This window comes from Silurus meridionalis, chromosome 6 (genome assembly GCF_014805685.1).
Source record: "Silurus meridionalis isolate SWU-2019-XX chromosome 6, ASM1480568v1, whole genome shotgun sequence".
In the NCBI taxonomy this organism is placed as follows: domain Eukaryota; kingdom Metazoa; phylum Chordata; class Actinopteri; order Siluriformes; family Siluridae; genus Silurus; species Silurus meridionalis.
Window position 1 is genome coordinate 11,325,595 of NC_060889.1, and position 144,179 is coordinate 11,469,773.

Below are 144,179 nucleotides of genomic sequence, written 5' to 3' on the forward strand. Positions count from 1 at the left end.
TAAATATAATGTACATACTTATGAACATGCACTTACATACATCAAATCTTACTCAAGATTCAGAGCCACTGTAAGGAAATATTAAATAGTGATTGAAGCAAAATATTAAGGCTTTCAACAGTAAGTACAGTAAGTAATTTGGTTCCCATGTTCTGTGGATAATTAGCTAATAAAGAATGTTTGACTTTCTAGTGACTTTCATGTGTATGTTTTGGCAGGACACACTTGACCCCAAGGGTGGTGTTGGTTGTCTTGGGAATGCTTGGGTTTGGGAGAATAACTGTTGTGATGTATTTATTGTTGTTGTAGGGTCAGGTTGCCAGATTGAGCCTGTGCTCCGCTGATAGCGTCTGTGTTATTGTAAGGCCACAAGGCCATCTGATAAGCACTTAGTGTGGTGATAAAGCCTGTTTAGGAAGGTTGCTGATTCAGAACCCTTAAAAAACCCATGAGAGTTCAGGGGCCAAATACTCACATATACAACCTCTGCCCCATAAAACAGGAATTACATGCACCATTACAGAAAGAGAGAGAGAGATTGTATGAGTGACAGGCTGGTTATCTGCACAGGGATCAGCAAAGGGAAGCTGCTCATCTGACCCAGTCAGGGAAGTTAGTATAAGGCTAAAGCATGAAATGCGTGTGTGTGTGTGTGTGTGTGTGTGTGTGTGTGTGTGTGTGTGTGTGTGTGTGTGTAAATTGTATAATGTACTGTAAATCTTTATAATGACAGTAAGTGAACAAACAGCTGATCATTAATTAATTAATTTTTTTTGTCAGTTACAAAAAAAAAAAAAAAAGATCATTACTTTCTTGAACCACAGTGTAAAAGTGAGCTTTTAGTTGAATTTAAATAAAATATATAATTGTTTGACTTTTTTTTTCTAGCAGACCTGGCTCATTTATCACTAATTTCTGTCTTCTATTACACACCAAACAGGAACGACACTATATCTTTTAATGATTTTCAGAGTTTTGTAACATCTAAATATTTGTACAGATTGTACAAATTCATGATGTCTTGTGCACCAATTAAAAAATAGGCTGCATGACGAATAGCCGTGCTGTAAAATATTGCAAATTGGTAATAAGTCAGAATGTCAGGTAAGACGTAACACCCTAATAAACCCCCTTGTAACACTTAGCCCTAGGCAATATGGAGTTCATCTAAAATCAATAAGATTTCAATGCGTGTGTGTGTGTGTGTGTGTGTGTGCGTGTGTGTGTGAGAATGGAGGAAGTATACATACACACATACATGCTATGCATTTCCTCTATAAAATCTACAGCTGTGAGAAACAACACACTTCTCTCTCCTTACCTTCTCTGTGTGTTTGTGTTTGCATGTAAGTCTCTTTCATTTTTTGCTGAAAACAGGTTAAAATCAGTCATAATATGTGATTAAGTGAAATCTGTTCCAAAGACCAAATATGTGTAATTATCTCCTTTACTCACCACTAGGGGCGCCCCACAAAATTTTTAATGTTGAATAGTATAGGACCTAGTAGCAAAAGCAGCTTGGAGGTGCTGGGACCTTGGCCTTCTATCAGTGACTTAAAGCCTTAAGCCACCACTGAGCCACCAAAAAGAAAATACACTCTGGCTAGTACAAAATCTATTACATATATTTATTATATATTAACATGTGCTTGTGGTTTAGCTGGTGAATTAATATCAATAGCTACACCTGTTTTGTCTACGAGGTAGCATAAAAAAACTTAAAAGCAGTGGCAATCGCAGAAATGTTTTGGATTGTTCTCTGATGATCATCATGCACAAGTTGCAGAATGGTTTAGACACTTTGGGGGGTTGAGCTCATTGAAGGTCTTCCTGATCTTTCATCGTCTTCCAGTGATTTTCCAGTGGTTTGCTCTTCGTTCTAACTTGCTGTCCATGATGAAATTACAGACATTATAACAAAGATGGTAAGGATATGACCAGTTATGATTGTGTGCACAATTATGGCCTTTTATCTCCACCTTTCACAACCTTTTAACACACAACTGGTGAAACAGCACACCTGACACTGGTGAAGGTGTGTGAGAGATCGATTTGCACATGTACTCACACACACACACACACACACACACACACACACACACACACACACACACAGATGATGATTAACTTCTATTTAAACTTGTATAACTTCAAATCAAAATAACTCAATATAGTCTGAATCAGTATGAAGTTTGTAGTGCCCCTGTGTGTGTGTGTGTGTGTGTGTGTGTGTGTGTGTGTGTGTGTGTGTGTGTGTTTGTTCTTTGGTCCATAATATTTTACTCTGATGTTTTTCTCTAAAAGATCAAACTCGGGTTAATGTTCATAGGCTATCCTACCCTTAAACAATGGGCAAGTTCAAACAGTATGTATCACTCTCACTGATTTTATTCTCCCCTTCTGTATGTGCATCTCTCTTTCTCTCTCTCTCTCTCTCTCTCTCTCTCTCTTTCTCTCTCTCTATCTCTCTCTTCTCACAGTCATTCACATCCTTGTCACAGGATGTTGGCTATTCCTCTTCTGTCTTTGCACAAATGCTCATAAAAATGATAAACTGTTGCAATAATCAGTGTCAACCATCCAACTAGTGTGTGTGTGTGTGTGTGTGTGTGTGTGTGTGTGTGTGTGTGTGTGTGTGTGTGTTTTTTTTTACTCTAGGCCAGGAAGGTAAAAGGGTGAAAGTCACCCGAGATCCTACTCTTTGATTAGTCTTTGGGAAATATTTCTGAAACCATTAAGCCCATTTAAATCCAACAGTTAACTGGCATATTCAAGCTAATGAATTACACATATATGTGTAAAATATCATACTGGGAATTTTTCTTTTTTTTTTTTTAGCAAATTAAATATGATATCACTCTACACAGATAACACTGTCTTAATATTATTATATTATTTTAATATTATTGCAACGTATTTATAACAAAAAAGTTATACTATTATATTATATTATATTATTATACACATAATAATACCTTTCTATTTTATGCAAGTTTTACATTGTTATAAGGAGTAATTTGTGCTGATGTGTAATTGAGTTACATGTGTCTGGTGATTGAGTATAAATATAAAAAACCCTTAAACTTAAATTACTTTTTTTTTTTTTTTTTTATAGATCTAGTGATTAATTGAAGCCTATATACTGTAGGTTAGAAACACGTTATTATACAAAAGTATTTAAAAACAGTATTAAACTTTAGCAAATGTATACAAATATAGTACAAAATTATTACTGAAAGTGGAAGCTTTTTGGACTCTGCAGAACTCTTCCTTGCACTGACCATTCATCAAAACTTAGTAACAGGGCTAGATGGGCTTTTGATTTAAAAAGCCCAAGAATCCAATCGCCACTCTAACAGAGCTTCACAGCTGTGATGCAGAGATATGAGAACCTGCTAAAATGACAACAATCTTAGAAATAAATTTCCATTAATCAAGCCTTTGAGGTAAAGGGACTAGACAGAAGCCAATCATGAGATTTGACAGATATTTAAAGAACTTTAAAAGCATGAGGAAAATAATTACCTGGTTTCATGACACAGACTCCAAGTCCTACTTCTTGTAAAAAAAAAAAAAAAGGTTAATAACTGTAAAATACTGCTCATCAACCAGCAAAAACTATTCCTTCCATGAAGCATGGTGGTGGCAGCATAATCTTTTGCCATTAAGTGGCCCAACTAACATCCAGACATGAAATCTACAGGACCTGTAGAGAGAACTGAAGATGGTAATTCATGTACAGCATATCCAAGCTGATTGAGAAACTGCCCAAATCCTGGTGTGCAAAGCTTGTCAAGACTTACTAAAGAATGTGTAATAGCTTCACTATGAACTGAATACAATTTTTAAGCATTGTTAGAGAATTCTTTTTTTTTTTTTTTTATGAAAGAAAATTCAAAAAGTGTTTTTGTTTTGTTAATATGTTATAGTTTGTATGTATTAATGACTATAGGGTACATTTGATAATTTTTTCTTTCAATTTCTGGCACAATATACTGAATATTTAAATATTTCTAAACCCACTGTACATAACATTTTCTCATGCCTGTCTCTTCCTAAGACATTAATTATTCTGTCTATTTTTAAACCTGTCCACAAATCCAACTCTATCCACAGAGGCCACTCCATGCTTGTGATCTCAATATTAGACTACTGCAACTAATTCCTGGCAGGTCTCACTCAGTGCACCATCCAGCCCTTGCACCTAATCCATAATGCAGTAGCAAAAGTAGTTTGCTACTTCCCCACATTCTATCACATCACTGAATTATTACATGCCTTTGGCTGGCTTTCTGTAGCTGCCTGCATCAAATTTAAAACCCTGTAACTTGCCTAAAAAATTAAAACTAAAATGAGATGTTCCACACGTACATATGGGTGTAAATATTCAGGTGTCCGCATGCTACGAAATTACTTTGACCACTTATACTTCTTTAAAGTGCAGTGTTCATAAATTTACCATCAGATGCTGGTCTTATGAAACTGAACAAATTTATAAACGCAACACTTTTGTTTTTGCCTCCATTTTTAAAGTGCTGAACTCAAAGATCTAAGACATTTTCAATGTACACAGAAGGCCTATTTATCTCAAATATTGTTCACAAATCTGTCTAAATATTTGAGAGAAATAAGCCTTTTGTGTACATTAAAAAAGTTTCAGATCTTCGAGTTCAGCTCATGAAAAATTGGGGCAAACCAAAAGTGTTGTGCTTAAAATTATGTTCATTATAATATAGATCAGGGGTCACCAACGTGGTGCCCGCGTGCACCAGGTAGCCCGCAAGGACCACATGAGTAGCCCGCAGGCGTTTTCTAAAAATAGCTGTTTCCTACTTTGTTAAATCATTGTTGATAATTATTATGAGAAATCATTAACATGATCAGTGTCTTCACATAGATGAATATCGTTAATTATTATTAATAACATATAATAAAATTGAGAAAATGTGTTATTTCAGATTAAACTAAAAACTGTGTGTATCAAACTGGTAGCCTTTCACATTAATCGGTACCCAAGAAGTAGCTCTCAGTTTCAAAAAGGTTAGTGACCCCTGATATAGATCATAATGTTAAAGTGTTTGTAAGCAGACCCTCTGAACTTTCTAGAGGCAGCTGTTCCTTGTACTGTATATTTTTCAATCAGTTATCACAATTCTTGTGATAAAACTTTTCATAGTGTTTATTCGATGTTGATATTTGTAGCACTTTAAGGCAATATTTTTTTTTATATTTTATGTATTACAATTATTATTATGTATTTATTTTATTTATTATATTGTATGATCATAAAATTGGGTATACATAATATACATGTGGTGTATTTAATACACCGCAGTTCAATCCTCAGTTTCCTCATGCTTTCAAAAGTTTAATCAAAGCTCTTAGGTTTCCTCCCGCCGTCCTAAAATATGGGAGGTATGTATGGTATGTAGCCTGGCTGTAATAAGTTGCTCATGAATGAGTGTGATTTGTATGAGTAAGATGCCCTGTAATAGATCCAGTCCAAGGTGTATTCTTGCCTCATGCCCAGTGTTCTCAAGATCGCCTGTGGCCCCACTATGACCGTAACCATGATACAGCAGTTACTAGAGAGCAAAAACTAAAGAGGTAAGGAAAAAGAAATTGCTATACTGATAATCATGCGCAATTAAAAAACTTTTATAAAAGTTCTTCTATGTGTAAACATAGTTGACCTGCAAAAGAAACAAGCCAGTCAAGTCAAGTCAAGTTTATTTGTATAGCGCTTTTCACAACAGACATTGTCTCAAAGCAGCTTTACACAAATCAACAGTGATGGTGAATGGTGTGCATTTGTCCCTGATGAGCAAGCCGTGGCGACTGTGGCAAGGAAAAACTCCCTTAGATGTTATGAGGAAGAAACCTTGAGAGGAACCAGACTCAAAGGGAACCCATCCTCATCTGGGTGACATCAAGAGTTTGATCATAAATCTTTCAACAATACAGAACACTGGAGAGTGAGAACTAACATGATTACTGGAGTATAAGATTATAAGTAATGTTCTTTCTGCAGTCTTAAACAGTCTATATGGTTAGTAGCTCCGAGTTTTATAAGCTCAGCATTTGTGATCACCACAGATCCAGCATCAGCTTCTCCATGCCAGAGCCTTTAAACACTCCAGGAGGTCCAATGTCAAAACTCCACACATGTAGCGGGATCCAAATGGCACTGGTACGTCTCTAGATGGTTCAGGATGTTTGTGAGTTCGGCATCTACTTCTTTAAAGGTCCGTAATCATCACGAGGTGGGAGGTGACTGGAGCTGGAGCAACCTCAGGATGCCTCGGGATGGGGAGAGAAAGAGAAGCAGTGGAGAGGAATTAGCGTAGCTGCTGTTCATGATATTAACAGCACAAGTTGATAATGTGCATGTGATCAGATGTTCTGGAGCACAAGGTTATGATGTGATGTGTGTTATGTGTAGGCTTTGCTAAAAGATACGTTTTAATCTACACTTAAATTGGGTGAGTGTGTCTGAGCCCCGAACACCGTCAGGAAGACTATTCCAGAGTTTAGGAGCTAAATGTGAAAATGCTCTACCACCTTTAGTGGACTTTGCTATTCTAGGAACTACTAGAAGCCCAGAGTTTTGAGATCTCAGGGGCGTGGCGGATTGTAGCGTGTTAAAAGACTGGATAGATACACGGAGCCAAACCATTTAGTGCTTTATAAGTGAGAAGTAATAGTTTGTAGTCTATTCGAAACTTAACAGGAAGCCAATGTAGGGACGATAAGATCGGGGTTATGTGATCATATTTTTTTGACCTTGTAAGAACTCTGGCTGCTGCATTCTGGACTAACTGAAGCTTGTTTATTAATGAAGCAGGACATCCACCTAGTAACGCATTACAGTAGTCTATTCTGGAGGTCATAAAGCATGGACGAGCTTCTCTGCATCGGATATAGACAACATATTTCTTAGCTTAGAAATATTTCTAAGGTGAAAGAAGGCTGTTTTGTAACCTGATTGATGTGATTTTTGAAAGACAAGTCGCTGTCTAAAATAACACCCAGGTCTTTTACCGTTGAACTAGTGGTTACAGAACATCCGTCTAAATGCAGGTTGAGATGCTGGAGCGTCTGTATACCAGTTTTGGGCGATGAGCAAAATCTCAGTCTTATCAGAATTTAAAAGTAGAAAGTTATGGGTCATCCAATCTCTTAGTTCCTTAACACACTCAGTCATCCGGGTTAATTGAGCTGTATCGCCTGGTTTAGATGAAATATATAGCTGAGTATCATCAGCATAACAATGGAAGCTAATTCCATGCCTTCTAATAATATTTCCTAACGGAAGCATGTATATTGTGAAGAGCAGGGGTCCTAGAACTGAACCTTGCGGCACGCCATAATTTACTTGCATTAGCCTGGATAGCTCTCCATTCAAATCTACGAAATGGTAACGATCGGACAGGTAGGATTTAAACCAGCTTAATGCCTGTCCCTGAATGCCGATGTAATTTTGTAAGCGATCTAGGAGGAGATCATGGTCTATAGTGTCGAATGCAGCACTAAGATCTAGTAAAACCAACAGCGAGATGAAGCCTTGGTCTGAAGCTAAAAACAGGTCATTAGTTATTTTAACTAGAGCAGTTTCTGTGCTATGATGGGGCCTAAAACCTGACTGAAATTCTTCAAAGATATTGTTCTCTTGCAGGTAGGAACATAACTGTGCAGCGACAATCTTTTCTAAAATCTTAGACATAAATGGGAGATTTGAAATTGGTCTGTAATTTGATAACGTGTTTGGATCCAGATTAGGTTTTTAATGAGGGGCTTAATAACTGCTAACTTGAGGGATTTAGGGACGTGACCTAAAGATAGTGAGGAGTTAATAATATTTAGAAGAGGCTCACCAGTTGTATATAACACTTCCTTCAGTAATTTAGTAGGAATTGGATCTAACTGACATGTTGTCGATTTAGCTTTGGCAATAACATTATACAGCTCTTCCTGTCCTATACATGTAAAACAGTGGAGTTGTGGAGTTGAAGGTAACACTGTCTCAGGAGATGCTGTAAGAGGTTGAACTGCCACAATTGTTTTTCTAATGTTATCTATTTTTTCAGTGAAGAAAATCATAAAGTCCTCACTACTAAACTGTGATGGAACACAATTTTCAGAGCCCTGATTTGTAGTTAGTTTAGCTACTGTACTGAAAAGGAACCTGGGATTGTTTTTGTTGTTTTCTATAAGTTTGCTCAGGTGTTCAGCTCTAGCAGCTTTTAGCGCCCGTCTGTAGCTGAGCATACTGTCTTTATACGCGATTCTAAATACCTCCAATTTAGTTTTCCTCCATTTTCTCTCCAGATTACGTGCTGTTCTCTTGAGGGCATGTGTATGACTATTATACCAAGATGCAGGTGCTTGGTCTCTAACCTTTTTTAACCGGATAGGGGCAACGGTGTCTAATGTGCTAGTGAGGATAAGGTCTATGTTCTTAGTTATCTCATCAAGATTAATAGTAGTTATGGGTTTAGTGAGAAATTGAGATAAATCAGGCAGGTTATTTACGAATCTGTCCTTAGTGGTTGGAACAATAGTCCTACCAGGTCGATAACGTGGTGCAACACGGCTAATCTGCTCTACCGGTAGTGTGTACAGTATGAGGTAATGGTCTGTGATGTCATCACTCTGAGGTAAAATATCTATATCAGTGACGTCTGCTCCGTGTGATATTATTAAGTCTAGTGTGTGGTTAAAGCGATGAGTTGGTCTGGTGACGTTTTGTTTAACCCCAAAAGAGTTTAATAAGTCAACAAATGATAATCCTAGAGCATCGTTTACATCATCTACATGAATATTAAAGTCTCCTACAAGCAGCACTTTATCAAAATTGATCAAGAGATCTGATAGAAAACAAGCAAACTCTTGAAGAAAATCAGCGTAGGGTCCTGGGGGTCTGTACACGGTGACCAGAGCGAGTTTACTATGTATGTCCGAAAGTACAACTTTAAGAACGAGCACTTCAAATGACAAGCTTATTCTAGATCTACAAGAAGTGAAAAAAAGAATCTTCAACACTCATGTAAAATCTTGCCAATGCTGCTTTTTTATACTAAAATAATACAGATCATTTAATGTGTACTTAGTTTCTAACTACAGTTACATCTAACAATTCTCTATTGTTTTAAATGCCACATAAACAGCAATGCCAAAAAAGCAAGATGGAATCTGAACTGTTTAATATTTGGATGACTTGACCGATATATAATTTAGGTCAACGCAAGGGTAGAGATTCTATCTTAATGGATAAACAATCTGTTTTTGGCAATTAATCACAAACACCTTTGCTGACTGTCCCTTTCAGGTCTGTTAGGTCATTTTAACACTTTTAGCATTTCTAACATTTGCAGGGTGTGTAAGCAGGTCTGTATGGCACCAGCGTGGCCTAGGGGAGTCTGGGGTGGAGTGAGGTGTGTGTGTATGAGGGAGCAGTCGCTCATTCTTATCTGAGCTACTGCTTCAGTGTGCATTTCCTGTCCCCCACAAACTGCTTCCTGTCCTTGGCGCAGGAGCACACACTGTCCGCCTTCAGACATACACACACACCCACCCACCCGAATACACTCGCACACACTCCCACATGCACACACAGACTGTCGCCAGGCGAGTCTTTCTGGGGAATTACACAATAGCATTGGCTCCTGAGTGCTGCTTTTTACATGAGTCAAGCGGAAGCTGTATATGTGTTAGCACCACACACACACACACACAACAGATTCGTTCTCTGGTAGTAAAATAGATGATGACAGTAATACCGAACCAGCACTCCCTCTGCACCGTTACTCAGGGGGACAATAAAGATGTGTGGAGGTCCAAATTTGCTGTATGGGTGTGGGTGCGTGAGTGTGTGTGATGGTGGGATAGTTGATGACATTTTGCTGTGTGCCTTAGTGTGAAGCTGGAATTTGCCCAGACTTAAAATAACCTTTTACATGTAACTAATCATCATATTAGTATTATTATAATTATATTTATTATTATAATTAGTAAAGTACACAGACAGACAAGAATTTACACACACAAACACACACACACATACACACACACACACACACTTGCATGTTTGAAAATAAGGTTGTTGGAAAAATAGGATGTGGTTTAGGTGAGGTTCCCAGTTCTTCTCGGAACAGCATACGCATAGGGTCTAGTAACTTCTCATTATACACCTTCTGCTAAACTACTCGGGCTGATGAACTGGTTTTCTGAACCGTGAAATGAATGTTATTACAGACAAACTGCCAAAAAATAGAGTAACAATTTAACATATAATTCCTTTATACATATGTATAAATATTCCTTTATGTGCATCCCTTCCATAAATCTCTCTTCTTCCCACACTGAAGCATATTGACAAATATATATGACAAATTATATTATACAGATAATTTTACAGAGAAATTATAAATTAAAATGTTATTTTAATTTTATTTACAGTTCCTGCAGTCATGTATTTAAGGGCATTTATATAGCTTACATATTAAGTAGACTATTGCAGTGATTAAATGAAAACACTGCCCTTTATAAATTAAATAGTATATATTGTCTTCCCTATTATACAACAAATATGATATATTGTTATATAATATTAATACTAATATAGACATGTATTAACAAAATACTGTATATTTGTGCTTCAAATGATTAGATGATTCCTCTGCATGTACCATAAAGTAATGGCTTTCATATTTTTGAAACAAATAATTTCAGATTGGGAGAAACAATTTTTTCCATATTAATAAAAATTTAAAAAAATCAGTTTTTATTTCAATGTATTGAGACGTTTCTCATATTTGTTTGAGAGTATCAAATTAGATGTAGTAGATCTCCTGCTGTATTTTTGGATGCAAAAGTATATTCACAGTTTGTTCTATTATAAACAGTCAGTTACTTGGAAAAATGTACCTGTAAATATAAAAAAAATTTAAGTTTGTGGGAATTTTAAAATCACACATCCCCTTTTAAAACAAATTGTGAAAAATCCGAGCAGAAGCTCACGTTTAACACACCTGCACTTTAATCCCACCAACACCACTTCCTCGTGGAACAGACGTGGACCTGGTTCACCTGGCCAGGTTTTTTGCTCAAAACACACACACACACACACACACACACACACACACACACACACACACAGCATATAAAATTATATTTAAAATATAAAACATCTCTAACTACATTTATTTTATCTCCTAATTGCTACTAAGTACTAATTAAAGTTGCTTAGACACGTATGCTGATTTACTGTGTGGATTTTAGGGAAGTCAACATGTTAAAGACAACCAGTTACTGTGTACAGTAAGAGGAGCTGCACGAAATGTGTGTTTAATTGATCTTATCTTTAGAGCTCTGTTTTCTGAGTCACTATCTTAGCTTTCTCTCTCTCTCTCTCTCTCTCTCTCTCTCTCTCTCTCACACACACACACACACTACTGTTTGTAAATGTAGTCACACAAAGAGAAAGTGTGTGTCTCCCTCGCTCTGTGTGTGTGTGTGTGTGTGTGTGTGTGTCAGAGAGAGAGAGAGAGAAAGTGAGTGAGAGAAAAAGAGTGAGATTTTGCCTCTAATATTGCATATGTTAAATCTGCTTAATTTATATAAAAATGAAGAATGATGTCATGACTTAAGAAAGAGAGAGTTAGTGATGGGGAGAGAGAGAGAGAAAGTGAGAGAGAGAGAGAGAGAGAGAGAGAGAGAGAGAGAGAGAGAGAGAGAGAGAGAATGAAAAGTGTATGAATATTTGTCTCAAGTTCTAGTTGTTGGTTTGGAGCTTTAGGACATTTTATATCAGTTTCCTCCAAAGACATGAAGAAATAACACTAATTGAGTTAAGTTAATTAAGTGTATAACATACCAGCAATTCGCAATTCTTTCATGCAAACGGGTCAATATTACAACAAAATTCAGTGAAAACTGAAATGGAAACACTGTGAATAGCTCTGACATTAAAAAAGTTTTGGGTGAAAATGTTATTACAGCTCATCTCAGAATTTTTGTACACTTCATTACTCTTACAGATATTGAATTAGGCCCCAAAACAAGATAATAACATAAACCATATATTTTATTTATTTATTTGCTTTTAAATGAAAGACGTTTTTTAATCCCTTGATTCTTTTTGGAGTGGTTAATCCAACTCTGGTGTCTTCGAGGTGAAAGCTGGTATAAATGAGTCTCGCTTCTCTGATGAACTCTGATGTCCCACCTTCCCTCCCACCGCCATCGCTATTGGTCGCAGCTGTGCTTTTAAAGCAGGCGGCATCCTTCCGAGTTATTCCGACTTTTCTCAGTGTCCCGGAGCGGAGCACAGCGGCTCACTCACATCTACTGGGATTCCAGCGGAGGGGAACAAATAAAAGCACCTGCAGCAGCTCCAACTTTTCAGTTCAGTGTCGCGCGTGCGAAGTTTATCCTGCGTTAGTAAGTTCAGAAGAGGGAAAAAAAAGAATTTATTCTCGGCCCTGCGGTTGTCGGAGGGTGCGGGGCATCGCGAGATGAGCAGTCCTGATGCGGGCTACGCCAGCGACGATCCGAGCCAGGCCCGCGGGACCAGCTCAGCCATGATGGCCGGCGCGGCTCAGTGCGCGTGGACGGAGCCGCTCAGCCCGCGAGCGCACGCCAAGGCCAAGGGCGAAGCGTGCGCGGCGGCGCGCGGGAAGGGCGAAGCGCGCATCCGCCGGCCGATGAACGCGTTCATGGTGTGGGCCAAAGACGAGCGCAAGAGACTGGCACAGCAAAACCCCGACCTGCACAACGCCGAGCTCAGCAAAATGCTCGGTGAGTGGCTCTTCAGCTTAATGCTCAATTCGTATTTAAACTCTCCAAACATCCAACACTTTCATTTACTTCATTAGAATCTGTTCTCCTGATTTTTACTGGTCTTGGCATAATTCAAGCTTACTTTCGAGACTTATCACCTCCTCAATAGACATTGTATTTTGGGATCTACATGCAGGTTATATAACCTTCATTTTATTTAGAATAAAAAGCATTTCAGCAGAGATTCATAGAAAAAATGTGGTTTATTGAGATGGTAAAGACTTCTCATTTTCAATAAAACAGATCGCATTCGCAATAAATTAATTTATATTTTATTAAGCAAAGACTTCATGCTGTTTAACGAAATATTTATAATAATAATAATAATAATAATAATAATAATAATAAACGTTCAAATTGTAGGTATACAGCTACATTATAATACTAATGATACTACACTGTGGTTCCTAAGTATTATTTAGTATCTATTATTATTATTATTATTATTATTATTATTAAGTGTCCTTTTTCCTAATTGAAATTTTTTTTTTATCAGAACTAAATAGTTTGAATATGCTTTGCATTTTGCAGACCTTTACTCTCAAACCCTATTGGTTTCAATTTATTATATCTGTGATATCATTCTTAAATATTTACACTCTAGTCTAAGATTTTTGTTTTAAATGTCAATTAAAAATGTATGAAATTGTAATGCAAATTTGTTTATTCCTAAAAAAAAAAAAAAGCTATGAGTAATAAAAACCTGTTATGAAAATTGTAACCAAAATGATTATGGGTTAAAAACCTTCATGAATTGATTTCTTAAAGTATTTGAGCAGTGTTATAATGGATATTTTAAATAGTACAGCAAGCAGATGATCCTTAGCTAAGAATCAAAAGGTCATTGGTTTGATTGTGACTAATAAGAGTCTGCTACAGCCATTATGCCCTTGAGTGATTTAACCTGCTTGTGTGACGTCTCGCAGTGGACACCTCAAGACCTGACAAAAAAGTCACCCAAATATTAGAGCAAAAAGGTTGTTGCACATTGTAATTGTTGCAGATTTATTTCAAGCTCTATCACAAGATTCACAAAAATTATTATATCACAAAATGCTGTATTGCCACATGAAATCATGCATTCCTTCATTAAGTTTTTTAAAGAATGCATTCTTAATAATATTAGACACTCTATTTTGTACAATGGTTAAAAAGATATAAATTAAAATCTTCCCTTTACAATATTCCCTCTAAATGCTTGAGAGACATATGTGTATGACTATAATATGTACAATATGTCTTGAATATGTATAATTGAGTTAATATTGTCACACCAGCAGTAAAGTTTTTGTTTCTTTTTTTATCTTGGAATCATGTGGGCAGTATGAAACATAGCAGAAACGTTGCTAGGAAGGATTTGCTTGCTTTTACTTTTTTGGCGAGATATATTAGGAACGTAGTCATACCCAGTTACAATTTGATACACATTATACATGATCTGCATTGAGCATTTAACCTTTTGTACATTTGTGTTTTGTGATTTTTTTTATTGGAGCTGAATTAAGTGTCTGTCTGTATTTTTGTTAGGTAAGTCATGGAAAGCCCTGTCCATGTTGGATAAGCGACCGTTTGTGGAGGAGGCGGAAAGACTGCGTGTTCAGCACATGCAGGATCATCCAAACTACAAGTACCGGCCTCGTCGCCGCAAACAGGTGAAGAGAATCAAGCGGCTGGACTCTGGCTTCTTGATGCCTGGGGCAAGTGAGTCCCAGGGCACTCTCAGTATGGAGAACATTGAGATGATTTACTCTCACCCCCCTGGGGGTTTGCCTCAGGCTGGTTTGTCTCAGTACTGTGATGCCCAGGGCTTGTTTGAACACTACAGCCTTCCCACTCCTGACTCCTCCCCGATGGATTCAATGGGGACGGAGAGTGTGTTCTTCGGTGGGCATTCTCAGGATGATGGCTCTCACATGGCCTACAGCTACCTTCACCAACAAGAGTACGCACCTCTAGAGCATCAGCACCCCCACGTTAGTACCCAGGCTCAAGGCAGAGTACGACATGACACCCACTCGCATGCCACAACACACTCGCAGGTCCACACACACTCCACCTCCAACTTACATTTAGTACACGCTCACAGCAGCACACAAGTCAACCTGATGAGCAGCTCACACTCTCAGGAACTGGGTAATGCAAATGGCAGTTCACATCACACTATCAGTCACAATATCAATCCTCACCATACACATTCAATCTCTCAGGCCCTTTTTAACAGGAGCCTATCACCTGGCTCCGGTCAGGCTCCACCCCCTGCCTACCTGGGCTGCCCATCTACTGTTGGTGTTTTCTACAACTCTGCTTCTCAGCCAAAGCGCTTGCTGGAGCATCCATCACCTCCCAAGAAGGACACACACATTCTCACAATGCTTCTGACCAGCACTCCCATACACACACAGAGACGTGTCGACATGCTCCTGAGATGTTGAATGAAATGGCTTGTAGTGAATTTGAGCAGTATCTGTCATATGGGCTTCCTCATGCACCCATGCAAGGCTCGGACCTCATTTCCACTGTATTATCTGATGCTAGCACTGCTGTGTACTACTCTAACTACAACAACACCTAAAGCTCCTGTATTACAGCAAACACTCCCGAGATATTAATAATGACTTTCTGTTATAAAAATGACACAGAATAATAGATCAAATATATACAGTAATAAAGACACATCTTGCAAAGACATACACGTGTGTGTATGTGTGTGTGTGTGTGTGTATATATATATATATATATATATATATATATATATATATATATATATATATAATATAGCATAATGAAGGGAGTTAAGAACTTATATCTTTAGAATTATATGAATTGTGCAAATTCACTGAAATATGCTTAAACCTTTAACTTTTTTGTTTTATGAAACTGAGCAATGCTGAACAACACTGTACATATGCCCTTTTATAAGAAAAAAAAAGTAAATAAATGCATTAATGTTTTAAAATGTAATTTCATACTTTTTTTGCACTTTTAGGGAAATAAATATCTCAGTGATCAACATTTTTGTCTTTGTTTTTGTTGGGTTGGGTTTTTCTTCGGTTTTTATTAAATCAGTCTGAGCATTTCTACACTCCTAATATTTGTATTGCATAATCCTGACACTCCCCTTTATGTGTGTGTGTGTGTGTGTCTGAGTAAGTGTGTTCGTGCTGCAGGAACTGTGATTAACACACTTCTTCCTGTTTATTGCAGCTCTGTTGACTTTGATGACTTAAATATGATCACAATCTCTTCACCTTTACCAAACAAAGTCCATCATTAACATCAATAAGGACCTGAGCTCCAACACCCCACCCCACTCCACCTCATCTCTCCACATGCACATAGAAACACACACTCACTCCTTCCTACACATAAACAAAGGCTTGTAGAGCCTGAGAATAAAAGTTAGGCCAATGGAGGAACCACGTAATGCGCTTTGTCCCAATATAGAAACAATTAGTCTGTGCCGATCAGCTTGTTGTTCGGAGTGTCTACTATGAGTGTGTTCATTTTCTGTTTGAAAAAGGAAAAGGCTTTTCGGAAAGGGTCACTGACACTGACCCTGCATCCCTTTTTTAGCCTACTGACGGAAACATGCAGAAGCGACAGGTTTTTGCACGAAGACCTCCTGATTCACACACACACACACACACACACACACACACACACGCAAATGTGTGGACCATTTGTTGTGTGTACATATGGTTTTGTGAGTCCAGGGCCAGACAATAGACCCTGTCTCCACCCTAAAACACCTGTATTGGTGTGTTTATGCATGTAAAAAAGAGTAAGCAGGATGTTTTAGAGGACATGGTTAGCTGACTAGAATCTAATTAGTTCCCAAATTAACAGGCAACTAATGCAAATTGAACACAGACACAGAAAGACAACAGAGACTTGCACATACCTGAGTGACAACAATTTTGGAAAGGACAAAATGTATCATATGTAGGTGTGTGCACATGCACGCATATTGTAGAGTTTAAAGATTTGGAATTGAATTGGAGTTGTGAGTGTGTATGGTCCTGTAAGCACAAAGGGCACAATGTTCATCAGTTGAGGCAGCTGCAATAGACGGGGCGTCTCTCATCTGAAACAGAATGTGTGTGTGTGTTAGTGCATGTGTACTTCAACGTATGTGTTTGTCACATGTGTGTGTGAGGCTGAGTGACTCGGTTTTATAATCCTTGGAATATGAGTCTCCTCCCTGGCCTTATCACTTTCATAGGCATGGCTTTCCCAAACCAAACCCGGTTCAGTTGTGCACTTCTAAATATAAACTCACACTTGATCAGCGCTCCCAGCTCTGACACAATAAGCTATTTTCACTGAATTGACCCTTAGGAATATATATATATATATATATATATATATATATATATATATATATATATATATATATATATATATATATATATAAAATTACACTTTTATGCACACGGTTTTAAAAATGATTGAGCGATACAAGAGTTTGTTGTAATAGAAACCCGTGCATGACTTGACGGAAAAATAAAAATAAACTTGCTTAAAAAAAAAAAAACAGTTTCCATTGTTGTATACAGTGAGTGATGTAATTCAACATGTGTTTTTAAATGAGCTTTTCTGAAGGCTTTGCCTTCCTGGCTTTCACATGAAACCTTTTGAAATGCACAAATGTACTGCTGTTGTTTTGTTACATGAGCCTCAAAGCAAGAGGCCGAAGGGAGAAAGGGCAACCATACTGGCTCAAATGCCCATCTGCAATACATTTAACTTTTATTATTAACAGAAATACGTCTTGTGTATTACTAATTATTAAAGTTTAGCAGTTATCACTTTATTTCTCTCAAACAATTTAATTATGTGTGTTCTTTTCTCTGCCCGAGGCAGATCTTTTAGGTTTACTAGTGCCAGCAAGCCTTAAGTGTTTACTAGAAATCTAAACTATTTAGTAATATTTATTATGCATTTACTAGCAATATTTAAACTATGTAAGGTGTTAGGTTCTTATCTTATTTCTGACGTGTGGTATATTATGCTGGTATAAGCAATAAACAACCAATCAAGAATCATCCCAGCAGTTTGCATTATTTGCTCTCGTGTAAAAAATTTTTCCTTGTTTTGGGCTACTATAATTTTAATAATACAAACTAGTACTGTAATTCCTTTAATCTGTTATTCATATAAAACATTTTTATAGTAATTTTAAAATCTTACAAACAAATCATATGACGGAAGTGTTCGTTGAAGTTCTGAGCAAAAAAGATGAATGTGCTTCATTGTGTTTAATATTGGAACATTTGTGGAAGTATTTCAAGAGCAACTGTCTGCACTTCCTCGACTCTGATATTGTCTCGGCTACTTAACACGTGAAAGATGAGCTGGGAACATCCTCAGCTGTGCAGGAAACAAAGTTCCCTAAAGCTGACTGAACCTCCACTACTCTGGGAAAGAGAGAAGGATTTCCTCCTAAATAAAAATACATCAAAATAAAAATAAATAAAGAAGAAAGGTCAAAACACAACACAGGTCAGACGCTTTTGTGAGGGTCAGTTGTCTGTGTACCTGCGTATCAGTCTGTCTGTCTGCTGGTCTTTCCCACGCATGTCCCAGATTGGGGTCACAGGAATGTTCCTGTTTGTTGCTGAAGTTCCACATTCACACCTGAGCAGAACAGGAACAGACAAAAAAAAGCATAATGCATGTTTTTGTCTGACTTTTTGTAACTGAAGTGTTCAGTTAGACATCATTTTATCGGAGGATGATTTAATATTGCCTGTATGTTGTTTCTCTACACATAAAACAACATTTCACTAATTAGACTATAATAAATTATTACTTTGTTTATAGTGCATATGAACAGAACTTATGTACCAGCCTTCATTTGTTGCATTTGTTGTATTTGTAAATAACTACTTACAGAACTTAAATACATTATGTTCAGAGGTGGAAAGTAATGAAGTACAAATACTTTGTTACTGTACTTCAGTAGATTTTTCTGGTATCAGTACTTTACTTCATTATACATTTTTTGGACAACTTTTTACTTTCACTCAATTCACATTTTTTACACAAATATCTGTACTTTTTATTTCTTAGATTTTCAAACCAGGCTCATTACTTCAGTTTTAATCTATTTGGTGACATGATCAATTTTTATTCTTTTCACTGTGTGTGTTTTTCAGTCCATCAACCTATTTCAACCAGTGGTATATCATTTCCTGGCTATCAAGCACCACAGATGTAGGCTAGCATACAACGCTATGAAGCATATGAACAATGACCAGGGCGGAAGGCAACAAGAAGTATGGGGCTGACGTGAGACAGAGGGAGTCAGCGATGTAAACATGACTGAGAACAGAGACATTCTCTGCTTGTGTTCTATATGGTGGATGTTCAGACTGGATACATTATTAGATAACAAAATTTGAAATAAATTTTGTGTTAATATATTAATATTATGTGAGGTCCAGTTACCAGCGTGACACTAAAACAGCTAGTAATAATGGCTACTTTTTACTTGAGTACATGTCAGAGCCCAAACTTGTTGACTTTAATTTGAGTAAAAAAGTATATAGTCAGTACTTTTACAATTTCCAGTCTTTTAAAACATGAGTATCTGTACTTCTACTTGAGTGAAGGATGTGTGTTCTTTTGCCAACTCTTATTATGTATAGAATTGGTATTTTTTAATTTAAAGTCTAGTATAAAGTTTGAATACATTTCCAAAAGTAAAGCGTATTCATGAGAATAACACTCTATATAACACACTCTATTCCAAATATTAAACATACACCATTTACATGTGCACAATAATATTTCTGCTGTAAACCATATACATTTTTATTCCTGAAATTTCATTTACAATCGTAGAGAGTTAGACAAGCAAACAGACAGACATATTGATTGATTGATCAATTGATTGATATAAACTTAACTAATGCTGGGTTATGATTCCCAATTCTGTAAGAAATCAAACAAGAAACAAACAAACATGCAAGAGCCATGGTCTTAGATAAGAAAAAGTAAGCTGGCCATTATTTGTGACACAGGCTTCATAATTATTCATAACTGGATTTATAAATTACAAGAAATAATACAGTATATAATATAGTAGTCAATAAATGAACTGTATGGGGCTCTGATAAGATAAAGAAAAAATGACTATCTGTTTAATTAGGGTACATATTTGATAATAAACACAAATAAATAGTTTGTGTAAGTGTAGGTTATATTAAGAAAGTTCAACAAAAAAATTAGCAGCTTCAAATAGCCTATTTAACAGGCTCTTAGTTTTATTCCTTTTCTGATGTCAAACAAACGTGTCAAGAATATTAAAATTACAGTAGTCAGTTGCTGTGAGTGGATTGAAAGTGTTGGGTATTTTCCCTCTAGAGGGCGCGCGCGCTGCATCAGTTTGTTACCTGAGGGAGAAAATGGTGGAAAACTTCACCTAGTGTATGCCAATTCAAGCACCATGACTATTCATTCATTTATGCTAATAAGTAAATAGCTTTAGATAAAATCTATAATTTGGACCTAAACTCTTACATATATACACATTTTTGTTGTTTTTTTGGCGTCGTCTATAAAATCAGAATATTGAAAAATTCCAGTTCGGTTCTGACCATAAATATGATGTTAGAAAAATTCCAAATAGAAGTTAGTCGGATGTGCATGTTTTATTCATTATTATTATTATTGTTATTAAATGATGATTCACATAATGGTTTTATGCACTGTTAATACTTGTAGGCCAAGCAAATCCAGCTTGGTCTGGTCAGCTACAAGGCCGAACTGGAGAAGATTAACATACTGTGGAAATATCTTTAATACTATCAAATACATTTTTATTTAGTATTTCCTAGTATTAAATTATAATTAACTGAATTTGAACCTACTTCAAGTCATTTGTACTTATTCCAAAGTTATCATTTAAGTTAGGCTTATTCTATAAGATAATTATCTGGCTATAGAATAAGAAAACTACCATGCTTAAATAAGTAGCATGCCCAAAAATGGTTCAGAGGTTTTTACTGTATTAGTTTATTGTAACACGATAATAAGAAATACAAGATACAGTTCTTATATACAAGCTTCTTTTCACTATATATTTCTATTACAGTGTAGAGCTAAAGAAGCTTTATTAATTTTGTAATAAAGATTCATGGTCAAAAGCTTCTTCCTAGGAAAATAACAAAGCTCTAAGAGAATATGTATATTTTAAACATTTATCGGTAAATGAAATCAAGTATGGAAGCTGGGAATTACATTTCACGAGTTGAGCCTGTATTTTGGCAGATGGTTTCTTGATTATTTTCAGAAAGAGTCAGATTATTAAGCATGTGAGGCTGAAATATCTTTTGTAATATTTCTGAGAAATATTCTGTGTGTGTGTGTGTGTGTGTGTGTAGGTTTAATTTATGGATAGCAAGCTAAAGGTGAGCCTATTGTTCAGTTGTAATCTACTCTGATAGCGGTTTCCTTATGACATAAAAATGGGTGTATCAGAACTTTTATATAGCATTTAATATTATAATATCATATAGCATATTAATACAGCAGTGTTAAGGCATAAGGCTATGAGGGCTATGTGTGATCAAGCATGTTAATAGAATGATATGCTTTTTATCTCAATAGTCTATAGTGTATTGTTTTAAATTTTGTTTTATTTCATGTTATTGTGTGTGTGTGTGTGTGTGTGTGTGTGTGTGTGTGTGTGTGTGTGTGTGTTAATGGTAGTTAACTGCAGAAAGACCTATGTGTAACCTGGTTAGATCATCAGGCTGGCAAAGCGAGAGGCTGTAGGGCAGCACAGGGAATTCCAGTGGAAGATCGGTCAGGACCTAGAGCAGCAGGGAGCCGGAGCAGCACAATCGTCTGTTTCCTCCCAAAAGCACTCTGGCAAAAAAAGTTGGAATTATCTCAGTATGTTAAACTGATTTCCAACAGTTTCCAACAGCAATTTTTGTCAGAGGTCAACCACTTGCAGGGTCATCAGAAGTGCAGGTACATGAGACAGACAGAACGAGTTTGGCATTGGCAGGTAGGGCGGGATAATGCCATTTGCTGAACACACACACACACACACATACACACACACACACACACACACACACACACACACACACACGCACCAGTCGTACAAGTTTCACATATCAAACATATCCCTTTATTTCATCTTAAATGTGTCACAAATAGTTTCCCACTGAAAGAGGGCTTGGGGATCTGGAGCCGGCGCCGAGACTGTAGCAAAGTGTTAAATATAGATACATACGCATTCCATCCACACATCTAAGTACTGCAGCGGTTAGATCAAAAAGGAAAGAGACATCATTTGGCTTTTTGTGTGTGTGTGTGTGTGTGTGTGTGTGTGTGTGTGTGTGTGTGTGTGTGTGTGTAGAGTGCAAAAGGATTTCATGCTGATTAAGCAATAAATAGGCACAATTCTGATATGTCTGTCACGAGACACCATTCTGCCACAGACTCTCTTATCAGTAGCAGGAAAAGGCTTTCTTTTGGTGGATGTTTGACATTCTTTCTTTTAGTTTTGTTTTGGGAATAGGACACCCTCCACAGGAGACCACACCGGCATTCCACACTTTTTCAATTGCCTCACATCTAACATTCTTTTGTGGGTGTACACACACCATGGAAAATCGTCAGTAACAAATGACCTTTTCTTGAACCTATTCCAAACTCTTACTGTATGCTCAATATGTATTATGCTCAATATGTTTTATATCTGTACGTAATGTTTAACAAGTGTGCATGTTCAAACTTATTTTTATATAGTGTTTAAAAAGAAAGTAGTTTGTGATGCCAGAATGAAACCTCACTGCTCATATTAACCAACTACTGAACTGTGGCACATTAATGTCATTTATGTTGGAAGCATGTATTTTAAAAATCATGAAATGATCTTAATGATCTTAATATTTTGTATATTAATATTTAATACTCTATTTTCATTTTCTGTTTCTGACTATGTTTTTTTTTATTAATTGTAAACTATATATGTATATTTATTTTAATTATTTGAATCATTATGATGATCAAAATGATTTGCCATCACACTCACACACTCACACATATACAGACAGGGTGCTGTTCTTATCCTTTTAAATGAGATTAAGCACAGAACCAGTGGCCATCTGGAGTTAAAACATAGAAACACATTTGAGTTTGGGTTAATGTGACAGAAGCACATATTGGAGGGTAATATATATATTTTTTATTTTTTCGAATTTAATAGTGATGTAATTTTGCCAACTGCACACAACATTTTAAACATATTTTCAGCTAAGAGAAAAGATATTTATGACCAGACAGTAGACATGGGTAATATGTATATGATTAAAGTGAATATAATTTCCACTTTCTTGGGGACTCTTTCCTCATTTTAGCATAGTAAAACTCTTGTATTTAACACCCCCAAACACACATACACACATCGTTCTGCAGTGTGTCGTTCTCCCATGTAACTGGGATTAGCAGTGAGCAAAGATTAAGCAAATTAATGGTGAAGCCATTGCCCAAAATAACTATCAGTCTCCACCAGCTAACTGTGCTCCACCGAGCAGCATGAGAGAGCAGTTAAACACCTTTCAGCTCAATATGGAAACCTTTGTAAGTGTGGAAATCCTTATTCTGTGTTTTATTCATTTAAAATAATACTATATATATGTCTATTGGCTTTTCTTGTTAACAGAGATCAAATAGTACATTTTCTGTTCATGTTTGTATCTAGTGCTCTAATGGTTTTAGTATGCAAATAAATAAAATATAGATAAATAATAGCTGATGAAAGAATAGCTGATGATGAAATGATTTGTATTCTCTGAATAGACATATTTTAAACATTTCTATTCAGAGATGAAATATAAATAAAAGAGATAAAAGAGAGATAAAGAATATTAATAAAAAATGTATAATTGAAATTATTATACTGAAAGACAGCTATACAATATAAATATAGTACATTGTAACATTTGTATATAACTTAATGTTTGTTTTTATGTAATATCTGGGTTGGTTACTTAAATGTTTATTCTGTCAGTACTTAAGAAACTAAACAGAAAGGGATTCATCTAATATTTTGATGCTGTGTTTTTTAGATTTTTCTAATTTAAAGGCAAAGTACATAAGAGTTTATGTCAAGCTAGAACATGTTTGTTTTCCTGTGATGCATCAAATGCATACTGACTGATATTTGTTTGGTTGTTCTGAAGACTATTTTTGGCAACTGGTTGTAGGTAGTATACTCACTACACACACAAACACTGTAGTCAGCTGAATTTGTACAATGAGAAGAGCTTAAGCCTGTGGCCATGACAGAGGGAATGACATGACCACAGAAGGTTTTTTAAGGTTAAAAGAAAAAACTATTATATGAACTATAGGACAAATATAATTTATACGTATAAAACGGCAGCAACAAGTTACTTAAATAGTAAATCAGATTAAATTGTTTGATTGTGCACATTCTTATATTTGCCTCCTGGATGCCGATTACATTTAATGAGATAAAAAGATATTCAGTACACTGACGCAGTCTGAATTGAGTCATAGAAATTAGTGATGGCGCTGCAATACCTTTTCATTTTTGATACTGATACTAATACCTTAAGGATCAATCAAGTCTCATTACATTTAGACATTTCCAGGTCCAAAAAACCTTTTCAAACATTTTAAAGAACTATATCTTTTTCATTTGTTTTACCGTTTCTTTTGTTTGTTTTTTTATTTCTTACTGAGCCAACCTTATTTTTTTTTAATGCTGGTAACAACCCATTTTAGACCCTGGGCATAAAACTGATTCAAGCTGTAATAAATCAGTTGAATGAATGACTTCATTATTGTCAGACAGACCTGGCTATTTTAAACAAGTTAATAATTATAAAAGGAATTAAAAATTTAACTATTAAAACAAGAAAACAAATAATCATATAACAACAAGAGAGAATTAGTAGATTTTGTTTTTCCTCGTGATCAGAATCTGCCACAGTCTTAATGATGATTTTGACAATTCACTGTAAATTTGTCTCAATTTTTTTATTTTGTTTACAGCCACTGCATCACCATATACAGGACTGCTTATATTATATATATATATACTGTATATATATACATACAGTCCTCTGGCAATTCTGTACTATTTTTTCATGCTTATGTCATTCATTCCATAATGGAAAGTATTTTTCCATTTTGACAGCAATACTCTCGTATTTATCTTTGTACTCAAATCAAATACAGTTTATTTTGTATTTTTCTCTCTCCCTTTTACTCTCGCACTTTATAGACCTTTACAGTAAGATTATGAATGAAGCTTCGGCATTGCAGAAGGCTGCACTACAGGAACATCCCCCTGGCACAGGCCACACCGTGGTACCATCACGGCAGCCGTACATGAGTGTACCATTTGCCTCTAGACACGTGTGTTTCTATAAAAGCGGAGATACCCAATTTAGTGGTTTGCAGGTGATCATTAACAACCGCACATTCAAGACCTTTGAGGCTCTGTTAGACAGCTTGTCCAAGCGTGTTCCACTACCATTTGGAGTCCGCACTATTACAACACCAAGTGGCCACACATCAGTCAGTTCTCTCGATCAGCTTCACCACGGCCATTCATACATTTGCTCAGATAAACGCACTGTCAAGCCCATCGACTTGGAGCAAGCACGCCGAAAACCACCACCATGGTACCATGCCAGGCCTGTCAGCAACAGGAGGCAGAGAGAAAAGCAGAATTCTGGCCCACGTAATGCAAAGTGGAACGAGAATGCTGCCCTGCTGCACACCCCAAAGAGGCTGGTGGTTTTCCGCAATGGAGATCCTGAAGTTAAACACACACTCCTGTTGCAGAAGAAGACCACACAATCTTTCGAGGCACTACTTGATCGTATAGCTGAGGTCATGTGTTTCCCTGTACGCAGGTTGCACACACCAGATGGAAGGAGGGTGAGAACTCACTCAATGTTTCATCTATTTTCTCTCTTTTGTAATTTTGAGGCTCAATTATTTTTTTTTTTTTTTTTTTTTACATTTCACCTTATTTTGTCACCTGCAGTTCAGTTTAGCAAGTGTTCTGCAAAAACTGAGGAAACAGGGTGTTTTCTAATCTGTAAATGAATGCCAACTGTGCTGTGAAGGTTTGTATTGTTTCTGTGATTCACTACAAAATCAAAAGAAAAAGCTAAATAGTTTATGTCTAGTATATGAAGGTAATTTTTGTAATGAAATTGCTGTAAGGTAATAAAATAATTAACAAATTCGATAGAGAAAGAAATCTGTTAATTGCACAAAACAGCAATAACTGCTGATTAAAATTTTGTATCTAGTTTTTTGTAATGTATTTATTGATCATAAACAAAACAGCTGAAAATACATACAAATGGATATTATATTGTATATATAAATGATCAAAGTGAATCAAATTCTTAAGAAACATCTTAAACCTGGGTATCAGAAAAAATTACAGTATTTAATCATTATTTTATTTGAAAGAAACTAGCAAGTTGACAAACAACCATAAGGCTTCAGATACTTTGATCTATGTACGCATTCATGAATACAGTAAAAAACATATTAGATTGTTTTAAAATGGTAAAACAAGCTATGCTGACTAAAAAGGACAGGCTTGTGTCTGATGTTAAATGTTTCTTCTCTTTGCCAAATACAGTTAGTCAGAGGTATCTGCTATAACACTATTTTTTGGTACTTGAACACTAGCTTGTTAGCTTGTGCTAGAGACAATCCTGATTAAAACCACTGGCAAATAATGCAACTTACAAAAAGAAAAATCATATAGTGATTTACAGTATGAAAACCCTATTACCTTCACTACCATAACACCACCCCAACAGTACCCCTGTACTTGCAGTTGCCTGTTGCCTAAGACATATTTACCATAACTGGCATAATGTCATAATGTGTGTTTTTTTATTGTTTGAAGATTAGACATCTAATTACCTATGTAAAATGCATTTTTTCGTTCCTAATAGTTTGACTCAATGTGATAAAAATTATTAATAATTAGCTGTTATTTCTCTATAAAGAAACCTTTTCTGGAAGATTTTTCTATTTAACCATAGTGGTCCATGATGATGTTTTTCCACATGTTATTGACTTGTCTACAATATCTATGAGCCTAAATAACATGGGTAAAGATGACCTATCACCTTGCAGCATTAAGCTTCTTTGCCATTTTATCCTATTATGCTGCCCTGCAGCCTGAGACAAAGCCTGAGACAAGAGAGAATACTCTGTAGTCAAGATGTGTGACCACTAAATAATATTCCAAAATGTATTGCTCATTGAATCGAATTTAATCACTTTATTGAAATTGTGGCTAAAATGGGCCAGTGTTCATTAGTAGTATGACAGAAACAATGCTGGTTATAGAACAAATCCATTTGAATAACACATAAAATGAAAACACAATGAATGAGTTTTAATTAACTTTAAATATCTTTTTAATTACTGGCCGCACAATAAAAATTAATTAGTAGAATATTGACATTTGCTTTGTTTTTAATTTGAGTTTGTAGCATGTAACTGGCATATCACTTAGGTGCACAGTTCCAAAGTTTATTGTTAAAATATATTGTGTTGTATTACAGGTGGATGGACTGCCTGCCCTCATCATGTGCTCAGGTATATTGGTAGCTGCTGGCCGTGAGCCTTTCAGAAAAAGAAACTATGATGTTCAAAAGCCTTTTACTCCAACTTGGCTGCCAGCAAAAAGTGTGGGAAGGCTGCATCCTGTGACCAGTAAGTCGCTCACTCTTTAAAAAGAATATATTTGTAAAATGTTTGTACAGCAAGAACCATTCACTGCTTTGGTATGCACTTTTTTTAACTTTGTGTTTCAATCTATAAAAATACAAAAAAATCTAAATCACCCATGTTTTAAAACTGCCAGCTTTTATAATATTAACTAAGAAAAATCATATCAGCTAATTTTCTCACTTTAATGTGATATAGCAACAACAAAAATCAAAGTGAATAATAGATGGAAAAAAAAATCATTGCGGGAGGGTATTGATCAAGACAGAGGTAAAAAAGAATGGACAAAAGAATTGACTATTATCAACAAGTGGGAAAAAAGGGTATAACAGGGAAATTACTACAAACAGTACATTCAGCAATAAACTCAGTGAAAATGCAAAGAGACCTACAGCAACATCAAAGGAGATACAGGAATATATTGCAATTGGTGTGACAAAAAGTAGGATGTCTAGAAAGTAAAAAAAAAAGCCTATTTACATTTTGCCAAACAAACCAATGGCTAAATGTGTTTTGGTCAGAAGTGAAATAAAGAAACAATTTGAATTGTTACAGACCTGCCTACCCTATGCTTATTTGCAATCAATTCAATTATACACATGGTGAAGCAGGGTGGTGACAGCATCAATCGATTGGGCTGCTTGAATACATACTTAGGGTCTACTAAATAAAAGGATAATGGATAGCAATAAATATAATCATTTGAAAAATAATACAAAATTACTTGTGTCAAAACCACTAGGACTTTGTTACAAAGCTAATAATAAAGAACAATTACAGATTTCTAGCTTTATACGATCTGAAGTTAACAGAGTTTAGATCATATCAAGTTGGTTTAGGCTTCAGAAGATAATGAATATTGTGGAATGACCCAGTCAGAGCCAGGACAAAAATCTTTTTCAAAACAGGAGCATTCCAAATCACCAAATCAATATGTATTTAGTTGGTTGGCCAAAAAGGCTGACCATTGTATGAAGCAAAAGGTTATTGTTTGTCTTTGGTTCACAAAAAAAAATCGACGTGTTTTTTACTTCATTTATGTTGGTTGCTATATTAGGTTAAAGACAGCAAAAAAGATCTGACACATTTTATGTTGGTTTAGTTTTTTACATCACAAAAATTTGCCAGTAAAGGGTGTGTGTAAAATTACTTACCGTAATTTCCAGACTATTAAGCGCACCCATATATAAGCCTCACCCACTGAATTTGACAAAGATTTTATTTTAAACATAAATAAGCCGCACCTGTGTATAATCCGTCTATAATGTCTATATGTCTACACTGAAACTAATGAACTTTACACAGGCTTTAACGAAAGACAGTGTTTGTTACACGGGTAAAATATGTTGTGGCTCCTTTAAGAGCAGAGCGGCATTTTGGGAATAGCCTGCCGCCGCATATTTCTGCTATTACTGCATGTGTGCAAGACTGAGGAATATGTCCTTATTATTTTCTGATGCTCATTTCTAAGTTTCTTTGACTAACCCGTAACGCTGTTGTTAAGAAAAATAAAAAAGCACGAGTTTTGGAAACCTGTCTGTGCTTATATGATTTCTGTTGCAACTGGAGTTAGCGAGCTATCCCATGACCCAGACTCAACACGTTACAACGGCTTGTATCTTAACAATAACCTACCAAGAAAGTCATTGTTCACTGTCTTCATCCTTTTTTTTTTACAACTATTTCTCTCTGGAGTTTATCTTTTGGCATCGTTGTTCATTGATGAAAAAAAGTTTTTTCTCTCAATGCCATGCAGCTTAGAACACAGGTGAAGTGCGTTTTTTCGTTTCCATTCATAAATGTCATTGGTCTAATGTTATAGGGTTCAGTTTTTTGGCTTGAAGTTTGTGAAACAGGGAAAACCCAGGAAAAATTCATAAATAAGCCGCTTCGTTGTTTAAGCCGCGGGGTTCAAAACATAGGAAAAAAATAATGGCTTATAGTCCGAAAAATACGGTAATCCCCTGTGTTGAAAAAGACACAGTCTGTGTGAGCAGTGTGATATAAATCCAATATTATTTGCATTTAAATCAACCAAGCATTACAGCAAACAAAAGACACTACATATTCTAAAATATATAATATATAAATGTCATTTTACCAACTGCTGAAACCAAATTCCTTGTGTGTGTGTCAACACACTTTTGCCAATAAACCATATTATGATGCTAAATAGTTGACCGTCTGTGTTTCCGATTACGTGATAAGTGCTGAGGTGTTGATCTATATCTTGTAACATGCAGCATAACTCGCTCACATCTTTTTTTGTTCTAATCCCAGTCTCTTACCTTTTTCTCCCTGTTAATGCTTTCATGCCTGGATAACCAAACTGATATCCTGGTATCTTCCTGATGCATCTTCTTCTACAATGTCTGTGATTTATGTCTATTTTCAACTGCTTCTCCTTTTCCTTTCATAATCCAATGCATCATTATTTACTTCTAAAGAAAAAAATAAATCTATGACAAGTACCACCAAATCTCTGCCTTTCTCACCATCTTCAGAGCGCTTCATTGTGAATCAGTTACACAACAGTTTTGCAGAAAGTGCATATTACCCGACTGGTTCTGTGGAAATAGAGACTGGTCATCTGCAGGAGTCTGTTGCAGGGACAGATACGGTCACCTGCATGGACGGTGACAATAATGAATACATCTGCATGCCCAGTGATGATGACATTGAGAAAACATTTAGAGTCAACCAAGATGGCAGCATGACCATAGAGATGAAAGTGCGCTTGACTATTAAAGAGGAGGAAACTGTTCATTGGACGACGACCCTCAGTCGGCAAAGTGTCACAAGTCAAATGAAATCTGACTTGGATTTACATTCTGATCTGAGTGCAGCTTCAACTGACCAGATTGGCCCTGATGTTTCAGCAATCCAAAGATGTCCTGAAGAATATAACAATGTCTCTTCTAATAAATGTGTTCAAACATTGTATGAAGAGATGATGAAAGGTAGAGCAGAGGAAAGCATCAAAATAAAAGATCCCTTGCAGCCACTTTCTGAACAAAAACTATTCTTTGGTGAAACCGAGAGCCAAGATATTGTGCACAGATTGGACACCCCTAGGGTAGAGCAAGGCAATGAGCAGGAGCACTGGTTGGTAAGGCAGTTCAATGAACGCCCAGTGCCTAAACCTCGTAGCACATGCCTCTCACAAATGCAAGCTAATATGTATAAGTCTGCAGAGATTTTGCAAATACAGGATAGTGGGCAAGAGAGAGTGCTTCACATCTATGAGCAACAAACTTGCCAGAATAATTTTTTTGCCAATACAGAAATCTATGCTCATGAGATAAATACGTGTGATGCTGTATTATCTGCATCCAGTACAATGATTCCCTCTTCTAGTAAAGAATTAGAATCTGAGTCTAAACCTGCCACTGCTCATGACTCTCTCCAAAGCCTGGATAATTTCTTATCTTCAATGGAGCACCAACCATTATGTAAAAGAAAGAACAACCCTAAGATCAAAAACAAACCATCAAATATTCATACTCCTCTGACTAAAGATGGTAAAACCTTTGCTCCTAATGTGGTCTCAGCAGCAAATATGAGCAAAAAAAGAAAGAAAATAAGAGTTAGTGTGAAAAAGAGTCACAGTTCCCACATATTCAGTCTGGCAAATAAAAGAAAAGAAAGCAAAATTGACATAATGAAAGAGATTAAGAAAATTAAAAATGCTGTCTTTAACCAGGCTGAAGCTATAAAAGGCATGACTGTACAGTGCAGAGCCAAATCTGTCAAGAAATTAACAAAAGATAAAAGAACCAATCTACCTATTGGTCATAAAAGTGTTTCTTCCACATTACACAAGGCTTTTCAAATGCAAAGTCCTACTGTGGAAGAACAGTGCAGCAATGACGAATACCCTGCCGAAGAAAACATATACCAGGGGGAACTAAGTGGAAATACATCTCCAAATCAAAAATTCCTTAATGTATCAACCAATAAATGTACCCTAAAACGGCAATCATCAATGCAAGAAGAACAAGCCACACAAGATCTTAAAGAAACCTCATCTCTCCCTGCTCCACATTACTCTTCCTCAGTCTTAAACAAGTATGTGGAACACTGGTTACAGACCAGTGAAGCAGAAACAGCTCCTGACCAAAATCAGGCACCATCATCCAAGTCTGTACAGGAGTTAGAGATAACTTGTGCAACTCCTAGTGCTAGACTGGCCTCGAAGAAGAAATATGCCAAGTTTCCCAGAAATATGCCAAATTTGTCAAAAAAAGGGCTAGTCAATTCATCACAGAGAAGTAACATTTTGCCCAGAGGTTCTGACCAAGATAGTTCATTGCTATCCCAAATGAACACATTTTCAGACACAAAGTTGTCTGAAAGTAACACTTCAATGAGCATGCTTCTACCAATGAATCTTTCTTTAAAAAATAATCATGGACAAATAGCATCTATAGAAGATACTTCATCACCAAATAAAAGTTCAGTTCACAAAACTCTTTCACAAGAAAATGTCCAATTGTCAAGAAATATTTCTTTAAATAATACACAATTGACCAGTAGAGCTGTTTTAGATAATAGTGTATCCACATTATCTTCTAAACAAGAAATAATCCAACTTACACAATATGTGAAAAAAGATGAAAACAAAGAAGAGCCTTTGTATAGTGCATATGGATTTGCAAACAACCATGTAAAACTAACATCTCTTAGTAGAGATCCTTCCTCAGAAAAGACTTTAACTAGCCAACACTCCATAGAACAAATACCCAAAAATAACACTTTGTCTAAGGCATCATTATTCAGTACACAAGGTGTAGAGAAAACAGCCCTTTCAAAAAATGCAGCATTTCAATGTAAGCCGAAACATTTAGCGATGACCAAGGGATCAAAATGTACTATCCCACAGGGATTGGTAGGCTCATGTGAAAATGATGCACATACATTTTTAAGTCCGCTATCAAGTAAAGAAAAACAAGTTTTCCCAGCAGAAAAATCATACACAGTCAAAATGGCAGTAAGGCCTGACATGAGGCATGTTCTAGATGAGCTCTGCCATTCTATCCATTCACTTCGTGAAGCAACAAAGCACAAGCAGCGATCCTGTTTGGAGAAATCGAAAAGCATGCCAGACTTTTCCTCACACTTGGCCACTACTTTTGGTTCCTCATCAAGAGTGCTCCTAGCATTTCTTTCAGTCATGACTTTGAGGGATGGTCTGGAGAACCTGAATGTACTCCGCCTAACGACACCAGCCTGAGTTACTCAGAGGCTTTGCTTATGCTTCAGTCTCTTAAGGAGATGGCAGCTATTGAGGATGCAGAGCAGCTGGTAGCAAAATTAAATTCCCTGCAGAAATCGGCATCTAATCAGTTGCTGCAAAGCTGGAAAGGGTTCCAAAATATGAGCAGTACATCCATCCTTTCCAACGTCACCCCAGAGTGTACCAGGGAGGGGTCTTACAATATGCTAAACTCTGAAGAGGAGGCAATTCAAAGGCTCATGGAAGAACTAGGGGTTCCAGACAGAGTTAGAGAAGAGCTGGCTGCTCTTCACATTCAAGAAAAGGAGAGCATCAGCGGTAACCAAGTTGATGGATCAGGAGAGCTGTATGAGTCACTCCAAGAGGTGAATAGATATACAGAATCAGACTTAAGTGTAAAAACACTTAAATTCTCTGACTGTGTGCTTGAAGATATAAATGCATATGTTAAATTTGTCATTAAAAAAGCAGTTTATGAACATAGTAATTCTGGGGTCATTATGCAGCATTCATCGTGTGGCACTGAAAAAGAAGTGGTAACTCATGAACAGGAAAGAAATTCCTGTCCTACTGGAGAAAAACAACAGGCTGACTGCATACTAGACTCTAACATCTGTGAAAACATCTTGGAAGAAAAGCAACAAAGACCTGAGAAGAATGATATAAGACATAAAGAGAAACAGGAAACATATGCAAGGCAAGAAATAAATATGGAGGAGATCAAAGACAGGCCAGTGTGTGAACAGCGTGGAGTGAAACAAGGAAGAATTATTTCTAAGGATGAGAGTGTAGCAGAAGATTACATTATGGACACTGACGCTAAATATTCTCAGCCGCTAGATAGCAATAAAGAAATGAAGGAAGTGAAGGACCTGAGGAATACAAGTAAAATGCATTATAGTCAAATGTATCCTAAATTAGATAAGAGTAATGATGGCTTGGACTGCTCTGAAGAGGAGAAATCTAGTTTAGAAGAAGAAACCTCTGCTGAGGAGCATATTAAATTCTTTGAAAATCAGGTCAGTGATAAAGGCCCAGCAAGTGGTTTACAACAGAAATATTCCATGGTTGAGTCAGAAGCAAAACAGCAAAGTGATGAACTGTTGAGTCAAGCACACATGCAGTTACATAATAAAATGGACAGTGCAAAGAAGAACCCTGGACAACCTGAAATGCAAACTACTTTGCTTGCTGTTTGTCTAGAACGAGAGACAAGACATCAACCAGAGGAGATTTATTCTGAGGAGCAAGAGGCAGTTGTGGAGGCACCAGAATGTTATCGGCAAGAAAATATTGATAATCAAAAAGAATGTAGCATCAAAAAAGCTGTAGTACAGAGAGTAAAGGTTAAAAGAAGAATAGTTTAGTAGCAGAGCTCATCAGTAACCTGGAAACATGTACACAAAGGCCTAGCAGTCAACGTGAGAAGTCAGTGAACAGATTTGTGGGTCACACTGAGGTATCAGACACAGATAACTTAAATAATGTTTCTTTAAAAGGTAAGTTCATAGACACAGCCTCAAAAGCCCACTTATCGTCACTATCATTTAGCTATGATTCCCGAAGCAGCTCTTTAGCACAAGAGCCAGAAAGAAGCATTCAGGCTAACAGAGTGAAGTTCATCAGAGATATGTTTCTTGCTAAGAGCCAAAGTAGAACCCAGAATGGGCAGAGACAACTACATAGTCCAAATTCTGACCTGTCTGATTCCCAGCCAGAATCCACAGACAGTGGGGGAAACTGGTCACAAGAGACATCCAGTGGGGAGGACGATTCAAGTCGGTTAGCCATAGCTAAAGGCTTTGTCAGGAGAACCATTGAGAGGCTCTATGGAAGAGGTAATTCAAGTAGTGTATGTGCAGATAAAATGAGCTCCCCATCTAACCTCAAGGCCACACAAAGAAAAGGTCCTGGAAGAACCAATGTATCCAGTCTGGCCTCCTACCACGAAACATGCAATGAAGTAACTACTGATGTATCATACTTCAGTGCCACAAACACTTCTGATCTCATGAAATCATCAACTGCTTGTGTCACACTAAATGAACAGGTGCGATCTGGAGATGCTAATCTTATTGACAAAGGGCACTGGATACTTGCAGAGAACCAAATTTGTGAATCCGTTTCAGAACTTCAGAAAGCTTGTAGAGAAGAGAAAAACAGCAATATAATATATATGGAGCAAGAGCAACAATCTGGGCAGGATGATGCTTCTGGGACTCTCCCTAAAACAAAGCTCAAAAATAGTCCAAGGTCATCTGGATCAAAGTTTACTTATTTTAACCTTCCAAATGCAAGTGACTCTGAACTGGAACCCGAAGAGAAAATGGAAGTTAAAGCAGCACCTGAAACACAGAGACATAAAGCCATATCTGAAAGAAAGACTTTTCTACCTGCCTTCAGCCCACCAGTCTTACAGAAAGCAGATAATAAGGTGCACCCATTGACAGAAGCTACAACACCAGCTGTGGTTGCCCAGCCAATGAAAAGACAACATGCACAAACAGGTATCACAAAGCAGTCTGCAGAACCTGATGCCCTGGAGATGGTGTTTGTATTTTGTGGGCAACATTGCCCCATACTGTAAACTGTATATTTATCAATTCACATTGCTGAAGTCATAGTTATTGAATATATAACATAGTCCAGTAATCATGATGACCTGATCTGCCTTACATTCCATATTAGCATAATGACTTTTGAAATGCAACAGTTTCTTGAGGTGCTGAATATGATCTTGTGTAGCACCTAGATTTATAAAGCACATCTGTTGGTTACTGATTAGCACCTGAGGTGACAGAACATGAATAATTTAGTGCCTCATCTCTCATCATGACACCGAACTGTCAAGTGTTCTGAGCTTGTGTTAAAACCTTTTTTAATAAAAAATAAAAATACAATTGTAATTAGTTGAGTACGTAGGAAAATGTGTTTTATGTGTCTCCCTTATATAAATTTGCCCAATGACTTGTTGATGATGCAAAGGTGATGCAACCTGTGTATGTTCATTTACATTATGACTGCATTACCACCGTTTGTTTGGTGACTTTAACTGCCATCATGTGAATTATCCCAGTTTGACCACATACTTCAAGGCGTCACACATATTAGCTCTGGCTACCAACATGAGACCGAGATGTGGATGACAGAAAACAATTTACTGTATTAAATCTAACAATTTGATAATAGCTTAATATTTTATTAATTTGTGTACATTCATTTAAATACTGCAATGACTAGAGATTGTTAAGACACTGAATGAGGCTTGGTTAATGTGTTTTTAAATACTGTATTTTCTAATCAATAAAGTCAATATGTACATACACTCATCAGCTGTCACTCCTGTATAAAATTGTGTAGGTCCCCTTACAGTTCTGACCCACTAAGGCAGGGGTCCCAAAACCACTACACCACATTTAGAACGACCCTCTAAACAATGGTAGAGACATATTTTAAAGATTTAATTTAAATAGATGTTTTACTCATATCATATTTGTATTTAATAATAAAGGTTGGCTTTCAAACTAACATTTTGATTAGTTACTAATAGAGATCGAGGCAAAAATCCATACCGATAGTTTTTCCGGGTTCCGGACTGCTGTTATTATGAGAGCGGCCTCTAGAGGTGAATCACTGACGAGATGTGCTGTTTGTTTTTACATGCAAGACAGCTGCACAGAGCGCTATATTATATTTATTAATAAATATATATTCATATTTATTTCCTTTAGCACCATTTTCGTGATTTAAAACTGTTATTTTTTTGCTTTGTTTTTTTATTTGTAATAAAGTTCAGTACTATTGAACCTGGAGTGTTATGCTTGTTTTTTATTCAGTATCCATTTCAAAAACTATTGGTTAATTAATCTGTTATTGGCAAGTATGATCAAACCTTGCTCTCAGTATCGGCAAAATCTGGGTAAAATCGTTCGACATCTAATAATTAATAGAGCCTAATTATTCATTAGATACACTTACCAACCATATAAATATGCATAAGTAAGTAAATGTTTTGATTTCAATAGCAATTAATATGAAAAAATATCATTATGGCAGTATTAATGCTCTTTTTTTTATTATTATTGTTTAATTGATTTTTTATTGAAACATAAACAAAACAACAACAGAGCACATCAGTCAACACACACACAGCATGCATTCAAGCATATTTAGAACAATATAACCACAATGTATTGTTAATATGAGAAAGTGACCATGGGAAGGCATTAATGCTCTTTTAATAGGCTATATATCTCTTGAAAAGTATTGCTAAATTGTCTGTTATGGCGCATAACAAAATAATTAACTAACCTAGCATTAGGAGGCATAATAAGTACTATCAAAATCAAAATAAAATCTCCAGAATAATACTGATAGTCACTCCGGCCCAAGTAATTTTCTGTTGCAGTCTGACTCAGCCCTATTAACGAAGGAAAAGATTATGTGGCTCTCTCAGAAAAAATGTTTGGGGATCCCTGCACTAAGGCACCTCTGAAGGTGTTCTGTGGTACCAGGCACTAAGCCATTAGTGGATTTCTTTCTAGTATCTTTAATGGATCAGACATGTTTGTTTAACACATCTAACCAGTGTGCACACCAGAGAGATGCCTGCCATTATCAAAATATGTTACCTTGAACACTTAAACTATAGCATTACACTGCCTCCAAAAGGTTGCCTTTTTTCTGTGGTGCACTCTGGTGCAATCTCTTCCCCAGATAATGACTCATATTCACCGAGTTGTCTATATGATGTAAGAGAAAACGTGACCATTTGGACTGACTGAACATCTGCTGCTACACAATGTAAGTGCTGGACTGTAAGCACAGCACTGGGCAAGCTTTGCTGAACTTTTTTTAGCATTAGCTTGTATTGTAAACAGAGGTGGGAAGTAACGAAGTACAAATACTTTGTTACTGTACTTAAGTAGATTTTTTTGGTATCAGTACTTTACTCCACTATTTATTTTTCACTTTTTTTTTTTACTTTTTACTTTTACTCATTACATTTTTACACAAATATCTGTACATTTTACTTCTTACATTTTCAAAACAGACTCGTTACTTTAGTTTTAATCCATTGATTTGGTGAAATATTTTATTTTTATTTTTTTCACTGCGCGCCGATTTCAGCCGAACAACCGATTTCCTGTCATTGCACGTTCAATCCACTGGTGTATAAAGTACGGACCCTCATTCACCACAGAAGGCAATAAGAAGTTTGGGGTTAATGTGGATGAGACAGAGGGAGTCAGTGATGTAAACATGACTGAGAACAGACACATTCCTGATCATCATCATCTTTTCTCTGCTTGTGTTCTATATGTGGATCTTCAGCCTGGACACATTCATTAGGTAACAACATTTTTAATTCGTTTTGTATATATATATATATATATATATATATATATATATATATATATATATATATATATATATATATATATATATATATATATATATATATACAGTGGAACCCGGTTATGTCGATGTCCTAGGGGGTTGCCAAAAAGCATCGAGATAACCGATGATCGAGATAAACGAAATTCAATATGGTGGCAATATATTAACGTGCTTGAAATTTCTTTAGGTAAATGATGTGCGTTAATAAATGAGAATGTGCATACACGTGTTTTTGGAGGTTTTTTTACACAACAGTGTTGCCGTGATTTGTTTGATGAAGGCATGCTATGCAGTTTGTTAACTGTCCTACCAAGCGCCGCACCGCGCTCCTACCACGCTCCTACTTTCGCCTCCCGTTCATCGCATAACATTTAACAACAAAAGGCATATGTGCACTAACTAACAGCAGAGATTCACCAGTATACAATACAACACCTGTAGCATCTGTAAGGCTTGATTTTTTCGCCACTTTCGCGAGTTCTTCTGCGGCTGCACAGTGCCGATCGAGATAACCGACGTTAAATGGCAAAATGTTTTTATATATATAAATATATATTTATTTTAAACGCCACGAAATTTTTTCCTTTCTTTACTTGGATATAAAATAAATAAATTAACTAACTTTTGTTTTATTTCTGAGTCTCAAATCAAACACCAAAATCCGCCATGATTCTCACAATTTACCCTCTGGGTGGCGTTTTGTGGGTTTTTCCCTCGTAATGGCGACACAAACTTAAATTACTGTCTGTATTGATCGTACAGATAAAAACAATACATCATTCAAATCTGAAAAATGTCTTTAAGTTTATATATATATATATATATATATATATATATATATATATATATATATATATATATATATATATATATATATATATATATATATATATATATATATATATATATATATATATATATATATATATATATAAAAGCTTCCTGACTTGACTTGAAGAGGTGCATTTTCTCCGGTATCACCTCATTAATTGTCTGTGTGGAAACATAGCAAAGGCTCTTAATGATGTTCACACGTATCTGCACTGATATAGCCTTTATATTTAATCACTGTACATATGCTTACATACATATCACATGCTGTACATATGATACATGTTTAACAGCTGCCAGTTTTGGGACCTTGAGCAAGCCCTTAACTCACTACTGCTCATTTAGTAAATGAGATCATTAAGAGTCGCTCAGGATAAACACTTCCAACAGGAAGTGGCTATATCTCGCTATCTTTGTCTCTATTTTCTCTATCTAATTGTCTCTGTGTCTCTTTTAGTAAATGTCTCTGTCTCACTGTATATGTCTCTCTCTTGCTGTCTCTCTATTTGTTTCTCACTCTTTCTAAAGCTGTGTCTGTGTCTCTTTGTCTTTGTCCCTGTCTTTCCTGCTTATTTACATGTCTAACAAAGTTTTGAGTTGTGAAGTAATGCCATTAGTGATCTATGATGAAAGACGTCCTGGTTCGATTCTTACCTCTAGTTTCATATTAAACATTATAAGAAGTTTTTAAAAACAGAACAATGAAAGATCATTAAAATTGGTTGCTGGCAAATCATGGTATATCAGTGGTGCAGGTGTTGGAGATGTGGTTCTTTTACCTGAGTCACTTCTCATAGACTTCGAGTTACTGAGAGAATGTACAGGAAGGAGAAGTTTTGACCCTCTACCATCATGATCTAAGAGAAAACACTGGTCTCCTAACTATAGAAAAGCCAAGAGTCCAATAAGCAAAGGCTTGTTTGCCTCTCCTGTGTTGGTGTAATGGTCAGTAAACTGGTCGCTGCTATCTGACTCACCCGGTTCGATTCCTACCCCTTAGCTTTACTTTAAATCCTTTAAAAAGTTTTTAAAAAGAACAAAAAAGGTCCTAAAAATCAGGTTCTTGCAGGAGATCCTGTGGCTCAATTGGAAGAGCTTTACCTCTGGTTTAAGAGGTTGCCGGTTCAAACCCCGGCCAGGGCTCGAAGTTAAGAGTGTGGAAGGTTCCGTTGGCTGTAGTAAGGAAGGTGTCAGAAATAGCTGCGTGGAAGGTTGGATGTGGTTTTGGAGGGCGTATCCTGAAGCAGGGGGGCAATATCCGGGCATCTGCCCCCCCGGTGTCTGAGAAGCTGAAACCAGAGGGTTATGAAGCAAAAATGTTAAAAAGTATTGACTTAGTTTTGCATATATAGGGAAAATTTCTGCCAAAAACCTATCAACCTCACTTTTCTGAGGCTGTGAAGCAGCCAGTATTCACAGCCTTTGTTTAGGGTCAACTACCTCATTGCCCACCAGACATTACTTTCCACACAGCTTACCCAGTGTGGGGACAAGCCAGATTTGAACCAGCAACCTCTGAGCTCAGAGGCAAGGCTTTTATCACAAAGCCATCAAGTCCCATAACACACCTTCTTTTTTTGGGGGGTTTATCGTTTGTTTCAGGCTTCAAATCAAGAAATTCAGACGAGACAGAAACACAGAAAGCAGGATTCGAACCTGGAACCCCACCAACAGCGAAAAACCAGTTCAACCCACTGAACCATCAGAAAGGACCAGCTGCGACAATTGTTTAGAGCAGGTCTATCTTTTCTTTCAAACCATCAACACAAGAATATAATGCTAAAGACAAACATAGGAAGCAAACCCATGACTAGCAGAGACAAAGCAGGATTTGAACCCTGATTCACACCATTAGCAAGGCACCAGCATTAACCCACTGAACCATCAGGAAGGACGAGCTGGGAAGCTTGTTTAGAGCAGGTCTATCTTTCTTTTTAACCCATCAAAACAAGAATATGAAGATGTAGGAATCAGGAATTTAACCTACCTCATGACTAGCAGACAGAAAACCAGGTTTGAACCCTGACCACCAACATTAGCAAAGTACCAGCCTTAACCCACTAAGCCATCAGAAAAAAACAGGATGGGAAGCTTGATTAGAGCAGGTCTATCATTCTTTTTAAACCATCAACACAAGAATTTAACAGTAAAGAAAGATGTAGGAAGCGAATACAAATGTAAGTAGCACAAGGTGAACCCACATTGTAAATAACATTGAACCATTGGTGAGGACAGGCTAGGAAGCTTATTTAGAGCAGGTCTATCTTTCTTTTCAAACCATTAAAAACAAAAATATATCGCTAAAGAAAGATGTAGGAAGTGAATCCTGATCGTGACTGGCAGACAGAAAGCAGGATTCGAACCCTGAACCCCACCAAAAGCAAGAAACCAGATTTAACCCACTGAACCATCAGGGAAGACAGGTCCGGAAGTTTGTTTAGAGCAGTCCTATCTATCTTTAAACCATCAACACAAGAATATAAAGCTAAAGAAAGATTTAGGAAGCAGGAACATAACCTACATCGCAACTAGCAGGCAGAAAGCAGGGTTCAAACCCTGATCCTCACCATCAGCGAGGTACCGGCCTTAACCCACTGAACCATGGAAGAGATCAGACTGGGAAGCATGTTTAGATGAGGCAAAAGCCTTAAACCACTGAGCGACCACTGCTGAAAAGCATGTGTGCTTTTTGGAGGGTTCATACTTTGTTTCATGCCAGCGCAGTAAGAAAGAAGGCATGTAGGACTGGCTTTGAAACCTTATCACCAGCGTGGACTATATTAAGGACCATGTTCAGGCACAAGCCTTAACCCACTGAGCTACCACAGAAGTGCTTTTTTTGGTGGAGTTATCTTTCATTAAAGACCAGGAAATCAAGAAATTAATCCAAGGGGACAAGGTCCATAAGTTTTATTTACCAACACAGCAACCAGCTCAACCAGGAATCAAACTCTCAAACTCATCCTTGTGGGGATACTGACATTAACCCACTAGGCTATCACAGCTATCTATCTATCTATCTATCTATCTATCTATCTATCTATCTATCTATCTATCTATCTATCTGTCTGTCTGTCTGTCTGTCTGTCTGTCTGTCTGTCTGTCTGTCTATCTATCTATCTATCTATCTATCTATCTATCTATCTATCTATCTATCTATCTATCTATCTATCTATCTATGATGTGAGGTCCAGTTAACAGCTAAAACAGGTAGCAGTAATAACTACTTTTTACATAAGTACATGTCAGAGCCAAAACTTCTTTACTTTCACTTAAGTAAAAGAGTTTAATCAGTACTTCAACTTTTACCAGAGTATTTTAAAACATGAGTATCTGTACTTCTACTTAAGTAAAGGATGTGTGTACTTTTGCCACCTCTGATTGTAAATATATTTATACTGCTATACTGGTTACTCATAAACTCCCCTTTTCAGCAGTTTGTGCCCCTTTTTGTAGGTTCTAATAACCACATACGAGAAACAAATCAACAAGAGGCTCTGAACCAGGTGTTTAGACATCAAAATTGGGCTTTTGTCAAAATCAGAGCCGCTTGCCCATTTTTCCAGGTTTCAACACATCAGCTTTGAAAACTAACTACTACTGCACAAAATTCATGCTATTCACTGCACTTGTCACTGGTTTTAATGCTATGACTGATCGATGTTCATCCTGAAATACTATATATCCTGCATTAATATACTGTATAGTAAGTTGGGTGATAGAAAATATAAAAAATCTTTCTAAATTTCTAAATGTCTAAATTTAACGTTTAATGGTCAATGGCAGCAACCTTTTTTTTTCTCTCAGGGGTAATATTAATATTTTTAATTACAGTTTTTCTCAACTGCTTTCAGTCATTTGTCACAACAGAAATGCATTTTTCAAAACTATTCGTCCCACCGTCAGAACCTGTTGTCAGTTCATATCATATCATCATATCAGCAATGTCTTGTTGTTTTCATCAATTTGCAATTGCTTTTGGACAACATGCAAATGGTTCTGTACATCTGTCAGCTGCTTTTGACAATTTTTGTTGCTTTTGTCCTGCTGTGCAAAATAACTTGTCCTGGTTCTCAGCTGAAATGTCACAACCACCAAAAAAATTAGTCTTTTTCTCAGGTTGGAAGTCTGTACTATCAAAATGAGTGAACATGTTCTCAGAATTGTATGTCTGTACAGAGAACCACCTCACAACTTCATATACTTGGATGAGGCTAGCTTCAACCTGGCCAAAGGCAGAAGGCGTGGTAGAAATCTATTCGGCCAGAGAGCTACTGTTGATGTCCCAGGCCAACGTGGAGGAAACATCACTGTGTGCTGCTATTTCAGACCAAGGTGTGCTAGCTCATATTCCTATTATGGGACCGTACAACACACAGCATCTCCTTACGAGATGATCTACCAAAGTATGTAGTAATTTGTGACAATGTCAGTTTCCATCACTCTGACAACATCAGGCAGTGGTTTGTCCACCACTGCAGGATGCTGATTGAATTCCTTCCACCCTACTCCCCGTTCCTGAACCCAATTGAAGAGTTTTTCTTGGCTTGGAGGTGGAAGGTTTATGATCATCAGCCACATACGTGGATGAAACTGCTGGCTGCCATGGATGCAACATGTGAGGACATCTCAGCAGATGCATGCAGAGGCTGGATTAGGCACTCAAGAAGATTCTTTCCACCATACATAGCAAGGGAAAATATATGTTGTGATGTGGATGAGAATCTGTGGCCCAACAGAGAGGACCGACATGACGCATAGGAAAACTGCCATATAATTTCACCTTTACCTTCTGTACATGTATAGTTTTTCCACTTTGTCTTTTTCAGGTTTTCATTTGTTGGTAAATAGCCTATGTGTAGTTTCCTTTGTTTTCTGTATGTAAGTACCACTATTGACAGTACAGTAAAAATGTGAATACAGTGTGATCTTTTGTTTCGATTCTTCCATATACTGTTACGTGGGTCGATGTTGATTGGTTAGATGAGGTTAGATGGAATCAATCAGAAAAATTATCTATTCATACCATGTAAATTACTGTAACACCTGGTTGATGCACAATGGTTTGCAAAAGTAACTTCTTTTTTTACCGGAGGGACATTGTAAATTATGACACACACCAGTACGGTAATTTAGTAGTTTCTAGTCATCAAAACCTGACTTGAGTATAATTTAAATAACTAAAACTGAGTATGATGTTCTACTGACAACATGACTAATAATTTTGCCTGTCATGTTCACATTGTGTATAAAAATGACATGGGATTCTGCTGCCTCTGACACAATGATTGATGAAAAAACACGCTTTTGCACGATAGACAAAGCATTTTGAGCAGGTGACGCGTATTTTCCGTTTATCCACTATGTTGTGCAGTTTGTACGTGTTGTTTTGAGAAATGCACTTGGAGATCTGCAAACTTCAATTCTGATCTGAGAAAAACTGTAAATGTTCAATATGTATTCTTTTCTGTCCTAAAACGAATCAAAATTTCTTACCACTAGATGGCAGCATAAACGCTTAACTTCTTTTATAGGGACGTACACTGATACATTTTGCTATACTGAAAATGAATTGAAGCCCGAGATCTCTGCTGATGGTGAATAAAATTGGCTCAGTTTTTTTATGTATTAACATACTTTTGACATTTTAATTCACGCTCCTAAAATTAGTTCCACCTGCCCATCATTCATCAGGGAGTTCATTAAAAAATGCCGTTCAGCATCATGCCAGCTCTCCTCTGCCTGTCAAATTCCTGTCTAACATTTCTGCTTTTGTTTCTCACTTAATCCGGTGTTTGTGTGCTGTACCATTAGCTTCAAATATATGTTCATTTTATTCTAATTTTATTTTTAAATTTTTTCTGGAGAATATTTTATATTTGTTATATTTATTTACTTCCATGGATTATAGAATATTCATTCATTCATTCATTCATTCATTCATTCATTCATCTTCAGTATATGCTTTATCTCGGCCAGGGTTGTGGTGGGTCTGAAACCTATCCCAGGAACCCAGAGAACTCACCATGGTCGATATCCCAGTCCATCAGTGATTTACCATGCACACACATTCAGACACGTTACATATTTACATATACCTTAGCCAATCTGTATGTTTTTGAATAGTGGAAGGAAACCAGAGAACATGAAGGAAATCCATACTGACACGATGTTTATGCAAAACTTTGCGGAGACAACAGTCAAAGCTCAGGCTTGATCCAGGGATCTTCCAGCTACTGTGTGAGGTGGCAACTCTAACATCTGCACTAACAACATTACATACATACTTACTTATTTGACTTATTTTTGAGCTTGCACATTCCCTCTAATTAACACTTTTATGTGCATATTATCTGTCATGAAATAAAAAGAACAATAAGTATAGCCCTTTAAAAAGTGTAAATTTTATTATATAAATATATATACTGTCAGTTTTTACAGTGACTGGAAAGACACTGGAGCTCCTGTTTAGTTTTTTGACCAACTATGTGAGAGAAAAATCCCTCCTTTTTTTCATCTAACCACAAACGGAAATGCTAGGTACAATGGTGTGTCTTTGACTGAAACTGGGATCTGTGTTGAGATAACAGAGCATCATGTAACAAACGAGTTTATAGATGTTTCTAGGTATATGACTGTGGATAGCTTTATTATTTAATTAATTAAAACACTGTACAAAACTCAAACCAAACCCTTAAAAACACGTACAATTAATTTAATTATCAAATATACATACATGTTTTGCATACTATTTTTTTTTATAAAGATAATGAAATAGGGCAAAGAACTATAACAAACATTATTAATGGAAGTAAAGAGAAGGTAGATATAACTGTTGCTTACTGTATGCTACAATTTTATTGAGTGATGTGACCTTTTTTCTTTTTTCTTTTACCTGTGTATAGTTCATAATTCCTCATTTACTGGAAGATTGATTTGGCAGGATTGATATCCTCTGCAATGTTTTCTAGTAAAAACAAACTTCTAACTCATTTCTGTAACTAATTCATGTTTGGCATTTTTATGATGAGCATAATTTCCGTAGTTACTGTTTACTTTGACTGGTAAATAAGTCTGAATCTGCCTATGTACACTGTCATATCTCCATGGCTTTTTATGGCTGTTTATGCAAATGAAGCAGTGCAGTAGTTTTAGTGTTTGAATGCCAAAAGTTACAATCACATATAAGCAAAGTTACGAGAACCTGCCCAGTGATGCTAAAACATGTGATACATCATCACCTTGGAGCAAGAGCGAATTCTGAACATTGACTGAACCTTTAGTAGGTGAGTAGGATGATGCAATTCAAACATTTTTTTAGTTGGTGGATTTTTAAGGGACTTTCCACTCACCAAACACATGGGGTTCAATTTCAGCATTATTAAAACACAGCCTGTATTTAGAATAATTGAGGTTTAGATTTAAAATTAAATATAATAATATAATAATGGTAGATTGATGATTTGATGAACTGTAGCAAAACATTTAGATTGTAAACCCATAGGTTATGCTTCATATCCCTCTAAGACTTCACTGTAAAAACCAGAGCCTCAAAGAGACAAACTGAAAGACGTGTACATTTACTTTATGAAACCTTTTTTCTGTGAGTGTAGAATGTTATTTGGTTACACCTTAATTTTGTTAAGCTGAAACTGACTTATGCTGTTAAAATCTATATGTTTAAAAGCTTTAAACGTTTTTAAAAATAATATTAAAAATTACATTTGAATGCAAGGCTTTATGCTTCACTAGTGAAGAGAAATAATCAGTTTTAAAATTTTATTTATTAATATAAGTCCTTCTTTTTTTTTAGGGGGCCTTTAAAAGTTCTACAAAAATAATTCTAACTTGCTTCATCTCTGAAACTCAGTCAGTCTTCATTGCAAGTATGGGATGTGTGAGTTCTGTGAAAAAGGGGGGTGATATGAACCATGGGAAGAAATCTCGACCCCCAGAAGTCAACAGATATACCAAAGACCCATCTAAGGTAAATTTAAATATAAAGGATGTTCATTATTCTATTCATTTATTCATTACAGTAGTGCTTGTTGATGTATTTGAAAATTCCTATACTGTACATATTAGTGGTGTAACGTTAAACAAAATTCACGGTTCAGTTCGTATCTCGATTTTTAATTCACGGTTCAGTTCAATTTCGATACAGTTAGGGGGAAGAAATGCAAAATATAAGATTGCTTGTCGTTTTTTATTAACACAGTTTTTTATTATTATTAACATTTGTTATCATTAACATGTGAACAGTTTACTTTAAAAAAAATAAATAATAAAATGCCTGCTCTGTTAAATAATATATAAAAGAATATTTTATAATCTTATATAAAAATAAAATAGAATCAATCAAATTAATGGAATACACTTTTTATTAAATTTATTAAACTAAGTATTCAATGAAATTGGCACAAATGTATTTAATTTATTAAAATTAAATAAATACAAAGTTTAATGAAGTAGTTTACATTTGTTAGACCCCAATTGGGTAATGCAGATGTGTGTGTGTGTGTGTGTGTGTGTGTGTGTGTGTGTGTGTGTGTGTGTGTGTGTGCTATACAATTAATATTTAATTTTCTAAAGATATGATCTACTTTACTGTTTTACTTATTTCAGCCTATTTTAACAAATGTCTTCATTCCTTCCATCCTTCATTCATTCACTCCCTTGATATGCGGAACTGATGCGAAATTGATGCGAAATTCTTGATGGTGGACATAAAACGCTAAAGAATCCACTAGCTCCGGTACAGAGGGAGTAGCCACAGTGACACTGCCCTATACCCCTGGCATTGATGTGTATGTTTATAATAATAATAATAAAGCACTCAAAGTGTGAGGTGGAGACAAAACAAACGTGCAGTCCGCCATTTAATACTACCTTCCGCATGTAAAAAGGATAGCATTCTGTACCAAAAGCCATGTACCTACAAATACGTGTACGGTTATACCCCTAATATATATACACTGCTCAAGCGTAATATTATGACATTATTACATTATGAGAGGTGAAGTGAATAACACATTTTATCTCTTCATCATGGCTACTGTTAGTAGGTGGGTTATATAAGTCAGTAAAGTTGATGTATTAGAAGCAGGAAAAATGGGCAAGCATAAGGATTTGTGTGAGTTGTGTGAGTCAATGACTGGGTCAGAGCATCTCCAAAACTGCAGCACTTGTGGGGTGTTTCCCAATCTGCAATTGTCAGATTCTATCAAATGTAGTCCAAGGAAGTAACAGCGGTGTATAATATCATACACCGCTGAGGCCTAATATGCAGTTAGTGCTCTTCCGCTCCAACCAATGTAACCCATATCTGCATGGATCTGGCTATGTGCACAGGGCATTATCATGCTAGAACATGCATTGGGTCTCCTAGTTCAAGTGAAGGATAAATTAAATGCTACTGCATCCAAACAAATCTTAACAATTGTGTGCCTCTAGCTTTGTACTAACAGTTTGTACAAGAACCACATCTATACACATATATTGATTATATAGTGTGTATATATGTATTCATTTAATTTATTTTCTTTTCTTTTTTTCTTTAAGCATTTTTTTACTTCTGAAAACCTTATAAAATTAATGATTGTGTGCACTGAACCTGAAACAGACTTTCCATTCAAATTATATTCAAATTTATATAATTTGTTGAAAAGTAAACAGTTTCCACTGTGCATCAATGTCACTCTAGTTTTTCTGTCTCTAGAATTCATCACTGTTGCCTGGGCAGGTTCTGCAGAATGCGGATGGTATGCCGTAATATGCAAAACACACACACACACACACACACACACACACACACACACACACACACACACACACACACACACACACATACACACACACACACACACACACACAGCATTGTGGCCGGCCACACATACCCTTCATTCCACAGACCTTCTGTCTGGAAAAAGGTGCCGCAGCATCTCACGACCAGACTGTTTAATACTTTCTTACCCCAAGCAATCAAACTCCTCAACACAAAGTGACTGAACTGTTACACACGCACATGCACATATTCTCTTATTAATGAGAATGCTAATGTTTACATGATGTAGTCCTGTGTGTAGGCCTGATATTGTGCGTAAATTTGTTATTTATGCTGTCTCACATTGCACCCTGGTCCTGAATGAACATATAAAGAATGAGCTTTATTTCACTGTGTACTGAATGTATATGGGTGAAATGTAAAGCCACTTGATGCTTGGATTGATTCCATTTGAAAGTATTGGTAGGCAAGAAAGACAATTGCAATTTCTCAGTTTCTTAATATTTACATCTCGATGTGTTAAACAAAATGGAAAATGAACGAACTTTGTCAGGGGGAACAGGAAAAGGACTGACCCGAAGAGGAGAATAAAGGGGGAATCTCCTCCCCACTCCAAAATTAATAAGGATACTGTATATCAAAAAGAGTAAATGGGTCTTTTAATTTAAACTATTTTAAAGGGGACTGAGTGTCACCATCTAGTTTAACCAGGAACATCTGTACACCCTTGGATCCAAACATATACTTTTGTGGCAGAGACACAACACATAAAATCATGCAGTTACATGCCAAGAGCTTTAGTTCATCTTCACATCAAACATCAGAATGAGGGAAAATGTGGTTTCTGTGACTGTGGCATGGTTGGTGATGCTAGAATGTTTGGTTTGATTATTTTAGAAACCTCTGATCTCCTTTTTTCACACATAAAGGTTTCTAGAGTATACAAAGAACGGACAAAAAAAAACAATCTTCAGGCTAAAACACCACAAAGGAGAATGAGGAGTCTATACAACTGTGTAAATAATCACTCTTTACACCCATGGTGTACAGAAAAGTATCTAAGCATGCATGAAACAAACCATATCCGGTTCCAGACACTGTGTTTTTTTTAAATGTACAATTTGGGTGAGCCTGTGTCCTTAATTGTTCATCCACCTCAAAGTCAAAGTTTTGTGAATGCTGAGATGTTTTTTATTCATCACAGGAGTAAAGAATGATTGAGCTAATATTACAAACAAGGCATTTACACAGACAGAAATGTTACTCACTCAATGTTTTTCTTTTACACACCATTGTGTGTAAACTCTAGAGACTGTTGTGTGTGTGATCCCAGGAGACTGAAGTTACTGAAATACTCAAATAAGCCCTTCTGGTGCCACCAACCATGTCATAGTTAAAGTCATACGTTTACCCCATTCTGATGTTTGACATGAACATTAACTGAATCGCTTTATCTATAACTGCATGATTTGTCTGCATTATGCTGCTACAACATGATTTTCCTGATGACTGGATATCTGAATAAATAAACAGTAGTCTTTGCAGTTGTAAATCAGAAATCTTTAAACAAAATCTTATATAAAATTTGCTTTCTGGTCTTAAATATATATTTAAAAAAAAAGAGCTCTCAGACTTTCATCACGACACATTCTTTATAAACATTTTATGTCTATTAAAGAAAGTAGAAGGCTGTAGTGCAGGGCCAGGTTGGAAACTTTAATTTTGTTTATGTTTGTTTTAAAAAATAAACTATAGAAACTAGGAACTAGTGTATAATGGAAAGTTATGTAAGTGGGAGAGTTGAATGATTTAATTTTAGTTGTCTCTTATGCTCATACAACCGGAAGAGTTATATCTAGAGGAAGCCTCCCACCAGAAGTGAAACAGTTGCACAGAACAAAACAGTAAATAAAAAAAAAAATTAAAGACACTTTTCGGACAACTATTTACAAGAAATAAGGCAAAATTCATTTTCTCTCTCATCTACAGAGCAGTGATGTGTGTTCCCTTTTATTTGAAAGACACAGTATGACAAATAGTGTTTTATTTATTTGTTTCTTTCTTTATATTTGATAAAAACCGTGTTCGTGTTTTCCCAGCTACATCCACAGACAAGATAGCCATCTGCTTATTCACATATGAAGCCGAGAATAAGAATGAGCTCTCGTTCAACAAAGGAGAGAAACTCGTAATATTGGATGAGTGAGTACAGAAAAAATCAGTATGAATCAGTATGAGATTTCCACATCCACACACTGAATGCTCGTTTAATCTTTTTTTTTGTGCGTGTGTATCTATCATTATCATTTTGCATCACTGTTATGTGTGTTATGTCTGTGTGTTAGCAATAGCGAGTGGTGGAAAGCAAAGTCCCGTTCCTCTGGCAAAGTAGGATTAGTACCTTCTAATTACATAAAGCTAGAAGAAACCCTGGATAACAAAGAGTAAGTTATTTTTTAAGATTGTATTATTTTTTTGTCCAGCATATATATATATATATATATATATATATATATATATATATATATATATATATATATATATATATATATATATACAAAGAATTGCATGTACCAATAGTACTAATAGCATTATTAAATGGTTGGGATAATGTAATGGTATATTGGGTGCTAAGATTGTATTATATTGTTTTAACAAAATGAGAATGATAGAGAATATCATGTATATATGTGCTCCCATTGCAACAGTGATGATCAGAGATAAAGTAAAACCGAATTTGCGAAGAAAAACTGTGATTAATGGCCATGAAAACATATTTTTCTATACCTTAAATGGCTCAAAGAATCTTCAAATGATATATTCTTGATGATGTCTTTAGAGTGAAGATAAATGTGATGGTTTTGAACAGTTGTAATTCATTTCAGCCTTGTGAGGTTTTTTATCAGCTGGGTTTGGGTCTCTTTTGTCCTCCATTGCAAGAGCATTTTGGTCAGATTTGACATGTTTTGAAACAGGTTCTCTTACCCAATAAAACAATTTGAGTTTAATATATATGCATTAGGACTCTTCCCTTATATTGTATTGGTGAATATACAGTAAGTCAGGATTTTAACATATGAGAACTGAGACTGTACTCAGCATTCAGTCTTATATAACTGATCTATAAAGTAGGATTTGGTTAGTTCTATGTGTCCCCCCATCTATAACATGTATTATTTTTTTTTTAAAGTAGTTCAGTCTCTCACTGCATCCACAGCTTTAATAGTCCTCAGATCTTTTAGCGAATAAAGCAAACATACATTCTTTCCACTGACTCTTTGTTTCTTTCCAACTCACACTGTCAACTTCAATAATTTTTTTTACAGCTGGTTTTTTAAGAACATCAGCAGAATTACAGCTGAGAGAAACCTGATGGCTCCTGCCAATAAACCTGGTGCTTTCCTCATCCGCGAAAGCGAGACAACTCCAGGTTTGCAGCAAACCTACATTCACTCACTCACTCACTCACTCACTCACTCACTAAATCACTCTCACTAAATCACTCATTCACTCACTCACTCACTCACTCACTCATTCATTTACTCACTAACTCACTCACGCACTCACTTACTCACTCATTTACCCACTCACTTGCTCACTCATTTACTCATTTACTCACTCACTCACTCACTCACTCATTTACTCACTCACTCACTCACTCACTCACTCATTTACCCACTCACTCGCTCACTCATTTACTCACATACTCATTCCTCACTCACTCAATTACTCACTCACTCACTCATTTACCCACTTATTCACTTACTCACTCACTCATTTAATCACTCACTCACTCATTAACTTATTTACTCATTCACTCACTCATTTACTCACTCACTCACTTACTCACTCATTTACTCATTCACTCACTCATTTACTCACTCATTCACTCACTCACTCACTTGCTCACTCACTCATTTACTCACTCACTTACTCATTTACTCACTCACTCACTTACTCACTCATTTACTCACTCACTTACTCACTCACTCACTCATTCACTCACTCACTCACACTAATTTACTCACTCATTTACTCACTCACTCACTCACTCACTCACTCATTTACTCACTCACTCACTCACTCACTCACTCATTTTCTCTTTTACTTACTCACTCACTCACTTATTTACTCACTCATTTACTCACTTACTCACTTACTCACTCATTTACTCACCACTCACTCATTTTCTCTTTTACTCACTTACTCACTCACTCACTCACTTATTTACTCACTCATTTACTCACCACCACTCACTCATTTAATCCCTCACTCACTTACTCATTTACTCACTCACTCATTTTCTCACTTACTCACTCACTCACTCACTCACTCATTTACTCACTCACTCACTCATTTAATCACTCACTCACTCACTCATTTACTCATTTACTTATTTACTCACTCACTCATTTACTCACTCACTCACTCATTTAATCACTCACTCACTCACTCATTTACTCACTCACTCACTTACTCATTTACTCATTTACTCATTTACTCACTAACTCATTTACTCACTCATTTACTCACTCACTCATTTACTCATTTACTCACTCACTTATTTACTCACTCACTCATTTACTCACTCACTCATTTACCCACTCACTCGCTCACTCATTTACTCACTTACTCACTCACTCACTCACTCACTCACTCACTCATTTACTCACTCATTTACTCACTCACTCACTCACTCACTCACTCACTCAATCATTTACTCACTCAATCACTCACTCACTCACTCACTCACTCACTCACTCACACACTCATCTCCACATATGCACGCGCACACACACATGCACACACACACACACACACACACACACACACACACACATACTCACACATGCACACACACATACTCACATGAACACACCCACGCACACAGTAATAGGTAAAATATTTTTAATTCAACAACTGAACAAGCATACCTTTAATGAAACTTAAATAACTGTATTCTATTTTAATGCAGATTTATGCATGTAAACATATCTGTTCTTCTGTACAGGATGTTACTCTATGTCAGTGAGAGACGTGGGTCCTAATGGCTCAGCTGTGGTAAAGCATTATAAGATCCGCCTTTTGGAAAATGGAGGATTTTACATCTCTCCACGAGTCACCTTCAGAACATTAGATGACCTCATTGCATATTATAAGAGTATGTAAACCTGCATATGAGCATAAATATCAAACAGATTTTTTCACAATTATTACTATATACATTCACTTTTATTTACATCTATTTCCGATAATATTAAAATCCCATAAAATGTTTTGCGTTTTAGATTCAGTAAAGTGAATAATGAAAAACATATATTGTGATTTATTAGAATATGAAAAACATAATGCACCAAATGTGTATACCAGGCACATTCTGAAAAAAAATGTGTAAAGATATGACACTGTGTAATTTATTGTGGTTCAAGAGTTTTGCATACAGCATGTTATACTTTATATAGTGACTTACTAACAGTTTGCCTAAATTTTAGTTTCAATTCGCCTCTACTGACTGCAAATAGTCCTCAGACATCTGAAAATATACAGTTTAATCGATTTTTTAAATCTTTTTTTTTATGGCTGTTCTGGTGCTTACACACTTGTGTATCTGTTTGTAGAGCAAGCCAATGGTTTGTGTTATCGGTTAAGCAAACCGTGTGTGAAACCTAAAAATGCAGTCCAATGGGATGAAGATGCTTGGGAAATTTCCAAAGAATCTCTTCATATGACGAAGAAGCTTGGAGCTGGTCAGTTTGGTGAGGTCTGGTTAGGTAAGTGTGTACCATTCAGTTGCCTTTTTTTTATTATTATTATTCCTCCCGAGGTGCATTGAAGGGCAAAGGCCTTATAGCTTACTTGCTGTTTTCATAACAGTTTTGTTATGGGGGACGGGTTGCTAGACCAATGCCCTCAGTTGCCATTACTACATAAAACAAATGGTCAAAGCTTGCTGTCGTCTACCAAACCCACTAAGAAACAACTAAGAAAGTAATTCTACTTTTAGCATGTATTTCTAGTTGATAAACAGTTTAATAAATTAGATTAGCGATTAGATTAGATTACATTACATTACATTACATTCAACTTTATTGTCATTTGGATAATAATGAGTTACTTGAATATTTACCTTTGCTTTCTATCTCTATAGCAACGTATAAAAACACTACCAAAGTGGCGGTGAAGACCTTGAAGCCTGGCAGCATGTCAATTGAGGCATTTCTGCAGGAGGCGAATTTGATGAAAACGCTACAACATGACCGACTTGTCCGTCTTTACGCTGTGGTCACCAAAACACAGCCCCTCTATATCATCACTGAATTCATGGCTAATGGTACACATTAAGGCTGTAACAATATTGCGTTATATCTGCATTTGTGTCTGTTTGGTGCTTATAAATTACAATGGGATTAGTTGTGCATTATACGATATGGACTTCTTTTATGTTGGCGAATATCACTATGCCCTGAAAACACCATCAAACCGAACAGGAATGATGGTGGTGAAAAATTGTATTTGTAATTTTTTTTAATTTTTTTTTTATTCAGACACCCTGTGGAACATTCTAGCTAGCTTTTTTTTATCTTCTATCTAATAAGACAGAGTAAAGCAGTGACATCCTCACTAAACTGTTATTATTAATAACAATAACAACAATGGTATTAACACCTGGTAATGTGTGGTTATAGTAATAGTCATCTAATCGTTTTAGCTCATTTAATTAGGTTCTTAGGTCAAATTCCAGAAAACTTAGCAAATTTAATAGAGATTGTGAACAGTCAAACAGTTTCACACACATATTCTGCATATTTATTATATATACTGTATATATTATATTATATTGGACATTTACTGTAATTCAGACTGAAAATACTGGAAAAAAAGGAGAAAAATTTATCCACCTTTTTTATGTCCAAACATTAGTTTCATATTAGCTAGTTTCAAGGTTTTATTTATTTATTTATTTATTTATTTATTTATTTATTTGTGTTTATTATCCATGTATATGTGTGTGTGTGTGTTCTATGTGTGTGTGTGTGTGTGTGTGTGTGTGTGTGTGTGTGTGTGTGCGCATGTGTGTGCGCGCATGTGTGTGCATGGTTGCGTGTGTGTTTTTTGAGTTGCAGTTGGGGTGGAAATATTGCTGAAGCCTGTTGAGCTTTACTTCCTTAAAAACAAAGAAACAAACAAACTGAATCAAATACTGTACTGTACTGAATTTGTTTAGGATACATTATCTATTCAATCTGAATATTAAATTTTTTTACACCTCTAGTAAACACATTTAAATCTGCATACAAACAAACTACACATCAGCACCTCGTTGGCCATCAATATAACCTTATTTGATTGTTTAAAATGTTTCTGATGTACAGCTTTTTTTTTTTTATCATTATTATTATTATTATTATTATTATTATTATTATTATTATTATTCACATAAACACACTTAACACCATTTGTATTCTCTGTTTCTGTCTGTTAGGAGTTTGCTGGACTTTCTGAAAAGTCCACCAGGCAGAAAAATACAGCTGCCTAAACTGATTGACTTTGGAGCTCAAGTACGTATAATTACACATACATACATACATACATACATACATACATACATACATAAACACACACACACACACACACACACCAAATGATATCAAATAGTCATGTACTACATAGTGCTGTTTATAACAGGTGGTTGATATTCTCAGAATTACATAAATATTTTAAGAGAACTGAGACTTTCTGTGAAGCATGGTGTGTGTAATCAGACTAAAGCAGAAGTCTGGTTTTCAGCATCACTGGGAGTGATTCATAATGGAACTTTTTTGTTGTTTTTTTTTTCTGTGTCAGATTGCAGAAGGTATGGCATACATAGAAAAGAAGAACTACATTCACAGAGACTTGAGAGCTGCAAACGTTCTTGTTAGTGAAAGCCTACTGTGTAAGATCGCTGACTTCGGCCTAGCTAGGGTCATTGAGGACAATGAATATTCAGCCAGAGAAGGTATAGGCAAATAAAGTCAATTCACTTTATCATACTACACTGGCTATGGGTCAATGGGTAGCATGGCTGCTTTTTAGTTGTACTATCTGTTTTGAATTTTTCATGTTCTACGTGTTTCCTCTGACTGAATGACTGATTTGAATTTTTTATCTTCTTCTTCTTCTCCTTTCGGCTGCTCCCGTTAGGGGTCGCCACAGCAGATCATCCGTCTCCATACTACCGAATTTAATTATTAATACTAACTAAACTTCCCCTTTACTTATTACTGCCTATTGTTTTCTCTTATTAAGGTGCTAAATTTCCCATTAAATGGACTGCACCAGAAGCTATAAACTATGGTTCATTCACCATCAAATCAGACATGTGGTCATTTGGCATTCTTCTCTATGAGATCGTCACGTTTGGGAAAATCCCCTACACAGGTTAGTGTGACACTACAGTATCATTCCCTAAACACTTCATAATTCACTCATGCCATTTACTGTTGCACTTTTATGTAACAGAACAGTAATTGAAAGATAACCATTTTACATTATGGTGCAATCAATGTGTTCCCAGTTCGTATGTAATTATCACCTACAAATGACTTTGTATGCATTATTTAGTCCATTTAGGCATGTTTTTTGAAGTGCCTTATGCCCTGCTCATTTAAAAAAAATTATTGTTATAACAAATATTGAAAAGACTTTTGAATGTTGTTTGCTGCTCTCTGGTGGCAAAACATCCTAATTGTTTTTGGGACGTTTAGTCACCATGCATGATTCGAAACCAGGAAATGTCGACACGTTTCAAAATTATGCAAATAATAACCACAAATCCACTTTGGGGATAATGTAAAAGGTTTTGTTATTTTGCCACCTCACCCCAGGTCTAAGCAACAGCGAAGTAATGGCACGAGTGCAGCGTGGCTATCGGATGCAGTGTCCTGAAAATTGCCCAGCCGAACTGTATGAGATCATGGGTTCATGCTGGAAGGCCAAACCAGAGGAGCGACCGACATTTGACTACATACAAAGTGTGCTGGAGGACTATTATACAGCCACAGAGGGCCAGTACCAGAGCCAGCCATAATACTGTGCCATATTCAAAACAAGAACATCATATATAACGGTTTTTTTTGTTATTACATGGGTGCCAGGTTATGGGCTACAAGGAAACACTTCTTAGAAGAAGAAATGCACAAATATGCAATGAAGTTTCAGCAGGTGAAGCTAATACTCTTAGCTGATCTCTTTGAGTGGACCCAATGCATGGTCAACAAACAGAAAAATAACAGGTTTCAGGTTTGTTAGAGATTAAGGTAATAATAGAAGTCTAACAGTTGATCCACCAGCAGATGTTGGAATGACCTGGAATAATCACGAAACTGTAAAAAAACAAACAAAAAAAAACGTACTCAGCTTAGTGCACTATAAAGGTGTGGTCAGATCTTAAAAATGCTGACATTTATGGAACCCCAAAACCCCTCATATTTATCTAATCAGCCCATTACATGGCAGTTGCACAAATAATGAAGGTATTGGTCAAGAGATTCAGATAATGTTTCAATAAAAATGATAATGGGGTTCACAAGTTCAGATGGAAAGAAAGGTAAAGGTTTTTTTCTCGTCACATACCTTACAGCACAGTGAAAAGCTTTTCTTTGCATATCCCAGGAATTTTGGGAAGCTGGGGCCAGATTGCAGGGTCAGCCATGTTACAGTACCCCTGGATCACAATGGGGCTGAGGGCCTTGCTCAGGGGCCCCCCCAGAGTGGCATCCAGCTCTCTGATCAGTAACCCAGATCCCTAACCACCAAGCTGACCACATGCCACCAAGCTCACCACAAGTCGCTGTCAGCCTCAAAAGAGGAATCAGAAGCTACAGTGGGCACAAACGGAATATATTCAGATTGCCTGGGCTTTTTACACCCAGGCTTCAGCAATTTGCTTCATGAGATCTTTCAAAATGTTCATAATGGGATCGGATAGTGTTTTTATTTTTTAAGTTACTGTAGCCTTTCCATCTGTTCAAACCGGTTGGATCATTTACCACAGACGGCATTTCTGCCCAATGTACAGACTTGGCACATAAGGTGGCCAGTAAGTGAAGGAAAGAATTGTGCTCTAAATAGTTGTAACAATTCATTTCTGAGAATCTCTTTTGTAAATAAGGTTTTTTTTTTGTGTTCTCCAAAACTGGAAATTGATGCAAACCAATATTATAATTTGTCCATTATTAGTAACCCTATATGGAACCTGGTGTACATTGGTACATATGTAATTAGTAACTGCCTCATGTTAGCATCAATTACCATGCATATTTATTAGATTAGGATTTTATGTGAAACTAACTGCTTTCAGAATACAAGACAGTTTGTGGTAAAAAGGAATTTATTAAACAAATAAGTAATTACAATAAAACACCTGCTTGAGCAAAGATTTTACACACTCCACTAGTTGGGCTTTTTTCTCAATGCTGTCGTAGTGCGGACTGATTTTCTGATTGTGCGGCAGAGATTTCCTGAGGACGGGGACGACATGGATTCTTTGATGTTCACCAGCAGTCCCCTCTTCGGACGAGATTGTCCTACAGGGTCACGGGTTAGTTTGGCGAGGTCCTCCTTTACACCATGCAGCTCCAGCTCTCTCTCGGTGAGCTCCCCTTGCAAATGCTCAGTTTCTCGCTCCTATTTACAAAGACAGCGAGGCATGAACAAGTGTCGTACAGCTCTAAGTGTTCATGTTCACAGACCACCATGTTCACATACCTGATAATTGAGCCTATTCTGTAAATTTTGAACCTCAGCAAGTTTCTCCATGTAGCTCTCTCCAGCTTCCTGGAGAGTCTCACTCAACTCCTTGATCCGCTTCTCAAGTGAAACAATCAACTAGATAGAAGGAAACAAAAAAAAAAATAAATAAGACTAATTGTTTACAATGGAAAATAAAATGTTGCCCTTTTAAACCGTGTAAGCATTTGACTGACAATGGTTGTGACCACTGAGGGAAGCAACACTACCAATCAATAGCTATTTGAAGTGATCGTTATCTTCTTATGATAAAGCATCTCACCTGATAAGTGACCTTTTCTATGGGAAACCCCTCCCTCATTCATCAGTCAGAAGGCTGATTGAATGGTTTGAGTAGCATGCAAATAACAGACTATATCATTGCCTTCAGTCACCAGATCTCAACCCAAAGAACTTCGATTTTGGACTGATCCCTCATCCCCCACAATTAAAACACCAGCTGAGGCAATATATTTTGGAAGAATGGCTTTAAATCACTCACTGTTCCAGAGTGTTGTGGAAAAGGAGACCAGGTGTCCTAGACACCTTGGGTTTTCACATTATATTTGGACTCTATGAAGCTCAGCATAGACCCATTGCTCAGACAAAAAAAAAAATATCAAGTAGTCTGCTTGTGTCAGTTTCTCCTCATATGCAGCTCGATAACATACCCTACCTCTTGTTTTTCTGCGCACACCTGTTCCACAGCACATTTCTCCTTGTACAGAAGCTTGAACCGTTCAGAATCTGAAGCGTAAGGGGGGGGGGAAAAAAAAATAACCTGATATGCCCATTTTGACCTAAAAAGTCAAAGAAATTTCCACATGCACACAATCAGCCAACCGGTCTCCTCAGTGTTTAGTTGCATCAGGTCTGTCTGTGTGGAGTTTTCCTGCTGAAGAACCAATGCAGTACCACGTTGCTTCTGTTCCAATTCATTCACACGCCTCTCAAGCTCCTAATTAAAGAGGAAACAATCACTCATTAAACTCTTCAGAACAAGACAATTTAGTGAATGTATTTCACTTGCACACCTTGGCTCGGTCCTGTTCAGCAGTGAACTCTTCTAGTGGGACGTATTCTTCTTCTAGCCGTTCCAGCGCACACTGGTAGGCATGCTCCTTCAGCGCCTCTTTATACATTTCAAATGTGCTGTCCATTTTCTCCTCGTAACTCTCCTTCAGGTCTGCCATCTGACGACTAAAAAGTAGACCATCTCTGATCAACTAATTTCCAGATTCAGCTTCTTTTTTATTACTTTTATCTTCTACACGGAATGGGCCAGTTGTAAGAAAACGTTCTTGGGTTGTAAGAAAAAAGGGGGAAAATTTCCTATTTCCTTATTATTTTTTTTTTTACAAGTGTTTGAAGGACTATTTGTTTGCGACATTTAAAAAAGTATTAATTATAAATAAGCAAACGGCTATGTCCCCAGCCTCGTTATGCTTGAGCAAAACCATCCGGTTAGATTTTGTGTGTCTGTTATATATAAAAAGCAAGACCTTCACATGTTTAGCCATAATCATTATGATTGGAAAAGAGCAAAACATCACACCCAATATATGGTGAGTTATGCATTTTGAAGCATTTATGTATCTCACCTGTGAAGTTCCTCAATCTCCATGATTTGCTGCATCATGGCATCTCCCATCTCTCTGCGGATCTGAATCTCCTGCAGCAGATTTTTCTTCCTCTCAGTCATCAGCTTCGCCCGAAGACTTTCCACTAAGTTTAATAGCTCCTACACAGTCATTTAATTGAACAAGCCTTAGTTTCTATTTATTATAAATGAGTTTCGTGTTTGCTATCAGTATATTGCATTAAAGCTGGCGTTACATTGTAACAAATGTTACCTCCTGGGGTAATATTGACATATCTGCCTCTTCGTCACCGTCCAACAGCTCCTCCTCTGACAAGTAGTCATCCACTGCCTGGCTATCAATCACCCCATTGTTTAGCAAAGGCTTTCCATCCCGACCAAGCAAGCGTGGTGCTAGACACTCAAGAGACCGAGGTTGGATCACCTGGACCACCTGTCAGGCAAAAGGTTATATTAACTGTTCTGGTAAGCCATTTCCATAGAATGTGTCCATCCAACCTTTATCTAAAGAGTTATTTATTTTTTTCTAGCATATAGGTCACTATAGAAGTACCTCTTTGGCAACAGCAGAGAATTTCATGACATGCAGAGTCTCATCATAAGTTGAAGCACACTGATTAATGTTCACAATCATGGAGGCTCTACCACGACCACAAAACACTCCCTGGAAAAGGCGGGTCAGTTTGCTTTCACGAAAAGGAATGTAGCTGTTCTTCGCCCTAGAAAAGGTGGAGGTTAATCCAGTAGCGTGACACCAGAATAATATGACCCAGTTTCATAGTACTGGATACATCATTACACACACTAAAAAAATAAAATAAAATAAAAACCCTCCTTGTATTAGTTCAGGCAAAACATGCATATATAGAATAAACACTTTTATAGATTACAATTATTCTTTCAAATGAAACTCCAATTTTAGTGCATTATCCTCACTCACACATTTGATGCCTACTCGTTTACAAGATAATTGGTAGAGCAAGAAAAGTCAACATACATTCCAGACTAATCAAAGACCAGGTTCTCAAAACACTTCTATAATTTTTGAAGAGCATGTGCTCATGTCCTCAAAAGACTGAAACATCATCCTGAAATTTAATCAAAGTGGTCAATACAAAGCCATTTCCTTCAACAGAACATCCATACCTGTCACCTTGGTTGTTGCGGAGCCCTGCTATGCATTTTCCCAGAATCAGCAGGGAATTGTTGATGTTTCCAGCTTCCTTTAGACGTTCCCCAAACGTTTGTGTCTTATTGCATCGTTCCGAACCCGCTAGGTCACACAAAGAAAGCCTGGCGGGGGGAAAAAAGGTAATTTATACCAGTCACAAAAAAAAAAAAACAAACTCATGCATGTACAGTGAAAAACAAACTTACTCTGATATGCCTTGGACATCAGCGCCATCAATGCGTAAGAGCTTGATGGAAAAGATGCTGTGGCTGTTTACAAAACAAAATGAAGTAAAAAAATTTTTGTCCAATAATACACTTCATCGACTATGGAGATCATGAAAGATGATACACATTGCTAAAATGGTAAAAGGTTTTAAAGATTTTTACAGAATTTTACCTTCTGCTGGATGACTGGTTCATTTTGGTAGCTGCAGCACTACGATTCTTGTTCCCTACACGTAAAACCTTAGCTGCCTCTTCTGCACTCTGTACATGAACCCACCTCAGATCTATAACATACACAGGAATAACACTGTTGCATGGCGCATGGCTTACATCAAATTTAAATATCGATTTACAATCCATGCTTATAATACAGTTTGGGTGTAATGGATAAGCAATATATGAAAATTAAATACATGGCCACAAGGGGTAGTAGTAACACCTCAAATGCTCAAATTGAGTCAAGTCTTATGGGAAGTCCCCAGGTGCTGGGACTCCCCATAACTCTGGTCCCCAGGGAGGCCACCCCCAGTCTATTTTTTACTTGTCATGGGGGGATCCCTAATGCCTTATGGGGGGGTTCCAGATCCCCCCAGCCCCCCTCAATTTAAGCACTGGGTGGGGGTATGGTAATCGGTGGACAAAAAGCATGTGGTCACCTCTAACATAAGAATTCCCAGCACTGTCTTCACACAAACGCAAAGCAGCACGCCTCTTTGTTCTGTTAGAGAGCGCAGGCTGCAGCAGGTCGTACACTTGCTCATTGTAGATCTCGTAGTAAGCAACCCACAGAGAGTAGACACACTGCACATCACTGATCGCTCCCTCTGCACTGTCCACTGGGAGACCATAAAAGAAACATGATGCTGCAATTCTGTCTACTTTTTTTGCCAAGCAAATTTTTATTCCAATATCACCTGTTTGATCATAAGAGACTCCAGAGAATGAGAGACTGTTGATTGAAGAGGAGGAGGAACTCCGACTCCTGCTGGTTCTGGAAGACTCTGAGTCCTGTATGTTATAAATAAAATCCATCCTCATATTTCATGCAAGTATGCATTAATTTTAAATGTTAATATTAGTAGAAATCATTGTATATATAGGATTTTATCCAGCCATTGGACACAAGTGTTGCTACCTCTTTCAGCATACTGAAAAGTGCAGTCTTGGCAGCTCTCTCTAGCCGGAGCTGATCAGGATCCAGTTTCTGCACATCCGAGTTCAGGTACGGCCTCAGGTCCATATGTGAATACATCCGCCCATTGATATGGCGGAACACTGTGTCCAGAGCACGTGGCAAAATACCAGGGTCTTTTGTAGAACCTGCGTTTATACAGACACTAGTCTAGTCCTAAATATCACAATAGGTAAAAATATCCTTAACCTCCTTACATATTATGTGAACTATAGTGCATTCAGAAAGTATTTACAGCAATTCACTTTTTCCATATTTTGTGATTTATTATATTACTTTTCCCAAAATGGTTTAACTTCATTATTTTCCTTCAAAGTTCTACAAACAATACCCCATAATGACAAAGTGACAAGTGTGCTTGAAATCTTTGTATAATGAAAATAAAAAACTTGAAAATAATAAATAACCACATGTACATAAGTATTCACAGCCTTTGCTCAATACTTTGTTGAAGCACCTTTGGCAACAATTAAGTCTTTTTGAGTATGATTCAACAAGCTTGGCACACCTATTTTTGCACGGTTTCGCCAATTCTTTTTTGCAGAACCTTTCAAGCTCCATTCATGTTGGATGGGGCGCAGCCATTTTCAGATTTCTCCAGAGATGTTCAATCGGGTTAAAGTCTGTGAATGTCCTTGAGTTGCCCAGCCAGATCCCAGAGTCGTCCAGTAGACACTCCTTTGTTATCTTGGCTGTGTGCTTAGGGTCATTGTCCTGTTGGAAGATGAATCCTCGTCCCAGTCTGAGGTCCAGAGCGATCTGAAGCAGGTTTTCCCTCAACATTTACGGCATTCAGCAGACGCCCTTGTCCAAAGCGACGTACAAAAGTGCTTCGAGTCTCTAGCAATTAATAAATCTACACTGGTATGCTACATTACAAACTTAATATAAAAATCAGACTATAACTCGATTTTTACAAAGCAAACTTGGAAAGTGCTTATTTAAATGTTTCAGGAAGAAGAAGGTCTTCAACCGTCGCTTCAAGATAACCAAGGACTCTGCTGTACAGACATCTAAAGGAAGTTCATTCCACCACCTCGGTGCCAGAACAGAGAAAAGCGTTGAAGTATACATACCTCTCATTCTGAGAGAAGGTGGTACCAGTTGTGCAGTGCTGGAGGATCTCAGACAGCGTGGTGCAGTGTGAGGTGTGATTAGGTCTCTGAGTTAAGATGGTGCTGGTCCATTTTTGGCCTTGTAGGCAAGCATCAGTGTATTGAATCTGATGTGTGCAGCTACCGGAAGCCAGTGAAGGGAGCACAGCAGTGGGGTGGTGTGGGAGGACTTGGGGAGATTTAACACAGGTTGTGCAGCTGCGTTTTGGATCATTTGTAGTGGACGAATAGCATTCAGAGAAAGACCTGCCAGCAGAGAGTTGCAGTAGTCCAGTCTCAAAATGACGAGACTGAACTAGCACCTGGGCCGACTGTGTGGATCTTGACCTGGTGATAAATCAGGCATGTCTGCACATTTCTGTGTTCATCTTTCCCCTCAATCCTGACTAGTCTCTCATCTCAGTATAATGCCACTGAAAAACATCCCCACAGCACAATGCTGCCACCATCATGCTTCAATGTAGGATTGGTATTGGCCAGGAGAAGAGCTGTGCCTGGTTTTCTCCAATGTTTCCCCCAATGTTCAAACTTTGGTCTGAGAGTCAGTCAGGTGCCTTTTGGCAAACTCAATGCAGGCTGTCAGGTGCCTTTTACTAAAGAGTGGCTTCTGTCTGGCCACTTAACCATATAGGCTTGATTAGTGGAGTGCTGCAGAAATGGTTGGTCTTCTGGAAAGTTCCATGGTGCTCATTGGGACCTTCAATGCTGCAGAAATTTTTCTGTACCCTTCCTCACATCTGTGTCTTGATACAATCTGGTCTCAGGGGTCTACAGACAATCCCTTGGACTTCATGGCTTAGTTTGTGCTCCGACATGCACAATTTACTGTAGGACCTTATATAGACAGGTGTGTGCCTTTCCAAATCATATCCAATCAACAGAATTTACCACAGAAACCTCAAGGATGATCAGTGAAAACAGGATGCACCTGAGCTCAATTTTGAGTGTCATGGCAAAGGCTGTGTGTGATCACATAGATGGATTTTTTTTTTTTTTTTTTTAAACAAATATGCAAAGATTTTAAACAAATTTTCACAATGTCATTGTGGTGTATTGTTTGTCGAATTTTGAAGAGAATAATGAATTTAATCTATTTTGGAATAAGGCTTTAACGTAAAATGTTGAGTAAACATGACGCACAATACTTTTTGGATGCACTGTATATCCTCTGATTAAAATCTGTGAGATTAAAGTTAAAGAAAAAACAAAAAATAAAAGCATACAAAAGGATCAATTATTCATTGTATGATGTCAAAATCCATTTAACTAAATTTTATAGCAGTACTTTTCTTAAAATGTTATTTCTGACTTTCAAAACAAACCACCAACTTGCGTTATAGTATTTGTGCAAATCTCCAGTAAAATACTCCATGCCTTGTACAGTATGAGTCTTCCCAGCGTTGGTTACTCCATAGCTGAACACCAGTGCATTTCTGCCATGCAGAAAGTCCTGAACTTGCAATCTGATCGTGCCATCAAAGAACTCCGCTTGAGTCGACTCTGGCCCAAAAATCTACATCATAAACATAGTTTCTTAAAACTGCATAGAGAAGGCCATAAAAAGGATTTGACTTAGTTCTAAGAAAGTACCTTGGTAAAGCTGAACTTGTGCACCTGCTGCCCAATGCCTTTTTCACTGCATTTCATAGTAGCAGAGCCTTTAGGGGCATGAAGCATTGCAGTTTCTGCACTCTCGAACACTACACAACCCTGAAGGAGGAAACCCAAACAGAATATGATTTGCACATTCAGTTCCTCAAAATCTGTCCCTTTAAATAAATGCTTTTGCACTATACCAATACTGAATAAGCAGCAAAAACAGGACTGTCTAAAGGGTTCCTGATGACCAAGAACCACCAGGTTAAACAACACAATCAACTACAACACAGAACACAAAATCATCAAGGCCAGCAAGCACAAACCTGGTCCTCATTGTTATTGAGCTCCTCCTTACTAAAAGGACGAACTCTGAGAAATACTCGAAGCTGCTGCTCACATCCATCAACAGACTCGTTCTGTGAACATGCAAACAAGGTCAAATTATCAGGGCTACTAGAGTCAAATGAAGGTTTAATGGCACCCTGTCTACCTGTGACGTGATGGACGAAACACCAGAAAGTTCAGGGAGCTCGATGTGATGAGGATCACAAGCTGTCGACTCCATGGCCACCAAAACAGTGCCATCGTGAGTCAGGTCAATAGTTGCTGCCATGACTGTGACGAAAAATGAATAAATAAATAAAATAAGACATACATTTTATAAAAAAAAAAAATATGTTTTCTGCTTATCAAATACCTTTAGAAGTAACCAGTAACCAATTTTATCCCCACTTCATCTAGTGATGTCAAACTGTCTTTGTTTGAAATGGCAAGCTGGACACAACACATTCAGATTTAAAGCCAGAAGAAACCCAAGAGGAAGACAGCTTTATCCACTTTCTGTGATGAGTCAAAACCACGCCCCAAAATTCCACTTAGCCAATCATGTTAGTCATAAAAACAGCCCACCAATCAGATCTGAGCATTAATCATCTTCATGAGTATGGAGGTTGCAACTATCTGCTGAAACATTGACTGCTGAAACATTACTGCACTTCATAGACCCTTGTATGCTCATACATATAGTGAAACTACAAAAGCATAGCTACTGAAATTATAAATCCCAATATACTTTTGTTAAATTAATAATGAATATCGATTCATTTATGCATCAGCCAACCTAACAAGTTAGAGGTCTACAGCATAAATCAGGCCTTTCTAACTATTTGGCTCATTTTACATTCAATTTACATGATTACATACTAGACACAATAGAATAAAAATGGTCGTTTGCAGGGTAAAATTGTTTGAACTCATTACACAGAGAGAAAAGGTTTGGAAATGCGTCATCTGAAACACTTTAGACAGTTGAATGTTCAATAAATTATTAAATCATTAAGTAATGCAAACTTGATCTTTGACAAATGTTCAAAAAGAAAATGTTAACATTCCATGGCCAGAGCTTCTGCTAAAACTATTCAAAACTGCAAGTGGTTCATGGGTTCTTTGACAGTTTAACCTTGAATATATGGGGATCCTGCATTTTGTAGTTCTCTCCATCTTCCAAAAACATCCATTCCAGTACTTCCTAAAGCTATCATTAAATGGAATTGTTGTCCATTATCATAGTGTATTTCAGTTTTAAGAATGTATGCATAAACAGATTTAACAATTACTGCTGCATGTGATCTCAATTATCTGCTTAATCAGCCCTCATAGTCGCAGCTGAACTCTGAGCAGGTAAACTTTTTTCAGAAAACTAGAAATATTAAATATAAAGCAAGCAAAGTCTAAACTGGTGCATGGCATAATGTAGAAAGAACCAAGGACTCTGATCCTAGGTCGATCCTTTATGAATAAACAGACATTATGCTTTAACTCTTGGTGCTGCATCAGACCACAAAGACAAAACCACAATGTTTAATCCAACTTTTCTTTTATTGCACAGTCATGAAAAGGTCAATGCTGTTCATTCTGGCAACACAGAGCATCTTATGCGTCTGCGATGGTAACCTCAACTTCTACACCAGGCTCGATGCTGATGCTGGTGATCTGCTTGACAATCTCAGAGGGGCTGTGAAGGTCAATGAGGCGTTTGTGAATCCTCATCTGAAACCTATCCCAGGTCTTGGAACCCTCTCCACAAGGAGTCTTACGAGTGGTAATACGCAGAGTCTGAAAGAAAAAAAAAAAAGAAAAATAGATATTGATAGAATGACAAGAAATATGAACACATTTTATAAACCACATTAGTCATTTCACTGTATCATACATTAATCAATTATCCTTAAAAAAAAATTTTTTGCACAGTGCTCATCTGCTCCCCCCCAACCAAAAAAAAAAAAAAAAAAAAGGGGGTTTACACTTAAAACAAAAAAAACTTCATGCCTTTAATAGCAAATAGGCACATTCCTGTTATTTACTTAACTTTTTTTTACCATAAATAAAAAAAAATGCTTATTTTTTCCCTACTTTCGTGATTACAACTGTTCTGTTCCCATGCATTATTTACCTTGGTGGGCATGCGCACTGGTCCTTTCACCTTAAGATTCTTCTCCTTGGCACCACGGATCAGATCAGCACACACTAAAGAGACAACAGTTTCACATCAGGAAAAACCACACACAAGGCAAATCCTAAGCCTGAGTGCGACATCGGCTCAGAATAGCGTATAATTTGTAATTCACATAGAATCATTGTAATGAAATGTTGTCCTCATTGCCAGGGGATGCTCATAGAAAAGAAAACATTTGGATACCAACCTTTTTCAAGAGACTTGACGTTACGGCTGGTGAGGGTGATCCGGATGCGGTGAATGGCCACCTCAGCCTCGACGGGAGCTTTGCCAGTGTCTTTGAATGCCTGCAAGTTAGAAACAGGCATCAAGGAACAAATTTTATTTATCGACCTACTCAAATGTATCCATAAACACTGTCCGAGAAGCCATTCTGTACGCTTTAAACTTTCACACAGATTTAGTTCTTGGTGCATTTTAATCAAACCCTGGTGTGATGCACTGAACATGAGAACACAAGAAACTTGAGTCAAAAACTGAATATATAAAAAAAAAAAAATGCAGCAAAGAGACTCAAATCAGGATGGATTTTAATGTTAGGAGCAAAAAACTGCGAGGGAAATTAGTCACTTTCTGAATATCTGGAAACTAATTTCTAATTGTATAGTATATGACCAATGGGAAAACCAAGCAACACATTAGTTTGAATTCAAACTGCATGAGAATTTTCCCAAAAACAACTTTTACAGGAATGACGTCAAAACTCAATGATCAAGCGACCAGGAACACATTACATATAAACTACATACTAGACTATACCTTAGGCACCAAACTTGATCAAAATTAGTATTTATTTTCTATTATTGGAAGCCAAATCAGGCGAATCATCAAGAGAAACCCTCCAAGTGCTCAAAAAAAACCCACACACATACATACAGATATCTATATACATACATACACATATATATATATATATATATATATATATAAACATAAACAACTATAAACAGTCACAACAGACAAATCCTTTAAGGGGAAGCTAACAAGCTAACACGAGCAGCACGTGCACCAAGAAAAACACCATTTGAAAGACATTTCGAAAAGGCAGTGTAATAATAGCAATAATAATAATATTCAATTAAAACATTTACCATAATTGAGTATTCCTGACCGACTTATTCGTGAGAAATAAAGCGAACAGCGGTGAGCCAGGAAACACAAAGACACGCACCGTGTGCTTTATGCACGAAAAAGGGAAGGCTTCAGGCCTGCTCAGAGTCTTATATATGGAACATCCGGGTACCGCTCAACCTCGGTGCAGCGTCATATCGTGGAGGAGAAAAAACCAATAGAAAGGGCAGGTTCGAGGCGGGAGCGGATCGCGTGAGATGATTGGTTGCTTTGGCGAATGATTGACAGCGTCTCCGCCCACTGACGTCAGCGTCCAGAAGCGGGACAGAGGGTCAGCGGGTTCACTGGGCGCTCCAGGATATGCGCTCACTGACGCGCTGCAGGTCCAGCTCAGACTGCCATGTTGTGCATCACTAGGACTATAAGGAGAGAATCCACCGTTAATTTCACGTCTTCACATCATTCGCATGTACGGTCATACATCTGAATGAACTTTTTCTCTCAAATGAACAACAAAGTTGTAACTTGTGACTGTAGAAAACCATAAACCATGTGAACAATATCAGCAGTCTGGAGCAAACCCAGTTCTGAAGATATAGTGTGGTCTAATCAGAGCCAAGCACACCATAATGTTTAATGAATACATTTCACTAAGGCAGGGATGAATTTAAAATAAATAAGCATTGAAAGGGCATTAAGAATTAATACAGATGGCATAAAAACAAAGCCTCATCTTGGGTGAATAAAATCTAAACATAAACATGATAAACAGAATATAGTTTTTCGATTGCACTTTGGCTTGTCTGCATATGTTTTGAAGCTTTATGTGTCCGAAATTGTAACTTGAATAGCTTGAAAAGCATAGCTAACATATTATATTCACTATATTCATCTAATACACATCATTTAATTCAATACACGTTTGTGTGGAGCTTTTGGACTTGGTAAGAAAAGAGAGTAAAAAATAGCACAAAGGAATTTATACATACCACAGACATCGAGGCAAGGAAACTTCACTTTTTCATATTTGTAACAATTATAATACAATAAAAAAAAGTACAATAAAATAAGGTGTGTGCTGCATGTTCAGTAATGATCCAGGGAAATATTGCTGATTATCCAAAGCACAAATGCAGGACAGGTACTTAGCATGCGTGCATATATTAATTCATCTCAGTGATTTCAAGAGAGGACAGAAACATTTGGTCTCCTGACAAATCAACTTGATGCATTACATCACTAACTGCAGGCAATTTCTAAAAGCACACACACCAAAAAATACTCATTGTCCTAGTGGGTTAGGAAAAGATGAATATTTTGGACTGTCCAGTTCAATTCCCTGAATTCAATAAAAGCATGTTGCATTAAAAAGCAGATACTGCAGAAAGACATAATGCACAATGACTATCACTGCAGTAATACCAAGTTATAGGAAAGCATCTAATAGATAGAAGTTAATAGCAGGTCCTGTTATGTCCGGTATTACATCAAAGCAACTATTAACATTATAACCTTATTTTTGAATGTAGGATGTTTATTGTTTTGTTCCTACTATGTTAGTACTAAAAGAAATAGGTTTGTGGTATGATGATGATAATCCTCCTCCTCCTCCTCCTCCTCTGCATACATCATAAATCTGAGAACCTGAAAGGTTATTAGATTTAAATTCTATAAACTCTTTCTTTAAGTACTTAAGCGATATCATAAACAATTTGCACACCTTAGGCTTCAAATTATATGTTAAAAAAATTAAAATCAATATAAAAATGCTATCACTCATAAAAAGATATTTCAAAATCACTCCCTCGTGAAACATAGAATGCACAGTCCTACAGAAGTACATTCCCTTTCCCTTTACCATTTCCATGTTCCAGTTTGCTGCCAACCAATTATTCCACATTTTCATACATGCTGTATACAGACATACACACAGCAACAACAACAACAACAAAAAGACAGTCAGTAACATGAGTCTTTCTGGTATGTTTATTGAGCTCTCAGTACTGTGAACAGTATTAACACTGGACCAAATCTCTCCTCTCCTCACATAGCAGCAAAGGTCGTCTGAATGCACACAGATACACACTTTCTTTCTCAGACACAAAACACGCACACATTCACACGTTTGCCATTCACCTTCTACAGCACACAACTGGCTTATCCAGCCAGCCACTAAATAACTTTCTCTTTGGATGATGTCATCTGGAGACAAAAGAAAACGCAGGCTGCAGCAGCAAGTTCTCAACACACACACACACACACACACACACACACACACACACACACACACACAGAGATAATTATGAATCATTCTGTCTTGGGATATACACATACAACAGTAGTTTGTAAAAGTACATTATGGTAACATATACATTGATTAGCAAAAGCCACTATCACAGGATGGCGTTACAGAACTGTGATTAAAACAATAAGGACACCATGTAAAACACCATTATGGCTGGAATGCTGTCTCTTGAACAAAACACGCTCTCTTTTTTTCCCTTTTCTTCTCGTCTTCAAAAGGTCACTCAGAGTTCGGTTCTACAAAAGACCCTTCTGCCGAAAAACACGGCTGTGGCAGTATCCAGCTTCTAATCGGCTTTGATAAGAACTACATCACCTTACTGACACGTCAAAATATGACACGCGTGGACACATATCCACTCACTCTTCAAACATTTCATGGATTTCAGAAAAGGAGGGTGTTAAAAAAGATTTGTTGCGCCATTCATGGGCTATACCATGTCCATTAGCAGCATTATCCAAGTCGAGAGACTGTTCCACTTTCATACATACACACACTGCATGATGGTACCACTGAAACTGAACAGGAGAACTGCTAAAGGTCTGTGTCTCCCAATGAAAACGTGTTCGGATGCAGAGCGTTTCAATCAGCTTCTCTACATAATCAGTCAACCACTCAGCAGCATCAAATGACATCACCATTTCATACCTTAAAATATTGAGGCATTCTGGTCTTCCCAGTTTTATACACTTCTCTCAATACTGAAGTATTTACACACTGCAGATTTATGAGTATATATATATATATATATATATATATATATATATATATATATATATATATATATATATATAATAAAAATAAAACCTTTAACAAACATTGGAGGTGCTTAGAAGAAATATGGGTGGAATAAACCATTCGCATTAAGTCTCAGTGAGAGACACAGACATTTTGTGCAATGAAGCAAAAACAGAAGACATTTACAACATTAAACACTGTATGAAGTGTACCTGTAAAAATACACACACACACACACACACACACACACACACACACACACACATACACACTATATTGCCAAAAGTATTGGGTCACCTGGCCTTTCCTACTATATTTAGTTATTTTCCAAAATGTTACCACAAAGCTAAAGGCACTTAATTGTACAGGACGTCTTTAGATGCGCTATAATAGATAATTTTGCATTCACTTGAACTTGGAAACCCAAACCTGTTCCAGCATGCCAATGCCCCTGTGCACAAAGTGAGCTCTTTGAAGATCTGGTTTACATGATTTGGAGAGGAAGCTATTGAGTGGTCTGCTATATAGCCCTGATCTCATCCCTACTTAACACCTTTGGGATGATTCAGAAAGATGACTGCACCCCAGGCCTCCTCACCCTTGTGGCTGATGAACATAAGCTGATGAACATAAGCACACTTCAAAATCTAGTGGAACATCGTCCCAGAAGAGTGGAGGGAATTATAAGAGCAAGTTGGGACTAAATGAGAAATTCACATATTACATACCAAACTTATGACCAGGTGACCCAATACTTTTGTCAATATAGTGTATATACACACATGCTAAAACAATCTGCTAAAAGCTATATATGACATCTAAACATTTTATGCAGGAGGTTTAACATATAATACATTTTCATAACATGACAAATCCAAGGCATCAGATTCTTTAAAAAGTGCCATTATGAAAAATATGCCCAGCTTGGAGGCTTTCCAGCATCCAACATCCTTCCCCTCCCAATGTATATTCAACAAGACCCCAACATTCACTCTGAAACACCTCCAACATCTCTGCCCACACATGTGCACATGCACGCACATCTGTGCAGGGGTTTTGCCGGGGTGTTTTGGGAAAAGGATTGTGCCAACCATATGTGTGTTTTACAGCCTTTGGAGCTGTCTATAGTCTCTGTAAAACTAGCTGTAGAAATGTAACTTATTCACAACAGAGCTTCTTCACAGACTGTGTATGCCATTCAGACTTCTGTGTGTGCTTTGGATGCGACAGCACAGATCCATACAACTGAATGTTTTTGTTTTATTATTGATGAGATTCAGAATCAGTGCAATGGACAGCATTCTGGCAGATGAGGTTGAAGGTTGTGTTGGTGTCCGGGAGCAAAAACAAAAAAAAAACTAAACAAAGATAAACGGCAAGGGGATAAAAATGAAGGGGGTGTTTAAGAGCTGATTGTGTCTACATTTGATAGTCTTTGTAATGTCAGTCCATGTTTCCCTTTATTGCTTTGTATAGTGAAGCAGATCTGCACTGGTAAAGTTTTAAGGCCCTTAAAATGAGCAGCAGCATGAAGGCAAACAGCCATAAAAAAATAACATTTAAAAAGAAAAGAAAAAAAAAAAGAAACAAAAAGAAAGGCAAAACAAGATGAGCCATCCACACTCTGGCTCTGAGGGGTTTGGTTGCCTTTGGCTGTGTATAGTCACTCAGATGCTGGCATTTCAGTACCCATCAGCTTGTGAGCCAACAAACAAAGTGATAGACAAAAATACAAAAAAAAAAATGTTTAGCTTTGATGGAACTTCAACGTCACTAGAAATTCAAAGTGCTAAATGGGAAAGCTATATGCACTCAGTGTCTGAGAGCAAAACTTCACTGCAAACCGAGGCACATACACATTCGTAAACCAGACAGATTGTTTTGAATTATAGCTGTCAGATGTTCAACATCTTCTATTTGCTAACTTGCAGACTGAAATAGATTAAATGAACAAGTGATATGTACTCGAAGGTACATAATTTAACGAGCGTCAGTGACCTAAGTAATATGTGATGTCTTGGTATGTTTATTTGTATTTGAAATTAAGTGCCATGTTGATGTAAGTGTAGGTGTGTGTAAGTGCTATGACAGCTAAATGTGTGTATGTTTGGATCACTGAAAGGCCTGGTGAAAGCGAGGCAGGGTGGTGGTTGTATTCAGGCTTGGCGAGTGTGTAACTTGTGGTGAGGGTGTGCGTCTGTGAAAGCGTGTGTGGATGATTGAGAGTGTGAATTGGGCTCAGAGGATCGGGAGCGTCCTGAGAAGGTGTCATCACAGGAAGCCCCTCGTCCTGGCTGTAGGATACCCCCAAGGCTGGCCCCGCCCCTTGCCCATAGGGCAGAAAGTTAAACAGAGGAGACAAGAAGTCCAAAGATGGAGGTGTCTCTCCAGAGGACGTGGCAGCAGCACTCAACTTTGGCACCTCCTCTGCTTGCAGCTCGAGAAGGTAGCTCTCCAGCTCGGGACGGAGTGGCGGTGGTGGAGGAGAGTAGGAAACATGGCCAAACAGGTAGGGGTGTGGCTCTGAGGACTCCAGCGGCTCCGCCTTCACACGCAGCAGCTCATGGCCGTGGCTCTTTTTCACATGCCGAGTCAGGTGGTCCTTGCGGCCGAATCGTTGGGCGCAGTATTGGCACAGGAAGTCTTTGCGACCCGTGTGCACCACTAGGTGACGTCGCACATCCTTGCGCGTGTAGAAACGGCGCTCGCAGTGCTCACACTGGTGCCGTTTCTCCTTGGCTCCAGCTGTAGCGCTTTTGCCAGCATGGGCACGCAGGTGCTCAAGCAGCAGGGTGGTGTTGGGATATGGTCGCAAACACACCTGGCAGGTGAGGTCACCGCGATGTGCCGCATGCAGAGCCTGATGCCTTCGGAAGCCAAGCTTTGTGTTGTAGCTCTTGCCGCAGTCGGCACAAGTGAAAGCCTCCTTGTTGGGGTCGTGTGTGTGCAGGTGGTTCTTCAGGTGGTCTTTACGGTGAAACATTTTCTCGCAGTAGCTACACTTGTGGGTCTTCTCAGGTGAGTGTGTGGCCATGTGGCTGTGGAAGCAAACTACCATGGATTATTATACTGAAAGGCAAAAAGAGGGAAAAAACGTGTGTGTCTTCGTAATGATTCAATGTATAGGAGAAGCATCAAAATATATGATAACAGCACGTTCCCTAATGTCTTATTAAAACTGCAGTTAGATAGATGGCAGTAATGCGTGTTAGTTTTACATTTAAATAATTGCTTTATCCCTACTCGGTTGGACTGACGAGCGTATTAACAAATGTTATTGGAAGGATCACAGTGGGCAGATTTTAGTCTTAAGTTTTCAGTCTGATGCCATTAAATATTGTTTATAACACATTTATTACTATGTAGTAAACAGAAGAGGGGGTAGTATTCTGTTTCAAGGCGACTGTTAATTAGTGTGTGTGTGTGTGTGTTATCCCGGAGGAAACCTACCGTAACAGTTTGTACTTTGAAACAAAGGCCTTGGTGCAGTCGGTGTGTGTGCATTGGTGCGGCCTCTCGCCTGTGTGCGAGTAGGAGTGCACCTTCAGCTTCTCCACGCTGTTGAAGGCCTTCTCACAAAGCTGACAGGGGAAGTTTTTCCTCCCTTTTCCCTCTGGCCTCCTCTTCCTCACTCGATCGTGCTCTGCCGGGTTGGGGCAGTCATCGTCAGGGGTGACTGTGGCCATGGCGACTTAGCACAGGCCAGCCACACAGTGGACACAAGCGATGTGTCCGATCAGTGACAGAGTGACAGAGGCTGAATCTTCAACACCACAGAGAGGCCAGGCACTGAGGAAGTGAGAGAGGATGATGGTAGTGTTCCAAAAGAAGAAAGGAAAAAGCAGATCGGAGACTGGACAAACATCCTGCATTTCTGTTTGATAAAAAAAACAATGACTCTCAATTTTGCTACAGTGGAAAAACTCTACTGACTGCTTTGTTTTTGAACAGAGTTGTGCGATTAATCGCGGCAGCGCTAACATACGCAATAAACAACGGCAAACACGGTCACACAAACTGCATATAAAAGTAAGAAGGATGGTGTTTCTTTTTGAAAGGGTGCAAAATGTCAGCCCGAGTTTGTCTTTGCCTTTATATCTAGTTCAGGTGAAACACACAGCAATCACAGGGTGTTAAATACACACAGTCCCTCTTTCTATCTCAGAGAAATACAAGAAGAAAGATGAACATATGGACACAATTCTTAATAAAAACGGTAACTCAGTACTTGGTTGCAAATCCCTTGCGATTGATGACTTCCTGAAGACTGTGACTTTCAGACATCACCAGACGCTGGGTATCTTTCCTGGTTATTCTGTGCAGGCTGTTTTCAGTTCCTGCTTGTTTTGGGGACTTTTGCATTCTGTTAAAGTAATGCATTCTAGGCCATACATGGTCATAACACCATCTTTCATGTATACAAGGTAGTATGCTTTATATTGTGAACAGTTCCCTTTTCTCCTAACTTTCCTCTTTCTATGACTCTTGGTATAACTTCATCTTTGCCTCTTTTAGCCACGAAACTGTGCTAAAGTTCTATAAGCTTTTAATGCATATCTACAAAAACTGTATCAGTGGTTACCTGGGGTAAGTTTCCTGAGGAGATGGTGAAGAACTATATGGTTTATAGTTTTAATTCCTGCACAGGTACCAAACACTGTACCATACAGGTGATCTGTCCAGGCTATTTGTCAGAAGGATTTATTCTGCTTCTCATTCTTATGATGGCTTTCTTTACTGGCACTGGCAACATTAACAGACTCCAGATGCAAAACCTTGAATCAACTCTGGACCTTTTGTCAGCTCTATAGTAGTGATGTAACAACACATGACTGGCCAAGAAATAACTGAGCAGTCAATTACCAAATTACGCCTGGGATTATAAACCGAGAGAACTATGTATAAAAACGAATGTAATTCTGCACGGTTCACCTGATTTGAATGTAGGCTACACATGCTTAATATTAAAGCCTTTTCAGAACTATCGTTTAATTTAATAGTGAACAGTGCACACATACAGTCTGAAAACAGCAAGACGACTGTCCAATTATGAATGGACTGAAATTTAGGTCTGTTATTGGAACTGAGTAAATAAAATGCATATCTTCACAACTTACAGTAAAACAACAACAACTGCTATATAAAAACATATTTCCTTCCTCAACCTTACACATTTTTAAGCAGTCCTTGCCTTGCATTCAAGTTCAGCAGCCTATATCTACACTATCATCCCATCGACCAACCACTGGGATGATGGGGATTAAAAGAATAACAATAATAATTTATAAAATGAAAATATATATATTTATTGTGACTCTTTAATCCTTCATGACCTGCTGTTGCTTCGAGAAATGCTTTTCTCACTCTAACAATATTTTGCATTAGTTTCTTAATTATATAATTTAAGACAAAGTTAAACACCTTCAATCTACAGTGAAAAGAGTTCAACTATTTTCTTTAAGACTACTTGAGCTACAAAAATGTAATCAAACTATCTCTACCAAACAACATGGAGTAGAATCACTATGCCTTCATTACTCAATTTGACTTCTTTCTATCATTCATTTCTACATGGCGGCACTCTATGTCTACGATATTGTACCAAGGTCTCCCAAAAGACTTACTATCTACCCACTAGCTCTAAACTCTTAAATTAAGGAACCTAAAGTTACATCTAGAACTCTAAATATCCAGTTTGTGTCGAGTCGTCAGTTTGTCCCTCAGTTAAAAAGCCAATAGACATTCTTTGTGGAACCATACAACAATGCATTTCTTTATCTTTATATCCATAACCATCTATATAACCCCACAAAACAGTGTGGTTTAATGTTTCTTCATCCCACTTCAGAGTTCTTCATCAGCTATGAATTGAACTATGGATTTTAATTTAGGCTTTTCTCTAAAAACAGCAGCATTATGACTTATAAATGATTTATGCTGCATTTCAATACAACATGCACTGTAACATTTTATGTACCTTTTCTTTATTTAATAAACAAGAAATGACTTCTTATTTACTCTAAATTGTTAATATTATTTGAGTAATAATTATTATCGAAAAACAAAATATATTTACTACTGATGAGCAATAGGTGAAATCATCTCCAATAAATGGATTTTTTAATGCAAATTTTACACAATTCTATCTCATATACATTGCATATAAACATACTTATTAACTGACATTAATTCAGAAAATTATTTACCAAACTGATAAGAAAACTTTGAAATCATGACAAACTTGAAGAATAGCTTAGGAGAAAGTTTTGCTACACAAAGAACGAAACGTATCAGATGAGAAAAAATTCTCATAAATTTGACATAATTTAAAATCCTAATAATTATTTGCTGAGCTTTATTTAACAATTCGTTAGCACTCGGCATTATTTAAACAATAACAAATACCAAAAAGAGATTCTGCTTCAAGGAAAAGATCTAAAACAGCTTCACAAGAAAAACATTTTGAAAAATGTGTTAACGCTTTGCCTTTTCTCCTTGTAAATTCATTTATTGAATTAAAGAGATGATTTGACATCTTACAAAAGATTTTTGCAAATACGTATATATAAATATAATATTTTGATTCGAGCAAGAGTAGTCAAAACTAAATCCTTTTGCAAACTTTCCAAATACTAATTCACGTCCTATAAAACAGATCAAACTACACATGTACACACAAACTCCTACCTAAACACAGCAAAAAGAAACTTTTTATTATAAGCACACAAGATGTTATAACCAGCAAATCAATTTTTCCTGATTTAGTATAGTATTTTCAAAATTTAGATGTAGTTTTTAAATTCAATTGTGAATTGAAAAAATAAAAATAAAAATAATAATAATTACACCCCACACCTAATCAATATGTCATATCTAAATTGCTGTATTAAACTACTTTTTCTTGCACTAGTTTTGCACACAAACCAAAACAGTGCAATGCATTGTATACAATTTAATATGTATTAAATGTTGAAATGCTAATAGAAATGGGCAGAAGATGCATTGCATCCTGGAATCCCTTTATAAAATCGTTTCGAATGATTTCATCTGCAGCTCTGGAGTGTGCACATGGCCTCTCAAACCGCACAAACATAGTACGCCATCGTAGGGTTACCATAGATACCCGAAGTCGCTAGTTTCATACACACTACATAGTGGGCGGTAGTAACCTGTGCGGTTTAGGACGCTGCCCCGCACCCGGTCCCCTTCTCTGAAGCGGAAACGCAAAAAAATAAAAAAACACGCTGAAAAGAGAAAGCGTCGGGTTTTGGTTTTGCGGATCCTGCACGTGGAGCTGCGCACAACTCGGGCAAAGCCGCAACTTTCCGCACGCGCCGCACTGAACCCTTCAGAACAAATGGAGCACACACCAGCCCACCACTCGCATACACTCAAACACACTAGTTCTATGCGTTAAGTAAACGGGTTGCACGCGTGTTCCAAGTCTGAGCAGGCAAAACACCCCCTCCTCCCACTCTCTCTCATCCCCCTCCTTCATCCTCAGGCACGCATCCACAAAGTGATTGCAATAAAAAAAAAACTTTGCAGCCTGCACTGTGTGATGCACCAAAGTTGGATGTGATGGACTTGCTTCAAAGCCCCATATGCCCCTCTGCTAAACGAAGCCACCCTTGGACACACTCCGATGATGCCTGACCACCCCATAAATGTTGCACTAGTGAGTAATCAGCTCGGTTTGACCCCCAATAACTGAACGCAAAGGTGAGTGTGGGGCAGGTATCAGCACGCAGTGCATGGAGTCGGTTATGGACTTGAATATGCACTTGGACTTGGAGGGACAAGAGGGGCGAGAAAATGTTCAGCATCGGCCAATTAGTCCCCCCCCCCCTTTAACTTCTCCCTCCATTTTGGTTGTTTGCGATATTGACAAGCAGCGTTCCTCGCGCCGATAGCCCTCTCTGAGCCACACGGAAACGCCGTGCACTATCTGTCAGCTCTTTTCACGCGGTTTGTTTTTTTTTACCGACCGCTCCGATAAATCACGTGGGTTAAACGAAAACCCCCTGATAGCCCACTTTACTTGTTATTATTATTATTTTTCATTTACTTAAATAGTAACGCAATTTCGGCGCCACGCACAAGGAAAAAAAACAAACAAACAAACAAGGCGCGTGCAAACGCAATTCCGCCGACTGCACGTTGTTTACCGTCCTCTCGCGTGCACGTAGGTGTCAAAAAGAGTTGTGCAGCGCGAGCGACGCGTGCATTTTATACGTATACATAGCCCCTTTATATATTCAAAAATTGAGCGTGCGACCGCCACGGCTCCCCCTGACACCCCCACCCCCCCGTCCTTATTATATTCAGCAAAAAAAAAAAAAAAAAACACTAAAAAGGAAATCTCAACTTTTCCCCGACTTTTTTTTTTTTTTCAGTTGTTTTTTTTTTTTTTTTTTTTTTTTAACAACTTCGGGATTCCGTTTGTTGACATTCGTTTGGAGTGAACGCGATGCGACGAGACGGAACAACTTGATTTTTTTCTATGAATTTCTCTCCCTCCGCCGCTTTTCTCTCAGCTCCCGGACTGGGCGCTGATTAACGCAAAACTTTTTTCTCTCTCTCCCCCTCGCTCACCCTCTCACTCTGATCATTTGAACAACCCCGATATTTTAATTCAAGAACACCGTAACGATTTGCTTCATTTACGCGAAACTTACCGCGGGAGCCTTAACATCCTTTCCAGAGTGTTTTCCTTGACTTTCACCTATTTCCCGAATTTTAATAAATTTTTTCTCATATTTTTTGCTGGACGCGGCGGGCCTGAAAATTGTTTGCTTTCTCCTCTTTCCAGCAGCCATTGTGTAGGCTATGCGCTGCGGTGCAACCGAACACCTTTAGCCACGCCCACTTTACAGACCCCGCCCCTCTCTTTCGTCGATTCGTGCAGAGCCCTGTCATTTTCAAGTTTCACTTTCACCCGCCGTTGCTTTCAGAAAAAAACTCTAAAATTTCGGACTCGTCGACGATTCTGTCAATCGAAATGACTTGGGGTTGATTGCTTTTTAAAACAATAGGTGGGTTAAAACCGCCAGAGGCTCCCAATTAGTGGCTGGAAGAGCTGTCAGTCGGCAATTTAGCCGTCGGTTTATTTTAGTTCCCACTGCCTATTGGTCAGATGTGCTGTCAATCATCTCAGGCGGGGGCGGAACTTGTTTGCTGGGTTGTGTTTTGAAAGGAGTTAAGTGTGACATGAGGCAGTTACTAGGTGTCTCTGCGACTCAGAGATGTGACTACACGCAGTTATTACAGCTCGAGGTGCAAAAACCGGTGAGTACACATATCATAAACGTCCTTCCTAAAACGTATGAGGTATTAGGAGAGAATAAATGTTACACAATTCCTAGAGAAATGTCTCATACTGAGAGTCCGAGGCTAACAGCCGCTAATAATACCTTTACAAATTTGGTACTGTTTCTACACTTCCTGCAAATGAATGAATGAATGAATGAATGAGTGTAATAATGAGTGAGTGTTTAAAATATAAAACTTTCCTCATAATATGTATTTAACAACCAACCCATTGTTTTGCATGGTCTATTTACGCTGTCCCAACCTTAGCTTAGCTTAGCTTAGCCTAGCGTTCTTCACCTCTTTCCTTGGAGGTCAGTCAGATTGAATGGAGCAGCGCCTCCATGGAGTTTTCATGATGGTTTATTGGTGTGTGAGATCGGTTTGAACACGAATGACGGACTTTTTCACGTTTAAATGTTTAACTTTGACCCCTAAAAACAGCCAGGATGTGTTCTTAGTGTGTGTAAGAGCTTTTTAAAGGGAGAAATGTCACCAGTCCTAACCGGAAACTACGAGTTACAAAAGTATAATAAAGTATAGTAATAGTGTTTATACAGGTGAAAGTCAGTAGGAGTAAGACAGAGTACATGTGTGTGAATGTAGGGCAGTGGAGTGGTGCGGTTGCAGGGAGAGGAGGTGGAGGAGTTCAGGTACCGAGGGTCAACAGTGCAAAGTAATGGAGAGTGTGTTAGAGAAGTGAAGCAAAGAGTGCAGGCAGGGTGGAGTGGGTGGAGAAGAGTGATAGCAGGAGTGATTTGTGATAGAAGGGTATTTGTAAGAGTGAAAGGAAAGTTTATAGGACTGTGGTGAGACCTGCGATGTTGTATGGATTAGAGACAGTGGCATTGAGTAAAAGACAGGAGGTGGAGCTGGAGGTAGCAGAGCTGAAGATGTTGAGGTTTTTGTTGGGAGTGGACAGGATTAGAAATTAGTTTATTAGAAAGACAGCGCATGTAGGACGTTTTAGAGACAAGGTGAGGTGTGATTGAGATGGTTTGGACATGTGCAGAGGAGGGACATGGGGTATATCAGTAGGAGAATGCTGAGAATGGAGCCAACAGGTAGGAGGAAAAGAGAAAGACCAAGGAGGAGGTTCATGGATGTGGTGAAGGAAGACATGCAGGTAGTTGTGGCAATAGAAGCTGATGTAGAGGACAGGTGGGTGTGGAGAAGGTCGCTGTGGCGACCCCTAATGGGCGAAGCTGAAAGAAGAATAGTTTATATACAGGTAATAGTATAGTAAGGTGCATTTAACATTCTTTGTTTTTTTGTTTTCCATACTTGTACAAATAACCTATGTGATAGATTAAATCTGATCAAATATAAAGGTATAAACCAAGGACAAGTGTATTAGGTGACTGGGAAAAGCCGCTGGAAAAATGAAGACCAGATGAACATGTCAGACCTGTAAATCATTCATTAATTACTAAATTGTAAAAAAAAAAAAAAAAAAAAAACATTCAAATGTCCAATCCAACTAGAGACATAGTCTTACCTAAAGCACCTTTAATTATATTTATATAGGAATGTCTGTGTTCGAGGCTTGTGATCATCTATTGGTTGAGGATGTTTTTTTTGTTGTTGTTGTTTTTTATAAGTTATTATTATTATTATTATTATTATTATTATTATTATTATTATTATTACTTGTGTGCTCTTCTGACGTCACAGGAATGCAGTGCTACTGAAAATAATAGCAACATTATGTGAGGGTATCTGGCCAGACCTTACTGTTTGTTCCTAAAAAAAAAAAAAAGTTTTTTTTTCTTCCTATTTATGTATAAATTCCAGAGGAAAAAAGTCATCAAGTCAATAAGCTTTTATTGTTATTTCAACCATATATAGCTTACGCAGTACACGGTGAAATTAAACAACGTTCCTCCAGAACCCTGATGCTACATAAAACAATAATCACAGAAACAGAAAACACAGGGCTAAGAACTAGTAAGTGTCCTCGCCACGTAAAGTGCATGTGTGCAGCCTGGTGCAAACAGTGCAAAGACAACACAGGACAGTGCAAGACAAAACACAAAATAGCATTTAAAAAGTTTATGGTAATGAGGTGATGTAATGTGGGTGGTACTGAAGTCATGGGTGTGCGAAGTGAGTACGAGTGTGTGTTGAGTCCGGGTTGTACAGATCAGTTACACAGGTGTGTGTGTGTGTGTGTGTGTGTGTGTGTTCAGTTCAGTTCAGTTCAGTTCTTTGTTGAGAAGCCTGATGGCTTGAGGAAAGAAGCTGTTACACAGTCTGGATGTGGCAGTTCCCAAACCAGGCAGTGATGCAGCTGCTTAAGATGCTCTCAATGGTCCCTCTGTAGAACGTGGTCAGGATGTGGGGAGGGAGATGAGCTTTCCTCAGCTTCCTCAGGAAGTAGAGATGCTGATGGGCTTTTTTGGTGATGGAGCTGGTGTTGAGTGACCAGGTGAGATTATCCGCCAAGTGAACACTAAGGAATTTGGTGCTCCTGTCGATCTCCACGGAGGATCCATTGATGTTCAGTGGATCTCCAGAGCAACGTTCAGAGACAGGTTGTTTGCTCCACACCCGGCTGTTAACCGTTGCACCTCCTCTCTGTATTCTGACTCATCGTTCTTGCTGATGAGACCCACCACGGTCGTGTCATCCGAGAACTTAATGATGTGATTCTAGCTGTGCATTGCTACACAGTCGTAAGTCAGCAGAGTGAACAGCAGTGGACTGAGCACACAGCCCTGAGGGGCCCCAGTGCTTAGTGTGGTGGTGTTGGAGATGTTGTTTCGGATCCGGACTGACTGACGTCTCCCAGTCAGGAATTCCAGGATCCAGTTACAAAGAGAGGTGTTCAGGCACAGTAGGTTCAGCTTCTCAATCAGGTACTGAGGGATGATTGTGTTGAATGCTGAGCTGAAGTCTATGAACAGCATCCGTACATAAGAGTCCTTGTTGTCCAGGTGGGTGAGGGCCAGATGAAGGGTTGTGGAGAGAGCATCGTCCATGGACCGGTTTGGGCACTACGCCAACTGCATGGGGTCTAGTGCGGGTGGAAGCTGTGTCTTGACGTGCCTTATGACGAGCCTCTCAAAGCACTTCATCACGATGGGTGTGAGCGCAACGGGACCATAGTCATTGAGGCAGGAGACAGTAGACTTCTTCGGCACGGGAACGATGGTCGTCGTTCGAGGCACGTGGGAACAAAATGACCATCATGCTCGAAAAATCTTTATATCAAAAATATGTACTCAGACTTTGATTACAAAATGAGTTTGAAGGGCAAATATTAATCATAAATTACTGATAAGGGATTGTGTTTTTTATTAAAAAAAAAACATAAAATGGCTTGTAGATGTAGATTGTAGCTTTTCCTCTAATTATAATTAAATTATAATTAACGAATAAATGTGTGTTCAAAGTTTCCGGATTATTACTTTAGATTTTTTTTACAGATGTTAACATGTATCTAATGAAATGCAGGGTTATTATACAGTAATAACGTGTTTCAAGAGGTAGATTCCGGGTCAGGAGTGTGTCGGCTCTGCAACAAATGTCACTGGCACTCTTACAAAGATTGATTGAGAGAGATAAGGTTGTTTACATTGAAACCCTAACAACTCGGGGGGTGGTGGTGGGGTGGTGGTGGGGTCTGGGGCATGTTACTGATCTACATGATGATAATTTCTTAATATTTAAATTAATCAGGTCTCATGCACCCTAAAAGAAGTGTGCAGCACGATCAACTCCGCTGGTTTCATCTCCTTCAGCTCCAGTAGCATGTTTCTTTGCGCAGCTTAGATCTAAAGTGACACTTTGTGTACAAAGCAGAAATTGTATGTAAATACTCTGTTGTGGCTTTGACCACAACTCTTGTATTTCAGCACTCACGGATGCATCTGAAGGATGAGCACCAAGTCGAGTGCCGGAAAAGTTCGCAATGCAGAGAGCAACCCATGTATAGAGGTCAGTTTATGAGTGTTTCCTACTCTCATATCAACCTTTCAGTTTCATATCAAACTTTCAGCAGGTGATGCACATGCACTGAAGGTCAGATTAAATGTAATGCCAACCGAGATGGAAACACGGTTGCAATAACAACTCTGCACATTTACTTATTTGGCTGTTGTGTACTCGTCTGTCGTAATTTTGTTTCCTTTAGTTTGTTTGTTTGCGTTTTGCTTGTTTGTTTCTTTCCGCTCTCTGCTTTTCCCATCGTTTTTTTCCTCCCCTAGTTCTCACATGGTTTTGTTGCTTTTCAGGCTGTCGTAAGATAAACATTTCTGCGAAAGCGAAATTTTACGCAGGATGGACAGAAAAAAAGGACATTTGTCAATAAAACAAGATGATAGTTTGAAAAATGTAAATTAAATAAATTGGATTTTGAATAATTGATTTTTTTTATATATTTCAAATAATTCAATTTAAATATATGCTAGTTTACACATGTAGTTTCTTTGCCTATAATCATAATGAATTCAAATTAAGTAATTGCTGAAACGAGCTCTGATGAATGAATTTCCAGCCTGATAAACACCTTGTGTTTTCATATTTTCACACATTCATTTATGATCAGTAACTTTTTCTGATATATTTTTTCTGACCTGTTTGGTTAATTTTATATTCTTTGCACTACTTAATATAATTTTCAATTATTCAGTGGTCACTTTTTCCCATAAAAAATACCGCTGTCTTTTAATTGACCACCAACTTGTAGGGAATGGTTGTAGCAAAGTCTGGAGACGAGACACAGCAGGTGCTTGTCCTAATGATAGAAACACAAACAGTCACGATTTGTACCGTATTTTTCGGACTATAAGCCGCTGCTTTTTTCCAACGCTTTGAGCCCCGCGGGTTAAACAACGAAGCGGCTAATTTATGGATTTTTCCAGGGTTTTTCCCGTTTTCACAAACTTCCAGCCAAAAAACTGAACCCCATAACATTAGACCAATGAGATTGCCAAACGGGTTCAGGTGAACCAATGAAACTTTTTATAGTAAATCAGATGCGCTCCCACTAAATCGGGCTGCACCACATCATAAATATGGATGATGTTCCTCTGACGTTTGACCTGCCGCTCACTCGGACTGTCTACAGGAAATGCGAATCATTTGTCACGCTGAAAACAACCGGGCATGAAAAAACGCACTTCACCTGTGTTCTGAGCTGCACGGCATCGGGATACTGTTTAGATACTAGCCCTGTAACAGTCATTGTCTCTCGTTAAAGCCTGTGTTCATTAGTTTCAGTGTAGACGGCTTATAGACAGGTGTGGCTTATTTATGTTCAAAATAAAAATCTTTGTCAAATTCAGGCTTATATATGGGTGCGCTTAATAGTCCGGAAATTACGGTAATATAATATAAAGTAATGCCTTCTTCTCTGTATAGGAGAGTGATGGTTCCCAAAGATGCCTGGAAGCAAATAACTATGATAAGAGCATGTGCTCTGCATTCTTCTTGAAGTATAAGAATTGCAGGAAGTATTGGGTGAGTATTTCAACTCCATGCAGGACACCAGCTTTCACGTTTCCCGCAACAAATTAAAGTCGTAAGATTGCAAACAAAACATTGCCCACATACACCTCGGTGTAATATCTCTTTCTTATGAAAAGAGACCTGCTTCCAGCGTTTTCTGGCATCTCGGTATGGATACATTACTCAACTGCGAGGTAATATAGACTAACTAGCTAATAGGAGCAAAGTTTATAGCTCTGTCATGTTCTTTTTCCCCAATGATTATTCAAATAGTTATATTTAATTGCTGCTTCAGAAAGAAATATATGTGAACTGACTAAGTCGTTACAAACCTACGTGCTGATTGCATTTTTTAAATAATATGCCACCTTCTTTTAATTAGCCACTGCAGTTATTTCAGGTAGAGCATCATGGAAGGAATCGTGTAGATTTGTTTAAATAATTAAACTCTACACCCAGTAACCCATAAAGAGAAGGTCTTTAGTGTTTAGACCCTTCATGTAGAAGTGTCTTTACAGCAGTTACAGTTTCAAGCCTTCATAGCAATGTCTTTACATTTTCCCTCATCCAATCTGATCGTAAAGACTTTTCAAAGAAAATTCGAAGCTGTAATTAAATATGTGACTTTCCAGGATCTTTCTGTATTTGACTCCATTTTAGCTTTCCTCAGTTCTGCCCAGTCTCCCTCCCTCTGCCACTGAGATGCCCCCTTTAGCTTGATGTTGCCACCACCATGGTCCACTGTAGTGAATAGGGATGTTACAGTACACGTGTTTGTACCGAAACTTTTCAGTACAGGGCTTTCAGTTTGGTACATGTGTACCGAATGCAATCCTTTTTACATGCGGAGCATAAAATCTGAGTTGCCTCAGAAACGTGATAAGTGGTGGACCGCAAGTTTGTTTAGTCTCCGGCTCACACTTTGAGTGCATTTTATTATTATTTGTTTTTCAACTTGAAAATGCACAGCAATGCCAGGGATATAAAAAAGAAACAACGCAGTGTCACTGTGCCCACTTATTTCGTAGAGGCAATAAGATTTGTTTTGCGCATGCATGAAAACGCTAAAGATTCTATAACGCTACAGTGTGGATTCTTTAGCGCTTTATGTCCAGAAATTTAAAGTATGCTTAAATAAGTAGAACAGTAAAGTAGATCATATCTTCAAAAAATTAAGTATTAAATGTAAAACACACACACACACACACACACACACTTGTATGCACATCTGTATTACCCAATTGAGGTCTAACAAATGTAAACTAATCAATTTAGTTTGTGCCAATTTAATTATTTTCTCATTTGAATCAAAATAATAAAGTGTATTGCATTCATTTTGATTTATTCAATTTTATTTCTATTAAATATTATGAAATATTATTCTATATTAATAATTGTTTTAATGTAAACTGTCGATGTTCACAAATGTTAATAATAATAAACCGCGTAAAAAAAAAAACCCATTCGAACTGTGATTTAAAAAAACCGAGGTACCGAAGCGTGAATATTGCATACTGTTACACCCCTAGTAGTGATGCTAGCAGCAAAACAAAAGCGATCTGTAGCGGTAATTTGGTTCATGATGGTTCAATTAAACGTCATACAAACTGTTTTTCCCTCCATAACTCTAAGTTTCTCTCACTCGTTTCGACATTTTCCCTGAGGTGGTTTGAAGTTGTTGCACTAATTGCGTCATCAGGTTTAGTGCTCCTATTGGTTCTTGGTTTGATGGTTGTCTAGAAGAAGTCGCACTGTAGGAAAGTGTCTGAAATCTTGTGATACTGCATGAATTTCATCGGAGGAAAAAAATTATTGCCACGGCCGTTAATGGGCAAATTTTAGCCTAGGAATAGGTATAGGAATCTTCTGGGATTTTTTTTTTTTTCGTTGCCAAAATCGCAGTGTAAGCCTGGCATTAGGCAAGTAAAGTAACTAAATCAGAGCTTTTTGCTTACTTTTAATACATTTTCTTTTGTCATTATGGATTATCGTATGATATAATTACATTTATGAAGTGCAAAAATTTCTCAAAAAAGCATTCAAAATGTCATTGTTGGTATAAATGTGTGTATTAAACTGTACACATTTTCTTTCCTTCAGCACACTGTGATGCTACAGCGCAGGCGTGACGGTATAAAGCCCGATATGCCTACGGCTAGAGAGAGGGAAGAAATGCTAGCTTCTCTGGGAGCGAAGCCTTACTGAAACCTATCGACCTTTAATAGCATAACACTGAGTACGCCTTATGGAGTTGAAGTGTGTGAAGACGAGGGCATCCTTCTAATAGGAAGCCTTAAAAACATTATTTACACTTCAGCCCCGTAGGCAGGCGCGTGTGTGGTGTGTGTGTGGTGTGTGATGTGCATACTTGCGTGAGCATTTGTGTGCACGTACTTGTATGGAGTTGTTTGTGTGTACTTGACAGCGTGCAAGTGTTTCCATGATGTGTTTCTGAACACGTTTGCTCAGAGATTCTATGTTAAATCATTCTATAAATCTGGCAGGTTGACATAAAAATCAAAAAATATCGCCTGAGTGTTTAACATAAATATTTTCAAGAATCAAATAAATAATGTAAATACAACTCCTGTTGTTTCTTCTTTACTATTCAATTGTAAAGTTTTTATTCCAGAAGGAAAAGAGTACTGATGTCCCAAGAAATGAGCGTGCTGCTATTTACCCTAACAGTTCTGTAGGCTGTGAAAGCTTGCACTTCCTGCAGTGGCCTCATGAGGGTGATAGGATACTACAGTGCATGTTAGTGACTGACTGCCAATCAGCACATTTGGGCTTTAGCAAGCTCAGCCTATGGACTTGCTGTGATTGTATTGTTTTTCGGATTAACAGTCCAAGCCATTACAGATGCCTCAGTAACCTTTGTGTGTTTTGTGTTCACTGTGAACAGCCAACCTGTTACTAATCAGACAAGCTGTTGCACTGTATGCAGTGTATTTGTCATCTCCCACTCAAGTCACGACTCCTTATGAATCATGTATTGGAGGAATTCAGGCTTAATGATGCTTGTAAGCAGCATATATTGCATATAAAATAGAGGGAAAACTGCGTTGAAGTCATTATTAATTTCACAATATTGTGTTTTTTTTTTTTTACTCAAAGTAGTTTCTCCTACTATGCCTCTTGGTTCAGATTCAAAGCAATCACAGAACCCCCTGCCTCTTAATTTGCTACTGAAGCGTAAATGAGCGATCGTTGACATTCCTTTTAAATAGTGATAGGTTATCATGAACGACTTTTGGAGTAATGGTATGTTATTATCATAATGGTGGATGAAGGGTGATTTGATTGCACCACTATTATTGTTAGCTCAGTAATCTTCTTTAGAGAGTAAGTGTTCCCCGGAGGCGTGCAATCCATCTTGAGGATGAATGGTTGAGAAATGCAGTACTTAGCGCAACAGTTCGTTAAGGCTCAGTAAATCTGGCAAATGACATTTCATACCGGGGATCTGAACGTAGAATTATACATTTGAAAATCAGCCGATTTCGTGGGTCCGTGAGTGTTTAATCAGATCCATATGAATGTAGTACAATATATTTACCTGCCTATTAAAGAGGCTTGCTACAAATCCAAAGAACAAACAACAAAGTCACACTAAAAATTTATAAAGTTTATTAGGTTTCACGTTGAAAGGAGTTTAATTGCTTCAACAGTTCCATACTACCTACATATCACTCTTAGTTAAAAAGTTAAAAAAGCTTTTGCCCTTCGTTAAAAATATTTCAACAATACAAGATATGACACATTTGCAACCAGTATGTACTAGCTGCTTTAGTTTACAAATGATCTCCACTAAACACAAACGGTATTGTAAAACATCTTTAGACATTTGCTACTATTATTACATTGTTATTATACTGGCAAATTTGATGTCTTTTCCAGATCAAGTGCCTGTGAGTGATTACAGCTTAGAGCTGTATTTGCATTGCTATTGCTTTGCATATTTTTAAATAATTCTTCATTGCTTTATTCTTCTAAATGCAGTTTAGTGATTCCGAAGCTTCACGGATGGGGTTAATTTTTCCTCAGGCTTCAGTTGCTCTTCTTGCCATGCCCTTTGAACTTAGCCATAAAGTCAAAAGCTCCCATATATTCACCAAGCAGCACTCCTACTTTAACGGGCAACAAACTGAAAGAAAAATAAATAAATGTTAGAGATAACTGTTATATGTTAATACAAAATAAATGTCATTTCATCTTTATATGCTGTACAGCATGTTTATATTTCCATGTTTATGGCATCATAGTAGTAATATTAGTATAGGAACTGATAAGAATGTGATCTTTGGACTTGCAGTAAGCAAAGAGTTGCAAAACACTTATCGCTTATGAATCTGCAAAATAGAGATGCACTTTTTACAGCAAGACTGTAAACTTAATGAAATAATCTGCTACGTTTAATAGAAATAGTGAAATTAGTGTAGAAACGAATACAAAAATAGGAGCGAAATAAAGTTGAAATGTAAGAAGAAGTAAAAAAAACAAATGTAATTTGCATCAAAATGCTTTTGCGTACTATATTCCATAGCATCATGTATGCCAACACTTTAGTGCTACAGTTTTAAGGCAGACACCTGCAAGAGAAGGATTAATTTTCACTGAAACTACTGAAACTTAAACTGTGCTACCAGGTTTCCTGACTGTCTCATCAGAGAAAGAAATGTGCTGACTGATGATCTATCGCGATCATGGCAGAAATATACAACTATAATTCCAAAAAAGTCGGGATGTTGTGTAAAATCTAAATAATTACAGAATGATATGATTTGCAAATCTAATAAACCCATATTTTATTCAGAATAGAACATAGAAAATATATCAAATGTTTAAACTGAGGAGTCATTTTGGAAACAACCCGGCCATTACGGTTGCACAAGCCAGTGCACTCTTTGTGCCGGTCCCAAGCCCAGATAAATGGGGAGGGTTTCGTTAGGAAGGGCATCCAGCGTAAACATGTGCGAAATCAAATATGCGGATCACGAAAGAGAAATTCATACCGGATCGGTTGAGTACCAACAACTGACACAGGTATCGTTAGCCGACAGGGTACTGGTGGAAATTGGGCTATTGTTGGCCAAAGGAGGAGAAGGAGAGGAGGAAGACTTCTACAGAGACGGCAGGAAATGGAGCAGTGTAGGAGAGTGGAGGTTTGGGTTGGTACTCTAAATGTTGGCACTATGACGGGTAAAGGAAGAGAGGTAGCTGATATGATGGAGAGGAGAAAGGTAGATATGTTGTGTGTTCAGGAGACCAAGTGGAAAGGGAGTAAGACCAGGAACATTGGAGGTGGGTTCAAACTGTTCTATCGTGGTGTAGATGGAAAGAGAAATGTTGTAGGGGTGATTCTAAAGGAAAAAGAATACAGTAAGAGTGTGGTGGAGGTGAAGAGAGTTTCTGATAGGGTGATGATCGTATAGCTGGAAGTTGATGAGGTGATAATAAATGTCATCAGTGCTTATGCTCCACAAGTGGGTTGTGAGATGGAGGAGAAGAAAAAATTCTGGAGTAAGTTAGATGAAGTGGTAGAAGGTGTAAAAAAAAAAAAAGGATAAGATGGTGGAAACTGAAGGAGGAAGACTGTAGTGTGAGATTCAGGGAAGAGGTCAGACAGAGGCTCGGTGATGGTGAGGAGGTGCTGGATGATTGGGCAACTACTGCAGAAGTGATAAGGGAGACATCTAGAAAGGTACTCGGTGTGGCATCTGGAAATAGAAAGGAAGACAAAAAGACGTGGTGGTGGAATGAGGAAGTGCAGGAAAGCATAAGGAGAAAGAGGTTGGCGAAACAGAATTGGGTTTGACAGAGTGTTGAGAAAAGTAGACAGGAGTACAAGGAGATGAGGTAGCAGGTAAAGAGGGATGTAGCAAGGCCAAGAAAAAGGCATATGGAGAGGTGTATGAGAAGTTGGACACTACAGAGGGAGAAAAGGATTTGTACCGATTGGCCAGGCAGAGAGACCGAGCTGGAAAGGATGTGCAGCAAGTTAGAGCAATAAAGGATGGAGATGGAAATGTGTGAATAGTGTGGAGAGTGTGTTGAGAAGATGGAGGGAGTATTTTGAGCAGCTGATGAATAAGGAAAATGAGAGAGAGAAGGTTAGATGGTTTGGAGATGGTGAAGCAGGAAGTGGACAGGATTAGTAGGGAGGAATAGAGAGCAGCGTTTAAGAGGATGAAGAGTGGAAAGTTGGTTGGACCAGATGACATACCCGTAGAAGCATGGAGATGTTTAGGTGAGATGGCAGTGGAGTTTTTAACAAGATTGTTTAACAGGATTCTGGAAGGTGAGAGGATGCCTGGGGAATGGACATGGAGTGTGCTGGTACTGATCTTTAAGAATAAGGAAGATGTGCAGACCTGCAGTAACTACAGGGGAATTAAGTTGATCAGTCACACCATGAAGTTATGGGAAAGAGTAGTGGAAGCCAGGCTAAGAAAAGAGGTGACCATCTGTGAGCAACAGTATGGTTTCATGCCGAGTAAGAGCACCACAGATGCCTTATTTGCTTTGATAATGTTGATGGAGAAGTATAGAGAAGGTCAGAAGAAGTTGCATTGTGTGTTTGTGGATTTAGAGAAAGCGTACGACAGAGTGCCGAGAGAGGAGTTGTGGTATTATATGAGAAAGTCAGGTGTTTTAGAGAAGTATGTGAGGGTGGTGCAGGACATGTATGAGGACAGTGTGACAGCAGTGAAGTGTGCAGTAGGAACGGCAGACTGGTTCAAGGTGGAGGTTGGACTGCATCAAGGATCAGCTGTGAGCCCTTTCCTGTTTGCAGTGGTGATGGACAGGTTGACGGACGAGGTCAGACAGGGCTTGTAATCTGTATCAGACACGAATGGACTCCTCTCCCAAAACTCCAAAAACTTATCTCGTCAGTTCCCAGACACATTCGGACAGTTGTTTGAAGAAGAGGGTATGCTAAACAGTTTACAGAAGCTAAACAACAAATTTTTTAGATGTGTTACGGCCATCAAATACAAAATTACCTTATTTTATCCTTAAAATGGTATATTTCCTAAGTTTAGACATTTGATGTGTTTTTTCTGTTATGCTGTAAATAAAATATGGGTTTACTAGATTTGCAAATCATTGCAATTATACAATTCTAATTATTTATATTTTACCTTTACAACTTTTTGGAATTGGAGTATACAGTAAAACCCTGTTGTACGAGCAACTAATAGTACGAGCAAATGGAGATACAAGCGACCTTGCTCGCAAAATTTTTACCCTATTTCACGAGCAAATTTCGAAGGCACGAGCAAACCCACGCTTACTGGTTCCCCGCTTTCGACCGAGTAGCATCAGTCACTTAGTTTATGACGTATTGCTCGGTCACGCTCGTTGTTCAATGCAGCAAAAACTTAACTTTTTTTTGTGTTATATTTTTATTTCACTAGAAATCTTGAAAAATGTCTCCCAAGAAAATCAGTGATGGTGCTGTGAAAACGAAAGTAAATAGAATTACCATTGAAACCAAAAAGGTTACGAGCGTGGTGTGCGTCTCACACTCGCAATCAACCACTACCACATGGTTAAGTGTTAAATTATGTTAACATTACGGTAATTTGCGGTGTATTTGTTTGTTAAAATAGGCTATAAATACTTTTTAAGTGCAGAAATAAGCGATCGAATGAGGACTTGGAACGGATTAAATCACTTTTACATTCATTCTTATCGGTAAAATCAGTTAGAGCGTACGAGCAAATGGACCTACGAGCAATTTTCAAGAACGAATTATGCTTGTCCAATGGGGTTTTACTGTAACAGCAGATCGAAATTTGTGGCAAATGGTACAGACAAAGTACTTAAATAACCCTTTTGCAATTTTTTCATTCTGACAAGTAAAGTGTACTGGGTGTTAAATGTTCTCTACCAGAATAAATATCCTATCCCCTATTCTGCTGCGTTTTTTCTTTTTTCTGGCAATATTTTGTGTATTTTACATCCTATGCCAATTCCTGTTCCAAAAGTGAACCCGTATACCTAAAAGAGGTAGTATAATCAGCACACTCCTACACGTACGCACACAAACACAAAGAACAATTTGGCAGAAACCTGGCACACGATCAGTCAGACATATAAGTGGTTTATCCATTATGGCATCATAGTCTGGTTTCACTAATTTAAATCTTAAATGATGGCACAATTATGCAAGAGTTCAAAGAGGTTTGTGCACAAACAGCAGAAAGCTGTGTGTGTGTGTGTGTGTGTATGGGCTCTCACAGACATACGGTATACAGATAAACAAAATCCTGAATACACAACATGAGCATTGGTTACACACACAACAAACACAGCAGTGTTGTTTCCTGGAGTGAATTAAATCTTAAATGTGACTTACTTCTTTAGAGCGATGATTACATAGATGCTACGAGGCAGATAGACATAGACCTGATCTCTCTGAACAGCATCCACGATCTTTCTACACACATAATTTGGCTCCAAAATGGGCATGAGTCTCGGCCACCTACAAAAATACACAAACATATTTAGGAGTCGTTTTTAACCAGTTAACAAATAGTATACTTATAAAAGAACAGAATTTCTTGGCTTTAAGAATACACTTTACAACTACTACAATTATGAAATGTAAATGTCATTAGTCTGAAGAAATTTTATTAAAACTGCATCTGTCACACACAGTAAATCCCTGGCAAGCATAATCAAGGTTTTATTTATTTATTTAATTATTTGTAATGATTTATGTAACTCTTGACTCATTCAAACTAGTACTTAGTAGTCCATAAGCTATATCCTCACTAGGCTACAACATAGTGAAATAAGATTTTCTTATCTAAAGATTATTATTTTTGGTCCCAACTTTCAACTATCACATCATCTTAAATTCTTTCATAGAAGCTATCCAAAAACAGTGTTTAGGATATGCCATGATTTAATAATTAAATCTACCAGATGCATAATAACTAATTTGAGCATCCGCAATGGTACAGAAATGATAGCAAAAGAAAATATCTGTAATACAGAGAACTCTAAATGCTAAGTTCCTCCTATGACATTGTTGAATATCAAAACTAAGATTATTCACACTATTATTCTTAGATGACTTTATTCATTTCACTTAGTGAATTGCAATTGAATTTAGCAGAAAATGTTTGGTTCTTTCTTTCTTTCTAAAAAAAAAAAAAAAAAAAAAAAAGCCTAAAAGTGCGAAAAGAAAAACATTATTTGCCAATTTTAGTCTTGACATTATAAAGACATGTCCAGGTTTAATAAACTGTATATTTTGCATGATGTTATTTATAATAGGAAATGCCAAACAGATTTGCATTTTTCCAAGATGGCAGCTTTTTGTTTTGATTTTTGCAATATATACCCCTAATCTGAAAAACACTCACCTATATACAAACAGAAAACACACAATGATCGTTTAAGTAAAAACTGACATCTCAGACACTGCCTGAACTAAACACAAACATATGTTAAACCACTCATTCTTGTATTCGCAAGCATTCAATTTTTTTCCACATGGTGACACGATGTCTCCAATCGAACGTTTTTACACACTGTGATACGTTCTGAGTCTTACTTTGTGTTAGCCCCTTCAAACATTCCAGTGTTGATGAAAAACGGACAAACTATGGTGGTCTTCACTCCATCGCAGCCCATAGCCAACATCTCCAGACCTATGGACTCGGCAAAGCCCACTGCAGCAAACTTGCTAGCACAGTAATCTGTCAAATACACACAAACACACAGCCACCGGTTAGACTTGATGGTTGTTAAACAGGGGGGAAGTCAGTGTTTGCAGTCACACAAATTGTGTTGTAGGTTTATACCTGCCAGTCCGCTAACACCGATAAGTCCAGCTGAGCTAGCTATGCTGACCACATGACCATGGTTTGCAGCAATCATAGCTGGAAGAAAGGCCTTACACGTCTAAAGAAGGAAGCAAAATCACTGTGGTGCAAAAAGATTTTCCTGTGTTTGTCATTGCACTGAATAATGTAAATCTAGAAATGTGTACATGTGGGGAAAAAAATTGACCCTGCAAAGGAATGTCATAGTTACTAACCCAGAAATGTGCCATGCTGTTGACCTCCATAAGCGTATCTGAAGACTGCAGGAACTTCTTCCCCGTGACAACACCAGCATTGTTCACCAGAATATTAACATCACCCACCTCTCGTTTGACCTAAGAAGCCAAGCAAATTGAATCAGCCTTATTTAGCTCCAACTGGAAAACATACAGTGATGCAGTGCTTTCAGTAATCAGCTCTGTTTTCTAGTACAAATTAGCAGTGTTTGGAATCAAGAGGCTTTAGTAGCTTCCATGCCAAACTGTATGTCTGTGTTCAGTTATCCACGTCATGTCTGGTAGCATAAATATCGAAAAGTAAATTACATTTCACGGACCCAATCAGTATATCTTAATTTAACGAACTGAATCCAACTATTGTAAAATAATTGTTCAGGATTGGGGGCCAAATGGTTAGCTCATTTCCTGTCTAGACTTGCCTCGGTCTAGAAATAAGGAAATAAAAAACCTTCAGATAAGTGATCAAATATCATCAAGACTCACTCCAAACTTTTATCTAGAGCACTTTACGTTTAACTCTAACTAGTAAGCCGAGTTGAGTGGGCTCGGTTTAGCCTCTTTGTCTCTTTACCTACTAAACCAATAACCTGTTTGGGTTAAATTCAGGTCTGAGATTAAAAAATGTGAACGAATACAGTTTCTAACCTTTAACAGTTTTATGTATATGTGTATAAGGAAGCACTTGGCTCTTTATGAGGACAGAATGTCCCCTATATAGGTGAATATATGCAAATATGACCTTGTAGGGACATTTGATTTGCACCAATGAGAAAACGGGATAGTATATATCCATGAAATGCAACACATTGTTAAGTAAAAGAACACATAAGTACGTGTAGAGTAGTGTGTGTGTGTGTGTGTGTGTGTGTGTGTGTGTGTGTGTGTGTGTTCCTACTTTGTCGGCAACTTTGTACACCTCCTCCCGGCTGCTACAGTCGCAGGTGTATGTGTGCGCTCGCGCGCCGTGCGCTTCTTGCACGAGGCGCGCGGTCTCCAGGTTTCCAGCCTCGTCGATGTCCCAGAGGACGAGGCGCGCGCCAAGCCGCGCGAACTCCTGCGCCATGATTCGGCCGAGTCCAGATCCGGCACCGGTCAGCAGCACCACCTCACCCGCGACACTCTTCCTCCGCGCTGGCACAAATAGCCGGAAAAGCGCTTCTAGGTAGTACACGACCGTCAACCCGAGCACCTTTAGGGTCTCTAAGAAAAAGTTCATGGCGGCAGAAGAGTCTGGACGCGAGATGTAAGATTCTGAGCTTCGAGTAAATTTCTTTAAACTGTAAACTCCGTCATCAGCCTCACTCTGTACATGAAGTTTACTCACCCCCAGACACCAACACGGGCGATGAGTTCATTCGCTTTTTTCTATATAAACAAGCGGTTAAAGGTTGACCTTCGGTCTGCAAAACGTCAAATTACACTCAGATACAAAGGTCGGTATTTGTGCGGGCGACTCGGTAACGGTACAGGATGTGGAAGGCGCGGCTTCTTATTGTTAACTCTTTGTGAGCCGACAGGCGCAAAACTGTGAAACTGTACAGTTCAACAACACTTCAGAAACACATACTTACATTTTATTGTTTGAATAAAACATGTGACTTTCAGTTTCAATCTAACTGAATTGAAGAGTGTTACATCTATTGTACATATCAGAATGGCATTTTACTCAGTTACAAAAAAGAGAGAGATATAACCTGATTATTAATCTAATCTATCAATAAAAAAATCTAATTTTGTTATCTATAAATAAATTGACACACCGTTTATGTTAAGTGGGATATAGTGATTGAATGATAACACATTTGTTTTTTTTAAGGGTATGCAAACTTTTGTTCTCAAGGCGACTTTGTAGGCATTTCAATAAAATGAAGGAAAGATTGAAATTTGTATGAATAAATAATAATACCCTGCATTGCAAATCTCAACACTACAGTATTTTAAAGTAAAAAAGAATGTGAGGTTCTGCTGAACACATTGATGGGATAAAACAGTTTTGAGTATAGTATAAAACTGTTCAAATATATTATTGTTGAAAGAGTCCTTATTTAACTCCAGAATGTACGTTAAAACGATATGGCTAAGGGTTAAAACAGAGAGAATTCCTTTGAGGGGAAGAAGGTGGAGCTAATTCCAAGTTGAGGTGACCCAAGAGCATCTCCCCCTAATATGAAAGATTTCCTGTAGGGGATTGGGATTGAGGGCAGTCCATTAATGTCATGGGGCCCAACATTCCTATGGCTGCTCCTGCCTACAGGACGTAAACATCAAAGACATGTATGTGGGAGTGAAATAAACGGTTTCTCAGATATATCAACTTTAACACAGATGCAGGTAATGTTTTGAGATGCAAATGCAAATTTCTGAACAGCCAGTAAAGGCACTGGACATAAATCTGGGGTCCTTTTTATTAAACAGGGGAAAAGACAGGTAAGAATTGAAAGGAAATCAGATATGGCAAATGACATGCCTGTCGGCCTGAGAAAAAATTTCAGGATCACATTTCATATCGTAGGAATTCTAAAAGCTACTAAACCTGTTTAACCTTTTTCCTGAGTTGAAATATACACCATATTCACACACAAGCCTCATTGTCATCTCTTCACCCAAACTCTTTTTCTTCATAAGATCTTTAAAAATATCCTGCTTTTTAAATTCTTGGACCATGTTATTAAATCTCTATATGCTCTCATTAATACATCCTGCTCTATTGCTTACCAATAGTTATGCAGATCATTCCCAAACATACTCAGCCCTCTTACCAAACAATTCCAAACCAGTAGTCTCACACAGTGTCAATGTATGGAGCAAATAAATAGTTGGATGAGTCAAAACGAGGTTGGCAGCAAAGTGGTCCATTTCAGAATTAGTGCAAGTCTCAGCTCCAGGGGGTTCATTTGGGTGTACTAATAGACTCACACTAGACTTTTACTAGCCATATTAAGAATTCGATTTAAAGGGTTATTGTGCCTACAACACCTCGAGAAATTATCCATGTTTTTATAACCAACAGGGTCGTCTTCTGTAAAATAAATAAATAAATAAATAAAAATCTCTTAAATCGCCTTCCTAAAAAGACTAACAACTCATTTAAAATGCTGCTGAATGAGTTTTAACCAAATCCAGAAGATGCACATTAGAATAACTCCTCTTATAAAATCTTTGTACTGGCTTCCAGTTTGTTACAAGTTTGATTTCAGCATGTTGCTTCTAGTCTATAAATCACAAAATAGTCAGGGTCCTAAAATTACTTTGTTATATGTTAAAAGAAAAAATAAACCAAAAAGGTCTGTTAGATCCAGGTGTCTATGGGTGCAGGTCAACTGGTAATACATGGACACAAAACTAAACCCAGTGATGCAGCATTCAGTATTTATGCTGCTTAAAACTGGATTAATTTCTTTCTTTATGTGCCTACACATAAACTGTTAGGACTCGCGCTTCATGTCTGTTGCTTAATATTCTTTGTACTACTTTTTCAGCACCTTTGCATTTCATTTTATGCTCTAAACTGTATTGTGAACTTGTACTTAAATTGATTACAATTAAAGAGAATTTTGTTGTATTTTATCGATTGATAAAATAACAGAGCACAGTTCACACTCACAACTGAGATTTCCACAATTGGGATTTTATCTGCAGAACTTTTGCCTAAATTGCATTAGGAATAAAGCTGTAAAGTTGCTGGGTGAGGCCATACTAAAAAGACTCAGTCATTGTTGTTATGTGTAAGGACATACAAAGTCCTTAGGTGACATTATTAAAAGTTCTATATAGGATTGCAGCAAGCCTAGGTGAAAGGTTTATAACAGTTATTATGCACTACGTAAGCTAACATAATCAGCAGTTCAATTAACTTGTATAATGGTTCAGAATGGTTTTATTTAGAATAGGGTGTAGGATAATTATGAAGGGGGGGGTAAGGTTGACATAGGCTCAACTGTACTGAGGACATTACAGAGGACAATATACAGAGGACAATGTACAAAGACAATGCAATACATGTAACACCCATGTGCAAATAAAAAATAATAAAGTTGTAATACATTAGGATAAGTGTAGAGTGTATACAAGCAATGCAAATGTCAATTAAAGTTAAATGAAATGAATAGGAATGATGGGGAAATAAGTTTAGATAAACAGTATACTCCTACTTGTTCTATACTCCTATGTGTATTTGTCAAATAATTAAAATAGTTGTGTTAGTAACCCCAGAAAGACCACATACAAACCTTGGAATACTACCTGAAGATGGAGTGGTTAGCTAAAATTGTTTTAATCAGTCTATGAAGCAATATCCAAGGAATTACTATGAAGCATTTCACTGCTGCGGTAGAAAAATCAGTGTTTTTTTTTCATATAATGGATCAGCAGGACCTTCATATAAAGATGCCATAGAAGTAAACTGTTCCCTTCTCACTCAGACTTTTCTCATTACCAGGTAAATGTGCTGCCTTACTGGGCCTTAAGTAGGACTGGGCCCAGATCTCTTAGACCACAGCTCTCAATCTAAGACTAAAAATGTTCAGATCTGAGGGTCGCTACAAACATTTTTGCTGCATCTCACTGAGCATGAGAAATGTTCAGATGAGCACAGTGGTCTTCATATTTGTTATATGGAAGATTTTTTGGAACAAGCAAAACTAAAGCTGTCTGCCTGGTTGAACTAAACAATTGGGTGAAGGGCCTTGGTAAGAGAGATGGCCAAGAACACAGTGGTCACAGCTCCACACATGGTCTAGCTCCACTGACCATGTGTGCAGTTAGGAGAAACTGATTTTGGCTTTATGGCAGAATGGTCAAAAGGAAGTCTCATGCTGATGGTATGTTAAAGCACCTCTCAGGGATTTTGGCAGCATCTACTATAATTTAGACTTTATGAACTATAGCTATATTTATGAAAACCATAGTCATTTTGAAACACAGACACATTGTTTTGCAGTTTCAAGCAGTTTATTTAAGCTGTACAGCATATAACAAATGTAGACAGTTAACAGAACAACCCACTATGAGAAACACTGCTGTGGGAGGAATTCACTCGATTGTGGTTATTAAAATAACTTTTACACCACTAAGTCTGTTATGGTGGTAACAAAAAAAGATATATATTGTCAAAGTGAATTTGGTGTAGAGAACTTTATCTCTAGTGGAGCAAACGAAAGAGGGAAAATGCATGTCTGACAGACAAGCATCAGTGATAAAACTTTGTAATTGATCTGCTGTCTGATTCTGCTACACAGACTTGCATCTACGATCCATGAATTCCAGTAGCCACAATATACCTCTGTGTTGTTTTTTTTACATTCTGAAAATGTTGAGCACTACAAAGATATTACAAGCAAATTTGTACAAATCATGTCAGCAAGTGCATTAATAAGCATGTTTGTTTTTTTGTCATAATTACGAAGAACCTTTAACAATTAACAGATGAAGGGGGATCGAACAGAAATATCAACAGCTAACTGCAGTCTGCAAGCATGTCAGTATTCCACAAAACCCCCATATTTCTTTACCATCTCTGATGACTTCTCTTGCTCTTCCTCCTCGTGTGGTGAACGTTTAAAGACACCTCTGTAAAATTTAGGCTCCTCGCCCCAATCTGGCCTGCCCACCCGCCGCATAAACCCACCGTATCGTTTCTGTAGTGGTTTTGTGCCACCCCCTGAGTCATAACCCCTCCTCATGAAGCCACCATAACGCTTTATCATGCTCTCTAACTCCTCAACCCCTCCCTTCACTTTAGGGATGTCCTTCATTGGAGGCCCTTCCTTTTCAGCATCATCTTCAACCAGATTGGCCAGCATCTCCATGTCACTCTTAGACAGGATTTCTCTGCCTCTGTCTATGTCATCTGGCTGTGGCTCATAAACCTCTGCCGCTTTTTTCATGAAGCCTCCATAGCGTTTCATAAACCCTCCATAACGTTTCATGAAACCACCGTATCGCTTCATGAAGCCACCATATCTTTTCTCGTCATGGTGTTGTTGGGGTAAGCTATAGGTTTCTGTGGATGCTTGACCTGCTTCCGGCGTGCTTTCGGTTGTCTGCAGGAAATCTTGACATATACCCCAAGAGCCACCAGTGGAAAGATGACCTTCACACTGCAACACACATTCCTGCCAAAACACATTATTATGGTTTTTGACATCTGCAGTCATTAATCTTAAAACACATGTACATTCACTGTCAAATTTACCAGGAACACCTTTACAACTGCACATTTAGCCAAGTATCTGGCTGCAACACAATGCATAAAATAATGCAGATACAGGTCAAAAGTTAATGTTCACTTCAATATGAGAAGGAGCGCATTATATCTGTGACTATGACTCTTCATAGTGCCAAATCGGCTGGTTTGAGTATTTCAGAAACTTCTGAACTCCTAGGATCGTCACACACTATTTTCAAGTTTGCACAGAATAGGGCAATAAAATATTTTTTTTAAGTCCTATAAGCGAATGGTTTGCACTATGTTGATGAGAGAGATGAAAGTAGAATTAATTTGAGTTGACAAATGCAAATTTTAACCATTTACAAGCGTGGTATCAGATCATACTACACATCAAACTACAACATAGAACAGCAGAAGACCACATCAGGTTCCACTCCTGTCAGCCAACAACAAGTGTATGAGGTTATAATCGACACAAAGTAACCCAAACTGAACAATGGAAAAAGTCCAGATAATATGTTTTCTGTTAACCACTGTCCAGCTTTTGGAAATATTTAATTCAGCCCTTCGAACACTAACTGATGGTTAAAGTCACATAGATTACACCCCCCTTCTGATTTTTACATTACCCAAAGCTCTTGACCTGTGTCTGCACGACTTTTACATTGTGTTGTTGCCAGATGATTGGCTGATTAGGTAATCGGATAAATGTGTAGGTGTATGCGAGGTGCGTGTACATATTAACACCTTCTTACTCTGGCATAAATAAACACATCAGTGCTGATGGTTGTTTTATACTAACATCAAAGTCAATATTAGACATGACTAACTGCATTCTTTTTTCTAACTGCAGCAGTGGGTCATGCTTAATGAGTAAGTGTGTGCGGGTGGGAAGCAGAATTAAGCTCTTGAGATACCACATGAATTTTAATGCAGTGGGAATTTTTAAGCAAAACTAACAACCTTTGTTGCATTCTACTGTGTATTACGTTGCATATTAATATAAGTGAACTTAAACTTAACTTTAAATGATAGTGTTTAATCTCTTCAGTTCTTTGATGCCATGTCTGTATTTCCAAATGTAATTGGGTTACAAGATTAGAATGTTTAGAAGAGGAAATAGATAGAAAGAATGCACATTTAAAGCTCTGTTTTTTTTAACACACACACACACACACACACACACACACACACACACACACACACACACACACACTCGTTTGTCAGTCGCATTCACAAACAGTTTTAGGGCAGCTTTGATCAATACACCATCAAGCACCATGAATTGATTCAGGGAACATGCCATAGCTTGAAAATGCTACACAATCAATATATGACAGACAATATTTCTCTTCTCTTCTAGCATTAAATGGATGTATTATCAATATATATTGGCTTTTTTTACTCTTAAGAAGGGCATGAATCACAGAATTGCACTCTCAAACAAAATGATGCATTTTATTAGGGTGAAATACTGTATAAGATAGACCTTGACAGCATTTAAAAAGAATAGAATACGAATAGAATAATAATAATAATAATAATTTTATCATTGCTTCCCAGCCTGGAGTCCAGTAGATCTTTCTCTTCATTATGACAGCTGTGCAAAAAAACATATCTGAACTGCGTTATGAGGAAAAAGTATTGTAGTGAACGCTAAAGAGCAGTGAAAGCGCACAATCTTGCCACACTTACTAAAGAGTTGGCGTGTGTGTTTTGCAGGCGCAGGTGCACGGAGCAGTAGCCGCAATCCGAGTCACAGTCCGCGCTCACCATCCGCATGCACGCGCTGATGAAGAGCGCCCAGCGGATGCGCATCAACCCCGAGCACGGCTAGACCCACACACACAAACACACACACACACACACACACACACACGAAAAAGCAAGGAAAAATAGAAATGTTTGATGACACGTTTGATAGTATTTAACAGTGCTGGGATGTGCGGTTCCAGCATGCAAATCTGCTCGTGACTTCTTATTGCAATCCACTTTAAACACTAATGTCTATTTGAATAATTGTTTTATGGCTGTGCGGCACTGAGAGCTGATCCTACTTACTAATATTATTGATAATACTACTACTACTACTACTACCAATAATAATAATAATAATAATAATAATAATAATAATAATAATAATAATAATGAAATCAAGATTCATTATCAAGAAAAATGAATGTTAGACTATTAGAAAAAGGTTAAGAAAAACGTGTTAAAACAAGTTTTACTTTATTATATTATCAGGGATTCGAGTGCATTGTATCAATGTTAAATATATAGTTTTTTTAAGATCGACAAACCGACAAAAAATTCCCCTTTATACGGAATATGCACGCTGAAAATGAGTTTTATATACATCACGATTTTATAAAATCAAGCTATATAAGATGATATATAAGATATAGGACTTGTAAGATGATGCACCAGAATCAGATAAGTAGCTTGCTTTACCTGATAATTGCTATAATTGAACTCTGGCATGTTTATGAGGATGACTGACCTTCATCATTGCTTTGTGCGCAGCGTCCGCTTCTGTCGCGCGCCGCCGAGTGAAGAAGCCGAAGTGCAGCCACAAGTTCGTCCAACTAAAGTAAAGTGAACTGAGGGAGCAGGAGAGAGACAGGCAGAGGAGAGAGAGAGAGAGAGAGAGAGAGAGAGAGAGAGAGAGAAGGGGCTGGCTGACGGGCTTTTCCTCTTTAGAACTCGTGTCCGTGATGATAAGTTGCCCTCTCCACGACGCGCGCTATTCCGGCGTGAAATGACGCAAACGGAACGAACCGCTAGAACATACCGCCCGTCTCCATCCAACGCGGCTAATTATGCGAGATTGCGAGAAGGAGGTCGCGTTGAAAAGGGTCAGTGCGGAGGCACGAGGGTCCCTGTCTCCTAAATCACATCCCAGCGCGAGCTCAATGGACCAAAGCCGCATCCTCCATTTCCATTAGGTTAAAACACTTCTAGGGGTCTAACACACAGTCACATACAAACACATACACAGCAACGGGGTATGTTTTTCCTATGGGGTCACTGAAATGTTCTCAGATATGAAAACCCAGCCAATATCAATCCAACACTACTGTATCTAAATCATTATCCTGTTTGATGCCTTTCACTGGAATCGTGCAATGACTGTGATATTGCATTCATGCTTTTGCTGTAGGATTTCAACTCCATTGGAATCTTTTCTCTTCGCCTATTGACCACTTTTGAAGGTTATTGATGCAAAGCACTCCAACAGCCACACAGGTATAAATTCATATTCGATCTAAAGCACTAAAGAAACACAAACACAAAACTACAGCTGAGAAAGATTTTCAGCTTTATAAGCTATTCTATTTTCTCTCTACATCCTCTCATAGCATGGTGATAGGCTCTATTGAGAGATGTATGACTGCAGACGAAATATACAGACTAGAGCACCCAATCGCAAGCACACGTTTTGCTTGCCTACAAGGCCAAAAATGGACCAGCGCCATCTTACCTCAGTGACCTCATCACATCTCGCACTGCACCACGCTGTCTGAGATCTTCCAGCACTGCTCGACTGGTACCACCTTCTCTCAGAATGAGAGGTAAGTACACTTCAAGGCTCTTCTCTGGTCTGGCACCGAGGTGGTGGAATGAACTTCCCCTAGATGTCCAAACAGCGGCATCCCTGATTATCTTCAAGCGACGACTGAAGACCTAACTCTTCCTGAAACACTTAAATTAGCACTTTCCAAGTTTGTAAAATTCTAGGGTTATATTTATATTAAGTTTGTAATCTGGCATACCAGTGTAGATTTATTCATGACTAGAGATTTAAAGCACTTTTGTACGTCGCTCTGGATAAGGGCGTCTGCTAAATGCCGCAAATGTAAATGTAAATGTTTTGACAATCTTTGTGCTTAGAGATTTTAGATTTACTGCAGAAGTTCAGATTTGAACAGAACATACAGGAGCTACAGTGGGCACCAGTTCACCAAATTGGACAGTTGTAGACTAGTTAAAGACTAGGCAATGCTTGGCTGATGAACATGTAATCTGATAAAAACATGAAATTCTGTTGTCGTAGTCCATCTGCCTTAAGACTTGACATATTGAGCATTCTGGGATGCTTCTCTGTTTAGCACATTTGTAAAATAAACAAAACACAAAAAGGTTATTTGAACCAATTCTCTTCTGACATTACATCAACAAGATGACTCCCACTCTGACCTACAGTTATAGTACCGTATTTTTCGGACTATAAGCCGCTACTTTTTTCCTACGTTTTAAACCCCGCGGCTTAAACAACGAAGCGGCTAATTTAAGAATTTTTCCTGGGTTCTTCCCGGTTTCACAAAGTTCAAGCCAAAAAACTGAAGCCCATAACATTAGACCAATGAAATTTCCGAACGAAAACGAAAAAACGCACCTCACCTGTATTCTGAGCTGCACGGCATCGGGAGAAAAAACGTTTTTTTTAAATGCCAAAAGATAAACTCCCGAGAGAAATAGTTGTGAAAGGAAGGAGGAAGACAGTGAACAATGACTTTCTTGGTAGGCTACTGTTTAGATACAAGCCGTTGTAGCGCGTTGAGTCTGGGTGAAGGGAGAGCTCGCTAACTCCAGTTGCAACAGAAATTATATAAGCACAGACAGGTTTCCAAAACTCGTGCTTTTTTATTTTTCTTGGCAACAGCGTTACGGTTTAGTCAAAGAAACTTAGAAATGGGCATCAGAAAATAATAAGGACATAATCCTCGTCTTGAACACACGCAGTAATACTGGAAAAATGCAGTGGCATGCTATTCCCAAAATAGCGCTATGCTCCTAAAGGAAGCGCAACATATTTCACCCGTTACACCGCGTTGTAACGTGTCTTTCGTTAAAGCCTGTGTAAAGTTCATTAGTGTAGACACCTGCAGCTTATAGTCCGGAATTTACGGTATTTCCTGCCAATCACTGTACAATTTAGGGAATGTTGTATGTGAAATCTAAGGGGTTTTAGCAGAAGTTTCTGAACTACTTCAAACAAAGCACCTCACACAAATAACCATGGCATTTTCAGTTTTATAAGATTATATTTTCCCTGCATTCTGATGTGAAGATTAACTGAAGCTCTTGACCTGTGCTTGATGTTATGCATTGCGTTGCTGATACATGACTGGCTGATTGGATAACTGCATGGGTGAACAGATGTTCCTATCAAAGCAGATAGTAAGTGTATGCTTTTCTCTGGTTTTTGCATGCCCCTCCATATGTTTGGGCTGCAGCTGGAAGCTGTGTCTTTATGTTTGATACCTGTTTTTCTCTTCTTTAGCTTTTTTAGTTTTATATACATTCCTTCTTTGCTGGCTTCGTTATTCTTCCTTGCTCTAAATTTTGACTTCGGTCTGTTTAAATTTGTTTTAATTAATTTCTCTATAATGACTTTGTCAGTCTGCCCCCTGATCCCTTCTATGGTCTCTAAAAAGGATTTTTGGAAAAGCTTCATATAAAAAAGGCCTCTGCTTACACCCTGTGGTCTCTGGCTCCTGTGTGATACAGAGGATTTTTTTGTTGTTGTTTTTTATTATTATTTTGTCCTGTATTGTACTCATGTAAAAGTGTTTTCTAGTGCTGTGAAAAGAGCAGTGCAAATTAGCAATTGTTATGCAATTATTTTCTTTGTTATAAATGGAATGGGCATTTGTATTACTCCTACCGCATTGGCCTTTATAGATATTTTCATATTCATACTTGATTTGAGGACATATATATTAGTAGAAAATGTAAAACAGGTGGATATCCTTCTTCAATGTTTCTTCGAATCAATTTCTAGAAGGTCTGAGGTAAGGTTAGTGTAAATCTGCACAGTCAATACAAATGATCATTTGCATAATAATTACGTTTTTCATTAAAGTAATAGGTACTTTTAGATAAGCACGTTGAAGGATGAGGAGAAATAATACCAACAGCTAGACCGTTTTATTGAAGCTGTGTTTCCTGAACACATTTCATGGTCCATATAAAGGTATAAAAACCACAAGCAGACATAGTCATCATAAGTAAAAACCTAAAGTAATATCCACAAAAAGACAGCTGAGGATCAAAACATCATACAGCAATAATCCAATCCAAAAAAGAAAAAGAAAAAAACGTCTGGGATTCAAACTGATCTTTGCGCTCATCTTTCTGTCAGCATCAAATTACCAGATGGAGTTGCCTAACACTGATAAAGGCTCTCTTTGGAAGAGGGTGAGATGAAGGACATTCTGTGACATCTGATGGTATAAGTGTGACTCACAAGTGAGGAAAAAAAAGCCATGGAAGCCGCCAAGATATCTGAACAGCATTTGCCATCAATCCATGTCTAACCAGATGAACAGAATGGGATGGTGTACAATAGTTTAAATATTTTTCCTTTTAACCCAGATGGCTTTTAACCCATTGAGCTTGCACTGCTTATCAGACTGGCCAGTTACTGAATATTGCGTTTTAGATCCATTCTCTCATTGAACTTGCAATGTTAATCTGCAGTCCATGTTGATGATTTTGATGTCAGTGGTGTAGATTTACTCATTAATATGTAAAAAATATGTCAATCATCACAGAATGCTAGGAGCACAGAGGTTCATAATGCAGGAACTTTCAAAAGCAAAGAACAATCACAGTTCGAGGACTGTGCTGCATAATTAGTGATATCATTTTATGTATGATGAGTATTGGTATGTATGGGGCAGCATGTTACGGATAAAATCTAAACTATATGGACAAATGTCCGTGGGCATCTAATCATAACACTTGGATGTGATTGTTGAACATCTAATTACAGATTTATCTCTCTTTTGGTGTTATAATAATCTCATTTTCCTGGGATGGCTTTCCATAAGATTTACAGTAAGTGCATGGCTTTAGGGATTTGCCTATTTAGTGACAAGAACATCACCGATGTAAGGTGAGGAGGTCTGTGGGCAGGTTGTGGGCCCACACTCAGGCATAATTTGGCTAATCCACTGTGGCCCCGAATTTCATAGGGCCCAGTGGTCTGCCCTCAGTGGCAGTGACTTCAGCAATATGTGAAGTATTAGCTAAATTATTAAAGTATTGGACTTTTGATTTTAAGGATTTGAGTTAAAATCCCAGCACTATCAAGCTGCTACTGCTGGGCCCTTGATGGGCCCAAAATGCTGTAAATGTAAACCTTGGCTAAGTATACTTTATGGATCTCAATTTGCAAACATGGTCATGCTGTAGCAAGCTTAAGATCATTATTTCCAGTGAAGGAAAATATTGCATACTAAACATTGTATACAATTGGGTGCTTCCCACTTTGTGGAAACAATTTATGGAAAATATAAGTATGATTGTCAGGTGTCCACAAACTTTTGGCTTTGTAATAGTGTCTTGGATTACAATAATAATGCCGTCTTCCCATGATATGTTTTTTTCGAAACAGTGTTCTGTTGTTCGGTTTGCTCATGATGTGTGGCATGTAGTCATGACTTTGTCAAAAATGTAGAGCTGTCATTCCGCGGCCTCCGCCATGTCGGTTAAATAGTAACAATTTAGTTTTGATTGAGTTAGAGAAGTGTGTCTGTGTATGTGCTCTACGAAGGGAAGCTGGTGATTTTCTATTATTCTTGTGACACTGATTGCCTGAGGCATTACACATTAAATTATAACTTGCCGTTCAGTTGCGAAGTGATACCAGATAAAATATTTTTTTTTCCCTCCGGAGGAAGAAATATTAGACTCTTTCAGCAATCCGAAGTAAGCAAATGGCAAATCAAAAATACATCTAAATTCATTCCTGCAAAGGTAAAAATCTACATAGTAATTGTAATGTATTATCATTTGGAAGCATGGTAATTAGACATGTACTTAATGGAGGCTATACTGAATATACTAATCTATATTTTATTATGAAGCCGGTTCGCTTGACTGGTGATGGATATAAATACGTCTACAGCAGATCCACTGAGACCAATTTACCGAGTTAGCACTGGCACAAGAGGCTGCTAAATGTGACAGTCATTTCTCAAAACACAGAAGTCTGCAATGTCGTTGTATGATTCACAGTGTTTGTTAAAGATTTATATCTTCAAAATGACTTTACAAAGAAACATTAAGTATGTCAGCTTGCATTAACATTAAATAGTTTTAGCGAAACCGGATCATTTCTATTTTTGACAACAACTTAAATGCAACTGAACTACAGTTTTTAATAAAGAAACACTCACATATAAGCTGTAATTGTTACACACACATTCTACATACAGACAAGATGTTCAAAGATTCCTTCGAGTATGCCTTTGCTGTGCTTCCCATAGGACTTATGTGCAGTTATGTAACATTAATTAGAACACACAAAACATAACCTTTACCTCTTTCTTTTAATTTTTTTCTATTATAGTTGTCTAAGTGTATATTTTATTTTGGCAGACATGAGGGGGGCAGTCATTGGGGGAAAACATAAAATTGTATTATCATAATAAGCTTTTCCAATTTGGATGCTACTAGAAAAGTACACAAGATTTAACATTGTTATAAAAAAAATACTGTGACATGCAATACATAATAATATAAAGTGTAATGAATAAAATGTAAGGAAAAACTGGTGTTATAATGTATTTTTTTTTACCACTTGTCCACTTATATGAATACAGAATTCTTTTAACTGATGATTTTATACTGTGATGAATTATTTCTGATGGACTGATGCTTTGTTGCAGTATCACAATATCACAATTCTGTTACACAAGAATCGCTGTTTAACTCCATTTCCCATAATACACCTCAGACTACAAACATGAACTCATGGGACAACACCACCCACACTTAAATTCACACATCATTATCCTAACTTCAAAATATTTGTTTAGCTTTTTGTACACAACTATGCTTTTTGGCTTTAAGATTATTCTTCTGGTTCTTGTGGTTTTTAAAGATCCTTACCTGACTTTGAGCCTGTTCCTTGACCTTGTGTTTTGCTAATGGGTTTGGACTTGCTTGCTAGTTACCATTCTATGTCATCTGACATATTCACTGAATAGTTTGATGAGTTTAAAAATGGTCAATCATTGGAATATTTTACACAAAGATCTCCACCACAATCATAACAGATCAGGAAAGCTCTTTCTTTATGTCTCCCAGGACAGTTCCAGAGGTCTCTTGTGGCAGCCAAGTGACTTATGAAGACAGTAATTCTGTAATTTCACTCCCATCTGTATGTAAAAATATAATGTGAATGCACATACATGTAAAGTATATAGACAGTCCAGCTAAATAGGGTTTGAACACAGCAAGTCATTTTCACTTCCTATAATTAAAAAAAGAAAAGCTTCTGATTTTGCAACAAAGTGAGCCGTGCAAGGGGAACTCACATATCCAACAAAGGCAATGCTGCACTTCTATTTTGACCATTATGGAGCTGATAACAATTACATGCCTGAGAAAGTGGTGTGTGGTGAAATCTTTAAGGCTATTTAAACTTCTCCTGCAACTGCAATTGTTGCTAAGTCATGTGTGTGCTCAAGTAAGCAAAAATTACAAATTTGGGCAATATATATAAAAAAAGAAAACACAATGTGAAGTTAATGCAAAGAATTGCAGTATACAGTATGTAAACATAATGTGCAGATAAACACAAACAATACACACTCTTTTAATACTGACGCATTATTTTGAACATTATTATGATGCATTATTTAAATGTATGTTATTAATTATTGATTTATTCATTTATTTATTGCACATGAGTCATATACATGGTCCAACTCACAAAGGGGTCCATTATTCAAGCCCATTATTTTGATAATCATCAGACAAAAGAACAATTTGCGATGGCTGCTCCATTTAAACCACTCCAAACTGTCCAGTTATAAGAGCTATATAAAGACATACAAGTGTGCGTTTGCACGTGCGTGCACAACCACACCCCCACACACACACTCAGAGTAAATGTTTGACAGTTTATCTTATAATACTAACTTTTTCAGAACTATGAATTCAAAGAAGATTTAAAGCTTCCCATTAAAAGATTCAGCATCAATCATGGGTTCTCCAAACCTGCATCAATATGTTAAAATGTACTCATTGATAAATTGATTTGATTTGCACAGCCATCTCTTTACTTGCTTAGTTTTCTTTGTGCTTCGAGGATGTGCCATCATCTCTTTAATATGTTCTGGCACGCAAGATAAAGCATCAGGTCTGATGCTTGCATAAACATTACATCTAGCACTAGATGAAGATGAAGGGATTAGGCAGTATAAAAAAGTTATACACTGGAATTTTTTGTAATAGCAGCAGGTTAAATATTTATAAGATAGCAAGAATGAAAAAAACGTCTCTTTACATCCTTGCATACAATAGATACATTAAGATGAATCAACAAGTTATTCAGCCATTTATATATTCATATCATATTTTTTTTAATGTTGTTATTTTGCAGCCTGATACTTCAATCATTCAAATAGTTTTTTTTTCTCATTAATCTACATTCAGTGTTCGAATTGAAAACAAATTGAAAAAATTGTATTTTTCCAATTCTATTTCTCAATTAAATAACCTAAATTATTACATGTACATAAGTATTCAGACCCTTTGACACACTTGAAAATGAGCTCAGGTGCCTGCCAATTCACTTGATCATTGCTAAGATGCTCCTACACCTTAGTAGAGTACACCCATGAAAACATGTATTGCTTGGACACGATGTGGAATGGCAGACACCTCTCTATAGAAGCCCTCACAGCTGTCAATGCATCATTTCTGCTGTGTGTTTTCTATGACGCAGCCGCAATTTATTAGATGGTTTACCATTTCTTTTACTGAAGCACATAAGCTAAACTATAGAATGCTTAAAGGGTCTGGCCATGGCACATCGTACCTTTTTTTCCTAGTAGCCTGGAAGTAATTAATCTCTCTTTAAGCTTAGAAAGATTAGTTAATTAACTACACAGCGCACTGTTAATTAATTTAGTAGATTTTCTCCTGCTAAGTCACTGTGAAGTAATGTATTGTGTATAATATGTATTTAATGTATTTGTGTTTCCATTAACATTTATATAATGTATACCACCCACACTCTTTCTCTCTCTCTCTCACACACACACACACACACACACACACACACACACACACACACACACACAGACACACAAAGCACAGTGCTCTGCATTGTGTGTATCTTAGAAAATAGAAGCTTATTTTCCATTCACATATTTTCATATGCATAATACAGTTCACCTGAAAATAACAGACAGTACTCAACCTTAATCCAGTCCTTATTAAGCCAGAGATTTGCTTTGAATGCTGATCCTACTTCCTAATGTTCAATTAAATAACTTATTCTTTTACTACCTATGAAGATTAGAAAAACTCAGATGTTTGTTATTTCTCTAGTTGAAGTTCTGATGATAATACTGAGGATAAGGATTGCTGAAACTCACCACAGAGCTCATTGTTTGCAATGAAGAAACATTCAGTTTCTAGATTCTGGCAAAGGGAAAACGTGTTTTTTGGCACTAAGGTTCCAGTGACCCCCCCTATATTTTATTTTCTCAATTAAATAGCATGTAATATGTGCCAATATTTCCTATAAGGCTAAAATGTCTTTAGAGAGCAGTGCTCCATTATGGTGCTCCGCATAGCACATAAACAGCTGGACACTGACTCGCCAGCTGCCACTTTTAATAGCACTTGAGAACCCTCACTCATAAGAGTGTACTTGACCCTTTGCAAACAGGGAAAGATCCATAATTTGTGGTCTGCTATTCCCCAGTGGCAGATTTATCTGGGCCTGCTGGTCAACAACAAGCTGAGCCATGGCATGTTGAACCAGGTCTATCAACACATTAGCTGCAAAATTTCATTGTCACTACTTAAATGAATTGTAATATGTTTGTCTGACAGACAGTGAGTATTCAAGCAACACTCACATGCTCGGGGCTGCTGCATTCTCTATTTATTACTCTTCTTCTTACTTTTATACAGGAGTCACAGATAACCCCAGCCACTCTTAGTGCCGGTCCCAAGCCCGGATAAATGGGGAGGGTTGCGTTAGGAAGGGCATCCAGCGTAAAAACGTGGCAAATCAAACGTGCGGATGATTCGCTGTGGCGACCCCTAATGGGAGAAGCTGAAAGAAAGTATAGTATACAGGAGTCACAGATACTAGTATCCCAGCCAAGTGTAACAACTCTGTATATAGTCTCTGAGTCTGGTCATTTGACTGATTAATTTCTCAGTGTCCATCAAGGGTGACCGCCCAATCAGCACAAGTGATAATATTCTCTTCATTCTTTTAAAAGCTTTGGCATATAAGAAAAAGAAGTACAAGAACCTGATCAGTGAAATCCTATATGGTAGACAAGGCTAGAGCTTGCCTTTATGTCTAGATTAGTCTTATTCAGAAAGGGCTGGTGTGTGTGCAGATCTTCATTCCAACTAAACAGAAGGCGAACCTGAGGCTATTGAAAGCCAAGATCAATAGATGTACAGTACCAGGTGGAATCTGGTGTGGCTTCTGCATGATTGATATCAAAACCTGCATCCACACCAGACCTCTGTGGATAAGATTGGACACCACTAGTCTAGAAAACAGGGGGTGGGGGGGGTCTCTAATCTGACTCTAAATCATGCATCAAGGGCCATCCATAGATGCTCAGGCAGCAAAGCTTTGGACCAAGGAACAGGAGCTCTGGGCAACTACTGCTAGATAATAAAACAAGGCATCAGCTGGGTCATCTGGGTTAGGGTGCCATGATGATATAGTGACATCAGGGAAAAATCAAGGCTTACTGATTTAAACTGGCTGCATTATTACAATGTATAAAAATACATCACAAAAATTGTATTTGTCAAAATTAAATAATACATTTCCTAACACTCGTAGATATTGCAATTCGCACGTATACTTCTCAGTTTCAGCGAATAAACGAAAATGAAAATAGTGACATATACTGATATATATATTCTGCTACTGTATAGTGGGAGAAAGTCTCGAAGGCGTGTTATTTTCCTCTTTTGTAGTTGCTGTCACTCGAGCTTTATGACCTGCTCATCACATTTTGCAACAAAAGTCTCTTCTGAAAATGACGTCTTAATTGCTGCATTTTTCAATTGTCACAAAAAAGACACAGTACTTCATGCAGTCATCTATTATATGAGCACTAAATGGGTTTAAGAATGAACAGGGGGAAAAAAATTACAGTGAGAGAACAAGCTTTTGAAAGTATGTCAGTAAGGAGAACACAATTTTCACAGGAACCCGCACTGAAGTCAAAGATCATCCAGTACTTTAAGCATGTTTTTACAACACGGTGAATATCAGAAACCCCTTTATGTTCGACTGTCAGAATTAATGGCACTATATAATGATGTGTGGCTCAGGTGTGTTTAAATTTAACAATGAATACAAAGCCAAAGTCTTTCCATATTTCTATATAAATAAATGAATTGAAGTTGCAAAAAGCAAAGTGAGAATGCTAATAGGGGCCAACTGTAGGGTCTTTTAAAAGTGATGAAGTGATGAAAAACTGCATTTAATTGCATTGAATCGCTCATTGAAGTGATCACTGTTTCTGTCCCCGATGGAATTATTTGACAGTAACTTTTCACATCAAAATTTGTACATTATTATAATATATTTAACAGACAGGCTTTTTTTTTTACAATCTTACACATTTACCCAGGATTCATTGCAGGGATTTATTGAATAATTGTGTGCATTTTAAAATAATCATAGTTCAAGTTCAAATCAGACTCTTGTTTTTTGTTTACTGTTGTTAGAAGTATGGTGGTCTAGATGTTATGATGCGGCGCTCTCACCGCTGCGGCCCGGGTTTGATCCCCGGTCAGGGAACCAACCCCAGCCACTCTAAGTGCCAGTCCCAAGCCCGGATAAATGGGGAGGGTTGCGTTAGGAAGGGCATCCAGCGTAAAAACGTGCCAAATCAAACATGCGGATGATCCGCTGTGGCGACCCCTAACGGGAGAAGCTGAAAGAAAGTTGCTGGAAGTATGGTGTATTCAACAGCAGTAAAGAAATTCTGACTAGCTAAATCTTCCAATAATTCCACTCAAAATAATATGATTATGACTTGAGTGCCTTTTGAGAGAGTGTGAGCTTTTGAGAAGCTGTGCCATAAACAGAAACAAACGAAGAAGAAATACAGTATATGAATTAATAAATGTTCTCAGAGTTCATCTCATTCATTTAATTAGCTGATTAATCAAAAAGGTTTTTGCTACAACTTAAACTGCGTTGTTAACAAAAAAGTGTAGGATAGAATCATAATTGGTTCCCATTTGCATGGCAGTCATTATGTGCATGTTTAAGAGTCCGTACATTTTTAAAGGGTCTATGTGAGGACCAAAGACTGTTTACTGTTGGTGTGTTTGAACCCATACCTGTTAACTGCTAAATGTAGACAACTAGCAAGGGGTCACATCAATGCTGAATTGGGTGTCTGACTTCATTTCCCAAAATGCTCTTCCAAATGCCAAACTCACAATCCCATGCTCAAGTTTGCCTGATTACTGAATTGCACACAACTAAAATCAATCACTACTACATTCTCACAGCATTAAGGCTTTGTCAAGTATTTGTTCAGCTCTGTTTCTGCCTGACGTACCAAGCCTTTGAGCCATGTTTGCTGTTTCTGGTTTTAATCTATGTTTGGTTTCTTTTTTGTTCCACAGTTTTTATATTGTCCTATGAATATGCACATGTCCTGATTCATTGCGTCTGACTTTGGATTCTGTGGATTTTGGATTAAGATTTCCGAGGTTTTAGATTCGATGCCAGACTTGATTTTAAATAATAGTGTTCACTGCAACTGTCACAGTCTCTTGGCACAAAAAATATGTTTATGTTTATAATGTCTATAATTGCTGGTAATCATTTCCTACTTTAATTTGTTAAGAAAATGGGATCCATTGCTACAGAAATAGGCATGGCATTATTATAAATGTCACTGCATCTGTAAGATAGAAACAGCTCATTTATATTTTCAATGCATTTACATGGACCTAGAAACAAATAGACCTTTTATTTCTAAATACATGGTTTGATCTTACCAGAACACCCTTGGCAGTGTCACCCCAAAAATATTATAATATCTTGCTTTTATATTCAAGCTGCAGTTCACACAAGATAGGCGCATAGATTTATTATAACAATACTGTGTTAAAAGAGTGTTGTTATGGCTCAATTATCTAAAATGTCACTTAAACTTTCACAGCCAATTTTCAACTCATTTAATAACACATTTAGAAAAAGAACTGCACATCCATATATGCACACATTTAAATCCAATACAATTCACTAATAAGCTGACTTCTGATTGTGAAAGAATATATATATATATATATATATATATATATATATATATATATATATATATATATATATATATGTGTGTGTGTGTGTGTGTGTGTGTGTGTGTGTGTGTGTGTGTGTGTGTGTGTGTGAGTGTGTGTTTGTGTGTGTGTGTGTGTGTGAGAGAGAGAGAGAGAGAGAGAGAGAGAAAGAATTATGTAAAATGTCAGAATTAATCAGTATTGTAGATCTCGATGAGATTTAATGCTCATTTGCCTTAATAGTTTGTTACTTAACCAAACAGGATTACAGATTTTGCATACTTGCAAATGCACACACACACACACACACACACACACACACGCACACACACACACACGCACACACATACAGAGGAATATTCTCCTGTCAATCACTATTACTGGCTTAATGTTCAATGCTTTTGGTAAATTGATCTTTAATCTATTTCCTTATTGCATTTCAATCTTTGTATTGTGACTGATGGAATAAAGATTTAAAGATTCTCAGTGTGGTAAACTAGGACTCTGTTTCAGTGGGAAGACCTTGGAAAAAAATTCAAATGACTAGCACTTACTGCAACCCTCATGTTCTCTTTGTGTCATACTTGTTTGTATCAACAGGGGAAAGAGTGCAGCACCAGTGGTGGATGAAGTGCAACATTGTTGTACTTGAATAAAAGTACAAATACCCAGTTTGAATATTTCTACAGTAAAACTGAAAGTATTCCTTTTATATAAAAAAGACACAGTACTTGCTTTTGAATGTTCTCATGTATCAAAAATAATTGGACGGATCTATGAGAAAAATAATGCAATAATTTGTGAAATGTTGTATTCCATTCTCCCTGCACACACCTTTTATAAAGATAGCTTTTTCGACTGTTACAAACACAGACATGTTTGTGACACAGACATACAATGACAGTAGCCTTACTCCAGAACCATTGGGGTTTTGCTTGTGGTCTCATGAAAGGTTCTCAGTAAACACTATTTATTAAATTCAAAGCAGTAAGGAACATGTTTTTTTAATCTGGAATGTAGTCCAGTAAAAAACTGAGATATTACATATTAAAACTGTAGTAAAGTAAATGTTTCCCAAAATGAAAACACTATAATCATTTACAGATACTTGAAAAATGTACTTATGTACCAAAACAAAAATGTGTATTTGTATTGTATTTTGTCTCAAATGTAAGTCACACACAATTAGTATTGCATTTAATTCACTTCCTGAAGTTAATAAATGCAAATGTGACTTATAGATGAAAATGTCACTGTAACCATTACATGGAGCTGAATTATCAATTTATTAAAAGTGCTATTATCATACCACTTTTAATAAATTGAAATCATTATGAGGAGATACATAAAAATTATTTATATTCCATGAAATGAAGATTTTTATTTATTTAAATTTTATTGTGTATGGTGCCATTAACCATAGATATTGTCACAAACCAGCTATAGAAGAAAAAAATAATATTAAAATAATATTTTATTAATTTATCTCTAATAAACAACAATGGAAAGCAAAACGCTGAGGTGACATAAGAAAGAGAATCTAAAAGCGAACTCATCCGCAGTCTGAATTTTATGTGTATATTACAGTATACAATTAAAAGAAATGTATGATTTTATGATCAATATATAAATATGAGTATCAGAGTTATTTTCAAATTCATTATAGTTATGAAGTCTATTGTATTGAGACTTCAGTGCAAAACTGTACTTAGACCTAAGACTACATATATAACATATACTGTACACAAAACCTAGACATATACTTGGATACTATCAGAAAAGACTTTATCTTTTGTGCTTGCTTTGCAACTATTTTTTTTTCTTTTTGACCAAGGTAAGATACTATGTATTGCTATAGTGTTTTTTTTATAGTTTTATTTTTTACACAACACGAGCCTGTATTTTAAAAATGATATACAAGACACTCTGAAGTATTGAAACTTATGTAAATGCATATCAATCACATAGAAATATGAATAATTCAGTATGGAAAATGACAGAAAATAGTTAAAAGAATAATGTCTGAAATCACCAAAAGAGCCCCGGTAGTGTGAAGGGTTAAGTGAAGCTTTTCCATTTTTACCGCAGGATATGGCACTATGTTACAAAAGCTAAGAGAGAGATTTTACTGTTATCTTTTTTTATCTTGGTTGTATATGAGTAAAGTGTGTGCAAGAGAGAGATTGAGAGAAAGAGAGTGGGAAAGATAAAGAGAGGGGGGTGAATAGTGTTAAACTGAGGACTGTGCCAGAAATTAGGCCATAAAGTTGTTATTCCACAGAGGACAAGTGCACTTACTGGGCTGAAATATCAGAGTGGAAAATGGAGCACCAAATGTGGCTTTGAGGTGTCTTTCTGCAAACAGTTTGGCATATAAAACGATGCGTATCTGTGTGCTGTAGTGTGTTTTATACATGCTGAGTGGCCAAATGACTGTTACTCTTAAAATACAGGTTTGCTGGCTTAGCATTCAATTGACTACATAGCTAACCAAAGCATTTTTAATTTTTATCACACACATAAAAAGCTCCAGTAAAGTAAATGGTGTTTAAAAGACCAATCTCATTTGTGAATTGTCAAAACTGGAATAAGCAAGGTATATAGGTCTGGATATTATATTTCCTAAATCATAAATAAAAGTATTACAAACCCAAACCTTACCCCAAGTTAATACTGTTAAAACTTATACAATAATTTACATACATCATTTTACATTCTTACAACCCAGCCATTAGCGTTGCACAAACCAGTGCAATCTTAGTGTTGGTCCCAAGCCCGGATAAATGAGGGGGGTTGCGTTAAGAGGGGCACTGGATCGGTCGAGGCCCGGGTTACCAAACAACCGCCACAGGAATCGTTAGCCAACAGGGTACTGGTTGAAATTGGGCTACTGTTGGCCGAAGCAGGAGAAGGAGAGTAGGAAGACGTTTACAAAGACAGCAGGAAAAGGAGCAGTGTAGGAGAGTGGAGGTTCGGGTTGGTACTTTAAATGTTGGTACTAAGACTGGTAAAGGGAGAGAGATAGCTGATATGATGTAGAGGAGAAAGGAAGATATGAGAAGGAGAAGGAAAAACTCTGGAGTGAATTAGATGAAGTGGTAAAAGGTGTATCTAGGAATGAAAGATTGGTGATTGGGGGCAGATTTAAATGGGCATGTAGGTGAAGGGAACAGAGTTTATGAGAAGGTGATGGGTAGGTATGGCCTTAAGGAGAGGAATGTGGAAGGGCAGATGGTGGTAGATTTTTCTAAAAGGATGGAAATGGCAGTGGTGAACACTTATTTTAAGAAGAAGGAGGATCATAGGGTGACGTATAAGAGTGGAGGAAGGTGCACACAGGTGGACTATGTTCTATGCAGGAGATGCAAACTGAAGGAGATTGGAGACTGTAAGGTGTTGGCAGGGGACAGTGTAGCTAGACAGCATCGGATGGTGGTCTGTATGATGGTTTTAAAGGTGAATAAGAAGAGGAGGAGAGTGAGGACTGAAAGAAGAATAAGATTGTGAAAACTGAAGGAGGAAGACTGTAGTGTGAGGTTCAGGGAAGAGGTCAGATGGGGGCTCAATGTTGGTGAAGAGATGCTGGATGATTGGGCAACTACTGCAGAAGTAATAAGGGAGACAGCTAGAAAGGTACTTGGTGTGAAATCTGGAAATAAAAAGGAAGACAAAGAGACGTGGTATTGGAATGACAAAGTGCAGGAAAGGATAAAGAGAAAGAGGCTGGCAAACCAGAATTGGGTTTGACAGAAAGTTGAGAAAAGTAGTCAGGAGTACAAGGAGATGTGAAAGCAGGTGAAGACGGATGCAGCAAAAGCCAAGGAAAAGGCATATGAGGAGCTGTATGTGAAGTTGGACAATAAGGAAGGAGAAAAGGATTTATATATTGGACAGGCAGAGGAACCGAGCTGGGAAGGATGTGCTGCAAGTTAGAGCAATAAAGTATGCAGATGGAAATGTGTTGACTAGTGAGGAGAGTGTGGTGAGAACATGGAGCGAGTATTTTGAGCAGCTGATGAACGAGGAGATGAAAATGAAAGAGAGAGAAGTTTGGATGGTGTGGCGATGGTGAAGCAGGAAGTGGAAAGGATTAGTAGGGAGGAAGTGAGAGCAGTGATTAAGAGGATGAAGAGTGGAAAGTCGGTTAGACCAGATGGCATACCGGTAGAAGTATGGAGATGTTTAGGAGAGATGGCAGTGGAGTTTTTACCAGGTTGTTCAACAAGATTTTGGAAGGTGAGAGGATGCCTGAGGAATGGAGAAGGAGTGTGCTGGTACCGATCTTTAAGAATAAGGTAGATGTGCAGACCTGCAGTAACTACAAGGGAATAAAATTGATCAGTCACATCATGAAGTTTTGGGAAAGAGTAGTGGAAGCCAGGCTGAGAGAAGAGGTGACCATTTGTGAGCAACAGTATGGTTTCATGCCGAGAAAAAACACCACAGACGCATTATTTGCTTTGAGAATGTTAATGGAGAAGTATAGAGAAGGTCAGAAGAAGTTGCATTGTGTGCCAAGAGAGGAGTTGTGGTATTGTATGTAGAAGTCAGGTGTGGCAGAGAAGTATGTGATGGTGGTGCAGGACATGTATGAGGACAGTGTGACAGCAGTGAAGTGTGCAGTAGGAACGACAGACTGGTTCAAGGTAGATTTTAGATTGCATCGGTTTTGAGCCCTTTCCTGTTTGCAGTGGTGATGGACAGGTTGATGGATGAGGTCAGACAGGAGTCTCCCTGGACTATGATAATTGCGGATGATATTGTGATTTGTGGTGAGACTAGGGAGCAGGTTGAGAAGAGCCTGGAGAGGTGGAGATATGCGCTGGAGAGAAGGGGAATAAAAGTCAGTAGGAGTGAGACAGAGTACATGTGTGTGAATGAGATGTAGGGCAGTGGAGGGGTGCGGTTGCAAGGAGAAGAGGTGGAAAAGGAGTTCAGGTACCTGGGATCAACAGTGCAAAGTAATGGAGAGTGTTAGAGAAGTGAAGAAAAGAGTGCAGGCAGGGTGGAGTGGGTGGAGAAGAGTGGCAGGAGTGATTTGTGATAGAAGGGTATCTGCAAAAGTGAAAGGGAAAGTTTATAGGACAGGTGGTGAGTTGTTTGGTTTAGAGACAGTGGCATTGAGTAAAAGACAGGAGGTGGAGCTGGAGGTAGCAGAGCTGAAGATGTTATGGTTTTTGTTGGGAGTGACGAGGATGGACAGGATTAGAAATAAGTTTATTAGAGAGACAGCACATGTAGGACGTTTTGGAGACAAGGTGAGGGAGGCTCGATTGAGATGGTTTGGACATGTGCAGAGGAGGGACATGGGGTATATCGGTAGGAGAATGTGAGGATGGAGCCACCATGGTTGGAGGAAAAGAGGAAGGCCAAAGAGGCTGTTTATGGATGTGGTGAAGGAATACATGCAGGTAGTTGGGGTGAAAGAGGCAGATGTACAAGACGGGGGGTATGGAGAAGGATGATCTGCTGTGGCGGCCCCTAATGGGAGAAGCCGAATCAAGAAGCAGATATTAATTAAAAAGAGAACATATGGTATCTAATGTAGCTCTGGCTTTTGGTTACATTTATAGCAAAAGAAATCAAAGATGGTATAAATATAACTAATTTAATGAGAAATTCTGAAAAAATTCTGCCATCGTCTCATTTCTGATATAAACCATGTGTAAAATTGATGGGAGAATTTACTGTTGTGTATTTAGCTGATTGTAAAGTTAAATGATGAACATCTGCTCAATAACTATTATTTTGCTGGATGATTAAAGCAATCTATGGCATTTGTTCTTGGTTTTGATATGTAATCATACAATTCAGTCTGTTTCAATTTTGGAGTACCAAAAATGCAATACACAGCTATTTACATTAAACTTTTTTTCATCAGTAAAATACTGTAACACAAAACACTAGGAACATTTAAACTGAATAACAGTGTCGAATAAGCCAAAACTGCTTTTTTGAACATCCCATTGCACATTTAGTCACTATTTGCTATTATAATAACCTCCATTCTTCTGGGAAGATGTTTAAAGATGTTCCACTAAATTCAGCCACAAGAGTGTTTGTAAAGTCAGGTACTGACATAGTGTGAGGAGGATTAGGGTGCGGTCAGCATTCCAGTTCATCCAAAAGATGTTCAATAAGGTTGACGTCGGAGCTCTATATCAGGCCACTCAAGATTTCCAACACATGTAAACCATATCTTTATGGAACTTGCTTTGTGCACAGGAACATTGTCCTGCTGGAGTAAATTAAAGTCTCCTAATTCAAGTAAAGAGAAAACCTAATGCTACTGCATCCAATAGCATCCTATCCAACTTTATGCCTCCAAATTTGGTAAGAACCACACACGGCTGGAAAAGTCCTGTGATACTGATTTGTATATCCATATGGTGTATATACAGGAGGTGAGAGAACACAGCCCTGTGAAGTAGCTGTCATTTTACATCACAGATATAAGAGGAATGTATGGTTAATTGAAATTTGAATAAATATCATATTAAAACATTATGGCAATATAGCAATAGAATCCAAGTAAAAAACAAATATAAATGTTTTAGGAGGTTAAATGTAAAGACTAACAATAATCTATATAATACTTCTGCTTGTAATAGTTATTATAGGTAAGATGTCCATGACTGTATGCACTGAATATGAGTCCAAATCATAGCACCACTCACTCCTGTTGTGTGTTTAGAAGCCTTTTCGAAGTGCAGAAATTGGAGCTAGAGTCTGCACAGCAGATACTGTACAGTTCGAAATTGGGAAGTGGATCCATCTCTCTCCAATACACACCTTCATTGCCATACACAAATACAAGTGTCCGTGTGTGACTTGATGCGGAATATTGGCACTGTGGCAAAAACAACATGATTAATTCATATGTGAAATTATAGTCCCTTCATTTCTGCAAATATTTTGATTTACTGTTGGCAAGAAAAATTGGAGAGCTGGAAATTATGACTGGCGGGCTATTTTTTATTAGCTCTGCCTATCTAAAGATTTGTTCTCATTCTGTCAGTGCAGTTTGTATAAAAAATAGAAAGACTCTTTGTTTCTATGTCTATGTTTCTTTAAACATCAGAAAGAAAAATATTGAGACATTTTTTTTTGTCCTTGTTAGTCCCTGTTAGAACAGTTTACAGAAGGAAAAACATCTTTTAGGAACATTTTACATCTGGACCTGTAAAAAATACTATTATGGAAGTTTGGCTCAGTCTCTAAACATTAACATGGGAATGGGCGGGGTTAAACACAGTATGCTGCAGCTAACCGCTAGAGGGCCTCAGAGACATTTTGGCTTCCTATTGACTCTGTGATGTACGTCCATATACAGATATTAATAAGTATACCAAATGAACACATCTTGATTTGACAATTTTTTTTACACAATTTTTATCACAGAAATTCTGTAAAAAAAATCTGTAAAATACTGACAGGTCGACAGTCTACAGGTTTTTGCTAGGATTTAGATCAAGCCTTGGTCATTTCAAAATGTAATTTTTTTTTTTTTTTGCTGACTTGCATTTGTTATTTGGTTGCTTGTCATGATGGAAGGTAAACATTTATTTTCTGCTGTATTGGATTAGAAATAGATTGATATTTGGCGTTATCTGTTGATGTTTTCTCTATCATTACTAGAGCCTCAATCTCAGCAGAAGGGGCACAGTCCCATATTGTATGATACTGCCACCTCTGTTTGCTGAAAAAGTTCCCCCTTGGTCTTATCAGGCTGAAACACATTTTACATTTTGGTTTGTTAAAAAAATGTTTATGAGAAATTGATTGTGTTTGGCCACCCTTACCCCATAACCTAGACATGTGAAGAATACAAGCAATTGCTGTCACATGCAAAGAGTAATCAGTACTTGCCAGATATTTCTGCAGTTCCTTTAATGTTGCTGTAGGTCTTTTGGCAGTCATGCTGGTAAATGTCCTTCATGTTTTTTTTGTCAGAGGGTAATTGGAAATTGGTAATTTCATTGTGATGCCCCTTTTTCTCTACTTGTGGAAGAGGATCTTCTCAATGGTACATGTAATGCTTGAGACATTATTTTACACCCTTTTCCTTTTAACTGTCATACATGTTATTATATACTCTGCCATGAAACATCAGATGGAACCAAAAAGAGTTCAAGAAAACCTTACAGAAACAGCTGATTTTTGTTTGTTTGAGACAAGGTGAGGGAGGCGGTTTGGACATGTGCAGAGGAGGGACATGGGGTATATTGGTAGGAGAATGCTGAGGATGGAGCCACCAGGAAGGAGAAAAAGAGGAAGACCAAGGAGGAGGTTTATGGCTGTAGTGAGGAAATACATGCAGGTTGATAGTTTGAAAGAGGTAAATTTAGAGGACAGGGGGGTATATATATATATATATATATATATATATATATATATATATATATATATATATATATATATATATATATTAAGCCTGGTTTCTTCCTCAGAGAGTGGTTTCTCATTGCCACCCTTTATTTTTTTCATTAGGGGGCCTGAATTTGTTGTAAAGATGCGTTGTGACAAGCTGTGTTAGACAATGTTCTGTGCAACCACTTTAGAACTCGACCATTGGAACTTATATAAGATTTTTAGCTATGAAAAAAAAAAATCAACTACTAAAAAGTTTAGTACCAGTTCAGTCTGCAGTTAGGTAACACAAAAGACTGTTTTAACATTATTCTTTACAACCAGTTATTGCTAATATATCAGTGTTCTAATTTAAATTAATCAAGCATGCAGCCTTTTTATTAAACGATAATTTTGTTACATTGGAAATTTCTATTGACATGCAAGTCTGGAATTTTCCTATTAACTTATCAGAGGTTTTATTTAAACTTGCAAGCATTAACCTTTTATTAGAGTTCACTTTCAAACATAAATTTTTAATAATCATACAAAATCATAAAATTCATGCACTCTTAATGCCATAATTTCTTGCAGAAGAACCTTTGAGTATTTCAAGATCAAATACAAAATGGTTTTATTGTACAAAACACGAACGCACAATATACAGTAAGTAAAGTAAACAGAACTTACAGAGTCAGTGGATAGAGTCATGGGTGTAGGGTGCTTGGTGATAAATGCATAATGAATTGCACAATGCATAACCTTGTACACCCCTGAGCCTCTTTGAAGTGCATCATGACCAGAGTACCAGATAAAAAAGACACATTTTATGGAATCTCAGACCCCCAGCTGTGCTGCTGACTCCAGGGTACTTTATGTTAATTAGATTCCAAAGAATTCATTCTAAGCTAAGATTACATAGTATATAGGAATAAAAAGGCACAAGGTCTCTCTTGTAGGCCAGGGGGTCCCAGTAGCTATATATGTATTTGTAGGTGTGCGGGATGAAAAAAGACACTAGAGCATATACTGTAAATGTCATTTTACGATAATTAAATAATATTTAAGTTAAATTAATACCAAATACACCCTTGGAAGTATTTTAATTAATTATAGTTCATTGTAACCGGGCCTGATTAACAAAGTAATGACACAGATACTAATCTTTACTATACTATAAAATATGAGAGGACAGCAATAGAGAAAGTCATATTCAGTGTCTGTTCTTCTGTACTCTATCTCTTCTTCCTGGTGTAGGTTTTATATTCTCGGAAACCAGATGCAAAATTATGTTCTTGACCACCTGCTTGTTCCATTTAATTACTGTAGTTGTAATCATTTTGTTTTGTAAAAAGTGTATCAGTGTATGTTAAAGTATATTTCCTGTCTTCCTTTGCATACAATGTTTAATGCCACTGCAATTCATTTGGATAATCTACTAGCTAGCTAACTCTCCTACAGATTATTTTTAATAACTATGAACACAATACTCTCAATAGAAAAGTGAATTATCATATACTCATAAATTTGTTTAATATTAATATAAGCAAAATTAGTCTACTGACATAATTTACTGTCATAATACATATCATACTAAACATATTTAATAACTAGTCACCACAGTTAATGCTAAATAATCATTAAAATGTAGCACTTCAGTTTCCTGAATGAAGATAAAGCAAGTGGAAGGTTGCACTTGGCAGTAAGACTCTACTTTTGCCACCCAGATGGTGCTGGGTGTTAGAAAGCCACGAAATGTGAAAAAACATGTACACTCAAGGCAAGACACCTTAGACTAATCAATGAAGTCAAGGCTTGGGTAAAATACATAAAATAAATAAAATAATATGAGCATAGGTTGCTATATAAAACTAATAAAATACTCAACGCTTTATAAGGTTTATTGCTTACATTACTTTATAGAGTTTATTATTATTATGTCAGCTGTGTACATGTTTGGTGAGGTGTCTGAAATGACAAAGTTGTACAGCCCACAAAGAATTTACACTGAGACATGACAGACAGACCTGCTTTGGAGACCAGTGGGTCCTCCACACATTGCATGCTCGGTGGGTGAGTACAGTGAGATAAACCACTACAAAAGCATGTGAATCTGTATGTCACCAGGTAATTATTATTTTTTCCTTTTATAAGCATATCTTTGTATATTAACAGAGAAGTATAGACTTTTTCTATTCACTTTATGTATGCACTTTGTGAACATTGTATTTCTACATTTAAATAAAAAGGAACCTAAAAGGCACTTTAAATAAAAAATGAAAAAAGTTTTATTGGTAAAATATAAAGATGACAAGAGACAGATGGACCTTACAATTGGACTGGATTAATCATGCAATTATGTTTGTTTTTCCTACTGGTTAAACATCATAAGCTGCATGCTCACATCTGTGGGGTTTTTCTTTTTGCTAATTGGGATTGGTCACAGTGACATTTCAATTAGAAACATTTTTACCCAGTAACTCTAGGCTATTTGAATACAGTAGCTGTGGTCTGTAATTCAGAAATGTGCCTCAGTCTAGTACCAGGAAATTAATGAGGCTTTTATATGAAAAGCACCATGCTGCCAGCATCTGGAGCTTTCTAACCATTATATCCCAGTTCTGTGTTTACAAGGCAAATATTCAAATCACAGGGACATACAAAATTCATATTTAATCACTGTCCATTGGATTGCTCTAGGCAGCTACAGGCTCGATTAGCTCTAAGTGTACTTTAATAGTGATATTAATGTTCATTTTGCTGAAGTAAGTTTAACCCTTTTTAACCCAGGACTCTGGTTCCCTGGTGGTCTAGTGGTTAGGATTTGGCGCTTACTGCTGCGGCCCGGGTTTGATCCCCAGACAGGGAACCAACCCCAGCCATTAGGGTTGGACAAGCCAGTGCACTCTTAGTGCCGGTCCCAAACCTGGAAAAATGGGGAGGGTTGCGTTAGGGAAGGGCATCCAGTGTAAAAACATGTGCCAAATCGAACATGCGGATCATGAATACGGATGATCCGCTGTGGCAAACCCTAATGGGAGAAGCCAAAAGAAAGTTAAACTCCCAGGACTTTTGTAAATCTAATAGTGTGAGACTCACATATATGCATATAGCATTAGTTTCATTGTGCTAACTGAATAAATCATGATTGTTTAATTTAAGATGCTTTAAGATTAATTTATAAGATGTTTAATGTATTGTGTCGTTTGCTTCATCTTAAGCTTCAGTGTATCCATATGTGAGTAGCATTTTGCCATATGGCTTTAAGGCTCTATACTCTTTGTATATTGTGATAACGTCCTACCTGTGGCTTGAAGTGACCAATCGAAGTTGCCTAGCAACTCAAACTTATGTAGACAAGAACAGGAGATGGTTATTTTTGTATTTTTTAAATTCTTTTTTAAATTATCTTAAATCAGATGGAACTTATTTACATCTAAATAAAGGCTATGTGTGTGTGTCATAAACTACTAAATTATAGTGTGACATTTTTAAAGATCTTACTCAGAGCTGTCAGTTTGACTTGTGAAAGCATGCCAGTTTAGCCTCTATCACAGAAAACAATTGATTTATCTCCAGAGCTTGTATTTGTCATGCTGTACTGCAACATGAGGGCTCTGTATTGCTGCTAGATTGAAAATGTAACCCACAGGTATGTAGTGTGGTAGTGTGATAAAAGAAATAGAGTTTTATTGCTCAGTGGATGAGATTTCTCACACTATTTACTTCAACTCTGTCTTTCATAAATAAGGCTTGATGTCATTTGGGGCATTTTATTATGGTAAAAAAGCAACGACTCCATGAAGATGAAACTGACCAGTGATACCCAATTCTCTAACACTTTCTCTGAATTTTAAGTTCAATTTCAAAAATACATTATTGGCATGATAGTTTACATGCAATGTTGGCAAAAGAATAAAAGTCAAAAGAAAAACTAGAAAATGCAAAACGTAGATAAATCATATAAAGATAAAAAATAAATTGGGAGCAAAATAAAGTGTCACACCCACACACGCACACACACTCTCTCTCTCTCTCTCTCTCTCTCTCTCTCTCTCTCTCTCTCACTTTCACTGCTTTTTGTTTTAATTAAAGAAGGATAAGTATTCTGATAAGCAGTGCTCTGCTAACAAGGCTAAAATTAGTTATCCACTACTATCAGTTAACAAGAGGTGCAGAAATGCAGAATCAATGTGTGTGTGTGTGTGTGTGTGTGTGTGTGTGTGTGTGTGTGGGTGGGTGGGTGGGTGGGTGGATTCATTAGGTTTTACACAGGAAAAGATTTTTTTATCCAGAGACAGTACAAAATAAAAAAAAAGATTGACCACCCATGGATTCAACATTTATCCCAAGATATTCTCTAATTTTACTTTTTGTTCATATGCTGCTCTGACAGTTACTTGTGTGCACATCTTAATATAGCCAAGTCAAGTAAATGAACTTGTAATGTCTGCATGGATGTAGGCTATTTTTAATCAGCTATTCAATCTTTATTCTGTGTTCATGAATTAAAAAAAATCAATGCTTTCACCTATAATAAGAATAATAAGCTGACCAAAATGTAATCAACATTGCTCAGATGTTCCCAATGCCAATGAAATCTTTTTTTTTATGGACTTTAAAGTGCTGAAGTTCTTGATTTATGTGAATTGCTGTTACAATGGCATTCTAGATGTGTCTTTTGTGAATTTATAGCCCCGAACATGAATTTAAACATCATATAATGTCACATTAAATTTTCAGAAAAGTACATTAATTTGGCTCAGACACCACAAACTCCTGTACAACTGTCTGAGTAGTTATTTAATGTATAGTTATATCTGAGGTCCGAATACTGATGTGTGCAATTTTTCTTATCTCTGAATAGTGCTGCTTAGTGCCAGTTTGGTTGCAAGTGTGTTCTTGTAGTATACTGACTTTTCAAGGCCAGGGCTAGCCACGGTTACAACTGGTATCAAAGTGTAAAACTTACCAGCCCCTTGCTGAATAGCTGGTGGTAATTCATCTTTTAATGTAAAATCAGGGAAAAGATGGCAGACTCTATAATAATTATTTTACATAATTAAATCCCAACAGTTTTATAAAAAACAATGAAAGAATTGTTCACAAACCAGCTTCTGAAAAGGTACAAGTGGATAAGGCTAAGGAAAGAGACTGAGAGTCTGAGACTTCTTTGGCAATCCTGTTTAGCACAGCATGTACGCACAAAAAGAGGATGTCAAATCCCCATAGTTTCAATCAACAGGGAGTCTCAGAATGCCAGCATCACATGAGTTGCAGGCCCAGTATTCTGCCACTAGCTGACCACTGAGGCTTATGAACCCAAGAAAAGGAGGTGGGGTGGGGGGACAACAGGGGAAATATAGAGATTTTCCTGGAGCTGTGCAGCTGGCATCCCAATCTTCCCCCAGGGGACACTGGATCTTGATGACAGCCTGACACTGCCATGGCACAGAGGGAGGTGCGAGGGCTGTAGATGATTCAGATTGGTAATGAACTGATAGTGGGAGGGTAAGTGGCACGCTTACAAAGCAGCAGTGGTTTAATTGGAACTATGACTTTTTTTTAGCATTATTTATGACCGATAACCATTATTGTTTTGCATTGTAATATTACAAAGCAGATAAAAAAACATATTTTAATCTGATTGTTAGGGAATCTTGTTATCTTGTTAGGGAATCAGAATACATGTGGAGGGATGGATGATCTTGTAAAAACATCAACTTAAATGCCCTTTCGAACAAGTTGAGCAATAAGCAACAGTGATCTTTTTGGGTGATGGACATCCATATTTTTTTATAAAGACTTCACACTTGGAAAATGGGTTCTTGATCACTTTTTAAGGATTCATGCTTAACAGTTCTTAGCTTTCAATAGGTCCTAACAGGAATCTATCAGATAGGGGTCGACATTGATCCACATTAATCTTTAAAATAAACTGTGATTCATTTATTTTATGGGAAGAAAATAACTAAACCGCAAATGATTGGACAAAACAAGAATAGCCTGACTTGTAAAAATGGGTGTCACATAACAAAATATGCACACCATGTCACTCTTCTATCTTTATTCGGTTCTATTTGTTATCTCATTATCTCTCAGTTGTATAGCAAAAAGAGCTGAAAAAGAGAGTGGAAGCAAGTTGCTTCTATATGTACTTATTCTTTTTTTTTTAAAACCATACTTTACTTTGGGCAGAGTGCATTGGCTTTATGTAACTCTTACTACAGAGTCCAACCATTCACCAACCAATGTCCTGCCAAGAGGGACACTTGATGAAGAGAATTTGCTAAGCGAGCAATTCAAAGTTATTGGTCTAGATATCGAATTGAGCAAATAGAGAGGTATTTGGGAGTTTATGGGGAGTCGGAGGGCTAAACAGACCCGGTCTGAATAGCGCCTGGCACACACACACAAACACACACACACACACACACACACACACACACACACACACTACTGAAACCATATGGTTGCCTGGCAACTCTGAGTCGTGCTGGTGTTGAGTGTTTAGCTGTGTGGTGTGTGGGGTTGTGTGCGAGTATGTGTACACATACACATATACACATGTGCATGAAGTGGAAGGTTCATGAAAGCTTCTCGTTGATAAGTACTTCAGCAAAATCTGTTACAAGCCACGGAAACAAAGCACAGGCGCACACACACACACACACACACACACACACACACACACACACACACACACACACACACTTCGCCAGCCTTTCCACAATCTCCTACATATTTTCTCATACACAGCAACAGACTGCCAGAAATTTCAACAGAATTCTCTGAACAATACAAAAATGGAGATTGAATGGAATTAAGCGTATTTAAATGTTTATGCTAAGAACATGTTCATATTGTTCACATGTTCCACTTTAGCAGTTTAGGTCAGGCTCCAGTTGCACAAGCTGAAAGTCTTAGTGTGTGTAAGGGAGTGTGTGGTAAAGTTAATGTACCATGGAGGTCTTTATCACTTTAGGCTTTTAGCATCTTCATGATCTTCACCACTAGACACAGTTTCAATCTTCTTGTCATGCCTCTTAGCCCATGTTATCTGTTAAACAAGAACACTAAATGGTACTACCATTACTCTCTTTTCTACTGAAACTGCATGCTACTCTTTTATTTAAGCACTAAAGCAATTTGGACAAACATCTTGATGAACAATAGTTTGTAATATAATAGATTTTTTTGTTTTAACTCCTGTATACTGAATAATATTCATTTGGAACTAATCCTAATAAGTTGACTAAAGGGTATTTTTTACTGAATGAATGAAATGTGTAGATACACTATAGAATCAGATAAATAATATATAATCACTAGAAATAGCATTATGCAGTATTATGCAGTATTATGCAGCAATATTTATTAACCTACTAGGTACACTGTGACTTGGTACACAGTTTTATAGAATAATTAGTTCTGGACACTTTTCTTCTTGTTTCTTTTCTGTAGCCTCCATCCAGTTAGATATTGAATATTCCTTTTTTATTGTCATATCTTTGTAGCTGTAAAATCTATTTTTGCACTTTTTTTGTACTAATTTGTAATACAAAACTAACCATTTATGCTGAATAAATTAAACACTCCGTTAAAAACATTTTTTAATTAAAAGGTTAATGAAAGCAGCAATTTATCAAAACATGCCATCAGAACACTTTCACCAACACATGCATATGCAGATAGGGTCCATATTTTCAAAATGATAAAATTTTGTGAAAACATGTAATATCTATCAAAAGTAGTAGGGCAAAATCAATGTTTTTTCCTCAATGGCCATGACTCATTTAGGAGGAAAGACATCAATATGGATGTGAATTTAGAGGAAAATTAAGCACAATTTAACAATTTAATACTAACAAGAAACTAAAAAGCTAAAAGGTTTTACAGATTTTCTTCCTGTTTGTAAAGGTGATAATCAACGTAGTCATGTGATTAAAGAGCTCAGTGTAACCACATGAAAGACATCTGATTAGTTTTGCAAAAGTTAAATTGATGACTTATGCCTGAGAATGTTTTTTCTTTTTTTTTTCTTTTTTTTTTCAAGTCAATTTTATTTCTATAGCTCTGGTACATCTCTAGATGGTTCAGGATGTTTGCAGGGTCGCCATCTACTTCTTTAAAGGTCTACATCTGCCTCTTTTAAACCAACTACCTGCATGTCTTCCTTCACCATATCCATAAACTTCCTCCTTGGCCTTCCTCTTTTCTTCCTTCCTGGTGGCTCCATCCTCAGCATTCTTCTACCGATATGCCCCATGTACCTCCTCTGCACATGTCCAAACCATGTCAATCGGGCCTCTCTTACTTTGTCTCCAAAACGTCCTACATGTGCAGCCCCTCTAATAAGCTCAATTATAATCTTGGCCATCCTCATCACTCCCAATGAAAATCTCCCAATGAAAAACTCCTGCCACTCTTCTCCACTCACTCCACCCTGCCTACACTCTTTTATTCACTTCTCTAACACACTCCCCATTACTTTGCACTGTTGACCCCAGGTACTAAACTCCTCCACCTTCTGCACCTCTTCTCCCTGCAACCGCACCACTTCACTGTCCTTCCTCTTATTCACACACATGTACTATGTCTTACTCCTATTTCCATTCCCCTTCTCTCCAGCACGTACCTCCATCTCTCCAGGCTCTTCTCAACCTGCTCCCTACTCTCACCAGAAATTACATTATCATCCGCAAACATCATAGTTCACGAAGACTCCTGTCTGACCTCGTTCGTCAATCTGTCTATCACCACTGCAAACAGGAAAGGGCTCAAAGCCGATCTTGATGCAGTCCCACCTCCACCTTCAACCAGTCTGTCTTTTCTCAGCCTAGTTTTCTCAGCCTACTCTTTCCCAGAACTTTATAGTGTGACTGCTCAACTTTATTCCCCTGTAGTTACTGCAGGTCTGCACATCTCCCTTATTATTAAAAATAGGTAGCAGCACACTCCATCTCCATATTTCAGGCAACCTTTCACCTTCCAAAATCTTGTTTAACCATTTGGTTAAAAACTCCACTGCTATCTCTCCTAGATATCTCCATACTCTACTGGTATGTCATCTGGTCTTCTTGTTCCATAACCAGAAGTAGAATCTTTCTTGAGGAAGCAGGCCATCGAGGTGGTCCCTCCGTTTGACAGAGATTCTGGGTTTTACATCTGTTCCCAAAAGGGATGGGAGGCTGCATCCTATTTTAGACCTACGTCAGCTGAACTGTTCTCTAATGAGACTCAGGTTAAAGATTCTCACCCTGAAACAGGTCGTGTCCCAATCAGGTCTGACTGGTTCGTCACGATAGACGTGGGAGGTGGTAGCTCAGTTGTTAAGGCATTGGACTTTGGATTGGAAGGTCACAGGTTCAAATCCCACCACCACCCAGCTTCCACTGCTGGGCCTTGAGCAAGGCCCTTAACCGTCCCCTGCTCAGTTGTAAGTCATTCTGGATAAGGGCGTCTGCCAAACAGACTGCTGGGTCTGATGGCAGCTGCATCCAATGTGGTGCCTCTTGGCTTCCTCTACATGGTGGCCTCTAGTAGCCGCTCTGCTCAAGGTCTATAAACATCAACTGTCCTCTCAGGTGGGATCTTCTGTCTCAGGTACCCCAGAGCTGTGGAGGCTGTGGTCTTTCAGCTGAGGTCGTTGAGACCATTCTCCAATCCAAAGCTCCCTCCATGAGGAGGTTGTATGCCACAAAGTGGCCCCTGTTCACTACATGGTGTGGAAGTCACCAGTTAGACCCAGTTAAGAAATTCAGTGCTAGAATTTCTTTAAGAACAGATCACCAAAGGGTTGTCTCTTCCACCCTAAAGTTTCACATGCATCTTTTATTGCATCTTATCATGCTCCGCTTGCTGAGCAGTCGCTAGAAAAAAACCTGTTAGTGACAGATTTCCTCTTAGGTACCCTCCAGAGTGCCTGTATAGGACCTGGCCGGTGTCCTGGAGGCTCTGTCTGAGCCTACCTTTGAGCCGTTGTCCAAGGTGCCCTTAAAATATATCACAATCAAGACTGGTTTTCTACTGGCCATCTTGTCTCTAAAGAGGGTTAGGATCATTTACGCCCTTTCTGTGAGCCCCTCCTGTCTGGAGTTTACCCCTAGCATGGCCAGTCCTGGGGTATCTCCCCAAGGTGCCCTTGGCTGTCCCATGACTAGTCATGATCCAGGAATTCTATCCTCCTCCTATTTAGGCCCCGACCAGGAGAAGCTTAATCGGGTGTACCCGGTGTGAGCACTGGATACATATGTCCACAGAACTGCCTTGTGGAGAAAAGTTATACCAGCTGTTTGTCTGCTATGAGTTGTATAAAAGTGTTTTCCTGCCGATAAGCAGACCTTCAGTAGGTGGATTGTGAATGCTATTCACTCCTCTTATGAGTCCTCAGGTCTCCCCGCACTTTTCAGGGTCAGAGCTCACTCCACCCGGGTTGTGGCAGCCTCTAAGGCCTTGTCCTCTAGGGTATCTCTCCAAGACATTTGCGGGCTGGTCCACCCCTCTGACCTTCATTAGGTTGTACAGCCTTGACATTATTGCAACTCCTGGCCCCTCTGTCCTTCGACCTAGCTGTTTGGTATTGGACCCAAAGTGTTGATACAGCTTGAGTTTCTGAAAGGGAATGTCTCAAGGTTACGTATGTAACCCTGTTTCCCTGAAGGAATGCGACGCTGTGTCTCCAGGGTACACTCCCTGCAGTCCTGCAGCACTTCCTTCACATTTGAAGCTAGCGCCGTCTCCATGGCACGCCCTTTTATCGCTTCCTAATTGTGATGTCACCCCGCTGGTGATGTCACATTTTTCTGTTGGACAGATTGCACACGTGATTCAGAGGAACATGGAAATGCGGAAGCGTTCCCAAAGCATTTTTTTGACACATCGTCTTGTTTCCTCAGGGAACCAGTGTTACCTACATAATCTAGAGACATTCTTAACATAATTTCACTTGCTAGTGTAACAAGACCATATTGGGAGTATATGGGTTAAACTGGAAAGTGGGTCATTCTTTGATTTCTATTATACCCATGTTTAGGTTTTCAACAATGATAAAAAAAAAATAAACACACTGTTTCCAAATGAGTGGTTCATTTAACTACAATTGGGTTGACAGTTTTCCAGGTTTCTCTTTAAAATATCTCCTGATAAATTCTGACATTAAAACTTGATACAACAAAGCCTTTTCCCACAAGGCTCGATACCATTCTTGACAGACATATCTTCATGGATGAGTGCTCGTCAACTAAAACTGGACCCCAGCAAAACAGAACTGCTGGTCATCTGAGGTGAAATATCTCCATGTCAAGATCTCCGAATAACTCTTCATGACTCTCTGCTCTCCCCTTCAGCCACTGCTCGTAACCTGGGTAACTATGGACAATGAACTGTCCTTCTTCTCACATGTCGCTAATGTGGCTCGTTCCTGTCGATTTCTTCTTTACAACATCCGAAGGATTCGACCATTTCTGTCCACACAGGCTGCCCAGGTGCTTGTTTAGTCTCTGGTCATTTCAAGACTGGACTACTGCAACTCTCTGCTGGCAGGTCTTCCCCTGAACACTATTTGTCCACTGCAAATGATGCAAAATGCAGCTGCACGACTTGTGTTCAATCTGCCCAAGTTCTCCACCACCACCTCATTGCTGCGCTCCCTTCACTGGCTTCCAGTAGCTGCACATAGATTCAAAACACTGATGCTTGCCTACAAGGCCAAAAATGGACCAGCACCATCTTACCTTAGAGACTGCATCACATCTCGCATTGCACCACACTGATTGAGATCCTCCAGCACTGCTCGACTGGTACCACCTCTCTCGGAATGAGAGGTTATATTCAAGGCTCTTCTCTGTCCTGGCACCGAGGTGGTGGAATGAACTACCCCTAGATGTCTGTACAGCTGAGTCCCTGGCTATCTTTAAGCAACAATTGAAGACCTACCTTTTCCTGAACCACTTAAATTAGCACTTTCCAAGTTTGCTTTGTATAATTATATTAGGTTTAGTCTTGCGTACCAGTGTAGATTTATTAATTGCTAGAGACTAAAAGCACTTTTGTAAGTCGCTCTGGATAAGGGTGTATGCCAAATGCAAATGTAAATGTTTTCTGAAAATGTGTAACAGTCATTTACTCTGGCAATCACTATTTCACCCAGCTCTAATCTACTGAATGATATTGGATACATTAGTAAATTTGATATGCAACGTTATAGCTAATTAAAGTACTAGCTTGCATGGCTTTTAAATGCATTTAATAGCAACCTTTTAAAAAACAACAATAGTGTTAAACACTAGTAAATAATAAATATTTACTATTTATTATAATAAATATGAATATAAACATAAAATATTAAAAATAAATTATAGTATAATCTATGAAATTTGGAACATTTTGTTTTATCTAGCAGTTTCTACAGAAACAATATGCACAGTTGTCTATTTTGCGATCTGCATTGCTAACTGTGCGATCTAATGGCTTATATTGACTTGCAGCTGACAGTAATTTATTGGAAGTGTACATAAAAGTTAAGACGCTATTAAAATAGATAGCTTTTTTCTTTCGGCTTCTTCCACAGCGGATCATCCGCATGTTTGATTTGGCACGTGTTTTTACGCTAGATGCCCTTCCTAACGCAACCCTCACCATTTATCCGGGTTTGGGACCGGCACTAAGAGTGCACTGGCTTGTGTAACCCTAATGGCTGGGTTTGGTTCCCTGACCAGGGATCGAACCTGGGCTGCAGCAGTAAGCGCCAAATCCTAACCACTAGACCACCATGGAACCATTAAAATAGAAAGTTAAATAATTATATAACAGGGGGTTGGGTTAGATGAATCACAGCTACCAACAGTGTGAAAATCAGGCACACAAATGTTTATGGACCATTAAAAGTAATGGGTCAGTGGGTGGTGTTGGTGCAGCTTGCTTGTGTGTAACGGATCATTGACTTTTAGTGCAATTTATCACCTTAAATAGTAAAGATTTTTCTAATTATAATCTGTATGAAGAGCCATTTAAGTGAATTAAATGTCCCCAATCTCCACTTGCCAAAGTGGAAACATGGTTGGCTACACTCTACCTAGTTCTTTTTATCATTAATATTATTATTATTAATAATAATAATAACAATAATAATAATAATAATAATAATAATAATATTATTATTATATTACACTGGACATAAATAAAAGATAATAAAATAACTGAAAGTAATTCAAAAACGACATTTACACAGATAGGTAATTAAAAGAGTGTATTATTATTTTATTTTTGCCTATGAAATACTAAGAAAGAACAATCATTTTTTTTTTACGTTAAAATGTATTTGAGTGCACATATTCAAATCAGCTTCTTTCACTCTCTGCAGTCACTGACTCAGATGCACTGAAACTAAATTTTTAATTCATGCTATTATCTGCAATCTGCCATTCCACATGTTTTGCAGCATTTCTACTCCAGTGCTTATCAGTGTCATAAATAAGGTGTTAAGTATGCCAGTAAAAGCTAACAAGACCCTAAGAAACTCTCAGGAAAGGCAAGAAGTGGAAGGAAAATTGTAAACAGGGGGAGTTAATTATAAGGATTCAGTCAACTAGAAAATGAGTGTATAGCAGGGGTTATTGCCATGTTCAAATCATCACAGATTATGGGAATTACAAGTGTCTAACTGGGAAAAAACAGATCAAATGGCACTCCATGTACATTTTACACAGCAAGAAGTGTATATTTCTAATATTTTGAAAATGACTTGCGGAAAATAAGTGAGAATGCGAAGCATTAGATTTTACTTTTCACAAACTAATTAGTTATATAATAAGTTACATTTTTTAGCATGTTTCTGGAAAGAATATTCAACCCTCTCTTTTATTAGGTTTCATATCCAAAGAGTTACATGGCCTCTATTATACATTAATGTGTTGATTTGGATGTATGTACTCTAATCTCCCACACCCAACGTGATAGTAGAAGTAACCAGGTTTTAAGTTTCCTGCTACATAACAGAGTTCACAATGCTTTCGATCTTCATAAGAGCTTGATGATGACAAGCCACAAAAATAGCCCCAATGCATCAGTGATAAACAGCCAAATTTTCTTTTGGACATCAGGACTTTTTCTTTGCCAGAGTTTTACTGCACTTTAACCGTCATACACTGAAAATGCAGCACAGTTCATGACTGAAATAAATAGCGTGCCGCACGGCGACATGTACACTTACTGTCGTATTTCTATTTGAGCGAAACAAGAAATGGTAGATAGATTAAATTCTTTCCTGGGGACTGAGGGGAAAGTCATAGAAATGTTTTTAGGAATTTCTTTGAGTTTCCTACAGCCTCTGTCAGGATTGTGTTCTTTAATTGTATTTTTCCTCTCTGACTGAGACACAAAGTCTCATTGCTCATGGACTATCTGAGCAACAGGAGACATCTGTGAAACAACAGAACTGTGGGACCCCAGAAACCAGTCTATCTTCCTCTTCATCTCTATTTATCAGACAAATTTATCAGACAAACAGCCAATGCCAACTGCAGAAGTTGACTCCCCATTATAGGTTACATTCATAATGAAGATGAGTAAGGGCAAAGACTATGTGAATAATCGTATGATGCACAGGATACTTCACATATTTGTCATGAGGGAACAGATATTTATACACGATCATGCCACAGGTGAAAAACACTGTCATAGCTTAATGCAAGCAGGAGAAAGGAAATGCTGATAGATTCCTGATATAGGATCTGTTAAAACAGTAAACACCAACTAAAGATTTTACAGTGCTACAATTTACAGCACAACAAAATAAACTGGCTGGATAACAGTGAGATGATATTGAGGAAAGGCCAGTACATGTCTTATTTCAATAGGGGGCTCATGTCTTTTAATGCCTGTAGCATACATTAAATGTTTGTTAAATAAAAATATTTTGTACAAAAAGGGTTCGCAGCTCTGAATTGTTTTCCAGTTGGTTGAAGAAAATCTTTTTTTTAAATATGTATAATTCTGTTCGAAATAGTATGCAGTCATGCACATGTGTAATGAAATATTTTAATAATTTAGACAATATTGGATCTTCAGTGAAACAGTAAGTATAGTTACAGTATAATAAAACAGGAATAAAACACATTTGTTTTGGCAACCATTTATTTAAAAAAAATTATTAAAAAATAAATATACCCTCTTTATATATCCTATAACTGTCACCAGTCTCTGGCATCTACTGAGATTTTTGCTCAATATAAAATTCCTTCAACTGTGTAACACTTAAAGAGGATAAATTATATCACCTTAAACTATCTACCTATCATTTTAAACAGTGTGTGAATGAAGACTGGAAGTTAACATTTAGAATAAGTTTAGGTTTTAGGCAGAAATTTGAGATTTGACTGTACCCTCTTTGTGACAATAAAAAAGATAATATGAAAAAAACAAATATATTTGGTTTGTATTTATAGATTTTAATTTATTTGAACTATGCTTAATATAAAGTAAAAGAATTAAGCTCTCACACTAAACTCCATTACTGAACATGTGCACCCAGGACAGCCTTTTAAGCAGTATTGCAAGTTTAATACTAAATATTAAAATGTAAGAAATTATTCTGATTAATGGGGAAAAGGCAGATACTGATGCCCCATCTCATAATCATTCAGTGTTGTTACTGCTAACATTTGTGATTCATTCATTAAGGTTTTTATGGGTTTTAAATCTCTGCTATAGATTTTAAGTCTCTGCTTGAAACTTACACTTTATTATTTATTATTAAATTGTGATTTTTGTACTCATTATGGTTCAATCATACTTTTATTCAATACCTTTGAATCCGAAACTTCACTACATGAGCTGTATAAAACTGTAAACAGAAGTAATTTACTAGCACCATCTAGTGTTGTGATGTTTTACAGGTTGTTGCTGTTGTGATGCTTGCAAGGTTGTGTATGCTGTCAGTTTAAACACACATTAAAAAAACTTTCGCCAGATATCTGATTGTCTATTACAGACCTGAGACAGAGCACAGCTTTTGTTAAAAGTAATTTAGATGTTTATGCAACAATATTAACTGGCAATAGTTATGTAAGATGGAAATGTCAAATACTCATACAAACAAGTATAGGATTTTATTAAATTCTGGTTTTTCTTTTCTTAACCTTATTGCAATTTCCCTCAGTAATTATTCTGAGGTTTCTGTACAAGCTATCATTGTGTTTGTGTGGTTTTGAGTGAGTGAGTGAGTGAGTGAGTGAGTGAGTGAATAAAAATCTAAATAAACTTTCTCAGTATTTCTTAAAACAGGAACTGGACCCTAAATCTGTTTTGAATATAAGCTATAAGGGTTATTGCTTGATGCTAATTCTAA

At 37.6% G+C, this 144,179-nt stretch overlaps 9 protein-coding genes, 1 long non-coding RNA gene and 1 other non-coding gene across 12 annotated transcripts; 5 read left to right on the forward strand and 6 right to left on the reverse strand.

The window, feature by feature from the left end:
* Positions 1–12,229: 12,229 nt before the first annotated feature.
* On the forward strand, positions 12,230–15,528 carry sox17 (SRY-box transcription factor 17). The gene is made up of 2 exons (XM_046850660.1): positions 12,230–12,798; positions 14,368–15,528. Exons 1-2 carry the CDS (start codon positions 12,516–12,518, stop codon positions 15,270–15,272), a joined length of 1,188 nt encoding a protein of 395 aa, XP_046706616.1. The 5' UTR covers positions 12,230–12,515; the 3' UTR covers positions 15,273–15,528.
* Positions 15,529–23,355: 7,827 nt separating this feature from the next.
* Positions 23,356–34,210, forward strand: LOC124386840 (oxygen-regulated protein 1-like). Its single transcript, XM_046850824.1, is given in 5 exon segments — positions 23,356–23,442; positions 25,115–25,776; positions 27,438–27,588; positions 30,051–32,797; positions 32,800–34,210. Coding segments are annotated over 4 exon segments (4,950 nt in total). The 5' UTR covers positions 23,356–23,442; positions 25,115–25,131; the 3' UTR covers positions 34,207–34,210.
* Positions 34,211–46,207: 11,997 nt separating this feature from the next.
* On the forward strand, positions 46,208–59,279 carry LOC124387324 (tyrosine-protein kinase Lyn-like). Of its 2 annotated transcripts, none has more exons than XM_046851601.1 (13): positions 46,208–46,356; positions 46,884–47,057; positions 48,789–48,831; positions 50,954–51,056; positions 51,200–51,298; positions 52,181–52,284; positions 53,866–54,015; positions 54,473–54,625; positions 55,003–55,186; positions 56,338–56,413; positions 56,700–56,853; positions 57,144–57,275; positions 57,722–59,279. In XM_046851601.1, exons 2-13 carry the CDS (start codon positions 46,959–46,961, stop codon positions 57,922–57,924), a joined length of 1,500 nt encoding a protein of 499 aa, XP_046707557.1. In that variant the 5' UTR covers positions 46,208–46,356; positions 46,884–46,958; the 3' UTR covers positions 57,925–59,279. The 2 variants fall into 2 exon arrangements, with proteins under 2 accessions (XP_046707557.1, XP_046707558.1); XM_046851602.1 differs by having other exon boundaries at positions 46,225–46,356; positions 46,941–47,057; positions 55,003–55,185; positions 56,337–56,413.
* zgc:56231 (uncharacterized protein LOC406257 homolog) lies at positions 59,209–67,377 on the reverse strand. The gene is made up of 19 exons (XM_046851600.1): positions 67,226–67,377; positions 67,019–67,143; positions 66,852–66,944; positions 66,520–66,639; positions 66,304–66,442; positions 63,758–63,942; positions 63,537–63,630; positions 63,279–63,458; positions 62,795–62,906; positions 62,602–62,664; positions 62,371–62,517; positions 61,778–61,943; positions 61,478–61,657; positions 61,226–61,365; positions 60,659–60,824; positions 60,468–60,582; positions 60,301–60,371; positions 59,604–59,723; positions 59,209–59,522 (listed from the first exon to the last, which is right to left on the reverse strand). Exons 2-19 carry the CDS (start codon positions 67,139–67,141, stop codon positions 59,289–59,291), a joined length of 2,448 nt encoding a protein of 815 aa, XP_046707556.1. The 5' UTR covers positions 67,142–67,143; positions 67,226–67,377; the 3' UTR covers positions 59,209–59,288.
* Positions 67,378–68,387: 1,010 nt separating this feature from the next.
* rps20 (ribosomal protein S20) lies at positions 68,388–70,291 on the reverse strand. The gene is made up of 4 exons (XM_046851603.1): positions 70,135–70,291; positions 69,231–69,330; positions 68,981–69,054; positions 68,388–68,643 (listed from the first exon to the last, which is right to left on the reverse strand). Exons 1-4 carry the CDS (start codon positions 70,135–70,137, stop codon positions 68,461–68,463), a joined length of 360 nt encoding a protein of 119 aa, XP_046707559.1. The 5' UTR covers positions 70,138–70,291; the 3' UTR covers positions 68,388–68,460.
* LOC124388179 lies at positions 69,121–69,192 on the reverse strand. The gene has a single exon (XR_006926361.1). It is a non-coding gene; the product is annotated as a small nucleolar RNA U54 (small nucleolar RNA).
* A 3,440-nt stretch (positions 70,292–73,731) lies between the features above and the next one.
* plag1 (pleiomorphic adenoma gene 1) lies at positions 73,732–82,156 on the reverse strand. Its single transcript, XM_046851032.1, is given in 4 exon segments — positions 73,732–75,345; positions 75,347–76,195; positions 76,608–77,031; positions 81,836–82,156. Coding segments are annotated over 3 exon segments (1,161 nt in total). The 5' UTR covers positions 76,844–77,031; positions 81,836–82,156; the 3' UTR covers positions 73,732–75,269.
* Positions 82,157–82,314: 158 nt separating this feature from the next.
* chchd7 (coiled-coil-helix-coiled-coil-helix domain containing 7) lies at positions 82,315–90,501 on the forward strand. Its single transcript, XM_046851035.1, has 4 exons — positions 82,315–82,445; positions 86,324–86,405; positions 87,831–87,929; positions 90,018–90,501. Exons 2-4 carry the CDS (start codon positions 86,346–86,348, stop codon positions 90,120–90,122), a joined length of 264 nt encoding a protein of 87 aa, XP_046706991.1. The 5' UTR covers positions 82,315–82,445; positions 86,324–86,345; the 3' UTR covers positions 90,123–90,501.
* Positions 90,502–91,530: 1,029 nt separating this feature from the next.
* sdr16c5b (short chain dehydrogenase/reductase family 16C, member 5b) lies at positions 91,531–99,465 on the reverse strand. Its single transcript, XM_046851033.1, has 6 exons — positions 98,894–99,465; positions 97,975–98,094; positions 97,739–97,838; positions 97,489–97,633; positions 96,283–96,408; positions 91,531–92,064 (listed from the first exon to the last, which is right to left on the reverse strand). The coding sequence occupies exons 1-6, from the start codon at positions 99,212–99,214 to the stop codon at positions 91,968–91,970; spliced, it is 909 nt and encodes a 302-aa protein (XP_046706989.1). The 5' UTR covers positions 99,215–99,465; the 3' UTR covers positions 91,531–91,967.
* Positions 99,466–102,929: 3,464 nt separating this feature from the next.
* penkb (proenkephalin b) lies at positions 102,930–106,825 on the reverse strand. Its single transcript, XM_046851034.1, has 3 exons — positions 106,671–106,825; positions 105,863–106,000; positions 102,930–104,111 (listed from the first exon to the last, which is right to left on the reverse strand). Exons 1-3 carry the CDS (start codon positions 106,677–106,679, stop codon positions 103,476–103,478), a joined length of 783 nt encoding a protein of 260 aa, XP_046706990.1. The 5' UTR covers positions 106,680–106,825; the 3' UTR covers positions 102,930–103,475.
* Positions 106,826–107,015: 190 nt separating this feature from the next.
* LOC124386959 lies at positions 107,016–111,269 on the forward strand. The gene is made up of 3 exons (XR_006926059.1): positions 107,016–107,416; positions 107,530–107,742; positions 109,331–111,269. It is a non-coding gene; the product is annotated as an uncharacterized LOC124386959 (long non-coding RNA).
* The last annotated feature ends 32,910 nt before the right edge of the window (positions 111,270–144,179 follow it).

Excerpts from the sequence above, each read along its gene's own strand:
- sox17 (XM_046850660.1), top strand. The coding sequence starts at position 12,516 with ATGAGCAGTCCTGATGCGGGCTACGCCAGCGACGATCCGAGCCAGGCC. Across the intron at positions 12,799-14,367 it reads CGAGCTCAGCAAAATGCTCG|GTAAGTCATGGAAAGCCCTG; the intron begins GTGAGTGGCTCT and ends TATTTTTGTTAG.
- LOC124387324 (XM_046851601.1), top strand. The coding sequence starts at position 46,959 with ATGGGATGTGTGAGTTCTGTGAAAAAGGGGGGTGATATGAACCATGGG. Across the intron at positions 51,299-52,180 it reads GAAACCCTGGATAACAAAGA|CTGGTTTTTTAAGAACATCA; the intron begins GTAAGTTATTTT and ends TTTTTTTTACAG. Across the intron at positions 52,285-53,865 it reads CGAAAGCGAGACAACTCCAG|GATGTTACTCTATGTCAGTG; the intron begins GTTTGCAGCAAA and ends TCTTCTGTACAG.
- zgc:56231 (XM_046851600.1), bottom strand. The coding sequence starts at position 67,141 with ATGGCAGCAACTATTGACCTGACTCACGATGGCACTGTTTTGGTGGCC. Across the intron at positions 66,640-66,851 it reads TCAATAACAATGAGGACCAG|GGTTGTGTAGTGTTCGAGAG; the intron begins GTTTGTGCTTGC and ends TTCCTCCTTCAG. Across the intron at positions 60,372-60,467 it reads ACTAAACACTGAGGAGACCG|ATTCTGAACGGTTCAAGCTT; the intron begins GTTGGCTGATTG and ends CTTACGCTTCAG.
- rps20 (XM_046851603.1), bottom strand. Across the intron at positions 69,055-69,230 it reads CGTCAAGTCTCTTGAAAAAG|TGTGTGCTGATCTGATCCGT; the intron begins GTTGGTATCCAA and ends TTGTCTCTTTAG. Across the intron at positions 68,644-68,980 it reads CAGTGCGCATGCCCACCAAG|ACTCTGCGTATTACCACTCG; the intron begins GTAAATAATGCA and ends TTTTTCTTTCAG.
- chchd7 (XM_046851035.1), top strand. The coding sequence starts at position 86,346 with ATGAGCACCAAGTCGAGTGCCGGAAAAGTTCGCAATGCAGAGAGCAAC. Across the intron at positions 86,406-87,830 it reads AGAGCAACCCATGTATAGAG|GAGAGTGATGGTTCCCAAAG; the intron begins GTCAGTTTATGA and ends TTCTCTGTATAG. Across the intron at positions 87,930-90,017 it reads AGAATTGCAGGAAGTATTGG|CACACTGTGATGCTACAGCG; the intron begins GTGAGTATTTCA and ends TCTTTCCTTCAG.
- sdr16c5b (XM_046851033.1), bottom strand. The coding sequence starts at position 99,214 with ATGAACTTTTTCTTAGAGACCCTAAAGGTGCTCGGGTTGACGGTCGTG. Across the intron at positions 97,839-97,974 it reads ACAGCATGGCACATTTCTGG|ACGTGTAAGGCCTTTCTTCC; the intron begins GTTAGTAACTAT and ends TTCCTTCTTTAG. Across the intron at positions 97,634-97,738 it reads CGGTGTTAGCGGACTGGCAG|ATTACTGTGCTAGCAAGTTT; the intron begins GTATAAACCTAC and ends TGTATTTGACAG.
- penkb (XM_046851034.1), bottom strand. Across the intron at positions 104,112-105,862 it reads ACACACACGCCAACTCTTTA|GAATGTGTGTTGCAGTGTGA; the intron begins GTAAGTGTGGCA and ends GTGTTTTGGCAG.